Genomic DNA, 134624 nt, shown 5'->3' with positions numbered 1-134624 from the left:
TGGCATCTAGTGTCAACACATGTGGACAATTTAGAGCAGAGGGCAAAACCTTATTTCAGCTCAGGCACCACTTACACTCTAAGTTAGACGTGATCAGTAAGAATAAAACCATGCTCCCCTCGAAATGCAGACAACTCCAAAAGTTCCAATTAGGTCTGGTTACATTCTAGAAGAAACACTTTTCACAAAATCGATCACAGACAAGATGGGACTTCCCAAGAACAAAAACTGATCTTTCATCTACGAGCTTCACTACGACCTGCCGTTCAGTCCTGACTGCCACTCTTGCAAATTATTGTTATTAATGTCTTTGTTTTTACTCTTTCAAATTCACAATGTCAGCCCTCTTGTGTTTCACACCGCTGGTTGGAGTCGCTGATAGACTGAGTGAGCGTGCTGTTGAATCGTAGGAGGAAACAGAAGTTGGCACAGGGAGAACACGCACACTTGCTGTGAAATCTTCCTACCCTGAAGAAAATCAAACCCCATCATTTGGGGCTTATATTGTAACACAAGTCATGCTGAACCAAAACAAATAGATGAAAAAGTGATTGGATTTTTTAAAATAGATTCAAGTTCACGCTAACAAATGACTGACTTGCTCAATATTCTATGTGTATGATTCTACAGCTCTTAAATGGAAATTCCATTATTTTGTTAGAAATATAGTTCTTTTAAACATCACTCGATCTGAATGAACGATTATAAGTGATGATAAACAATATTTTGTTTTATGAAACAAAATATTAAGTAGAAGTGCTACATTTGAGATTTTGCCGTTTGTGACAATCTTTACCTTAAGAATCAAGAACAGACGAGATGGGACTGAAAACTGGACTCATGGACACGTTCTCTTTTTAAATATCTGGTGAATGTGACTGCCGATGAGAGCTACGGCTTGTATACAGCTGCTGGGGGCAAATTGTTCATTTTAGAGCCTGATAAACACTTTTGAAGTATTTGAAGAAGTAGTACTCAGACAAAACTTCAGAATTACCGGGGTATGAAGTGTTTGTGTCACTGGGAATTTTCTAAACGAGACATTTAAAAGCTGTTTTTGTCTTTGACCTTAATTGCTGCTGCAAGACAAGTTTTCTCACATTTTAATGCAGTTAATCTTCGCCGTGTGTCAGCACAGCTCCTGAGGCCCATCCACACAGACCTAATTGCACATTACGAATCACTGGAAACAACAGCGTCTGAGTGAAGAAGACCCCAGGCTCTTCGAGGCTCGCACAGTAAGTACAGCCAACCTCCATTCTGGCTGAAATAGCCCCATGGATCTTCATAAAGAGACAACAGCTCTTCCGCCACATATCCATTTGAGTCACTCAGGCTCAGGGACGTGTGTGCATGTATGTGGTCCAGCTATTGCTCATGTGTGGGGATATAAATCTGTTGACACAGCAACGTAGTGGGCATCTGTTCTCCTTAAGGAGACAGAACACAAGCCCCCACAATGTAAACTCTTCAATTATAAGATATGACATGATGATACCTTGGGTTAAGGTGAGGATCAATGTCAGGACAGCTCCAGTCAAGTTTAATTGTGATATATATTTCCAGATACTGTATATTTGATGATTGATTTGATGGAAATACAACTATATGTGCATGTGGGTAATGAGGAGGTGGAGTGACGGGCCTTGCATCCATCAGTGTTTGATCCTGGTGTATTCACATCACACTAACCTCGGTGTGGAGAAGAAATGGAGGATGCTGCTGAGAGTATGAACAAAAGGGAGGATACAGCAGACAGAAGGTCGCAGACAGCATCAAAAGAAGGAGGACAGCTTCAGGCCCGGAGGGAGCAAATCCATTATGTGAGTCTCGGGACCATTTCAAGCAGACATCAGGTAATTGCTGTAAAATGAGCTTGGGAAGATTGAAATTTGCAAAACTCGTAGAAAATCTAAACAACACAAAAACATGACTGTGGCAATTCCTAAATGGTGAAATATTCTACACACATCTCCTATACGCGCTCGTTTCTGAAGTCTGTCACCCAATAAGTATTTTTTTGGTTGCAGCTCCATGGATTCCTATATGTCATTATTTAAGCTATTGTAGTGCCTCCTCTATAGACCTTCACTACATTTGTAATCTTTTATATGATAGAATTCATAAATAGCATTTTTATATCAGGGCTGTCAGATGCAGGCTTCACTCTCAGATCCTTGTTGTTTCAGAGCTGATCCCATCCTGAATATGGGTGAAGCGGGGATAGACTCTGGACAGGAAACCAGATCACATTCACTTCAAATGCATGTTTCTGGATCATGGGAGGAAGCAGGTGTGCTCAATGAAAATCCGCGCAAGAAGAACATGCGAACTCCAGTGAACGTTGCTCTTCGATGGGCTCCTGATCATTGGCCGTTAACCTCGTGCTCCTGATACAAAATTTATGGGTTTGAATTGCTTTAGATGGCAGAGTCCCACTCAAAAGGAGATTTATGGTTTGACATGATAGTTAATACAGCTCTGTCAGGTAGTGTAAAAGGAATATTATCAGTCAAATAAATCTTGGCTTGAACATAAAATATAGCTTTAAAAAAATGAGATAATTGCTCAAGTATTTGGATTTTGCTTTTAGCTCTTGTTTTTTTTTTCCCCAGTTCCATTAACCATAACGTCAAAGAAAATCATGATGAAACATTTTCTGGGATTGAAAGCAGAAGACGAAAACTGCCTATCATTGCTTCTATTTGTTGGTGAGAGTTAGTTTAAACTGGAATGAACATTGATGGTGAACGCTGACATGCAAGATGCCAATGGAAGCAATTTGAGTTTTACTGTTGACACTGACAAAGTGCAAAATACAGGCTGGCACCTCCAACTATTGGAGTTTGGGAAAGTAAGACAGCAGCTGATCCACCTATTGGTCAAATTCTCTAACTTTTTAGATTACAAACAATATAGTATTTGAAGGTCTGAGGAACATTTCTTTGCTTTTACACTCTCAATTGATCTGTGACCTCTGGCCATCTTCAGAAGATTCACAGCAGCAAGAGGTTGATCTTCTTTGACAACAACTCACTCACCCTGAGTTACATAACTGAGGAAGACTAACCAACAACCGGTTGTTTGGTGAATCCCTCGAAGCTACAGACATGCCATATGACTGATTTCTATTGAAAAGGTGCCGTGTACTTGACTGGGCTAAGTGCACTGTTACTAAAGAAGAGCATTACTGTGTGACTGAATATAGTCACTTGATTAGCACTCACTGACCAAGGGGCAAGTGAGAGAGTTGCTGGGGAGCAGCGCAGGGTCATTCATGCCTTCCAGTGTCTACCCAAACCCTGGATTGCATGCCTTAAGTAACATCTTCACTTCTAACCTACTGGACTGTGAGTACACACGACCTCACTGTCTGGAAGTTAACCTTTAGGTTGACTGTTGTTGACAGCATCCAGTTTGCTCAGTCACGTGCAGATCAGGCTTCCTGTCATTGTAATCATGTCAGCTCACAATACTGTTACTAGTTTATATGTGAGCGTCTTATGTCTGGGTGAGAGGAGCTTCCATGTGAGGCAGTAACAAAGTGATGAGTTGCAGCTTCAATAGAAGTTGTATAGGCTGATGACTCCCCCTGCTGTCCAGAGCTGGTATTGCTTCTTTCTTTTGTTCTTTTTTTTTCAATTTACATTAACTCAGCGATAAAAACGTGTCACAAAAGAGGATAACATTTTAAGACCACAGTTTAGAGAATTTGTTAAATAATTTATTCGGGGATTAACAGTGACTGAGTTCATCTGCTTTCAATGTGTCTGTCTGCTATTTCTGAAAAGTGCATTAAAGTAAATAATGAAAACCTTCAATGAATTGAACATGAAGACTTTTCTAAACTGACTTACAATATATTAATAAACAAAATAAGCTATAAATCCTAAAATATGATTATATTTGTTTATATGTGCAATCCTTAAAACAGGAACAAAAACACTGAGAGGCAAAATAAAAAATCTATACTGTGTACACATACAGTATGTTCTGTATAAGAGCTGCACATTATAGTAATAGTGGTTCCTATTCTCATCCCACAGTTGAATTTAAGTCCAGGCCGGGGGGAATTTCTGTGTGCATGTTCTCTCTGCACATATGTGGGATGTCTCCAGGTACTCCAGTTACTTCGCACAATCCTAAAGCGTGCAGCCAAGGTTAACTGTTGACTATAAATTGCCCACATGTGTGAATGGGACAGTGTTCTCTTTGGGAGGATGGGATCAGCTCCCACCTGACGACCAGCAACTGCTTATTGGATCACACTGCATAGAAGATTGATCACATTTTTGTATACAGAATATTTCTACTCCACTGTGATTTGTACATTAGCGCTCAGTCGGTGAGATGATTCATATCTCACATATTTCCTGGTCCCTTTTGGTTTAATGTCTCAGGTTCCTTTAGGAACCACCAGCTGCTCAAAGTGCCATTGCTGTCTGGGGTGATGTGAGCACTGGCGCAGGAAGAGGCCTCCTGTGCTGGTGTGGATGTCGCCCTGTCGCGTGTTGCTCTGCTGGAGAACTCCTTCTTTGACAGCCTCCAGACATAACTGGGACTGCTGGTGAACCAGCTGGCCACTCAGCTGAATTTCAGAAAACACAGTGAGTTAGCCAGATGCCCTACATACAGCACACAGATGATATAGTACAAGAAGAAAGTTTGATTCTCGGCCTTGCCTTCACAAACTTCCACTGGAGTCTGCTGGCGGTTGGTCGGTGGGTGGGACATAGCGAGAGGACCAGCCTGTCTCCCTTGATATCCAAGCACAAAGCACCCATCGGACCCCATCGTACTTCCCCATCAGAGTTTAGATCACAGTGCTAGAAAAACAAGAAAGACTAGCTTCGCTTCAGTGCGCCACCTTTCTCTTTTTGACATCATTCGACAATTGATTGCTGCTCTTACCTGGCTGCCTGTCCCAGTGCACGGGGCTGTAGTCATGGCTCCACCCTCCGGTCCATGGAAGTAGTCTGCACAGCTGCTAGTACCGACACTGTACAGCTACCAAGAGACACATCAGGCTGTCAAAGAGAGGTCCTCTGTGTGAGTGAGTGAGTGAGTGAGTGAGTGAGTGAGTGAGTGAGTGAGTGAGTGAGTGAGTGAGTGAGTGAGTGAGTCCGTCCCACCTCGCCTGACAGCGTAGGCCGGTCCTGTGGGATGTAGAGCTGTGGATACACTGTTGTGAGGAACCAGTGGAAGTTTCTACATCCCAGATTCCTCTTCAGTCGCAGACGCTCAGTGATGTTTGGATTTTCAGACTGCACAAGCGAATAAAGTTTGCACTGTGTAACTGCACACTATCATTCTAATCTATTGGCATGCACACTCACATGCATGCACACAACATACACACACACCTGCCTGATGAAATGAGCAAGCGTGTCTCTCCGGTAGAAGATCTTCCTGTAAGCATCCATCCAGGTGTCAGCAATGCGAACTTTGTTCCTCTCCAGCAGGTCCTGGTCTGGGAAGCGATGTGGCAGGTGGTGGCGGTTGAGGTGGGCCACACGAGAGCAAGGGACCACCTCCATTGAGCCCCCGCAAGACCACACCTAGTAACAATATGAATTGGTAACAGTACTTTTAGTACTCAAGACTGTTTTTATTTCTTTCATTTAGTTCTCTGTTGGTTTCTCATGTTTTCTCATTATGAATTCATTAATGACGTAAGACATTCCCAGAGGCCACTGTGGTTTTTTGTTGTTGTTGTTTTAAGTAAAACAGTATTGAGCCAAAAACCAAATGGATCACTTTGGGACACCTGAATCACAGGAGTTAGAAAAGCTAAGATGGCCTGCGATCACTACGTCCCCCATCAATGTGAAAGAAGGAGGATTTAGGGTTTAAGGTCGACTCAAAATAAGTTTTACTTTACCCTGATCGATAGCTCAACTTGCTCGGCACCCCACAGCAGCATTCCTGGATCATAGGCTCCCACACTTTGGAAGAAGTGTCTGTCAATGGCTAAAACTTCCCCTCCTAAAGCTGGACTCCTGTCGCATGAAGAGATACTTTTGAGAACAAACTCAGGAATATGATAATGTGTTACAATGGCCCCCTGTGGAGTTACTGTTCACTCACTGCACAGGTTGGACATTCATCTCTGGATCCTTTTCTTGCAATTGAGAGTTTGATTCCCAGTTGAAGTCGAGCCTCCAGTCAAACGTTCCCTTGACTGGCCACTGGGTGGCATTGTACTGGAAGGTCTGCCAGTCTAGCTTATCAATGATGGGGGACACCACTCTGGTCCTGCACAGACAACACATTCATCACATACTGCTGATGTTTTTCTCAGTTTATTGGCATAAAAAATGATGAAAACCACGAAGGCCGATGCTATGGATGTAAACATTCTTCCTAAAGTTAAACAGAATGAGAAGACAAATAAATCTGAACAATCACGTGGTCGTTGATGTTGTTTTCATCAAGTTGCAATAATAGTGTTGACTTCCAAATTACTGCTCCAGCTTGTCTTTGTATTTAATGATGTTTCTAAGTCATACTGGGTGAATGAGGCATGAATAAACAAAACTTTGGTCATGACTGACTGACTGACTGACTGACTGACTGACTGACTGACTGCTCATATGGTGATAATCTACTGTGCTCAGTGTTTAGGACAAATAAAGACTTCATATCTGCATTTGGTTTCATTTGTAAGTTTAAAAGCTCCGAGGGTGTTGCATGCAAGTTCGCAAATGTGCAGCCTTGTGTCTGCTTACAAAATACAAAGTGTGATGCGATGCTCTGAGAAAACAGAACACAGAGATTAGGGAGAACGGAGAGAGCAAGAAATGGGAGAAGGGTCAAACATGTGGCTGAGAGAGTTGAGTGGTTGCAGACTCCCGGTCTGAGAGTTCAGTCTAATTAACCAGTGTGATTAGAGCCACGCTGCAGGCAGTCTGAGACAGAAGACTGCAGCCAAATCACACACAGCATATGCACCCACTGATTTACTAATGTGTAAGGACAACTGATAACCCACCCACCCACCACCACCCTCACCCCCCATATTCTCACTCCTCACAAGTGGTTCTGTCAATTAGCAGAACACAAAAGAGAAAGAAGAATTTGAGCAGAGCTCATCATTTGTATTCTCCTCAATCTTGAAGTTAATCATTCTTCATTATCGAACTATGGAAAACTCTGACAATACAGAGTAGACAGTTTAGATCGTGACAAAAACTTGCAGATAGTTTTAGCCTAATTAAAATGAATGAAAAGGTTTTTTTTTTTACAAACAATGTTTTGTTTTGTTTTAAAGATTGCCTGAATATGTGCTTTCTGAATGTGCAGTTACCTATCCTGGGCAACTCTCTCCAGCAGTGGCTCCAGCCATCCTCTCTGGCACTCGCAGTGTGAGTCCACGAAGACCAGCACCTCCCCTACTGCCCTGGCAGCACCCAGGGTGCGGCACCCTGCAACACCCAGGCGCTTCTTGCTGCGGATCAAATGCACACCGTTCAGGTGAGACACATACTCGCCCAGCACAGTCTTCAGGTGACCTGAGAAAAGCGCAAAGACCAGGGGGAAACAAGGGTCAGCATGGATGGATGGATGGATGGATGGATGGATGGATGGATGGATGGATGGATGGATGGATGGATGGATGGATGGATGGATGGATGCTTACCATGCTGGCTCAGGTCGTCCACCAGCAGGACCTCCTGCAGATGCTGACTCGGTGCCGTGTCGAGCACGCTGTGCACCGTGCGCAGCAGAGTGGACCAAGCCTCATCATGGAAACATATGACAATACTGGCAGATGGCAGAGACTCGCTGTATTGCTCTCCGAAACACCTGTTTGGTCATCATATTGTACATATAGTGAAAAGTTTTACAAAAAAAACAAAACATTCTATCTTGACATTAATGAGGATCTGGTAACTTTTGGTGTTATCTGCTTTGTTTTCTGGTTTGGGCCACTGTACACTCACTCAGGATTACGCGCGTCTGGCAGCTTGCGATGGAGAGAAATCTTCTCACTGACCATCTCGTTAAATCCGTATCTCTGCAACGCAGCCAGCTCCATCTCCCTCTCCACAGCCTCCAGTTGTAGTTGTACAGCTCTCCCCATCTCACCGTACGTCGACGGTCCTGACGCAGTGGTGTCCTTGTTTGCTCCTGGTAACAATAATTTGTAACTCCTTTTCTTCTGTGGTGGGATCCTGGTGCCCTGGATCGACTGCACAAACAAAAGCTGGTCTTCTTGCAGAGATTCTATTGGAGCTGAATCGACGCCAAGTTCCGTGGCAGGGTCCCGGGACTCCACGATGACCTCCAGGTCCGGTGGACTTTGGATCCGCTGGAGGGGTCGCCGGGGGGAGCCGGGGTTCCCCTGCCCCTGGCCAAGATCACGGTCCTGGTTTAAGAGATCCAAAAGCGTCAGTGTGACCAGGACGAAACTGATGAGCAGCAACCAAAGACAGAGCATCCTTCTCCGGACAGGTTTCGCTCTGCATCGCCTCATGCTGAACCACATCGAGGAGTAAATGTTGTCTCGACTTTTCTAGAGTTTCTCTTTAGCTTTGACTGCATTTCACTAAGGGAAGTAAAATAGACCCAGTGAGGTGACAAATCATTATAGCTACCACACAAGCTCGCCAGACGTCGGTGGTACCCATGAAGCATTGAACCTGGGACAAGAGTAACGAGACAAGACAGGTTGAGCGCAAAATCCCCGCGCCTGGTGGAGGTGCGCACTGCACACTGCCGCACACTGTGCGCCTCATACAGATGGAGCCGCGGTCCTAGTGCCTGCGTACATTGAAATCGCGTCGAAGTACTGAAAAGTGCACCTGTGTCACTCTCCTCCTCCTGCAAACAAAGCCTTGGTCCATGACAATTCAAATATGTAAAACAAATGACGCACAGTTGATGGATCATAAACTTGTTTTAGTGTTTTGAACAATGAGTCCATTTGTCTTATTCAAAAATACACAAAATGCAAAATTCATCCTTTTGGAAGAAAGTGAGAGTTCGTGTGTGTTCCTATATTTTTTTTTTCCGTCCTGCGTGGTATTTGAAGCGTCTCCCTGATGCGTCACACATCAAAGCTGGCGCACCGGCTCCGTCCAGCTGGCCGCCGGCCCCCGGCCCGGTCCCATGACCGGCTGCGGGGGAAGCGGCCGGGGCGGTCGCAGCTCCGCTCTCTACGGCTCTCCGAGGAGATCTTGGCAGACGCGGCAGCTGTTTTTCACTGAATCTTGAGAAGAAGAAAGGAAAAACAGGGGGTGTATGCCTTCGCTTGTTTATTTCGTAACTTTTTATTTCCTAATTAGCTATTTTTGATTCTTTAATCAAGATATGTTCTCACTGCATCTCACTGCAAATGAAGAACCGAGCGAGAAGTACAAACAAGCACCATGCAAAATAGGACAAATAAGCAAATAATAGGCTACATCAGTTCCTTTTCCATGTGGCACGGAGTTGATGGATTCTTTCTGATGACAGAAAGACCAAACTGTGCCCTGTTCGTAAAACCACATCATAAGAATTAAAGCTCGTATGTCAACTTCACCACTCCTGTTTTGTGTTGTTTCTGACAAGAGTTTGGAAAAAGCAATAAAGTTGGCAGAGGAGTGTGTGTGGAGGTTTTGACTCCAGTGTGGCCAACCTGCTGTCAGCAGCCAGCTCAGTGTCTCTGGCGGAAACTGTTCGGTCAGGGAAGTTCTGTGAAATTAGAAAAACTTTGGCAGATATTCGTTCTACCACCAACCACAGCAGCACTGATATAGAAACCCAGCATCACCCTTCTCATGCTTCACAAATGACACTTTGTTTTTTCTTTTTGGAATCAGGCTTGAGTAGAGTAAACACATGACTAACCTGGGTATGCAAATAATTTGATTTCAATAGAGGATGGGGTCCGTTTTCAGGAGGACAAATTCATCTTTGCCACATCTGCAAGAGTTATAACTTTGTAACACTGTCTAGATTCATCTTCCTTCCCTCGCTCTTTTAATCTCCACACCACACACCCATACCTTTCTCTTCCCACTTTCTTCCGCCTCTCTAACACATGGCAAGGTTTCCATCACCCTGAAGCACTCTGAGCTGTTTGTACGAACAGTCTCTTCTTCATCTTTATAGTCTGACCTTAAATGAACTTTCGTCATCCAATGGACGAGTGAACATGTGATGCAGATTACTGCTGCAGGTTTTTCTCCAGCAGTTGTGGATTCATTCCCCAGAACTCATACGCAGACAGATCGCCAGCCTTACTCACACAAATGTTTTTTTCAGGTTTCTGGGTGAAATTTATTTTTCTTCTTTATGGATGTGTCATTCTTTGACTCGTGGACTTTTTAGTCATCAGGACTCTCAAACTAAACATGTTGCCAATTATTGTTTTTACTTCAAACAAATAAACCTCAGGAATGCTCTTTTTCAAACAAACTGTTTTGTTTTTTTTAATTATTTGAACTCAAACCAAGTCAGAAAACTCAAAAAGCTCCTCAAATATACTCTTGAGTGTTGATAGACTGTAGTTCAGGAGGCGACTGGTGGAGCCAGGGAGACTTTTTCTTATTCCAGGTGTGGCTTTTGCATTTTTTGCCACGTCCTCTAAGTTTATTTAAGTAAACTAAAGTTAAAGACATTAATTGTGAAAGCTTTTTGAAGACATCTAGAAAGACTTTTAACATAGTTAAAGATTTCTGTTGTGAAATACATTGTCATTTATGTCAATTTTACACTTTCCAACAGATTCCTATTCCATATTACTAACATTTAATTCCATGACAATAAGTCTTGACATATAATTTAGCAGCAATTAAATTCTCAGTTTCTTAATATTTCAATGAGTATCCTAGAAAGGATAAAATGACCAAATAAGAATACCAGAGAGGGATTGTGGAGCAGTAAATCAATCATCACACAAGTGGGAACTTTTCTATTTTGCATTTCCATTCTACAAACATCTTAAAATAACTACCATCCAATACACATGCGGCTTCTGGATTTCTCTGAAACGGCTGACTGTGGTTCAGGAGGTAACTGCTGCCATGCAGAGCTTCATTTTATGGAATTTCTGTTTTACCCATGTCCCCTTGATGTAAATTAAGATTACAACAACGGCTTGTTGCTTTTCTGTTCTGCCTGTTAGGCTCTTGTGCTTTGTTACACGTCCAGTTACTCATGTGGCTTCAATGTGTCTCTGTAATGTAGCGGCTGAGGTCACTGAATGTGACACGAAATGAGTTCAATCCCCATCTAACTGTCGCTTTGTTAAACAAATAGGAGAAAACACGATATAAGGAAATTAGGAGATCTCAAAATCATGTGAGGATGTGTGAATGGTGGCAGGAGGTCAGTTAATTGAGGTATAGTCTTTGTTGTTTTGTCCCAATATAAATCAGCCATCTGGGTGATGGTGATGTGATCTTGGATCACGAAAAGTAGATTTCTGGATCAGTTTTGGGATTGGCAACCGTTCTGTGGGGAGTTTGCAGATTCTTTTGTACTTGTATCAAGGTTTTATTCCTTATTGATCCTTCAGTTTGTGCATTCTTGTTTGATGAAGTAATATCTCTGAATGGACTGTATTTGTGTGTGATTGTCTTTATTCGTGAGGGACTTGGTCTTTAGTCCAATGTCAGCTGGGATTGGCTTCAACTTAAATGTGTTAAGCAGACATAAAAGATGGATGGAAATCTATTGGCATTTACTCCAGAGCACATTTGTTTTATTATATTACAGATATCCAGAAACATTATTTACTATTGACTGTAGAGCTTGTCCTTTAGCAATCCTGAGCTACAGTAAATAAGTTGCCAAAACAAGAAGATTAAGTTGCATTAATTATGTTTTGTGTGATTATATACTGAGTTATTTACAACAAGTATCAGTGCACATGATACATATTTCCCAAATACCCTCCAAGTATATAAAGCATTAACTATAAGTTTCCATAGTCAGCGTATGGCCAGTCCAAGTCTAACAATGTGTGCTTGACAGTTTCTGACACCATGTGCCTTAATATGAAATGGTTTATGAGCTAACATTACAGAAGTGGCTGTCTGGGTCTGAATGAATGGGTGGGATTAGTCTTCCTTTTATTGACGAAGACACTGGCTTCCCCCCTGCTCAGGATGACAGAGCAGAGTGGCTCCTGGTGATTATGATTACAGTGCACAAAGGAAGCAGAGGGACACCTGGAGAGCAGTACAAAGAGTGAAGGAGGGCAAGAAAAAAGCAAAATGAAGGTGTTAAAGAGGAGGGTGGAAATGAAAGAGTGGCACTAAAGAGCAGATCAGAGAGAGAGAGAGAGAGAGAGAGAGAGAGAGAGAGAGAGAGAGAGAGAGAGAGAGAGAGAGAGAGAGCTGACCGACTCCTGACTATAATGTGCTTCAGGGAATTTGTTTTTAAGCCTGAAGATTGAAAAGGAAAGAAAGTCTTCATGTATTTCCAGGGCTGCACAGTGAACACTCCCATATGTTCCATTGTGAAGCCAAAACACACACTGAACCAAGTTTCCACTGCAAGCACATTTTCAGACTCATGCATAAACACCAAAAGCTCTCTCTCTCTCTCACACACACACACACACACACACACACACACACACACACACACACACACACACACACACAGAGAGAGAGAGAGAGAGAGAGAGAGAGAGAGAGAGAGAGAGAGAGAGAGAGAGAGAGAGCGAGTGAAGATTCACGGACCGGTCCACATTCCCGGGAAGGTTCCTGCATTCCACCACCGGACTGGAAGCCAGAGCTGCAAATGAGAAGGCAGGAGAAGGACACTCCCCTTCATACTCACACAAAAACACAGCAGAGGGAGAGAAGTGAGAACAGAAATGACTGCTGGCTGCACAGCGCATTTCTGGCATGTTGCTCATTCATATTACTTCATTTTACAAGCAGTGATGTCTGGATCCTTTCTTTTTTCTAACCGAGTTGAAAAACAAAGCTGAGAGAAGCACTGAGAGAGATTAAGAGAAATATTGTCCTGATGACCCCTTGCATCCTGTATGTCTCTTTATCCAGCTTAGGGGGTCAGGCAGGTCACTGCAGGTCATTAGTTCATCCCAGCGCAGACACTGTGAGACACTCATGTTCACACATTGGAGTCGACAATTACTCCCAAATGCATGTTTTTTATAGAAAGAAATGAACGTCACATAGAAAGGTCAGCTAACACAACCCAGACTTGAACCACAGACATTCTTGCTCAAGGCCAAAGTGCTATAACTACATCACCTTCATGCAGCCTTTCCTGGTCATTACAGCAATTACTTGGTCCATTAGTAGGATGATTACAGACTCAAGCACAAAAACATCAAAGTATTCGCTGGTTTTTTTGATGATACACTCCCAGCACTAATCTGACATGCATTACTGGACACAAACACTGACCTGATTAATTGATGTAAATACGTTTTGCTCTGATTTGCTGGTGAACTTTGCCTCATTTCCATCTATGTGTTTTTCGTCACGTGCTGTGAAGACGATGCGAATTTAAGTTGTTGTTTTTTTAATGAAGAAGTCAAATTGAGCTTTGGTTTGAATTGAAATAGTCAGAAACATGAGCGGCGATGAGGTGCTGCCCTCTACTGGGTGTCTACTGACCTTCAATCAAGTTTTCTTCAAATCAAATATGAATCAGCGGATCTTCCGACTTTTAGACCAAAGTTTTCACTCACATCTCGTGCATTATATCAGTAATTCCACATTTAGCCAATTTTAATGAAGATTTCATTAATGGACGCTCGATACAGAATTTAGTAGTTTATAAATCGGTTTTTTTTTTCCACACATGCGAATGATGTGTAAACTTACTCTGGATACAAGTTCATAAACAAACCAGAAGGCAAATTACTGCGCTTTCGACAGATATTATGACAGTTTGACTGTTGGAAATGATTCCTAGGGTTTCGTCTTGAGAACAAACTTCTTTTAGGGAGTCCACCAATATCTCATCAAAAACGTCTGGGACTCGATCCATACTCTAATGTTTCATGTCTTTTTAAATGTGTCCTTTAGTGTATCTTCACTTTCACTTACAGCTGAGTTAAAGATGAGGTAATAATACAAGGAAAGGGCCAGTTTGGGTTTTCAAGAAGCCCTCAAGAAAATTCCTAGATATAGGAATTGAAATTTTGATCCAATTTCCAGACATCGACCTGTTTGATTAGGGATTATAATCTGTAGTCACGCAGACCCAGAGCCACATGTTAATAATTGTCACCGACATTATGAGTAATGCTGTCGCTATTTCTTGAATGTCTTGATGATTTGGGATGCAGATATGTGTATTGCTTGATCATGTAAAATATTTGGACTTAATCCGCAGCCGTTTAAATCTCTATTTTTCTGCGTTAGTGGACTGAGAAATGCGCACAGATAATTGATGACTCTTTGCCACAGTTTAAGCTTTTCTTGTGACGACAGAAGACTCACTAACATAATGACATCAATCACATGTTGAACTGTGTTGAAAGCGAACACAACGCTGCTGAAAGTCATACGCTTTCCTTCTGCTTTCCAGGGCGCGTGCAGCTGTGGCGCAAAGTGCGCGCACGCAGCTCGGACCTGGAATTGAGGGCGGCGTCTCACCATGACGCAGCAAAAGTTCAACTTTTGGACTAAAGTCATGTGTTCATATGCCCTCAACTGACTTTTGAGATTTTAACGCGTTCACTTCAGACATATAAAACCTCTTAGAAGAAAGAAAGAAAAAAAAAAACATCTTCATTATCTGATTCTGTAATAACATTATGTTTAACTCAATTTAATTATTTTGGTATGCGGTCAAATTAAGGCTGCTTCTTTTTATTTATTTGGGGTTGACATATTTCTATTTTTCATGAAAAGAGTCATCGCATCCGGATATATTTTAAGGAAAGTATGGCACGGTAAAAAAAAAAACAACAACTGAATTTATACATAAAACGTTGGTGAAATCTTACTTAAAACAAGTGCTATGCAAGCACAATTTACAAATATATTATATGTAGGCCGATCATATTACCAATCAGCAATCCATAAACCCATATCGCCAATATAATAAAATGAAAACGTTAATAACAAATAATAAGGAATATATAACACAACATATTATTTAGGTTACAATCGTTTGGCCGTTCAGCAGAATAAACCACATAATTACAATAAAATCATCAACAACATTTTTTTTCTTCCAAGTGTAAGTTTTAAAAAGAGGAATTGTGACAGTAACGTGAGCATGCGCACATCACGTCGTGTCCCCGCGCGTCTCTCGTGAGTTTCCTGCGTCCTGCACGCTAATGGGCGGTGAGGTGCGTCTCATTAGGAAACATCACATGTTTTTGCGCTCGGCGGAGGAGGCAGATTAAATTCACTGGGACGAGCAGGGAGAAGCAGAGGCAGAGCCGGACGGGGACGGAGCTGGACAAATCCATCACAGCAGAGAGAGAAAGTCACTGTCGGAGCTGGGAAAGTTTGTTATTTCAGAGTCACTGATATAATAATGGGGGTCTTGCGGTATGTCTTTCTCCTGACGTGTGCCTGCCTTGTTTACCAAGCTGATGGACGCAGAAGTAAGTAGCCCTGCTTTAAATGTCATAAAGTGGGGTAATCGAAATGAAATTAAACTCGTGATTTTTTTTGTTTAAACGTTGATTCTGTTGGAGACTCAGTTCCGATTTATTCTCATCTGTTATTGGATGGAATTTTTAGGCTGAAATCACAAAACAAATTGAGTGATCATTCGTCTTCAGACCAGATAGTGTAGAGGAAGGTTGTTAATTATGAAATAGATTTTCGATGTTTGACATTTACCCCGTTTTCTGTATTAATGAACCTGGGCTGTCATCCACTCAGAGTCCCATGAGCCTAATTAAGAAATGAACCACTTCCGGTCAAACTGCTATCAGCCCAAATTACCCTCTATCTCTCCATCTTTACTGACGAAAACAAGTTTTAAATTATTAAATTTCTTCCAACAACTCAAAATACATTTTAACAACGAAAAAGTTAAATGTAAGTTAATTCCTTACAGCTCTATATCCTGCTGAAAGTGATATTTTTTTAAATGCTATGATCTGACTCGACTTCTCCTGATTGCTCTATGTTCTATTTCTTCTAATCAAATTACAGCGACGGAATTTGCTGTTTTCGCCAGCAGTCAATATTTAGTCGTTAAAGATTTGCCAGTCGGGATAAATTAAGACAGAAACAAGAGCAGGGAGAAAGGAAGAAACTGGAGAGATTTACAGATTAATGGCAGGTTTTCAAGATCAGACACTGATATTAAATGTTCTGTCAACAATCAAATATTTTATTCAAATATTCTGAAACATTTATTTCTGTTTTATATACTAAATATCGATAAATGTTTTGTGTAGATTACCATGACCCACTACTTTCAGATCTTCTTTCAGGCGAGAATCAATGAAACGGCACAAAATCATAAGTTTGCAAACTTTGTTCTTCAAAAAAGGGATGAGAAAGTGCAAGTCACTGTATATGTCTGCAAAGATTCCCAATCATTTGATCTAATTGTGTTGCTGCAAGTTTTGTGGAAGAGTAATTTCTCTTGTGAAAAGTCTTGATCAGTTGTGCTGAGCGGTGAAAGATCAGCAAGACTTAAAGCCATAAAAAAATGACACTTGTCGACTTCAAAATATGTTTAAATAACTCAAGAATAAAAAAGGTTCCAGAGTTTCCTGAAGCTGGCCACCTCTTTATTCTCTTTACTTGATCTCGTTCCAGTGTACAAGGATATTTTCCCCCACAAGCATCCATTATCAGGAAAGTCTCCATTTCCAATCCCGCCCATCCCCGGCTGGGATCCTGACACCAACCCGTGGGACGACTTCCTCTACCCGCCACCAAAACCGACGTCTAACGAACTCACGCATCACAGAGGTGAGATCTTTTTCCATAGCTTTGAAAGTTTCTCTGACAGATTCTGGAATAACGTCCACCTCTGTGCAGGTAAACCCAAAGTCCATCTGACGAGCGACAGTCCGGCTCTCAACGGCTCCTGCGTCTCCTTCACTGCCAAGCTTGAGTATCCGCCGTGCCAGAAGGAAGACGCCAATGGCGACCTGATCTGGGATGAACACTGTGAAGATGGTACGGAGCTGGAGGCCTCAGGTGCTGCCAGATAGCCAGGCCAAGCCACCGACCTGCACGCTGCATGTATATACAGGACATGACACCCCCACAAAAAACCTCTGCATCTTCAGAGACTGTCTTAGCACCCCACAAATCACAGGAGGACGAGCATCTATTACTGTGATTTTAAAAGTGTAGCAAGCAGTGTTAGTGAGTCCATTCTCACACACTTAAAAGAATGAAAAAAGACACTCCTATAACCCACACAGAAGCACAGTTGAACCCACTTTTGGCCAGTTGGGGGCAGTACAGCAAGCTGAAGAGCATCATGCAGGCAAAAAGAGACAACTTCATAGGAGGTGAATTGGAGGTGAATATTATTGTTGTGGTGTTTGTTCCATCGCCTTCTGAAGAAAAAAATCGGTCTTTTCACTAGTGGGAACCCAAAGTTATCCAATTGGGTTTGGTGCCGCCCCCCCCCAAAAAAAAAAAAAAAAAATACAACAACACTGTCTCAATAAATCTGAGGTCGGATGCCTGGTTAGAAGATGATAAAGATTTCTACTCATACGATCTTTTGCCAATAAAAATCTTTACAATTGAATCACCTCCCTTGTCATTGCTTTGCTTTGTGTTTTTCCTGAGCAGCCAATGGACAGGTGCGCTCTGGATATGTGTACAACTGGACTTCCTGGATGGACGACTACGGCTTTGGAAAGTGCACAGACGGAACGAAATGCAACGTGTTCCCTGATGGGAAGCCCTTCCCTCAGAGCAACGACTGGAGACGCAAGAGTTACGTCTATGTTTGGCACGCAATGGGTGAGATACACGCTCAAGGATGTGTACAGAGGCAAACGGAGCGGAACAAGTCTGAAGAATCTAGTGTTTGATCTCCTTGCTTGTCGCAGGTCAATACTTTGAGACTTGTGACGGCTCTTCCTCCAGCTTGACCATCAACACCACCAACATCCCCCTCGGGGCAGAGGTCATGGAGGTCATGGTGTACAGAAAGAGAGAGCGCAGGAAGTACAGCCCGCTCAGCACAGACAACACCGTCTTCTACGTCACAGGTGGAGACAAACTCAGTTATTGTTCTGCTGAATCCGTCAACATGTGTCGCCCAAGTCAGAAAAACAAGCGAAACGGGGTAGAATTAATCATTTGTCCTTTCCAAACACGTTCTCTTAGATAAGATCCCTTTAGCCGTCAACATCTCCCAGAAGGCTGCGATCAACCAGTCCGAGAACGTTTTCTTCCGCGGCGAGGATGTGGTCTTCCAGGTCCAGCTCCACGACCCCAGCGGCTACCTCAAAACCGCCGCTGCCATCGACTACATCTGGGACTTCAGAGATGGCAATCAGTTGGTAACACACCGCGACGTGACCACACACAGCTACAGCACGCTGGGGACCATGAGTGTGAAGCTGGTTGTTGAGGCGGCATTTCCTGTTGAGTGTCCGCCCGCCGCTGCAACAACAACCCCGGGTCACACTTCACCATCTCACACAGGTACTGGCCAAATCCAACGACACAGAACCTGGAGAATAGACCCCTCAGCACATGTGGTTCATATGAGAATCTTTTCTTTTTTCAAGTTAAAACTTCGAGGAATCACTTTAAGATCACCTTGTTCCTTTGAAGGTTTAAGAAATAGGACTTACTGCACTTTATTCCATTTCTATCAAAATCAGGTTCAAATTGATTCTTTATATATAAAAAGATAAACTGTAGCCTTTTGTGAGAGGTCCTTTTTGATGGTGTGCATACACAATCCAAAGTGCATACTCTATTTCCATCTACTTGTCAATAACAAAAACCTTTGTGGAAGGATTTCCTTTCCGCATCATTAAATTGTAATTTTACCTTTAGAACCGTTTCTCATTTCAAAGAGTGTTATAATGCCTGACAGCTCCATACACCGTGTCTTACATTGCACACTTACAGTTTCAGGCCCATTTATCTTAAAGACGATTACACTATTACAAAATAATTTCTAGGTTCATTTCGAATAATTGGCAAAATTATTAGTTTTACATTATAAACAATTGTGTTTCACATATAGTTAAATTGCAGTATCACTTTTCAATTCACACCAACATCTAGACGTGTTTCTGAGAGGTGGGTCCTCAATTATAATGCTAAAGATATGTTTCCTCATTCACAAAAAGCAGTCAAATATGAAATGTATGAAACCTCTAACCCTGTACTGGTTATACAAAGCAGAAAGGAAAATTTTAATATTCTTAAAAATAAATATCACAATAAACAGATGATTAAGTTAGTTTCTTTTGGGTTTTTTTCCTCCAGAGGCTCCAACACCACCTGTCACTCATGCCGGTACCACCAAGATGGAAACCACACAGGGTGAGTCTCTTCGACAAACTTGTTTGCTTGTAGTTCAAATATATAATTGGGGGGGGGGGGGGGGGAGAAGCAAATTAGCCGATTTAATTCCCTTCTTGTTCATTTCCTGTTTCAGTGCCGCCCAGCACAGTCCGGCCCGCTCCCTCTTCCTCACCCACCTCCATGATTCCCTCCACTGAGCCCCTTGACCCTACTGACGCCAGCACCACCCCAGACCTCAGCACCGCCACCCCGGCATGGCTCCGCACCACGCGCCTCAGTGGCAATGAGTGTTACCGCTTCGCTTATGGGACCTTCAGCGGCAACATCACCATCATTGGTAGGCGGAAGTTTTCACTGTGAAATCCAAAGACAAATTATTGACAATCAGATCGACTTGATATGTTGGTGATGCCAAATAATTTCTCCTTGGGTGTGTCACCGAGTCGTATTTAAAACGAGATAGGCAATCTGTGTATTTATGAATAGCTGCCTGCAGTTCGTCTTTATCAGTAAACCACTGACACACTTCCTTCCCATGGTGTTTAGAATGAATAATAAATGCTGACTGGTGCAAACGTGAATGCAAAAAAAAAAAAAAGAACACTTCCAAAGTTGATTTATCTTACATTTATGTTTCAATAAGAGAATTCCTTTAACTTTCCATAGAACCGAATGATTACGGTAATTTTGTCCCCCACAGAGCCCAAACACCCTCTGGCCAGCCAGTCAAACAGTCAAATTGTGGACGTGTCGGCTGCCAGAGTGACCAAAACCGAAATCAGCTTCCGTGTGAAATGCCTGGGCAGGTATGCATTTCATTATTTTATTGCGCATTTTACATCAATCTGGAAGAGGTTTAATTTGGAATTAGTTCTGAGAAATCTTAAGATTTATATCTAAAATGACAGTTTAAAAAAAGATTCTCCAACAGTTTGCAAAAAAAGATATGTCAATAGTTTTTTTTAACCCTTCATCCTATCCCTCCCTCCTCCTCCTCAGCATCCCCACCTCAGCTTGCACCATAGTGTCAGATCCCAGCTGCACTCGGGTGAGTGAAATCATGTGCGACGACGTGCCGCCGTCTTCAACGTGCGAAGTGCATCTGAGACGCAGGTTTCCTGAGCCCGGCACCTACTGCGTGAACATCACCTTGGAGAACTCCAAGAGCATGGCCTTCGCCAGCACGACCGTCACCATCAACAAGTCTCAGGATGCACCCGGTTAGTAGAAGGAAGCAGTAGCATGTCTGTGTATGTCACACGTTTCGCTGGATCATGCTCTCTTTGAACGCTCCTATAGCATACCATCCCTTTGGGATGCCCTCGCTTGTCCCTCTCATTCAGTCCTTTTGCACCCACCAGTGTCCAAGAAGTCTTCGGCTGCAGGAGTGGTCCTCGCCTCGAGCGGCGTGCTGGTGGCCGTCTTTGCGTTAATCGCGTATCTGGTGTACAAGTGAGTGACCCTCATTTGATCCTACAGTTCATCTTCTAAATGTATAAAGACCAAACCAGGAGGTGCAAACGGGCCGAGTAATCATATACAAGGAATTTGTCTTTTTAGTGGCTGGGAGAAAGTACAAACACATGCATGTTTTGATCCCGCTCACTTTTCATTTTCTGCCGTAACTCAACAGGTTGCTTGTTCGGGCCATTTGGAGTCACATTAATCTCACAGGCATGTTTCCCTCTTCCAGGCGCTACAGGGTGTACCGACCGATTCGGAGGTCACCGATGGAGGATCCCTGCACCGATCCCGGGGTTGGAGGTCGCATGGTTCGCCTGAGAGAGGCCTTCTTCCCCTCCAGTGAAGAGAGCCGTCACCTACTGCCTGAGGGACATCCCCGTTAGGCTTTACCGAGCTGCGTCGCAGTGTGATGTCGTTGCTTAAAAATACCGGAGCGAATACCAAACAATCATTTATGATGTAACTCTCAGCAAAAAGTGAATCATTTTAAATGACAGGAATATATTTTATTACATAACACTAATATCTTGTTTGCATCCCAGTTTAGTAATGATCAGGGTTTGCTTTGGCACACAATGCTACAGCAGTATATAATTGGTACGATTAACTGAATAAGCTGTTAAACGTCTAATTTGAGCAGTGACGCTCGATATCTTTACGTAACCATGTGGTTTCTGAGGTAAAGTTTGCTCAGCCGTGGCTGTTTTTGGATCAAACTGTTACGTACAAGTTTTTGCTTTTGACTTCTTACTAAACTTTTAACCCTTTTTTTTTTCTTACAGAACATTTAATGAGAATATATTTAGAAATGTTCCACATGCATGTTCTTTGGCCGAGTGAATCAAAATAGATTTGTAAAACCAACTCAGAGGAATATGAAATTTGGCACCAATAAACACTGTAAACTAACCATTTCTATCCAACAGACTCAATTTCTTTCAGCTTTGACAGTTCTTTCTCCAAGTTTAAGTATAATCATTAATCCGCAAAAAATTTTAAATGTTTAAGTCGAGAACATTCAATTGAGAGCTACTCAAGACTCAGACAAAACTCCCCTGTAAACTGGAATTTGATGTTTAGTGTTGCCCTTTGTAACAGTATCATCACAATATACAACTGAGAATCAAAAGTGTAAAGAGCCTCCCACAACATTTTCTGACCATATACATATTTAATTAGGCCCCTACCTCACTGTGCTACGATCAGTTTAATCATGAAGAACATTTCAAAACACCTTGAAACTTGAGGGGTTCAAAAGTCCCTTGCCTGGATTGCAAGGCTTCACACGTCACATTTGCAAAAAAATTTAAAAATAATAAAATTGAATGGTATTCCCTGTCAAAAATAATTTGGATTTGTTTTCTGCAAAATAGAAAGTCCAAGCAGTGAGTCTTTGACATTTCAGTCTGAGCATCCAAAGGGGATTATAAATTTCTTTACGGTTCTCATGAGCTCCATTTGCTTGATATTTGGAGACAAACCCACTGCTGGAGTGACCAGATGCGTCGTCAAGGATTCTCAACCATCTCGCATAAATCGTCATGCTACTCTTGCGCGACATTCATGAATCAGGGACAAGAAAAATCCCAAGCGCCAAAAGTTTGATCCGTCGGATGTTGACTAATCTCAAGCATCATTCAATATGCATGCAAAATAAATGGAATATGCGAGGGGTTGCCAAGATCCACTGCACAAGAAAACCTCAATTAACTATGACACTTGAAAAGACTGAGGTGGAAACAAAAAGGACAAACCCAATCTGGTTTCTTTCTTTTTTGTTGTTTTTTTGTTGTTTTTTTTATTCAGAGGCATTTGACAAGTGGAGCTGTGTGTGTGTGGGAGGGGGGGGAGGTGAAGGGGCACAAGCATGGTTGCAGAGAGGAGGAGGGGGGGATATCATGCTCAAGTTAGATCACTTTTCCAAAAAAACTCAGAGACCCAGTCCTTCAAATCTGTCCCATACCAAGAGGATGTTGCATGTTACACAGCCAAGAAATGCTAACAGAAGAAAGGGGAAAAAAAACTAACAAAAAAAAAACTACCAAATCAGCACAGAGTGTAGCAACTGTGAAAAGACAAAAGGGGAAAAAAAAAAAAAGACAGGACTTTTATCTATATTGAAGTCTTACAAATCAGAAAAAAGGCAGGCCCTTTAAAAGCTGTATTTTTTTATAATCTACTGAATGCAAAAATCAAGCACGTGATTTGACTTTTTTTCCACAAAAACCCAAGCAAAAGTTCAAATACATGTAAGCCACACCACCAAAAATAGTAAGCAGAAAGAAATAACTACTGTTTGAGGATTTCAATTAAGCCAAAAGAGTATATAGATATATATTTTAAAAAAAAACTGGCAAAAGAAAATCTGATCACTTTTGAATATTCTCTCGATTCTAAAGAGTACGTGACTTAGTTGAATTTCTCATTCTTATGTGGGGGAAAGCATAAAAGGGGAGGGGGTGGGGGTAATTATAACAAATAGAAGAATGCCTCTACTTCATATACGTGTCTAAAGAGGTAGATCAAAACAAACTGGAGAGGGGTGTGGGGAGGGCGGGATGGCAGGAAGGAAGCAGGGAATGGGGAAGGTGTTGGGGATAATTTAAGTATCACTTGTGCCCCTCAGTTAAGCGCGGTCTTAGCGAGGCGCGCCCATGTAGAAAGAAGTGTTCGGGGGACTGAGGTATTGGTGCGCGCTGGCGCTCAGTGGGGGCAGGGTGGGGTGCCTAGTGCCACAACAACCCCCCACCCCCTCAGCTGAGGTAGACGGCGTTCTACTGTGGAAGCATGGATACACTCAAGCACTTTTACCACAATCAACATATTTACATTCGGCATGGAAACAAATGAAATAAATTGTATATTTACGTTTTGGATTCCTTTCCTTTTTTCTTACGCCCCAAGTCAGGGTTCATTCAGTATTTTGTGTGCCTTATCTGGCCTACTTTCTCTGTAGGAACAACAAAATTAAGCGTTGCGTTACATTTGTTTGTTACAGAGAACGTCCTTTGTTTAAATCAATCATATCCTAAAGCGCAAAAAGAAAACTATGAATCTATCAGTGTGACTCCCCCTACCCTCACCATGCAGTGAATGACGTCAACATCGACTCAATGGCCTTGCTATAAAGGGCCACTTCAAACTGACAAAGCTTGCTCTATGAAAATAAACCTAGTTGGCTTGCACCTTGCTAAGACACTATTGTCAGGAAGGTGGGGGATGGCCTGGGAGCAGAACCGGGCAAACAAAAGAGAAAAAAAGCAACTGTTCTGCTGACTCTACGAGAGCTGCAGTGAAGACTATGAAAGCCCGCCCTGCAGCCCCGACCACAGCCCTCTTAAGAGGCAAAAACAAAAACTTTTGGAAAAATCAAAGTACCATTACTAATAATGTCGATTCCCAAAGTAAATGGCATTGCTGCAATTATGTACGGTTGGCATTGTTTGCATGTTTTAAGTTGTTTTTGTAAATTTTTTTTCTCCCCTCTTCCAGAAGTTGGTGGACCCTCAGGGGGAAAAACCGAGGTGATTCTCGCTCGATACTCCTGTCAGCCGCCAGCTGAAGCGGCGCCAACTCTTGCTCTGGGGCCGCTATGTACAAATAGACTTTATGTACAGGGTCATCTTAAGTCACACACACATGTACAACGCCACCTAAAGCACCAGAGTTGAAGGCGAGGTCAGTTGGCAGCTGACCAAATTTTAAATTTTCTTAAAAAAATAAAAATGTTCAAAGACTATCAGCTTTATAAAGTATACAAAATACCACAAAAGCAAAATAAAAAAGAAAGGAACATTTTTTTTCATATATAGATGTCTATATATATATATTTATATATATATATTTATTTATATAATCATTTTCTTTTCTCTTCTGAGGTACTAGATCCTGAGGTAGTTAAGTAAAATGCATATTAAATTGGTATTCCTGGGCAGCGGCAATTCAGCACCATCTCTTAAGTGTCAGTCGTGGCGCTGCCCTCACCTCTAAATATATATATATATTCATTTATGTATATAGGTCTATCTATAAAATGCATCCGAATTTATAAAATGCCACTATCATTACAAGGGCAGGATGCCCCTATATAATCCACCCTTTGAGGGGTCCTGTCCTAAAACAACAATCTTTCCCCTAAACGTGGCCCACCCAATCTGAGCCAACCCTCCCCCCAAATAAACCTCTTTTGGTCCAACGGGGACCTTGATAGCAATGCCTTTTCCTTTCCACAGAAAACTCATGAGAAAGCTTCATCAACCAATTAAACACTAAAAAGAAAAACAGGTGTCAACTAAATCTGAAATCAACTAAAACATCTTGTCAATTTTTTTTTTTTTTGAAGTACTACACCAAGGAGGTGATAGGAGGGGGGATCCTTTTTTGTTTCTAGTGTACAGAAAAAAAAAAAAAAAGTATTAAAAAACACATCCATGGGGGAGGGGAGGAGAGCGGTCAAAGGGTGCGTACATGTGAGGGCAGGTGACATAGGTGGGAGCCCTCAGAAGTACATTCTCACAGAGCGGCAGAGAGGTGAAGTGGGTGGAGGTACAGGGTCTCATATTAGCCACACTTTACTATCCACCAAGGAAGGTTAGGAGGGGTGGATGTTTGGCTGGGTTCGGAGAACCCGTCACCCCCGAGATGAGCATAAGGACCCACTGTCTTCTTCTCCCCCTGGACTCTGCTGCATCTGTCCTTCTGACGAGTCTTCTGGCAGATTCAGTCACCATTCCTCCAGGTCCGCTGCATCCTCATTTCCTGCGGGGCACTGGAGGCTGGGCTCCAGGTGTGGGCTTAGGCTGCTGCTGCCGCCTCACCTGAGCCAGGATCTCCTGTATCTTCCTCTGGGCCAGCTGGAACACATCGGGAGAAACTGTTAACCTACCCCGCTGCATCTTCTCGTGCAGCTTTTCCCAGCCCATGTCTAACCCTGTGGGTCCCCGCTGGCCTGCATTTTATCTCCCTGCTCCATTGCACATTACTCAAATGAGACGCTTCCGTAGAGAGCCAGGACGGTCATTAGTAAATATCTAGAACTCTGCTATTGACGTGAACAGTGTTGCGTTACTTGTGATTACTTGTAAAAGAAAAGTTACCATGAACCAGTCTGAAAGGAATTCCAATCAATTGCCCTGTATCGTGACACGCCAGCAGATTTGAGATGATATCGCTCCTCAAACCTCATGTACAAACAGATTTCTAACCAATGACTTCTAACCAATTGCGCAGAAGAATCCAAACATGTCGAGATCACTTGGAATGACTGAAGTAGTAATTTCTTCCTTCTATAGATGTTTAAGGCTTGTTTCCTTTACCCACCTGGCATGCAAAGAAGTGTCCACTGATCTTCACTATAACCTGGTCGTTCTCATCAGGCGTCTGGTCCCTGGGCACCACCACTTCCGCACAGGTCAAATTCTGCAGCTCGTTCACCTGCAGCAATACAGTCATTAACATCAGCAACTCGAGGCATGACAATACTGATCACTGGAACCATTTCTCACAGCATTAAATATATACCTGCCCTTTCTGTAACACCTAGCAAACATTTGTTCAGGTAACGCCACGATATGGCCATTTACCGTTTTTCCACCCTTCCCAATGACTCGTCCAGCAGCAAAGGAGGGAACCTTGATGTGAGCCTCAAGCTTCACCTCTTCCTTAGGTCCAAAGAAATTCTCTTCTTTCAGCTTGCCAAAGATACGACACTGAGCCTGCAGGCAGGATCAAGAACAATTTTGTCATGCTACATTAACAGGTAAACTTCCTTTGCAAGAAAAAAAACCCCAAAACAAAACACATCCTGTCCTTGTACTCGTCATAGTCAAAGCAAAAAGAGCACTGAAAGTGCTACGGTCAGGATTAAAAATTCACTTTACTATTACAGCCCTATTGTTTTGTGAATTTCTTTCATTGTGAAAATACCTTAAACTGAGCCTCTGGTGGTCCGACAATGATGACCATCCTCTGTTTGGCGTCCATTCCTTCTGCAGGGGCAATCTGGAGAGCAGAGAGCCAGCATTTAAAAAAAAAAAAAAAAAAAAAAAAAAGTAACCCTCACTTAAGCTTCCAATTCATATCAATCAAGTGACAGCAAGAAGACAGCCGGCATCGACATGTTATCATTGAGATTCAGAATTTCCCCACCTGCCCGTCACTCACCTTGATTGAGGCTCCGGCAAAGTGCGACAGCTGTTTGATGTGTTGACCCTGTTTCCCAATGATGGCTCCCACTGCAAGTGCAGGAATGAACAGGTGAACCGTCTCCGACTCCGGGTGTCCCTGCTGGGCACAAACACTTTACTACCACTGTGGCCAGGAGAGGAGTGCAGAGACAGTAACTGCAGATTATTCACAGTGTGCAAATGCAGAAAGGCGATCCAGCGGAGCTCCCATGTAATGTACAGTGGGATTTTATGTACAGTGCTGGCTACTTTCAGCAAAATCATTGCAGATTTCTGGGTAGTTTTGCACAACAGAGATCAAGAAAACATTCTCTATTCGGTCAACAGCCACAATTAAGTTAGACATGCATTAGTTGAGGCGTTTAGTCCAGGCAAAGCCAGTTTCATGTGTCAATTTTAATTTTGCCATGCAGATTGCAACGATTTTTCCATGTGATCCATATTTTCATCCGTTTATCATTTTCTTAATGATCTTGAATGGTGATTGTAAAAAGAGATAAAGATTAAAGGAAAAGTTATCTAGTAAAAAAAAAATAAGGTGGACTGACACTTTCCCATTTTAAAAGTCCAAATAATTTATTTTATTTTTTTACAACTGTCATGATGCAAAATGCTGCAGTGTGTTTGACATCACAGCCACCTCATTGAGTTCATGTCAAATTGTAACAAATGGCACTTGATTTTTGCTCAATATCAATTTCCCAGTCAAAGTGTCACTTGAGGGCACACCAACAACTTACTGTGGCAGCATGCAAATGTGAAAGATTACAAAGTTCCCCCGACAACCGTCCTCAGTAACGAGCTCTTTTTTTATTTAGCAAATAAAAAAGAAACCTCATTATAAACACTGTGTGCCGATGCATCAGGACTTGTGTCTCCATCCACCTGGTGAACTGCACAAACACCACTCAAAGTTTAATGTAACGTAAAAGGTTCATGCTACAGTGATTTTATATCACGAAAGGAGGACATTCAACTGGAAGCATGCAATAGTGATTTCCTCATGTCAAATGAGTTTTTGAAACAAAAGGCAACAACCATGGTGGGTACACCCCAACAAAAAAATGTCAACGTCTCAACTTGTCATGTGCCCTTGAGCACCAATGACATCTCGTGCTGTTCACCGTCTGCTGAGGCATGGCATCCCGCTCTCCTTGAAGGGCGGCCCTCAGGTCATTGAGGTTCTGGGATGCAGCGCTACGAGCCTCTACAAGTAGACTAGGCAAATCCCAGAGGTTTTCTATGGGATTCAGGTCTGGAGAAAGACCACACCACTCCATCCTCAGGGTATTCAGGTAGCATGAGCTCGTCTGTGCACCATTCGCAAAGTGTAGGACAGTTCTGCGTCGATTAGACACACTTGCCCAAACTGCAACACCTCCATCAGCAAAGGCCCGTCTGGAGACAACAGTGGCTGATCTAGAGCACCCTCCTACTTCGTCTTCAGCATTGCTGGAGCCATCAATTCTGCTCAGCATGAGTGGACGTTCAGGAAAAAAAAGCACTGAGGCCCACTGGCACCTTGTCCCTAGTCCATGCAAGACGATGATGCCTGCGCCTGGTGTTGTGGTCAATCACGTAGACCATGCTGATGTAAATAGTTTCTCATGATCAGATGTGGCACTTGGCGCCTCCCACCTCCCTTAAAAGTGCCCAGGAATTGATTGATAATCAACCAGCTCCACAGGGCTCAGTTCACAATGAAGCAGCATGCGTGTGGGACAGAAGAAGTCCACTTCTATGTCTTTCTGAGACTCTTCCACTCTATTTGTATCGCTGTTCAACCTGCCGATGACACCAACAATAAGTTCAGTGGCCACTTCCGTCTGAGAACATCCTGCGTGAAGCCTCGCATTGGCAGGGTCCTGGTGATCAATCGTTGGGCGTCATCTTGGTCTCATGTGAAAATGTCAACAGCACAATGAGGACTGTTTAAATATGAATTCTAACAAAACGAAGAAACGTCTTGGTTGAGTCATATATCAAACACCTGTTGTGAGTTTTGCCGTTAAGTTTTCCAGAGGAGAGCAAACTGTGCACAAAGTTCTGAAACCGTTGCACATGCATTCAAAAGTTTAGAGACGGTCACATCAAGTTCACCTGTGGAGGTTATAGTGGATTTCAGGTTCATCATGAAACCCGAGTAGTGTATATAAAGATCTCCCTTAAGGTCAGACCAGCGGGCAGCTGAACAAGCACCGGGATGTAGCAAACCTGAATGTCTACTTTTTAAAAATCGAGCAGCCACAAGCCGTGCAAAGCACTTTGGGATAGGTGACTTACAGCAAAGGGCTGGCTGCTCGCCGACAGCATAGAAGCCCAAAATGGCCCCTCGCCCTCATAAGGACTGCACTAAAGAAAAAAGAAACATAAAACTGAGTCGCTAAGGGTCGAATTTCTGTTTCTGCTTTAAGCGTGGTTTTGAGATGAAGCATTCCACTGGAGGGGGAAAAAAAAAGTGAGTCCTGGGTTTGTGTAATGTAGTAAACAGGGAAAGCCACCAACACTGCAGAGGAGACCGTCACTTACACCAAAGGATGGGCATCCACCGTGGGCTCCAGGCGGTGGACCGCTGGACATGGAGGGACCCATGCCTGGTGCTCCACTGAACAAACCCAAAGCATTGAGATTCAAGCCTGGAATCAAGTTGGACTGAAGCTGAAAAGAAAATGGAGCATTTACATTGTGGTTCACATCTCAAGTTAAATGGTGGCGTAATGGTTACATGAAAAAAGCTTTTCAGCTCATTCAAATGTTAACCAGTGAAGGATTCTAAATACAATTAAGAAAAAACAAAACGTATTATATATATATATATATGTGTGCAGTTTCCATATCTCCCTGATCTCAATCAAAAAGATTGATTCAATACAGTTTTAGTCAACTTTTGATATGAAAGTTCTTGGAATCTGAAACAAGCAATTAAATTAAACATTGAGGCAAACTTTTCTATTAATAGCTGTATTAAAAACAACAAACTGCATTTGTTCTTTTTTGAGGGGAGGTCGGATATCATAACTTCTATATCATCAGCAATCATGAAAAGTACAATTATTCAATTGAAGATTCCCTTAGTTTCAATTTTAAAACAAATGAATCACTGTGTAGACACGTTCACTGGTAAAAAGAAAAAAGAAAAAAATGGATGCTCACGTTCATAGCAGCCATGTCACTGTCATGTGATTCCCTGATCTTCTTCATCACCTCCTCCTGGGCTTGTGAACATGCGTCGATGGGGCCTTTGAGCGTGATCGTCCGCTCCAGGTTGTACACAGTCAGTTCCTGAAGACTGGACAGAACAACAAGGTGAGTCACAACAGGTCATGAGAACCGCCGTCGCCTGCATGCGATAAACTGACACCACGGTTGTAATCCTATAACATTTAAAACAAACAGTCATGCCAGCCAACGCCTCAATGAATCGACTGCAGAGACTAAATGTCATCATTAGACCCTGTTCATTGATTGGCCTAATACACTTACGGTGAGATGAAGATCTTGATCCCGGTGTCCTGCTCAATTTTCTTCAAGTTGCGTCCTTCTTTCCCTATTAATCTTCCCACAAAGTTGTTGTGTGCGAGAAGCTTCAGGGGGATCTCCTCAGTGCTGCAAGGACAGAGAGGATGTTCCGACTTGGTCAAACAGTAAAACAGCGATAGGACCCATCCCACTGGAATTCATTCAAATGCAATCAAATGTTCGTGTAGAGAGACGCCGTAACCGAGCTAAGACGCGTCACTTGAGCTCGTCTTGCATCCAAAAAAAAAAAAAAAAAAAAAGGAGAAACCCGCTGTAATGGCAACAATCTGAGTGTATTGGAAAGTAATCATTTAAATGCAAGTATTAATAAAGACCAAACAGGCTGTTGTGAACGCCATCCGGACCGCTTTGGGGTTTTATCCATAGATGTTTAAAGTAATGTTTTTTTTTTTATCTCAACATGCGTTAAGACCAGAAGTACCCACAATAGAACACAGCTCACATTTTCGGAGTTTATAGGCGACTAATATAATTTTATGTACTACGCTAAAGCGAGGTATACCCTCTTCCATTCTTGAACATAAACTTACAATTTTGTGTCAACCGCCTCCTTCTGCATGATCTCCATGATGGTTCTGCAAGCTTTAGAGCAACCTTCAGGGGTGGAGTGAATCGTGATGGGTTTCTCTGCAGCGCCTGCATTTTCTTTTCTATGAATGTCAATCCTGGTGAAATAAAAAGATCAATGCATCAGCCTCCGATGAAAATTAACAGAAGACGGCACTCGCACAGTTCTCTACAGCCACATACTTTGAATGAGTCTGCTTGGTGATGTTGCGGATCGTTGCGCCTTCCTTGCCGATGATTGCACCCACAAACTGCGTGGGAACCAGCATGCGCAGTGGGATGTCCGACTGCACTTTCGGCCGTGTTCCAAGACCCGGAGAGCCAGCGCGAGGGGGTCCGCGGGCATTAAAGCCTCTCCTGCCTCCTGCTGAAGGACCCTCTGGTGCAGCCGTCTCATCTGGGATATAGGACACCTTCACGGTATAGCTCTCCATAACAGATCCATTCAGCTTCTCCCACGCCCTGTGGAGAATAAAGATGTCATTAGCTGTTTAAAAAAAAAAAAAAAAAGAGAAAAGAGCGAGCATGTTTTAAAAAGGCCAGGAAGGCATTTCAGTCAGGAGTCATGGAGTGAAAAGCCCCGATTGGTTCAAGTGCCAAAACTAATTTCCAAGGCCAATCAACATTAGGCTTCAAGTTTTATTTCAGTCTTTCCTCATTATAGCTTAAAATAAATAGCACTGGATCTAATTAATCAACAGTGACAAAAACTAAAAAGTGGACTCAACCAACAGTCCACTGGGATAGTGGCCAAACATTAACCCTCCAGAGCGACAACAAATTCATTTCTGTGTAAAGCAGCGACCATTGATGGATTCAAGGACATACATTTTTTTTTTTTTGGAGGAACAATTATGCTTTGACTTGTGCAACCACCCTTCCCCAACACTGTAGTATGTAGCATGTACACCAGGGGGCAGAAGATGGTTAATTAGACCCTCACCCCCCACCCCTCAAAATACACACACATACATAAATTCCCACCATCCTTTCAGTCATCATTGCATGTCAAATTAAAGCGTACTGCTTTTTGCAAGAGGGAAAATTGGCTGAGCTGTAAGGACGCTGAAAGTGGAAGTTGTCTATATTGTTTCCAATAAAAAGATGTCAAAATCACGTGAAAAGATTTGACTAAGGTGGAAGATGCGTGTATACTCACAGCCTGGCATGCTCCTTGGCTGCATATCGGACATTGACAACTGCAGTCTCTGTGTCAGTGTTTACTGTGGGGCGAAAACAGGGAATTTGTTACAATTACAATTCATGACCTGCATGGATTTTCCTATAATTAAAAGTTTCAAATAGTCATGCATTTCACTACGAGGAGCCAGACGTGGATGCAACAAACACTTTAAGAAGACTGCCATTGAGTTACCTTGTTCACAGCTCTCTACTGGACCATACTGAGCAAGCATACCATCCAAAACCTGAGAGAGAGCAAAGGAAAGCGATGATTAGTCCGACTCCCAAAGCTTTGACCTGAACCTGTTAGTGAACAGAAGCTCATCCATGGGAACCAGCCCAGCTCACTGCCAGGACACACTCCATTACCTCTGCAGTTCAGTGTGGAGCAACACAAAGATCTGCTGCAATAAGACCATCCATCGCAAATTCATGGTCCCCCAGTAGAGAGGGATTCATTTTAAAGCAAAAAGAGCGACAGAACGCAACTGTAAACATACATCTATATCATTAAATATATATTTAATGAATAAGGCAAATTTGTGAACTTGTTGAAAATTAGCCAAAATGATTAACCCAAGGGTTGACCATTGAATTTATTTCAAATACCACTCATTAATTAAATAAAATACTTCACTGCAGAAGAACATGTGCTTTGTATCAATATATGAATTTTAGAAAAACCAAACAGTCTGGCCTCGTGCCCAAATCTGAAGACCACTGGATTTCAATTCCTGATCAGATGGTGGGGCGAGAGGGGGAGCAGGGTGGGAAGCAGAGACTTCCGATCATGCTCAGTTAAACCCGAGGCCACGCCCATGCGAGCTCAACCCCACTTTCCAGCCAACGGGACGGCTTCCCCGCGCCCCCACTCCACGAGCCCACCAACCAGGCAGCCTCCCGCCTTTCTGCCATCTCCACTTCCCAGCATTGGCTGCTCCCGCACCGATACCAGTTCCTCCAAGCCAACACGAGCTGGCTGGTGATTGGCTCGGCCGCCTGTCCATCTCCCGGGGACGGCCAATGGGAATACAGGCCATTCAGGAAAGGGTGGGGTACATTCCAGCAGGAAGCAGCAGCTGGGGGAGGGGTGCAAGTTCATGCTACACATTCTGTGAATCGGCGCACATGGAGGGGAAGGGGAAGCAGTCCAGGCCCACCCACCCACAACAGCCTGCCAACACGCCACTACTCACCACTATTCTGCAGCTTTAGGGCTACACACAAACCATGACCCGCCGCCTTATCTACCTGATAAGATACACACAAGGCCTTTTGCACCAAAAGGTCTTATTCTATTCCGTTCCTCCATTTCTTTTCACCACTCCCCCCCCCCCGAAGGGGGAGAAACCTCCATGTCACCTTTTCAGAGAGCAAATCGCTGGCTCGCTATATGCTACAAACGGGTGGATCTGGAGCTCCAGCTAAGCGACATGCGTAAGCAAAGCGAGCCCACCATTACAACACACTGAGTTCATCTGGAGCCATTTGATCACAGTGGGTAAATCAGGCTGAAATCTCACAATTTACAGCAGCATTGAACAATTGTGCAAACCCCCCCCCCCCCCCCCCCCTCTAAAAAAAAAAGAAGAATCTCATTAGGCTCCCATCTTCTGTATTGAGCAGAAAATTTAATTGACCACACATTATCAAAGCCAAACCTCTGCAGCTGTGAAGTCACGTGAATCTGCATTAATCCCACATGGATCAAACACAACTCACTTCTGCAATGTTCAGACCAACGTATCTGACAAATTCGAGTCTACTAACATTCCCAAGATCAGCGCCGATACCAAAGGGGTCACACACACACACATACAAGTTTAGGCAGTTGCATTTCTCTTACAGTGTCACATGTATAATTATCTGAATTGGCATCTGCAGATATTTGTGTCTAGTTCAAAACCAAAGACAATCCCCATTATCCAATAAAACCATATTCTTAGATTTCAATGTGAATGAATGAATAGCACTGGCAGACTGAAAACTGATATGCATTCTCAACATATGCAGTGTGTGCATACTGCTATTGAATGCATAATTTTTTTTAACTGATAATTTTGACACAAGTGCATCTAAAAAAAAAAAAAAAATCTTTTGATGAAATGCATAAAGCTCATTAAGGTCAAGAAGTTTGTTTTAGGAGGTTTCATACAGTACAATAGGACTTGCATTATCCTCGCATGAATATTTACCAGCCCCTCAGACAACTGAAATTTTAAAATTGTACTTTTTCTCCTCAGTTTGGCAAGGAGAGTCTTTTTGCATGATGCGTCTTCTTGCACAATAACGTGAAGCATGTGTTCAGTGTTAAAGAAGGCAACACAGAATAATAAGTCATTTCCATGCAAAAAGATAAGATTGTTGACAGCACAAGAATCACTGCATTTAAAAAGCAATGTCTTTCACATTTGTGGTAGCAAAAACGCACAGGACTTTTTTTTTTTTTTTTCATTAAGGATGAGTCAGAATGGTTTAAAAAAAAAAACTTTTCTAAGAAAGGCATTACAGCAGCTTTAATCTTGACTTTCCCTTGTGACTTACGTGGATCTATTGCAAATAAAAAAAAATAATTTAACCCCCTAAAAACTGTTCAGTGAGGAAAATCTCAGACCGAGCAAATACTCCCCGCTACACCTCTATTCAAATGAATCAAGTGCAAATTGAAACCCAAAAAGGTAGGCAAGGTGACTCCAAGAGCCCAGTGAACGAGAGTTGCCCATGGTGCCCCACCCTGGAAGTGGTTAGCAGCCTGTTAGCACTCACCTCCCACTGCATGTGAGGCGGGATATTCCTGATCTGCAGCTTACAGCTCCTGTAGAGAGAACAAGAGAGGAAGAGGGTGGGGGATGGATAAAGGAGGAGACAGGGAAGTAAAAAAAAAAAAAAAAAAAAAAAAAAAAAGGAAATGAAGGTAGATGGGGAAGAGATGGGAAGGAAGACGAGAGAAAGACCATTAGTAGTTGACAATACCAAGAATACAATGATGTAAATGGCTGAGAGTTCTTTAATTAAAAACAGGCCTTCATTCTTTCCACCATCGACAGAGAATACACAATAGTGAAGCTGAAGATAGGAGTTCTTAATTTCTATTCCCAACTCAAAAGGTGTACCAAAGCATCTTTAGTGAAACAAGGATGGAAGTGAGGGTGCAAATTAAATCATTATGGACTAAAGGGAAGGTGCTACAAATAAAAATAAAGCTTTAAAAAATAAAAATAATAACACTACACCCTTCTCAGGAAATAACCAAGTGTGTCACACAGACTGAGAAGAACATGATAGGAAAAGGTTTTGAAGCCAGAGATAAGATTGGTGCAACATTAAGAGGGAACGCAAAGCTAAAAAAAATAAAAATTGAGAAAAGAAAAAAAGTGACATGGATAAATGTGGGCTCTACAAGTCCCGTCCACACTTTTTGACTCAATTACTTGTCGTGTAGCAAAGCATCGTCGGGCTAGTAAAGCGCATCAAAACAGACCCTCGTCCAAGGGCATCCAGCAGTTGTTTCAAAAAAAACGGGGGCGGGGGTGTGGGTGCTGAACAGAAACCAAAAGGGAATCTCCACCAGCCGCGTCACACTAAATAGGAAGAGTCAAAATAGCGTGCTTGTCCACAGAGTGTGTGTACAGCATAAGCAAGTCAAGACTAGCAGTTACAATGGTGCTGCTGTGCTCCGTCACTCGGAAGAACAAGGACAGAAATCCCCGATTCATTCCACCTCCCAGCATTATGGCAGTATGCGCTCAGCTATAGTTTGTGTAGTATGAGCGTACTGGCTATGTTCAGAGGCCACGCAGACAATGGAACTTGTGGATCAATGAGTCACAGAGTTTCACAAGTGTCCGCCTGCATGTGGTTGTATAAAAATGTGAGAAAAGTACAGGCCACTCCAAAGTCCACTGCCTGTTGACACACACACACCTAAAGGAACAAAATGTACATCTGGCAGGGGGTTTAAACATGAACACACTCGTGATAGACAAATAATTCAAAGTTATGCTGTGTTTAAGCGCCATTTTTGAGAGAAATTTTGAAGGTATGGATTCATTCACGCCACTATTTCCTCTGCTAGATTTGCTGAGCTGTGAAATTAAATGCCGCTCATCCACACTGTATATCATTCCATTGGTTATTCTACAATTTATGTAGAAAATACATTTAAGTAATAACTTATGAGTCAAATTTGTAAACAACAAAAAAAAAAGTAAAAAACTTTAAATATTAAAAGTTCTTTTAAAACCAAAGCTTTCTGCACGTGTGTTCCAAGGGCCACAACCGGCAAAATTTCACAGTACAGTCAATATACTACTAATCAAGCTTACACCAGTTTAATACATTTATTATGGGGCATTAGGAAACTACACACTCCTCAATTTGGCAAATGGTAAAGAAAATTCCCTAAATAACTTCCAAAAGGAATTTCAGTCCTTTCCGGCCAAATGTGCCATTCCTGGCTGATCTAGCCCGTTCTCCCCACACATGCTGTACGCTCTGCATTGCGGTGGGAACGCCATGCGAAATGTGCAAAAGCACAAAGCACTTCCAGTCGGATTAACCTATAGCTCCACACACATAAGAAGTCAGCCAGGGTATGTGGTGCGGTGGGGGTTGTGGGTGGTATACATTCCCTGGTCCCAGCCTTTGATATGGGGAGGGGTTTGTGTGTGTGTGTGTGTGTGTGTTCCGCATGTGTGTTTATGTGTGAGCGAATGGGGTGTGGTATGGGTGGGGGTGCTATCCCTGTTTCAGGGAAGGGTAACAAGGGCCCTCTCTGCCCCATGGGGGTGGGGCCCTGTTGCCATGGACACGGACAAGTCCACTGACAGGAACATGTAGAGCCGGGTTAAAAGTGTGTGTGTGTGTGTGGGGGGGGGGGGGGGGGGGGGGGGGGGACTGGCTGGGTCTGGCTAGTCATGTGATGGCCAGGGGGAGGGCTGGGCTCCTTATTTACTTTCAAAATGAACCAACATTCTACACATTCGCCTTCTGCCTCGACCGCCCAGATGAGAGCCATGGGGCCTGCAGAATGCACATCACGCTCACAAGTGGGTGTATCGACACATATGCCTGAACACACATGCATCCACCAGCCGGGCAACATGACAATGCACCACGCATATGTTCATCTCTCATTTCTCAATTGTCCACCCCTGCTGAATCCGCACTGCTCCACAGTGAAGGACACACTAGATCTGTGCTCAACGCCCATCTACAGCCATTGACTATTCACAACGCAAAGGTTCTGAATGACTGAACTCCACAGTCTGGTTTCCACTGCCCTCTCGTAGGCCTTAGACGCACGCAATGCGCCCAGTGAGCTACACGTACACATGCATTTGGATACAATTAAAAGTCCCTGAAAGGATTCCCAACCAAAGAGTTTACACTTTAAAGTCCACTTCTACAAAGTTCTGTGAACACTTGTGCCCCTGCCTTTTCCTAATCTAATATATATCGAGGGAAGAAAGACAAAAACAATACTTTTCTGATTTGAGGAAACATGAGTTTGCCTATACGGTCTGGGTAAAACAAGAGAGCACATTCATAATTCTGGCACCCCACGTCTCCGTCCCAAATCCCCACTTTTGCAGGTAGGGGCCCCACGCCCTAGAATTTACAGCAACCATTTTATAAAGACAACTTAAAGCAATCTTTGAGTGCCTATTAATTTTTAACAATCTTATATTTCTAAAGATTTTTATTTATTTGTTTACACCATTTTTTAAAAGCACTGCAAAAATACTTTCCCTCTCCCACTCACTGCGGAAAAACTGCTACGCTGTACAGGCATGAACAAAAGGAAAGAAAAAAAAACTAAATGTACACCCTTCAACTTAAAATACTTAACATCCGTCTTCCTCTTGAACACACACACACGCACACACACACACACACACACACACACGTTTGTGGCCACTCCACCTACAGCCATGCCTTTTGCTTTCAGCTTGTACACACTGCATGTGTACATGTGGCGATGGGAAAGCAGCATTTTAATTTGCTGAAATTATCCAACCATTATAAACTGACCAAAGGTCACTCTGATTGTAAATAGTTAGTGATGCAACTCAGCAATTAATCAAAAGGCTTGTTTTTAAAGTTATTTTTGGCAATAGTACATGTTGTGAGTTGAGCTTCACTAACAAGCAAATCAATACAGGTTAAAATAATTTGACAATTTCAACAGAGTTGTTTGCATAATAGATACACTTGCATGATTATTATTCAGGCTCCAGTCTTTAATGACAAAATATTTATCCAAAGCAATTGAGTACATAAAAGCACAAGATACTGTAAAGTGGATGACATTGATACATGGAAAAGAAAAAATCCAAGCTCAAACTATTTCTAGAGTATTCAAAGTGAAACAACCACAAGATGACTAGAATATGACAAACTAATGCATATGTAGATGTGGTGTGCTCTTGTAATACATTGTTAAAGCACACTATACATTTTCTGGAGTCTGATTACACCACACATGGTCGAATGTGCTAAATCGGCATTTAAATTTTTTTAAATAAATTTTGGTCACAGCCATGACAAATGGAAATGAATGTTTTAAATAAATTTAAAAAAAAAAGCTACACACAAGCATTTCTACCAAATCCTAACAGATGAACCCAGAAACTTCAGACACCCCTTTATGGTCTCTGTCTGCTGCAGCACTTCCCCTTCCTGATGGGTTCAAAGGTTAAGCCACAGTGATTGGCCAAGCCCCCAGCTGATATTTGCAGGCTGCAAAGCAAAGAGGGGCCCCCAGCCTGCAAGTGTGTGTAGTTTAGACTCGTTTATAGCTTCCCTATTGAACACAACTGTGCTCCATGTTGTAAAGCAAGAGCTCTTTTTTTTTTTTTTTTTTTTGCTTTTTCTTCAAGTGTGACTGAAACACAACCAAGTTGCTGCCATTGATAAATAGGAGGCGATGTCAGTTTGGGGATTTTTTTTTTATTTAAATTTTTTTTGTGAAGAGGGACATGATGCAAAACAATCACCTGGATTTATTATCCAAGTCCCAATTTAAACCATCAACATACCAGCTGCAGGGAAAAAGAAAAAAAAAACCTCATGTAATGTTTACGTAGAAAAAACATTTTACACACAGTCCAAATTAATTTCTTATTTACTCACTTTTTAACACCTAAACACATTACTTTATCTGACGTTAAATACTTCAAAAACCTACATATTTCACCGTCTTGCGCATTCAAAACATGGCCACCCATTTTTATTTTAAATGTTAAAAAAGCCAATAATTAATCACAACGTTCCCAAAACGAAACGTGCAATTAATCTAACAAAAGCATCACACTAATTACAAAGCAAAAGCACGTTAATTTTGATTTAGTTCAACAAAAAGCCTTAATTGTGGGCAATCTGCGTCGCCACAGAGAAATACGCATTGTGCGCCACTAAATGCGAGTGTTTTTACGTTCAGGGCACACATTACGCAAACAAACATTATCTCTGGTGCACTTTGGGGGAAACAAGTCATTAAGACACAGCCGTCCAGCGTGGCTACGAGGGTCAAACTCTCAAACTGGAAGGGGGGTTGGAGGTTCGTGACCCCCCCCAAGCCTTCCCATTGCAACCGTGTTTTGGAGTCCATCTCATGCAACAGCAGCACAATGTGCTGAGGAGGGCGGAAGCGCAGGGCAGACAGGGAGAATGACGGGCAGATCCTTCTCAAATGGACGACTCCACCAGGCCTGTACGCCTCAAATCCTGCCTGCACTCACCCAGCACACGTTTTAGCTGCACTCAGGGCTCCACTAACCCTCAGGTTCCAGCTGTATTAATACCAACGCACTGTGCGTAAACACGAGAGACAACAAGCAAAATGTACGAGGGAGGGGAGGGAAGGGAGAAAGAAAAACAAAAAACAAAAACAAGCACGAGCTAGTTAAAGCCCAAATAAACGGTTTAAGGAGCACCCCACAGCCATGGCAGAAGAAGGGAGGACGCCACCATAACGCCCCTTTTATCTGACCCCAGTGTCCACGAATAAATGGAAACTTTTAACTACAAAAACATAAAATATAAAACTCATCAAGGCCACAGCAGCATTTTAAAAAGCGCCTCTTGCAACATAGCAATAAATATAAATTAAATAAATAAAAGGATCCTGGTAGAAAATGGCTACAGTGAAAAAAAAAAATGAAAAAAAAACCTGGAGCTACCACGAGTTGAACCAAGCACAATATAATAAAAAGGCAGCCTACCTTTGACGTTTAGGGACCGAGTAGTCGACTTCGAGAACTTTTCCGAGAAGTTCTTTACCTGGAAAATAGAAAAAAAACACATTTATTTCATTCAGTATATGAGCCCCATTCACACTGGCCTGCTCTCGGTGTATTTAAGCAGTGTGTACTACCCTTCCTACAGAGCCTCACTAAACCCTCAACACATAAGACATGGCTGTGCCGGGGTTTTTTTTTGTGCTTCCAACATAGTAATATTAACAAATTGTTGAATGTTTGTGAGCCACAAACGAGCCGAAAACACAAAAGAGCCAGATGGCCCACTTCGTGAATACGTACGAGTATGACCCAAACGTGTACGTGTCTTTGTGGATTCGGGTTTAACTTCATTCTAAAAAGGAACCTGGAGAAGATTTGAATAGTGTACGACATGCAAACTGTGGTGTGTTTGTTAGTTGGCCTACATTTGATCAACACAATTAAACCACCTGGTGTGTCAGCATGGGCGACATAGCTCCACAAATACACAGATGAAGGCTTCTACTATCAGTGCGGCACAAGGCTGGAAGTTCACATTGAAACTCGCTCAAACTGCAACACAAATGTCCCCCAATTGTAACAAGAGTGGCCTGTGGAGTAGAGCCCAAGATGAGCTTCACTCCACGGCGTCACACAGCCTGTGTGTATGTGTGTGTGTGTGTGTGAGCGAGCCCATAACCTGCATTCACAAGCCTTACTATACTATATCATCCTCGTAAATAGTGTTTACTCGAGCGTTTTATCAAGATATACTCAGTGGAAGTATGCAAGTGCGGATGTTCTACTTTAACCTGGGCAAGCGATCTGCTTGAACCCACAGTGTCAAAGGGCCCAGCAAAGGTTTTGTGTGTGTGTGTGTGTGTGTGTGTGTGTGTGTGTGTGTGTAAGAGAGAGAGGGGGGGAGAGAGAAAAGAAATGCATGGGTACACCCCCACCCTGCCGGACTACATGCATTTCTCGCCGGGGCCCCGAAGTATGGCAATCCCAACACAATCGCAGCATTTCCTCAAATTCCACTTTTTAAGACCAAAATATTAAAAAAAAATTTAATGTCTCACCTGAAATAATATCGATGGCCTTCTGTGCAGTCTGCTCGTCCGGGCAATCCACAAACGCATAGCCAGTTTTGATAAGAAACGTACCAGAGTGCGCAATCTTGTTCTGGTCAAACACAGTTTCGAGGTCCTCCTCGCACGCCTCTGCGCTCACGTTGCCAATGTATAGCTTATTCATGTTCTGCGCCGAAAACGGACAATCTTTTCGCTGTTGGGGAGAGATAGTTGTTTGCTCTCGCGGCTGTGCAGTGTTTGGAGTAGCCTAAATCGCCTTTACTACTCCGGAGTGGCTGTGGCGTGCTTCCCGGTCGTTCAAGCCACAGATAGATTTAAACTGGCAGCCTCGCGGTGCGTTTGCGCTCCCTCGCCCCTCTTGTCTCTGTCGCGCAATAAATAAATGCTCAATTATTAATCTCGTGCCTCCAAACGATGGCGGGCTGGGTGAAAAGGAGGAGAAACTACTTTGTATCTTCCTCCAAACCCCTTGGCAAAGAGACAGAGAATGTCACACACGGTAAGGCTGGCGCCCGCCTCTAAGTCTGGAGCCTAGAATAAGAAGAAGAAGAAGAAGGGGGGAGAAGAAAAAAAAAAAACCCTCCGCTATTCCGGCTTTTTTGAATGAGCCACGTGTTCAAACTACAAATCAGCCCACACGTGAGGACTCCCAATTGCTCAATTAAGTGTTTGGGATTGGGGAAAATTGCACGGGAATCTGGGGTGGGGACAGCAAAGGGGAGTGAAGAAAAAAAGGAGGGGAAGAGTGGATTGGTGTTGGGAAGAAAAAAAAAATCTGGCGAGCGATGTGCGTAAAGGGATTCCGTGAGAAACTAGAGTATCTTCACTAGAATCACATTCGTGTGCCTTTCTCTGCAAATGCTCGACTCTCATTGGCCAGTGGAGAAATAGTAAAACGGCACTGCGCACGCCCATAGCAGGGAAACGCTGTTATTGCGGGGGGCTTGTGCGCACGGCTGTGTTTAGTGCGCTGCTGTACTGATGACACAGGAGAAGGAGAGGGGGGGGGGGGGGTGGGGCCACTCATAAATGATGTTGCACTATATTGTTAAAGTGGACATATTTAATTTGAAGTATCCTAAACAGGGTGGGCCCGGTGCTGCTTGTTGGGCCCTTGACGCGATGTGGGAATGACACGTACTACTCTCCACATGGCGGCATCCATCTTCTCCAGTAAGAGTGGAGCCATGCCCTCCCTGATCCACAACTCAAAGTCCAACAGCAGGCCACGATCTGCCCGTGATCACGCCAAATGGCACCGACAGGGTACATTTGGGCGAGATGCATACTTTCCACGCCACTTGGACATGAATGTTTTTTTTCACCCAGCAATCTGGGGTGACGAGGAAGCGTTTGGCCATGTGGAGCAAACACGCATGGCGAATCCCCTCCGCCATATCTCCAGCAAGGATTTGAAATCTACTGAAAGAGGGAGGGGTCTCACGCACCAAAAGTGCCCCTAGCGTCCTGTGCAACGCACAGCTTCACTCAATCACGTGTGGACTGCATGGCTAAAACATTACACAACTGCCAATAAGGGGATAATTTTGTAAATCATATGCAGAGGTTGATAGTTCATGAGAAGGTCATTGTGGAGATAATGTCCTTGGCTGATCGATGATTACCTGTGGATGGCAAAGAGGTCAAACCAATCTTACATCACAATTTCAAAATGGTAATTAAAACTAGGTCTGCATCTATCTATCTATCTATCTATCTATCTATCTATCTATCTATCTATCTATCTATCTATCTATCTATCTATCTATCTATCTATCTATCTATCTATCTATCTAATCATAAAACTGATTGTAAATATTATAACTGCACACTTGCAAACAGTCATAATTGTATGCAGGCATAAAAATGCCTTTAATAAATTGAATATGTCAAATGAGCAAGTGAACAGTGCATGGTAATGTAAATGGGCCCTACAATTTTTTATTTTTTTTGCAATGTTGCTGACCATTAAGTTAGTACTTAGTTAAGTAATTTAAGTAATCAATGCTTCTTCAAAGAGTTATGATAACAGTGATTTCAGATTTGTGTGCACAGCACCTCTCAACATCACTTTGCATTTATAACATTTGTACTTAATGCTCAACACTTTTTTAATGTTGCATTGTTTAGCGTGTACTCTGATGGGGAAATTCTTGGTGTGTTTCTATTTACTTTTTTGGCTGTTGTGTGTACATTGTGGAGTTTGCTATGTAAGTTATTCCACATGTATAACCTCGAGCACATGACGTACCCGACATGGGAGTGAAGCTGAAGCCTTAACAGTACCCCACGACAACCCTATGTTGTAACTTACATATATAATATAAGACTATTTGTTATTACATTCAGTAAAGTTGTGCTTTGGCGAAGGGAAAAGTGAAAAAAAGAAGTTGGTGTATGTGGGCGTATCCTTGCAGAGAGCCACGCTGTGAGCTGAGGTGACAGCCCGGCGTCCCTGCAGTGTTTGCTGGTGAATAAACCGAGGTGTGCACGCCTGTGTTGGTTCAGTGGGCCCTTCAGCCACCGGCTCGCACCGGGTCCACTGCTGCTGCCTCGCTGGGTCCACTCCTCTGCTGCTGAACAAACTCCCTGTGAGCTCCGATTGGTGAGCGGAGTCGTCCAATCAGCGCGCCGCGGAGGCGCTCCGTGCTCTCGCAGCTGGCCGGGCCTCAGCGCGCGCTGCCATTGGCTCCCGGGTTCGAGCTTTCTATATGAATCAGCGCGCCAATTACGCGTTTCTGCCCGTGTTTCCCCTCCTTGGCTTTGTTAGGGCACATAAAGATGGAACGAAACTCGAACCCGCGACTGGATCCGGAGCGCTCCCTGTGAAGTTACCAAGCTTTTTTTTTTCTTTTGAGAAAGTCTGTAAAGACTGCATTAAATGGAAACCCCTGTAAATACGATCAACAAAATGAGTTCAAAAGATCTACAAATGCTTTCAGACCACCCCCTACTAACTTTATATTGTCATATAATTTGTTCAAAGTTTCATCTCGAGAAGGTTTCTAATAACTTTTTCACTAGTTGAATTCCATACATACGTATAAATATATAAATATACTCTGAGTGGAGTATATTGGTGTATTTATTAAACCTGTGCGCTTTCCGTTGGCCTACTTCGACTCATACAATTTTTCATAACTCACTTTATGTGCTTTTAATGATTTCCACTGCAAACGAAATAACGAATCGGGCAGTGGAGGAGGTCTGTGGAAATGTTTGGTGCCCTGCTGGATGGCGGAGTCTCACTTTATTTTTCGGAGTGAACGTATAGCGGCAGCAGCCTTGTGAGCGCCCGTCTGCACTCCGTCGGTTTAAATGAACTGATGCATGGCTGCAGCCTCTCTGTGTGTGTGTGTGTGTGTGTGTGTGTGTGTGTGTGTGTGTGTGTGTGTGTGTGTGTGTGTGTGTGTGTGTGTGTGTGTGTGTGTGTGTGTGTGTGTGTGTGTGTGTGTGTGTGTGTGTGTGTGTGTGTGTGTGTGTGTGTGTGTGTGGCTGCAGGCTCTGCAGGAGGAGTAGTGAATGTATCGCCGAGGAATGTACAGAAAGTCTCCCCGCCCCCAGTTTCAGGGCTCTTTGCTATGGACAAATTCCATAGGGGGCAAACTGACATAAAGTTTCAGACCAGACTGCATCTTCTGCGCGTAATATCACAGAGTAGGAAAAGGACCGTCTGAATCGATCTGGTGAAGCATAGTCTGGGATATTTCTAGAGGTTGGTCGGGAGAAAAAAAGAAAGGAAAAAAAAAAAAAGACAAAGGAGAGGGGAGGTGGATTGTTTAAGTAAAACGCAGCTTATAGCCCAAGTTTTGAGCTGCTGGCCTCGCTCCAAGTCTCTCCGCCGCCGCGCGCAGGGCTCTTTCTCAAACCCCTTTAGGCAACACTGAATGAAGGGATTCTGTTTTACCGGTGAGATTGTTTTATTTATTTTTATTTTTTTCCCAATTCACCGCCAGGCGATTCAAACCTTCAACTTTTCCTCGTGTCCACTTGAGTTGTAACCTTTTAAAGCAGTGTCGTGTGGCCGTGCTGGGCAGACAGAGTCAGGGAACATTGTGGTGTGAAGAACGCCATGTTGAGGAGAATCCACATCCTTTTAGCCATTTTACAGTCATGCAAACTTTTCTCCTACACAGCTTCTTTTGTTCCACACATATGCTTGCCATTGTGAATAAGTAATTTCTTGCATGCTCTATTTTTTTTTTACTTCCCTTCTCTTTTTTAAAAGGACGTTTCTCCAAACTCAAGCTTTGGGATGACACTCTTTTCATATCAATAGAAAATGGCGGTGGTTCCCTCTAGACATAGAGATAAATAACGAGTTAATGCTCACTAGTAAAACCTCACAGAGGATCATATATTTATGCATGTGTCTGTTATTACTTAAAGAAATAATACTTAGGGAGAAATCTCGAGATTTTCTGGTTTTCTCGTCAGTTTCCCCCATTTAAAAACAACAACAAAAAAAACATGATTAAATTAGTGTGGCACAGGTTTAATTTACCAATTTGGTAAGCAAATGAATAGCTTGTTTCAGTGTAAAATATTTCCAAATAAATAAGCTATTTATAGCCGAAAACCTGTCTATCGTAACTATAGTTGGGTGTAAGTTGGCAACAGCTATTCTTGTGGAATTAATCATTTATTCCTTTTAGAAATGGTAATTTGGTTGAAACGTGTGCACACTGCATTTGATACGTATTGTGAGATGAGAAAAACCTCAGAAATAAATATTTTTTTCCATTGATTCAACAATATATGATGAAGGTGTAATTATTTCTCTCTTTTTTGTGATTTTAAGATTATAGCATTTTCATTTTACTGGAGATTCGCTCATGTTAACATGGTCCGAACGTTTGACAAAAGTGGGTGTTTTCAGTCAGATTCATATTTGCAGACTTTGTTACACTACACACTTTTAGCCTGGAGGAGAGTTTTGTTTGGGTTTTTTATTCTGATTCCAGCCCCTTAATTGATTGGTTACACTGATTTGTGTTGAATTATTTCTCCCGTTAACAGCTGAAAAGCAATCAGTTTACCCAATATCTTGTTCCCTCAAATAAGACAGAAACGTGATCTGTTGTGTTTAAAGATTTCACATATGAGACTTTATATTGGATTGAGTTTGTGAAATAAAATGCAGGATTTGGTGAATCTGGAAAGCCCAAACTTGTTCTCTGAGTCATTAAATATATAACAATTTAAACCCTGTGGGTTTTGAATCCGAGGAATACAGTATTGGAGGTAATCATCTATTGACCTGCTTTCAATCTCATACAGATCATTTATGAATATTAAAATAGTTTGTAACAGTCAAGCTGATCACTTTCTAAATTACTACTTCAATTTTATGGATTTTATTCTGTTTAAATACTACAATTTGCCTCTTTGCGTCATAGTTCAACTGTAAAACTGTTTAAAAAAACAGATTTATTTAAATATATTGATGCAAAGAGGCCCTCAGCATAAGAAAAGAATAAAATCACATGTTTGGCACAGTAAATAACTGTAATTATTCTCCCAAAAAACCATAGTATATAACAGTTTACCTCCGAAAGAGGCATTTTGTTTTAGAAAGAAACGCCCGTTGAATGAACCTAAAATAAAGTTGTAGGCCTGAACAGTTCAACCAAAAAGAAAAAGTTTGGAGTATTAGTTTTACATATTTCTTGTGGGCCTCTACCTCATCAGTAAATGTGATTTATTAAGACAATTGTGAACACTTGTTCAGATTTTTCAAATAGAACTGTATGAAGTACAGGTCTTCAGCCATCACCTTCATGTGTCTCCCTGTGTTCAAAGCACGCACAAAATAAGGTCCTGCCCCCACAAGTGTCCCCTCCCAGCTTTAACCTGATCACACTGACATAGTAAAGCCACAGGTAGCACAAACAGGAGCTTATATTTTTGAATGAAAGCTGTAAAACACTGACTTCTACAGTGAAATCAACTGATGAGTAAACTTTGGAGTATGTATGTTAAATCTATATAACAACAATGATGTTCTTCATCTTTTTTTTCTTTGTAGGGAGTCCAAGCTGACCGCTTCATCACAAGGAAATGAACAAAAGTCTGTTAGCATCTTTTTGAATATTTCAGTCAGGAACATTTGTTTACATTGAACCCATTAAGAGCAAATTTGCCTACAGTTTGTCACCTTCTGGTAAGCCTATTGGTAATTTCCCCCCTGCGTGATCGTTCAAAAGGAAAATAACATATTTATCACACAATGACTCCCATGAAATCACACAATCAGGAAATTTCTGCATTTTTGACAAAATACACACCTGCTCTGTATGCTATAAAGAAGTGGCTGCTCTACACTTTGGATCAGGGTGACCAGAATAAAACTATATAGTTTACTTTTTCTTTTCTTTTTTTTTTTTAAATATGCAAACATCTACAGGGTAAAAAAGTATGCACAAATAAAAGAATAACAATCAAGGTGAAAAAGAGCACACGGCTGCATGAGTTTTAGAAGTTTGGAGTGTTGATTCTTTACTAAGAAAGACCTCAAACTTTGACCCTTCGCGCCTGTCCCTCCAGTGAGTGGTTACCTTGGAACCATAAGAATTATCTCTGAATCAGTGTGAATGAATGCATAACTATGAGGGGCCCCATGACATGTCAGCAGTGATTATTAACCCCCATTGAATGAAATGCCTTTTTTTACTGGGCACAAGGTCTACAGATTAAAAAAAAAAAAAAAAGCCCTCAGGTTTACTTTAGTAATCAGCCTCTCAGTGTCACAATATTCATCTTATATTCATCTAAATATGAACAGATATCTTTGCGATGCCATTTTTCAAACAATGAAATCTGCAGTTTTATGCAGTTTCCATACAAACGTTAGTGCGTTGTGTGTGACGTGTTACGTTTCTGTATAGAAATCACATCTTTTGTCAAATGTGAACTTTGTATCTCAGAAAAAATCATGTAATAAACATTCATCCAAAGTATGTGTGTGTACAGGTGTTCATTTGTGTAGCCGGAATGAGACCAGATCACAGAATACAGTGTAGTTTGAAGGAGCTCCGGGACTTTAAAGTGTGTGAACATTACCTCGTCATGAACATCAATCAGCTTCGCTCATTGAACAAGTTCTTTGTAACTCCTGTTTTCCCGCCTCAGTCACTCAACAGGACAAACAGCAACCATAAGTCTCTACTTGCATTTCAAGACGAGTGAGGAAAACACCGTACAAACTTCAGTTTTCATACGTTTGTATTTTCATACAAAGAAATGGCATTTCAAAAAAAAAAAACCCATGCATGATATTAAAACTCTGCAAGCTAATAAAATAAAACAAAACATAGAAAGAGACTGAATGTGATCAGAGATCCTGTAGAAATCATTTTATTTTACAACCTAATTTATCCCTTACTTACCATGAAGTCAGTGCAAAGCAACACCGGGGAAACACATCTTCGCAATACCAACTGTTAATGTAAGTGCCATTATTGACCAAGACCCAGTTTTCTTTCCCGGGCCATGGGGGCAATAATACAAACATCAGTGCAACAAATCTGACAAAGCATGTCTGAACAGAAGTGGGGCTTCCCAAGCTGCCAGAAAATGAAGAAGGAAGGAAAGCTGCAAGTCTAAGAGTGAAGCAAGCGTACGTTAAGTCAGTTCAAATGTCCTGCAGATTGACACATGACATGGGTCCAACGTCAAAGACAAACCGGCTCGCCTTTAGTCACATCATGACAATGATAAGGTTTGGTGGTCTTGGTTAAGTTGGTAAAGATGGTATCATGTCAATCCTTGACTCCTTTACCCACATTCACACTCACAGTGGTTGCATTAAAATGTCTACAAATCAAGACATCTATTGCATGTAAACAAACACTAACCCAAACTTAGGATTCTGATGACATGGACATTCTAGATAAAAAAAACCACCTCGACATTCTAGATAAAAAAAACAACAACACCCCGATAAACTACACATAATCAGTTATTGGACAGGCGGGGAAAGTCGGGGGAGGCAACCTAGTATCGTCCTGCAATGAGAAGAGAGGAAATGTGTATTAGTACAGGTGGGGAGTGGCAGAATACTCATTAAACTCAGTATATGATGGTATGATCAATTGGAATCAGTGTTCAAAGCACATATTTCCGACTCTTTCCTGCACACTTACGTGGACTGTATGAGCGGGACCGTGAGCGAGACCTGTATCGACTGTAGTATGGTGATGGAGAGCGCCTGCGACTGAGACGAGACGACAGAAACTTAGTGCAATCTCCTCTTTCGACACAGCCGCTCGACACTGACCTGCTGCTCCCAAGTGATTACTCACCTGTACCTGTAGTCGTATTCATCACATCTCTCATAGCGGTCGTAGCCACGGTCGCAGCCACGGTCGTAGCCACGGTCGTAGTTGGAGTCTCTGTCCCTCCCCCTCCTACTACTGCCGCCGCCGCCGCCGCCGCCGCCACCGCCACCATCATTACTGTGGAAGTAAACACCAGCAAGGCCGTGACTTTGGAGACACCCCTTGACGCCTCTCATGTGCTTTAGGGTTTATTACAGCCCTCGATGTGATCAGAGTTCAATGCCTCACGGGTAAATTTAATCTTACCGAGTCGGCCGGCCCATATAGATTCCTGGCGTCGGGGTGTGGGCACGTTTTGTGATGGAGTAATCCACTCTGATGCGCCTCCCTTCCAACTCCATACCATTAGCACGCTCCATTGCCTGGAGAGCATGAAGAGGAAAAGACCTCAATGTAATCAGACTACTCCACAAAACAACTTTTTGATTTAAAAACGTACCTTTTATTACACACTATTTGCTACAAGAGGCATGGCTGCAATGAAATCTGAGGCAAGGCTGACACCTAGTGGCGAGTTCATATAATCACATTTAAATAGAAGAAGCGGAGTCATAAAGATCTCATGGTTGTGGATGAATGGAGGAAAATACTTCATATTTTTTGATTGATTGACTGAAAACAACTTATCATTCTAGCTGCCCCACAATGAAACAGATGTTACAAATAATCCACAAATGTTTCCCCTCACCTCTTTGGAGTCCTCGAGCCTCTCAAAGTAAACAAAAGCAAATCCTCGGGAACGGCCGGTGCGCTGGTCGTACACCACATTGACCGCGGCCAGAGGGCCGTAGCGTGAAAACACGTCCCTCAGGTCACGCTCTGTTGTGTACAGGCTCAGGCCAAACACCCCCAAACACGTGCTTGGATCAGGGTTCGCCTGGAAAGGTCAACAATGAGGGTCAGAGTCGACGGCGTGACTCGCTGCAGGTAAACATGTCCTGTGTTCTGCGTCCAGGATGAATTTATTAGACTGAGCATGAAAAACGTATATCTGGATTACAGACAATGCATGGAAATATACTTTCTAAAATTCAACTGAGGAGAAGAATAGAGGCAAGATTTATAACTGCGTTTACAGCAGATCAGTTTTTCACCCGTATGTGAGCCGACATTACGACTTCTATGTTTTAACTGAGGCAGTGACGGCGCAGCCGCTGCAACCAGAATCTATAAAAAAGGGGATTTGCAATGAGATTCCAACGTCTGTTGCAACGGCGCCATCTTCAATTCTCAGTGGGTAAACTGTGACAGCTTCAATAAACCTTTAAACTGCTTGGGGAAAAGAAGAAAAAGAAGAAAAAAAAAAAAAGGTTTTGTGATTTCTTAAAGCAGTAACATCGTAGTAATCCAGAGCTGGTTTGTTACAGATTGCCCAGTGCAAGATAAAACTGTGGGATCAAAACGAGCTCATCAGCAACATCGTCTCTAAAACCTACTCCAGACGGCTCTACTCACAGATTGATTGAAAGGTTTATAGTTTTAACCCATTTTCCAGCATTACACTGGGAGCAGCGCCATAGACAAACACAAACAGTACATAATCTAGTCCCGAATATATCAGAAAAACCATGTACCCTAACATCAGAATCACCACCATGGCTGCATGCTTCTTTTGTGAAGTCTTGACTCTGTTGATACAACGAAAAGAAGTTAAGGTTGTTAAATGTCACGTTGAAGTGGAGTCCCAGTGTTTTCCCTACAAGGATACAATCATTTATTCACTCTTGATTTTTAGACAACATGATTTTAACAATCAGAACAAAAACATCAGTTGTGTAAATTGTATCTTCTAATTCTAATCTCATTAGTTTTGGAGATTGAGGCTAAATGGATGTTAATCGGCTTCAAATCAGTGCAAAGGCCTCAAAAAGTGAACAGCTCACATAGTATAACCACAACCGTACTTGAAAATCCATCTTCAGACATTCAGGATCTTTACGTATGTAGTGAGATATCATATGTAGGGCTGCAACAACGAATTGATGAAATCGATAAAATACGATTATTAAAAGTGTTGGCAGCGAACTTCATTATCGATTCGCTGTGTCGCAGGATTTATGCGCCTCTCGCCATGCTGCGGAGCCGTTTGCTTCACCTTCGGAGCTTTATCAATGCTGGCTGACCGAAATAAAAGTTTAAAAGAAGAACCTCAACCTGCACAGCGAGTTGAACGCAGCGATACAATAGAACCTGTGAGGAGCGGACCTGGTAAGAGCGACACCCTGTACAGGACACGTCACTGGGCACAGACACATAATTAACTGTTAACACACCTTAATGAGCGACAACCTGCCTGACGAGGACAGCCGACAGGTTTTTATGGCAAATTTCAAGCTGAGCGACACTAGAACGTTCAAAATACTTGGGCTGGACCCGATTATTGGAATAGTCAGACGTTGTGGTGTCAGGGGGGTTAGTTTTGAGGTGTGAATCCTCGCCGCTTCCCCGCAGCACAGTGCTGTGGTGAAACTCCTCTGTTACTTTGACTTTCTCTTAACAGCAGAGAACCTAAGGCCCGTGGGCCAAAACCGACCAAGAGGCTCCAATCTGGTCCCACCAAGCAAGGAGGTTATAGAGGACTTATACATGTTTGTTTTTTTTACATTTCAACTGTATTTCGCACCACAAATATGTCATTAAAGTTGACTTTATGTTAAGATTGTAAGTCATTTTCAGGAACAACTGTTTGATCTTACAAAAAAATAGAGGATTTCATCACGTACAGTGTGACCGCGACAAATAAAAACTATGAAACTGGACTGTATGTGGTCCCTGAAGTAAATTAAATCTTATATATATATATATATATATATAGTATACATATATAGTATACATCTTTGTACTGGTTCAGTTCTGTGCTTTTAAATAACCAGAACATATTTGGTGTTTGATTCGTTCAATATCATCTGGTCCTACAATTTGAGATGTTCCGATTCATCGAAAAAATTATTCACAGATTAATTGATTATCAAAATAATCGTTAGTTGCAGCCCTAATCATATGGTCTACATCCATCGTCTCACAATTTATAAGCCGTACCGTACAATTGATTAATGTCTCCGACTATACTTCGACTGTTGCCTCTTTGTTAGAAACATGACTTCGGTTTTCCCCTTATCGCCCGCCGGACTCTGCCGTATCTTTACATCTTATCACACTCACCTTGCTGCCAGTGTGGCGGTGCTGGTTTGACATTGGAGATGCGCTCTGGCTCCTCCTGCGGCGGTATTCAGGACTGTTGGAGCGAGAGCGGGACTTCCTCCGATGGGAATAGGAGCGAGAGCGCGAGCGGCTACAGCGGTGGTTTGAGTTCCGCCGAGACGGAGATCTGAGAGCGGGAAAACATTTATTCAATGAGATAATAGATAAAGTTGTGGACAGGTGGTGAGGTTTAGCCAAGTACATCCAGGCGTATCTTCAGATCCAATAAAACTGAAGTTTCTGATGTTTAGTTTGCTGTGGATCATCATAGAGGTTTTTGTTTATCTATATGATTATTATTTATGTTGAGCTTGACAGCAACATATTGATAGCACATAAATAGAGAAATACAGGATACTGTAACAATGAGCATAGATGTATCTATGTATGTATTCTTGTATTTAATAAGAAAACGCCATCATACCCTATTTACATATGTCAAAGAGCACTGAAAAAGCATAAAACTGACCAAAGTAACACACATTTCACAATTTCAAAGTTTAAAATATCTCTACAGGGGATGGATTTCTTCATAAACGATCACCTATACACTATAGAGTACTACTTGTTTGACAAAGTACTATTGTTCTAACTGAAAACACAAAGAATTTCACATTTTCACGATAGATGCATCAATGTTAATGACCCCTGAACTAGATTATAGAGCTATTCCCTGCGAGAGGTGAGTGTTCTGAGCTTATATGTCGTGTTACAAGATGTGATAAAGAAATGTAAACATACCTAGACTTTGACCGAGAGTAGGATCTGGACTCCGAGCGTTTGGAGGCCCGGGACGGGCTCGGGGAGCCGGACCTGCTCTCCGACTTGACCCGAGCTGGACTCCCACGATCCATTTTGGATCGGGGGCGAGACTCCTATTGCCACAGCAGTAAGTTACCAACTCTCTCTTGGACACATTCATTTAAACAATCAAAAGTATTGAAAATGGACATTTAGTAGAATACCTTTCACACATACACTACACCTAACATGTACAGTCTACATACTGTGGGGAAAAAACGGTTAGTAATCTTGTAAATTACTTCTTTGATTTGCCATGTGGCTTACTATATAGATCATTACAAATATACACGACAGGTCTATATCCAGGTCCACCTGGTTCATCAAGGGAAAGTAACAACATGCATTTGTTTTACTTTACAAAGAGGGAGCATGACAGAGAAAAGACATTTGTGACACAAACAGTGTATTTACTTAACCTAGGGACACATTCACTCTTCCAGATTGGTTACAGGCTACCCCCTTCTCTCAGGATTTCTATCCTTCTTCATTCTTCTTTTTTCAGTTTTCTCATTTTCAGATTCCCTCCCTTTCCACTTCTATGTTCTGCTCTGTTATTCTTTTCATTAGCCTTCTTTTATCTTGAACATTTTCTTCAACATTCCTGGATAAAACTCTTCAAATCCTTCACGTTCAATAACCTTAATGAGAAAAGAACATTCAATAAAAAATTAAGATCATAAGTTTGAGGAAAGAGAGAATATAGAATATATAATGAAAAGACATTGAATGCAATTACATTGAATTTGAAAAGGCAAAGTTACAACAGTTTCAACTGAAGCCAACAAAGAGAGGCTGCTAAACGGTATAATATAAGGATTTAAAGCTTTTTACAAATGTGCCACCTACACTGTAGTAAATTAAACTAACACACAAGTCAAATGTAAAAGCAATAACGAGGGTTAAGCTTACAGTGGCTAGCTTTAGAGGAGTCTGTGTGAATCAGGCAAAACATTAATGTTGTAAAAGACACAAACTGAGCTTAACGCGGATATAACAGGTCATAATAACGAAAGAAAGTAATAGAGAGCTTTAACGAAGCGCTTTAGCATTAACATTAGCTGCTGCTGCTGAATTCTGCGAACAATAACGTCTGAGACATGAAGGCGTCTGGTTCAATGTAAACACTTACCCGCGTTCCGTAGTTTCCCTCCTCGCTGTCGCTCATTGTGATTCAGTAATAATATCAATATACTGTGTGCTTTAAAGCCTGCAGTGAAGGCTTTGAATCAATGTTTTTGTCCAGGACCGTTTATGAGCTGGAAGATGGCGCGTGAGGTGGGCGGCGTGTGTGTGCGTGCGTGCGTGTGTGTTTACGTGCCGCAGCGCTTGACGTCACGTCCCGTCGGCTCGGCCACGCCCCCTCAAAGCGAAAGCGTTCGGGTAAAGTGACCGTCTCGTGACCGTGAACGCAACACGGCAGCATTTTTAAATGGAGCTACTCGACCAACCAATCAGATGCGCTATAAATAAGACGCCTCCCATCACTGCGAGCTGCAGATAGAGAAAGTAAAGTGATTAAAATCATATGAAGCTTCTCACAGGTTCAACTCCTGTTGAGTTTACATGTTCTTCCTGTGCACGGGTTTCCTCCCAGTCCGAAAACAGCTGAGTGTGTGCATGTGAGGCCGTGTATCATTTGTTCACAGTGTGTCTGCAGCCATTTGTCTATATCTATAGTACAAGAATAGTTGTGCAGGCTAGTTGTAAAGTCCAACCAGTCTTCCTTCCTTTTATGCGATTCTAAACACCTCCTGTCTCACGTTTGCAGCTTATTTACAAACAAATATTAATGAAGTACCACTTTTAAAGGAACAACAGATATTTAACCTGATTAAAATGGGGCCAACTTTCTATTTTCTAGAACCCTTAATCAAACGATGTTGGAGCCGATTCCAGCTGATGTGCTTGCAGACAGGATGCATGTGCATCACAGGGAAAATCACCCGCAACGCACAACAATTAACCTGAAACGCACGTTTTTGGACTGTGGATGGAACCAATGCGTCTGTGGAAAATCCAGATTTGCACAGAAAGCGCATGTGAATCACACAGACCGTGAAGTGAGAGTGTTAACCATTACACCCAGTGTGCGGCCCAGAAGTTGAGAAGTACAATATACCTCATATTTTTCAGTAAAATACACAAACACAATGTTGGTTAGATGCCTTGTGAGGCAGCTTGTCAGAAACAGGATAGTAGAGAGAAACAGGGGAACAGCTTTAGTCTTTTTTTCCACATAATTTATTAGTAAATCTACCTCGAAGCAGCTGGCTGGCTCATCATAGCATTATGGTGAACATTTTTGGCATCTCTCATTCAAAGCAGTCCAGAGGCCTAAACACCGTTGAATCTCCATCAGCAACATGAAGACCCAAAGTTCATGTTTTATTTACGTTTTTCTTTCGGACTTAGTCTGCCGCCCACACAATCTCCAAATAACTTCTATTAATCAGCTTTCCATTTCCGTGGCTGGAAAAAGTTGCAAGTTACAGGTTTTCCTACTCTGGATGGAGGAGGTGGTGGCGTATCAGACACATGCTGAAAACCAACATGAAGGCTATTCCAGAGCACGATGTCCAACCCCTCTTAAAATATCCCTAAAGTCCGAGTTGAGTGAACCCTGTATTTTTAGAAAATCTCTAGTCACAGTGCAACATGAACCCTGAACATGTGTAGGCAGTAGGTCCGCCATCATAACAGCACTACTAGGGTAAGGACCGACCGCACGATACATTCAATCTGTTCCGTCAGCATCTAAATGGAAATATTTCTAAACACGGGGTTGAGGGAGCCACTGGATGCCACGAGGGACAGAGGAACACATTCACCCATGTATCCAGGGGCGAATCGTCCAATCATATTCTCCGTAAACCTCAGAACAATAGCATGTACACATATGTATTGCCTTTAGATGGAGTGCAAACAATATTCTTTGGATTATCTCTAACAATTGACAGTTTATTCTTCCTGGAATTCTAAAGGAGACTCTCCCCCCTTGCAGGAAAAAAAAAAAAACAACTTAAAATGTGCCTATTTTTAATACGAGAGCAGAATGAAATTCAGCATTTTGATAGGTTCAAGCAGAGTTGTCCAGTTGTTTGAGATGGAGATGGGAAGCATTTTAAGGTTGCTTTGTGATAAAGCAATCAGGTTCAGTTCAAAGCATTTGCTTAAACAGTCACCAGATTCAAACATTATTAAGAAAAAAAAACAACTAAATTTAAGCGAAATAAATTTTGCAATGAAAATATAAAAAACATTTGCTGGATTGTCTCTGTACCAAAAATAAATATCAGTTTATGGACAGGCCAGAGATTGCAGAGGTCTGTTTGCTTTTCTCCGGGTGGCCTGAACATTTGTGAGACGCAGCCCATCAGAGAAGTTCCTGGATGCCACGGTGCATCGCTATTGCTCTTCCAACAGTCTGATGTTGCTACATCATTGGTTGAGGTCGTAAAACTGGGATGTGCAGGACGATAAATTCGGATCAATACATGAGGAGGCTTTCCTTCCTAATGTGGTCGATGCCTTCTGGAGACGTGTGGGCGGAGGCGTGACGTCCCTGGGTGGCTGCCAGGTGTCTCCTGCTTCGAGGCTTTCTGTAGCGCAGCGGGAGCAGAGGCCAGGATTCCCCCTGTGGTGTGGGAGGCGTTAGGCGAGGAGGCGTTGACCACCAATTCAATTTTCCCCTCCAGTTTAACCAGCCGCGTCAGAATATCATCCAGGAGCACAGCTATAGTCCTCTTCAGATCAGCTGTTGGCGTAGAACATAAACAGACACAGATTAAACTACATCTAATGTCTAAATGTCTAAAAGTTCAAGATGAAAACTCAAGTCTTCTCGTAAACGCGAGCAAGTATTTTCTGTCTCTTTGAAGACGCTTACCGTAACCGGCCATGGAGGTTCCTTGTGGCCCGCCCGGCCCATTCTGGTACTCTTCTGTCAGGACTTTGACATATCGCTGGCTAAGCTCCAGGATCTGCCCGCGCAACTCAGCGCTGCTTTGATGTCGAGGCTGTTGGACAGTGTAGCGCAGCAGCATGAGCCCCCACGCCAGGCCAAATATCACCAGCAGCACGCTCAGCTTCTGGGACATGTTCCTCCGCAGCACTGCGCCCAGCATGGTGCTGGGGAGCCAAGAGGGAAGCGAGCGAGCAAGGCCTGAAGTCAGGCTGACGATCTCCTTGGTGGTTATGGAGAAACCAATAAATGTTCTGCTGCCCTTATCCACGGAGATCTCAGCGGTCATCCGGTACTACATAGCAGAGTTGAGCAACAGCAAGGAAATGGAACCAGATGAAAAAGTGACATCCACAGACACCAGCAGCGCTTCAGTTCTGGGAAAGGCGGACGAAGTAGTTCAGGCAGGGGGGTCCGCAGACATTGACGACTGTCGTAGAAGAAAACACAAATAAGATACAATAAATGACACAAAACATGATTTACAACATTTTTTTGCTGATGTTCAAACTTTTGAGATGTTTCCCATAATTGATTTTGAGAAAACAGTAAGATTTGAAAGTCTTTGCATCGTGGTTTTGTTGTTTTCTTTTTTTTTACAGTGTCCCAATGTTTCTGAAACAGATTAATTTTGAAAAGACAAATTTAATCCCTTTTTTCTCTGCACGGGGCTTCATTTTTCAGTGAGGCCTGCTGCAATGTCATGGTCTCAAGGTCTCAGCTATGTAACAGTAAACAACCTGACTGGGAGGGTTTCTGCAATTCAAAACAAACCCAAATATCAGCCCTGGATGAAGAACTTCATTCACTTTTGTCATTACTGCCCAGGAAGAGGAGGTTTTGGAGACAATTATTATTGTTGTTATTATTGTTACTATGAACAGCTTTCATGGCTGCTTTGGGTCAGAGTTCACGATAGGCCACTCATCAACAAATGTCTTTCAGCCCTGTTAGCCCAGAAACACGATTATTAGATATCACAGGACCCACATTACAGCTCCAGATAGGAGACACGGCACCAGGCGGGGCTATTCATTCTTTAATCCCACCGCAACAATGGTTATTGGACTGACAAATGGCCCCCGAGTACACCGCACTCATGCAGAGGATTTTAGGCGATCATTTCTCAGTTTTCACAACTTTGTCACCAAGTTCATTCCCCACAGTCTCCCCTGGGTGTGGGAGTGTCAGTTGTTATTGAGGTCAAAGAGGCGATGGAACTGGGAGAATAAATTATGAAAAGAAATGTAACAGAATCTGTTAAGTGATCACACACACACACACACACACACACACACACACACACACACACACACACACACACACACACACACACACACACACACACACACACACACACACACACACACACACACACACACACACACACACACACACACACACACACACACACACACACACACACACACACACACACACACACACACACACACACACACACACACACACACACACACACACACACACGACCTGGCCAAAACTGTAACAAGCAGAGAATGACAAGAGAGGGAAGAGAAAGTAAGACGTACACACTTGATGAGAGTGGAAACGTTGAAGCAAGGCAGGAAGCAACGTGTGTTCTGAACGTCTGCAGACTAACGTCCACTTTCACAATCTCTAACTTGTACTTTGGCTATGCAGCTGCACTATGACTTGCATTCTAAACCTGAGAAGAAACTACACCCATGTTTTCTGCCTCACAAGCTAACCAGATGGAGTCAGGAAGAAACAGCAGAGACCTTTATGCAGAAAAGACTATGAAGAACTGGTATTAGTTCAGATTGCGGGTGAAGCAGCTGCTTGAATTCACAGTGTTTATCTTAATCAGGGGTGTCAAACATATGGACTGAGGGCCAAAACTGGCTCGGGGAGCAAGACTGCAGAGTGGTCAATTCACAAAGCGTCAATGAAATGGCTATTTGAAATGTGTCCATTAAAGGTGAGAAGTGACAGACTTTCACCAAGATCAAGCTAAAGATAGGGAACAAGCAATTAATTTTTTTCTTTAGGTATGTCAAATGTTAACATTTTCAGAATGCATTTGTATTTCTTTGCACTAAAACAAAGGGAAAACATTTAGAGACTTCATTATTTTGTATTACTATGCTGGTTTTAAACTGATCCAGCCAAACTGAGAACACACTGGGCTGCGTGTGGCCTCCAACGAAAATGAGTCTGACACCTCTTATCTGTAGTGATGTGCAGAATCAATGATAATAGTCGCTCTGCTATTGATCAAGTGATACTAACAGAACTGTATAAATGTCCCACATATGTCAGCACTCGTGTGATCAAATTACTTCAGATCAGGACTAAACTTACACAGCAGAGCTGAGATAAAGAATATGGTTTGCTTTTGTGCTTTAATTCAAAAAGAAAATACTTTGAGCTGCTTTCTCATAGGCTTTCTTCCAAGGTATTACAACTAAATTGTGACATTTGGAAGAGAAACCAACCGATCAAACCCACCCTCAGTCAACTGTTCGAAATCAAACATTGTCAGAAGATGTTTACTCGGACATTGTCCCACTTGTTTAGGGAGGCTGACTTAAAAAGGCACGTCTCAAAGAATAAATATCTAATCTTGAGGTTAACTAGTGACCATAACAGCTGTCACATGTGACTTTAATAGCGGTCAGGCTCGCCAGCTGACTTATAATCAGAAACTCCTCAGAGTGCGGAGGATAAACATGAACTATCAGGGTGGAGATGAATTTTATTGCGTTGTAATTCGAGATACGAGCAGATCGCGAGTTGGCCCGGAGATCTGGTTGCAAGCACACAATGACAAGTTGCATCGACATGAAAAGTAAACCGAGGCCGTGATGAACTTCAGCTGCATTCATTTTCTACACTTACTTTGGAGACTTTTAGATTGATAAAGCGGGGATTTGAAAGTGAATGTTAGCATGAGCTCGCGGTGAACTGGAGCCCTCTCGGGGTGCGCACGTTAGCTTGACAACGCTACGACAAACAACGCCAAACATCCTCGAAGGCAGGTAGCATACCCTTCAGAAGCTGGTAGGTCAGCCCAGAAGCTACCTCGACACTGGAGCGGAAATGTAGCCGCTGCGGAGAGGCGGCGAGGCGGAGAGGACACAACAGCTGCCGCTCGGTGACACTGAAAGATGCTTGTTGTTCGGGGGTCAAAGCGGGGCTGCCGCCGCCACCGAGGGGGGAAAACCCTCAACAGCCCACCGTTCGCCTTCTTAAAAAGTTAGCGTCCGCATTTGACGATCAGACGACATTCCGCGTCGGTAGACATCGCCCCCCAGGCTCTCTGGAGACGGTTCAGTCCCTGCATGCAAAAAGTCAGCAGATACAGCCGGAGGCATGCCACAGCGCTGACCGTCATGGTTTCCCGTCGACGTCTCCTGCCCTGCGTCACTCCCGGTGCATCATGGGAAATGTAGTTGCATCCACAGTTATCCTCGTTGCATTACATATTTTTTTAAGATAAAATTTTGTTTATCACAGTTTCACATAGACTCTGTTTCTAACTTGATACAAAAATATCTATGTTTTTTTTAAATATACATTTCTATGAAGTTCACTCTCCGGCCGTCAGAGGGACCTCTAAAATCGTCTCCGTGGCAACTCTACAGCCGCTGATAAACAGAAGTTGTTTGGTGAACAAGGTGAAAACCCTGCAGCTATTACTTTTAGATCTGGGACGATGGAGCCAGTGCCTGTCGATGAATCAGCTTTAAAAGCAGTGGACGATTACTGGGAGTACAGAAGGTTTGTTTTAACTCTAAAATATCTCCGGGATTCCATGAATTAATTGTTTAGTGAGGACCTGATGCAACAACTGTTGTACAATACAGACATAAACAGCATATAATTCCTTTTAAGTCAAGTTATTTAAGTTCATTGTTATCCTGCCAAGAATCTATATTTTCAAGGTGGTTTGTTTTCAAGGATTGTGGGTGATGATGACGGTGGAAAGCTGTTCACTCCAGAGCAATATGAAGAATACAAGAAAAAAGTCCTTCCTCAACGAATGAAAAACAGACTGTATGTAAGCTTTGGTGTTCCAGGGAGTATTGATTGCAAACTCATTGGCCCTGAGACACAGTGCTTCTGTGCACACAGGTAATACATATGCCATCACTCAGGACGTCATATATCATTCTCCCTTCTCACACAGGAAGTGACAGAATAATTTTATATCACTCAGGTACAAGGAGCATAAGACAGACTGGGAAATGATTCCCTTGGAGAGACCCATATCGCTACCATGCCAGGTCAGGGGATGCTGCTGCACTGCCTACCAATATGTTCCTCGTCTTGGACCAAACCCTGTCCGCTGCAGATGTAAACACTTACCTCAGGAGCACAGTGAAGCTGACGGTCACTTCTGCAAAATGTGTGAGTGTGAAATCACAAATTTTTAATCTATTTCACACTCGAGCACCTCACCCAGAGTATAAGTGGAGTTTTCACAAACCTTTATCCTCTTAAATCTTTTTTTTTCTTTTAGGTCATTTCTGTTCTGGGTTCCAGAGTCCCTACACCTGTGGCTGTGGCCAGCCCAGTTCAGCCCACCAGACTCTGGTGAGCTGGGTCAGACAGCAAAAGCAAGCATCTGGAGCAACGTGAACTGATGCCAGATACAGATTTGTGGTTTACATTTGTTTTTACAGTTATCAAGTTGCACTATCTTCTTGGCAGGTTGAGACAAAACAAGAGAGGGAGGCACGCGGTCGGCCTGTAGGCCGGGATGTTCCTTATGCTGCTATGGGAGGGCTGACTGGCTTCAGCTCCTTGCTGGATGGATACCTTGCTTTGGAAGCCAGCAGCTCAGGTAATACATGTGTGGCTATCTGTATGTATGTCTGCTGCATGGCACGATATCAACCCTTCCAGCAGAATTTTCCTGTATTCACATAAATCAGATCATCGTTCTGCAGAACAAGTACAATTCAGGATGGGTTTTCTTTCCAGCTCGGATATGCTTTGATTCATGGAGCCAATGCTTTGGGGATACGGCCTTTGATAGACTCCTGGAGCATATATGGGTGTCTCAGTTTATTTCTCAAGGGAAAGAAATTTCCTTTAAGAAGCATGTGAGGGCAGCAAAGAGCAGTGCAGCGTCTGCAAGGGCTACAGAACAGGGATTAGTGAAGGTCAAAAGTGAACAGTAAACCTTTTTATGATTTACAACCTCAATTCACCACACATTTGTAATGGAGTTGTGCTGACAAAAAAAGATAAATTTCTTCAGTCCTGTCGAGAGTGTGAGCAAGTTCTTTTAAAGCAGGTTTTTGTTTTATCGTATTGGAGCCCCCTCTCACTGAACATAAAACACCAGATTGCCACTCTGATGTCATGGCTGAGATGTGCGTTGCCAGGCAGTGTAAACAAGTATGGCTAAGTAGTAGCATCGTTATTCATTATAAGCTGCCTCTTCTCTCATTGTAGATACCAAAGTGATGAACTAGATAATCATATTTAGTTTATCTGTTTATTTCCCCTGTTGCTATGCCCCCTTAAATTTCCCACATCCTCGATTGGAGGCAAGTCTCAGAATTCAAAAACCGCTGTGCAGAATGTAATGAGGTTGCCACGTTTTGAAGGTTTCCTCAACTTGTGTGAGGGTGAGTGTGATTTAATTCCAATAATGGCACATAAACAATTTATTCCATATTCTAAACCCAGTGTTATTGCTGTGAACTGGCTTTTCTAAAATTTTGTATTTATTCTACAATCACAGAGGAGCACACTTGTAATGTTTGAATGTCACATGCAGCGTGCTTGTTATATCATCGGTTTTTAAGTTGTCGCTCAATATATGGCATTATGCTTTTATTAACAGCAGTTGATGTTTTGGTACATTCATCACAAACTTCAGTTTTACACACAATGACACATACACTGTTTTTCTTTTTATTAAATATAAACTCCTGTTTATATCTTGGTCGTCAGAGTGTTTGGTCACAATTTGGCCCGCATCTAGTAATGAACGTCACAATGATCAAAGTTCTCTACCTTATACCTGTACTCATCATTGTGTATGTATTACCTGTCACCTCTAACTTCGGCTTCATCTCTACTGTATATTCTTAGATGAGGACAGAAATGATGGCTTCCAGCAGCTTCCAGGAGGCCCAGCATCAAGGATCTACCAACCATCTAGTAAAGCATCAAATTCTGCTCTCTGTAAGAGAAAGTTCAACCAACAGTAAATGCATTTCCCATTCAGTCAATCTGTCAGATTGTTTATGATGGTAAATGTGCCACTGGACAATTGTGAAATCTCATTTCCTGATTTATGACCGTTGTTAAAGTACAATTTGTTGTTGCTGTTGTGACACAGGCCCAGTCAACTGTGAACATCAACAACCCTCAACTTATTGATGGAATTAGAGTTTTGAAAATAGGGTGCAGCATTCCGGAGTAAACAGGAATGCAAGATTTTCAAAGAATTCATGAAATTTCAAGAGATTGAAATGATTGCTTCAACGTCAACTGAAAGTACTGCTTGTTGTGGAGATTTGTCTATATCGTAAGTTTGTTGTTGCAAAAGTTACAATGATTTTTTCAGATGTCATATAAATATTCTGAATTATTTGACTCACAAGGTCATTTTCAAGCTCACTTCATCAGAGGCATTCACGGTGATGCCAGTCAATCACAAAATAAACACACTTCTGTTCATTTTTCTAGGAATGTGTCATGTGTCTTTTTTAATTAATGCCCCATAAAATGACCAGTTTTATGAATCTAAGGTGAAGTTTAATGTTTGTTTATTCCTTTCTTTCTGAGATGAAAGCCACCCACTCAACTCAAAATAACATCAGAACCATTGAGCTACGCGTGCAATGACGAGCACAGAGCTTAATTTGGCCATAGATGTACTGTCTCTGATTGATTAATCCCATTCCTCACGGAAGATCAGCAATGATGAGAGTTGATTTAATCCACGCAGTGAATTGAGATTCAAGCAGGTCATGTTTTCTTCCTCGGCGGCCCACTTTCCAACATTTTTAACTGAGGCGCACAAATTAACAAGCATCTAAATGAGGATTTACTCCTACACACACGTTCCCATAGTGAGGATGGAGAGTCAAACTGGATCAACATCCACACTGGTACTGGCCAGTGCATCTGAAGTCACCTGTGTTGTAATTTTCGCATTATCCGAGGCAGCCATGTGTGTGTGAGTGTGAGTGTCAGTGAGCTGAGCAGGTGGTCTTGAGGACAGGAGGTAGAGCTTTGCATGAAGCACGTCATGACTGCACCTGGGTCTCTGCACTCCAGTGTTGAAGAGGGGCCAAGTGGAAGGTGAACTGGAGCTGACACTTTAGCTTCACCGTGTTTCTGCGACGTCGGGGGGTATTGGGTTGCGTCAAGATTAAGTATGCACACAAACATTCACAATGGCAGACCCACTTTAAAATCTGAATCATGCTTTTCCATTTACTACCGGGGGGAGCTCTGACTGCAACAATCAAATATCCTTTTAAAAAAAAAAAAAACATTTGGCGGTTAAGACCTGACACAATTACAATTTAGGATAAACACCTCTCCTGAGCAACCCCATTAAAGAGGCCACAGGTAATTTCCTTTAGCTACTGGTTGGAGGAAATGCCTACTTTCACTCTTGTATCCCCATGGAAACCACACCCAGCTTGACTGACAGATCTGACTCCACAAATCAAGAGGCAAACACACGGAAATAAATTGTCAATTACCGTGCAAGGATACTTAACTCCATCAGTGACAGTCAGGCTTAAGTGGACACAAAGAAAATGTAACATAATTTCCCTACAGGGGGATAAGAGGGAAACATAAGCTTTAGGACACAAAAGACAGCAGACAGGTTCTGAGAAATCAAGTCGCTTTAAGACACTGAGAGTGAAAAGGAGTTTCACACTGAAAACTTCCAAAATCTAAGAACAAAGAAAAACAATCTTACCTACCGGTACATGGATAGGAAATAGTTTTGTCTTCTTTACATTTCTTTTACTTATAAAGCATTGTTTTAAACAATTTGACTTATGTCATTGCATGATTAGTCACATCAATTCTTAACGCTCACACACACACACACTATTGGCAATCCACCATCAATAACAACTGGTTCAGTGTCTACCCCAAAAACACACAAATGAACAGGTGGATATTTGTGAGAGAACTGGCTACCACTGTACCTACTGGGAAACAGCTTAATGTACTTGTGCATTGTGGAACAAGCGAACCTGTGATCCAAGGCTTCCTGGTGGTCCGAGGACTTACAGGGCAGTGGACTGGACCTCACTGGTAACACTAAAAATAGATGTCATGTACATTCTGCATATGTTCAAAGCCAGTATTTGGAACTTAATGAATAATTATTCTAACTACTTTTTGAGCTGGTGGGCCCCAAACCAGAGTGAGAATATGAGTTGATACCCTCTGGAATTCCGGATTCTCTTCTTCATATACTGAATTTGTTTTATAAATGTAATACAAGGCTAATGCCAAAGCTTGTAGTCGGTGATCTGTAGTTTTCATATAGTTACATTAAAATGATTAACTCTGAAAACTACCTGCATTAACAGAAACATGGTATTGTAGGCATCGGATTACTGTACGATTGTAGTACTACTGAAAGCAACGCACATGGAAGAACAGAATTTATTTCTTGATATGCTTTCAATGAGACTGAGGTATTTTAAAGAGGAGATGCTGTTGCATACGTATCATATTAATTCTATTCAACAACAAAGCTTTTAATCCATTATCAAGTATTTTCTTTTAATTATCAAGACAATGTACCAGTTTTCTAGACAGGGCAAATTCGACTCGAGCAAAATCCAGCTTGTTCCGTTCCTCAGAAGAACAAAAAAACCCACGACATCCCTCCAATACGAGAGCACAAAGCTTTGTGTGAATTTGACACGTTGAACGTGTGTGTGTGTGTGTGTGTGTGTGTGTGTGTGTGTGTGTGTGTGTGTGTGTGTGTGTGTGTGTGTGTGTGTGTGTGTGTGTGTGTGTGTGTGTGTGTGTGTGTGTGTGTGTGTGTGTGTGTGTGGGAAACAGTGCAGAGACTTTACAGAAGCTGTGTCAGGCCCTTCTTGAGTTGTCGGAGTCACGGCACTGAGGAGGATGAAGAGAGAATAATTAGAAATGGGCTTAGTGCTGCGATGAAAAGAGAATAAAAAGTCATTATGTTGCCAGGTTAACAAAATATTGTTTGACTGGCAAAATGGTGTTTGAACACATTCGGCTCCACCCCTACTCAAACATGTGCACACTTTATGTGGCACATACGGCCAGAAACAAACAATGTGCTGTATTTATGGTCGAGAAGGTGGTTCTAATACTGCCTTAGCTTGGACAGAGATGATACCACTTAGCAATAAGTCAACAATAAAGGGGGGAAGTGCTTAAATTGCTCAATGATCCGTCCAAGTCAAGTCAAGTCAAGTCAAAGTTTTCATAATCAATTGGAATCATGTTCCCCTGTACAATGAAATTCTTCCTTTCATTACTTCCATTACACCAAATCCATTTGCATTGTGGGCTACAATTAAATCCTCAAATCATTAAATATTAAAAGTCTAAAAATCTAGAAATGTGTTTAATATTCCTGTTTATAGTAAGGATTTATATCTCTTTCCTATTTAGCGGTATTATAAAGAAGCGGTATAACTACTAGCAACAGGAAAAGTTTGGCGATTTGGACAAAAGGTTCCGACTCTAAAACTAAACTAAACCATTTCTTACCCATATTTCTGATGGTGTTCAGTAAAGTGAGTTTAGCATTAAATTTGATCTTGTGCTACTGTTTTAGTGAAAGTATGCAACAAGTCCGCGAGTATTGCTTTAAGCCCCAGATTACAGTGGGACTTCACCTGCGTTTTCAACAGCTTCCGGCTGAACTCACAGTTGAAAAAGAAATCCTGGTTTTGTCGTTCCCTCTTCATTTGGCAGCCCCTCTCTCTATCGTCAAAAACAGATATTCATAAAGCTCGGGGACTTTGCGTGAGTTGCCCCTGGTGAAGTTGCATCTACCTCCACTGACCGGGTGTGTTAACACAACACTACTGCAAGTCAGCCTCCATTCAAAGTCAGAGACATCTTAATGAAACATCCAAGATTAGATTAGACATACTGAACCTTAGTGTCGAAACCCAGACACATTTACAATGTGTAGAAGAGACGAATCAGTCTGCTCATTCAATTTTCAAAAGTAATGAAAGAAAATATCATTGTTTTCTTCACAAGACTTAGTACTTTGCTTCATTACATTAAGGTGACAGAGAGCTGCAGACAATCCTGGCTCACCCTGGTGAGGTACCAGTTCACCACAGGACCAATTCCAATCCAAAGACAATCATCCACACACACATACTATATTTATCGGCACAATTTAACCTTATGAGCATGCCATGAGGATTGCGAGAGGACATCATGGGAGGCAATATGAACTAGAAACTCCTCTCAGCTTGAACTCAAACCGGGGTCTCGCAGCACTTCACATCCCACTAAGATTATACAACAAAACTTTAAGCCCATTATAGCTCTCTATTCACAATATTATTCTTGTTATAGAAATGTTGAGTGTTGCGTACTGCTCTCCTGGAAGTGTTGTGTGTACAGCCATTCATACATTATGCATCCTCCTACCTTCCTCCTGAATAACGGCATTAAATGAGGAAATGACTTTAATTTGCAAGATAAGCATTTGTACTCAGTAGATAGCTGATTGACAGTGACTGTGAATAACTTCTGTCATGACTGTAACACGCTCTTCAGAAATATTGGCACTTTCAGATGCTTTATGAGGCATTAGTTTGACTGCTTGAATCATATATCCACCCATTATTGGGCTTCTCGTGCTGCATCCAGCATAGAGTCTAAAAGGTTGGTAATGTCTTTAACCTGGCTATGCCTTCAGTTATTCAATTTACTCTTCAGAACTAGGGCATGCTAAACGGCTGGGGAAGGGCTTTCAAGAGGATATGTGGCCCACATAATGTTAAATAAAAAGACTGACTTGGGCTTAGTGACATCCTTGAATGTTTAGTTTTTTGTTTTTTTTTTGTTAAAAAGTTAAATAACATTCTATTGCAATGTTTGCCTCTAAATTCAAACATAAAACAGAGACCTAAAATGTGTTTCGTCTGACTTCACAACAAACGTATCAATGAGACATCAGGACCCCCGTCATCTTAAACTGCTCACAACAGTCACACCTTTCATCATGTTCCTTAATATTGAGGCTCAGGACTCTGACCTGCACACCTGAGCCGGACTAACCTGTCATGGCTCTGCGAGGCGACCTTTTGCACGTCTGTCAATCAAAAGACTTTATATGATGTTTCCCCCGATGTGACACGGGCGCTGTTTTCACCCCAGAAACAGATGAGACACGATGACAAACACAGATCAGAACAGACAGTAAGGAACACTGAGAGAAGAGGTAGATACAGGGGGAATTAAAAGGCTGAGACTGGATGGTGTGACTCCTACAGTAAATAGAGTAATGGAAGAACAAATGAGAAAGACACAAAGGACATTAACTCCTTTTTTTTTTTCCGTTGAAGAGTTGTCATTATTGTACTTAGTGTGACTGAAAGTGAAGAAAAGCTTTGAAATGTTGTGTGCTGCAGTAATTGCCGGCAGAGGCTGTCAGTTGATGTCAAAACTAAAACAAAGTCGAACAATTCAGGGAAGATGCTTCTTTGAAGTGTGGCTTTTGCTATTGTCTCAGAGAAGATGTCAAAAAAAGATGCTTCTTGCTTTAAAACATTTTTTTTTTTCATTTGAATTCTGTTTTGCTTGCTTTAAATCAATTGAAACACAATATTAGCACAAACAGAAATAACGTTTGATTTCCTCAAATGTGATAATTTTACGGTTCAGGTGAATGTTGGATAAAATCCTCTTTGGAGGTCTTAACCCTTCATGTTGAGGTTGCAGCACACGGAGCCCAAACGGGGGCTGCCGTTGCTCCATCCGAGTAATAGTAGTGCTTACTTACCGCCAGCATGAGATTGTCACCTAAACACAATAGTGTAGTCAAAAGCAGCAATTTACACGTCAGGGTTGTGTGTAAAAATGGTGTAATGGCAATAGAAAGCACAAAGCTGCGAGAGACTCTGCGTCTTCTTCTCCACATTCGTCTTCCCATGCAGTCCCTCAGCTTCACTGCCTGATGGAGAAGACACACACACACACACACACACACACACACACACACACACACACACACACACACACACACACACACACACACACACACACACACACACACACACACACACACACACACACACACACACACAGCCTCCTGCTTGTCAGTATTTCCTCTTGCACTTGTGCTCACTGTAGATGTGAAGAGTGTGATTCACAGCAGGAGAAAATTACAGGCCTTTTCATCATTACAAAATCTTGCGACCGCACTTATTGTGGAAACCAGGAGGCTGATGAGAGGAGGAGAAAACAAATTTGCATTTAAACAGATCCTCCGCTGAAAGACCCGACCTCCGCAGAGCTGACTTCTCATCATACAAATCTGTGTGGCATTCACCTAAAAAGTACTGTATATTTTTTAGTGTTTTATTTATTTATTTATTTTATGTAATTTGATTTGTCTAACCAGTGTAACAACTACTGAGAAGAATACTGAATCGCTGCACCATATTTCCATTATTCACCCTTTGCCATGTCGGCGAGCAAGTCATGAATCCCAACCCTCCTTCTCTCCTCTCTGATACACAGATCTGAAAGATTTCCACCAAAATGTGACTTGCTTGTCAGACAAGTTTTAATTATGGAATGTCCTTTAAATATTTTATGAATAGGATAAATCCCGAGACTGATACTGTCACAAGCACCGACTACTTTACTGTGTGTGTGTCGCAGTATCTTACCTGAGATTAAACTTTGAAGCAAATCAGGGTTTTATGGAAAGTATGTCTTAACTGAGCGTTATTGTTGCTGTTTTTATATTTTATCATCCAGTAAACACACACTAAATTGACAAGGATAGTTGTGTAGAATTAACAAATCCCGTGTGTTTGATATGCTCAATTGTCAATAATTCATGGCTTCAATGAAACTGAAATTGGGCTCATATGTCTCATTAATTATTGTTTTTTCCCACTTTGTCTTAGCAGTAGTGTAGCGGTTAGCACTCTCGCCTCATAGCATCGACATCCCCAGCTCGTGGGCCTTTCTATACAGAGTTTGCATGTTTTTCCTGCGCATGCATAGATTTACTCCAATCCCTGATGTTCAGGAAACATGTCCAGGGGTGTACAGTGCCTTTACCATCTGTCACATGGGATTGGCCCCACAACCATCAATTGAATAAAGCAGTATAGACGATAAATGTATGGACGCATCTTGTTTTAGAAAAATCAGCTGTCGCATGTTCTCATAATTCTAGTTCCAGGAAATGAGTCTGTGATTGACTTACTAGCCTTTTTGTCAATATTTTAGTCAGCTGGTAGGAAATGTGCATCAGTGCTCACGCTTTACTTTTTGCCCCGCTTTCTGAATGCCTGAGCTGCTTGACTGTAGCTCCAGGTCTACGACAGCATTTTGATGACTCACCGCTGCTAAAGAAGAGCTGGGGGGATAAAAAAACCAAACATTTTGAAGTCGTCTCACATGCAGATGCACATAAACACATTAACAGAGTATCAATATTTATTTGAGGCTCTGCCAACTCTCTGTGTCACTGTCGAGGTGAGGTTAAAGATCGTGGTTAGTAATTGTTCCTTATCTTTAGCGATACTGTAGTGGAGCAGCTTCTATCAGTCAACGGCAGGTCTTCTAGTGTTTAATCTCCTGACTTCTTCTTCATTAACCAGGTTTTTAGTAGTTGCATATTGGTTTGTAGTCTATCTAATGTGTTCCTCTTCTCGTCCTATCTGTTGTGTGTCATTCTAATATTCCTGTATCCATCCATCTTCTATACATGCTCTACTAGGGGGTGATGGGGAAAGTCCTGACCATGGAGAGTAGACCCTTGGAAATTGAAGTTCTGAAACCGTCTGAAATATTCTATCAAAATCTGTGAAGTTAGAAGTCCTGTTTAAATACCTGCCCTGTGTCTCAGTGAAGTCCAGTTCCTTTCAGTCTGTCAAAATCAGGGGTGTCAAACATACAAGTGCAAAAAAATGCAAAGAAAATTTGACCTCAAATTTTTCTACGTTTCAAAAAGGGAAAAGTTGAGTAATTTCTCACAATTGTATGTGCAAAATTAGCTGCAATCAAATTGAACAGACATTGTATTTTTACATTCCAATCGCAATTTGGAAGCAACATTAAAAATAAGCATTATGCTGATGATTTGTTTTTTCTTGGTGATTTGCAACTTTTTGAACGTTTTATCAAAGATTACAAACAGAATTTTCATTTACGTGTATTTTTAGCTCTAAAACAAAAGGAAAGCGATCAGATTTATAGTTGTTCATAGATGGTTATGGCGTCACTTTACTGGCCCAGACCATTAGTGATCAGTGACCTGTATGTGGCCCCTGAACTTGTCCTGTCTGTGTGATTGCAGGTCCCTGTGCAGTTTAAACTCTTGGTGGGGTTTAGTTGTGCATCGTTTACTTGTACCCTTGTTATAGGTGTCGCACCTCCTGTCGTTTGCTCTCCGTGCTGATCAGCTGCCTTCCCCTGATGTGCACACCTGAGTCTTGTCTCGCTCCCCACCTTGAAGCTCACTTATTTTCATGATGCACAATCTTTGTCCATTTGTGGTTTTGAGTGAAACATTGGACAACTATTGCGTGCATTGCTAGGAAGTTTGGTGTTTGACACTTTAATTGTACTGTGTCTATTTAGCCAGTCCCTTTTAATCGCCTAACTACAGCAAGTCGACGTCGCTTTCCGATCCTTTGACGTCGGCTCTTCCTATCATTGTCAAGCAGAATTCACCAAGCGTCGGATTGTTCCCCCACTCTAATAGAGCTGAGATTAGACTGTCGTGAGACATGTTAGTGTCCCCCTACCGATGATGTGTTGTTGCAATAGTAAACCTCACACGTTATACTCCATCAGTTTTTACACCGGATGCCCTGGAATTCAAACATGGTTGCTCTCACTCAAAAGGAATCTCACTAAATAACTTTAAAGACAATAGAGTGTCTCTCCAGCCTGAAGTTGACCTGAATCTATCAATAATTAGTGTCAGAAACAGAGAAGATGAACATGTAATGCCTGCTAGTTAGCAGAGTGAGATTTGAGCATCTCTTAAAGTGACAAAACAAAGTTTCTTGTTTTGCCTGAACACCTGTTGTTTTGTATGTATATCATTTCTATATTAACTTTTCTGTTTTGAGGATTGTTGAGTGGTTCATTCAGAAGATTAGCATTTGATCAACTCTTTTGACGCCACCTGTTTTCTAAAAGGCAAAAACTGAAGTTTGTTCCTAAAATGGCGCCGATTCAACTGATTTCCACACTGAACCAAACCCTCACTGACCTCTCAGCTGCAGCATGTGCTTCACACATCTGCTCCAGTCACTTGTCTGACACATAGGTGCAAGCTTTTTGCTTAAAAATGACATAACGCCGACTGAAGTGAGTCTTTAAGTGAGCGTGTAAGAAGACGAAAAGTTCTGATTCCTGCTTGAGTTCCTGATGATTCCCCCCTCCTTGCAATCCACGTCTTCGCTCCTGCATTTCATTCCTCATCTCCATCTTAACATCCTGTGTCATTCAAAAAAAGCTCTTAACGCATCCTCTGCACAACTTAAAAAAGCAACACGGCTGAAGAATCCTGATTTTGACAGATTATATGGCTGCGAGATCACACACAAAAGGATTGTGAATGGGAGGTAAATGAAGCACTTGGTGGTACAGATTCATCTGAAGTGCTATTTGGGTTTTCTTATTAAGAGGGTTTCTTGGCTGACGTATCCTGATCTTCACATTAAGGCCTTTTGTTCAAGTTAAGAGCCACAGTCTCTCTCTCCATCAGATGGAATAAACTGCAAAAATGAAATTATGGGACTGATTCAGTCAGACAGCTTTCATTTACATGTGATCTTGTTTTATTCTGGATCACCCGAGGCGCCATCACAGGAGTTTCTTTTGGTCTATAGCAGTTTCATTTGAAGTTCTCCCACAGTGTTGCATTAATACCATTCTTTTGTGACTTCAGATGGGATTATTGATGTCGCTATGCGGAAGAATCACTACTTGATTTCGGAAGAATTTATTACCGTCACAGAGGAGATGCCATAAACACCAAAACATGCTCAGAGCTCGTGTGTGTCAATCTGTGTGTGCACGCGTGTGTGTGTGAACTTTTGTGTGTTATGTACACACTACATTTGGTATACAATGGAGTATGATTTACTACTCTAATTTCATTCAGTCATATTTCCACAATGATATTACGGATCAGATGAGTCTTCATTGAGAATTTCTCTCTTCTCTTCCCTTAACCAACAAAGCTCTCAGCAACCAGACATCATCATAAATTGAAGGGCCTTTAGTACCTTATTGTCTTTGAATCCTTATTGGAGATTTCTGAAATTTCTAGAAGTAGGACGGGAGGCATCTGTCTTGGATGAACCAGCTCACGGTTTCAAATAACGAGTCTAATGCAGCCTCTAATTTCAACATCCGGTTTAAAACTTTACTATTTGATAAGACCTATGATTCAGTCTGGCTCCGGTCAGCGTATACTCTTTTATCCAGCTCTTGGTGTTGACTTCTGGTGAACCAACTTCAATACACAGAGCTTCTTTCCTCTTCTCTCCCCATATCTTCATATGTCAAAGACATTACGAATTTCTAGTCTTTGTTTACTCCTTTCTCACCACTGTCTCTATACAAACTTTCCTTCCCCGATCTCTGTCTGTGGAGCTGAAAGTGGATTTCATCTGCAGGTCTGACAGCCATCAGTCGACAGCACTTTGATCAGATCAGGTGTCCACTTGTTTGTTTACTTCTGGTTCTCTTCCTGTCTATTAACCTGTCAGAGCAGATGGTTGTCACCTGTGTCTGATTTTGTCCTTCCTGTTAAAATTGAGTTTTTCCTTCCCCAGCCACATAATCTTAACATAAGAAAATGTTTGGACTATTATCGATTGTTCCTAATAAAGTCAAATAAAATGGAAAGTGCCAAGACATAATAGTCATTTTACTATACAAATACGACTCAATCTGAAAGCTGTTATGCAGTTTTCTTTTTGTGTTTCTGTGTGAATAAGACTTTTATTATCAGATATGACCTAAAATCCAAGTCTAACAACAGGATTTTGAGGAACGACCTCAAATATCTCTTTCTCTCATTGGACACAAAGCTTATTTACTCAATTTTACTTTAAAATGTCATAAATTAATTGAAACAGTTGGAATAAATAACAAGAACAGGGCCACCAACATCCTAATGACAGCATCAGCAGTGACGTTCGTAAATGAAAAAAAGGCGAAAAACCTGAGCTCAACTGAGGCGCGTCTCTGACGCGTTTTTGTGCAGCGCGTCTCGTGCGCACGGATATAAACCCAAGCGCGCGCCCCCGGAGGAGCAGAAGACACGGAACAAGACAGCGCGCAAAACTCAATCCAACCCTCCGCAAAATGTACGTACTTTTATATTTGCTTTACCAAAACCTGAATGTAAAGTTGTTGTTGTTTTTTTTAAAGTCTTTAAAAAATATTTTGACGCTTATGCATCTTTATTTGCAGATTTAAAATATATATGTATTATTACTGGGTGTTTTTTTTTTTTTTTTTTTTTAAATAATAAAGTATGTCAACAAATGAATTCCGAGCGCAACAGTAGGTTATCTGGAACAGCTGTGCAGTAAAGAGCCGGTGGTTCATACTTTCCTGCTTTTCCCTGCCAGATGCATCCTAACTATGTCAGCTGGCTGGGGACTGTGGGCTTCCTGCTGTGGGCGCTGCTCTGCCTGGGCGCCTGGACGGAGGCTTACCCGGTGAAACCCGAGAACCCCGGAGAGGACGCCCCGGCGGAGGACCTGGCCAAGTACTACTCAGCTCTGAGACACTACATCAACCTCATCACAAGACAGAGGTAGGAGACTCATCAAAGAACATAGAATATGGTGAAGGTTTGTGTTTTGGGAAACAATAGAACACAGCTACAAATTATTTCAATCAGTTCCCAATCAGGTGAGGTAGAATTTCACCACGTTTTGGGGTTTTTTCAAGATCCCAGCTTCAACAGATAAATGACTAAATTAAATGTGTGACAATATTTATATAGGCCAATACATGTGAGTAACATAAATCTTCTCTTTCTCCTTCAACCTTAAACTAGACAGCCGTATAAAAATGTTCCTTCAACTGCAACAGGCTTTGATTTGGAAGCAATAAAATATACTGCTTGGTATCTATTGGGATTTTGCTGGTTGGAGCTGTCATACTGAGTTGCAGAATATTTGCTCTCACTTGTTACAGAGCAGACTGACTGTTCACCATCCGTAAAAAGGAAAAACAAACATCTCGAAGAGAAATGACTGACACGGCCAGCATGCCATGTCAAGGCAGCCACAGTCTTCAGCTTTTCTGTGAATGTCAGAGGTTTTGATGGCTCTGCAGGCGCTCAGCCGCCCAAAGAGAAAAGCACGCCGGCATTGCTTATCATATGATGCACAGAGAGGGGAGTATATGATCACCTGTGATGTGACTCCTGCCTGAGCGTGCTGGGTTTGGATCAGACTTTACATTATGTCAGGAAAAAGTTGTTCGCTTCAATGTGTTGATTTCACCTGAGGTCTCTTCTTGTTTTTTTCATGAAGTTTTAAGTCTTTTCATGTGAAGAGAAACAGCAATCATTCATGATATTCCTCATCATCGCTGTCACGTCTTTGTGTGTCTCAGGTATGGGAAGAGGTCCAGTCCTGAGATTCTGGACACGCTGGTCTCAGAGCTGCTGTTAAGGGAAAGCACAGACACCCTTCCACAGTCAAGGTATGTGTGTGTGTGTGTGTGTGTGTGTATGTGTGTGTCTGATGATGAGTTTAAGGACTATCGCAGGGCGCTGACCTTGACCTTTGCCTCTCTTTACTCCAGATACGATCCGTCTTTGTGGTGATGCTGTCCCCAGTGTCGGCCCTCGTCCACTGCTGATACTTCGGCTTCCACTTCTGTCACATCATACCGTCTCACGACAATGACCACCTTGCCTCTGCCCCCTTTCACCTCAATGAGCTGCCACCCATCTATCACCCAAAGCCCTTCGCCATCAGCTACAGTCAGCACTCCTCATAGCAGGCTATGTGCCATGAAATTGTAAATAGTTTACTCAGAGTCACCACCTGTGAAACATAACAGTTAAGTGGAAGAGGGGCATGTTTGTTTGTATTTTGTCCTATTAAAGATTGACGGTTTGAACGAATGCATTTCATGGCATCTGTTTGACAATCTAAACACTCTTTTTTCCTTTTTCTTTAAATGAGTTGTTCCCAAAATCAAAATGAGCATTTTTCGGTCAATTTTGAAGAATTAAAAAAAAAAGTTGCATTGATCCTGAATGATTTGGGGATTAATGATTTTTTATTTCATCGGGTTTGAGCTCGCTGAGCTACTCTTATCAGCCAAAAAACTTTGAACTGAGCAGCTGTTGCAGCGGGTTATACTACAAGCGAGCAGAAAGCTCCTTTCAGAAGACACTAAAACACGAATGGCTCCATAAAAGCCCCATAAAGCCAAAAGACGTCGATCAATCTTGAATCTGCCAATTGTGCAGCTAATGGCGCTCTCTTGTGGCCACATGGATAAGTACCTGCTCTGGAATAAATGAAGGGAGAAATTATATTTCCAGGAGCATTAGTGCAATTATACAAATGGTTAGGTACTGCAACCAGTCAAGCGGTAAGAGGCAGCAGTCTCAGAGTCTGCAGGAAACTGGATACTCTCATCTAACAAGAGAAGCTGGTGAGTAATGCAGCGCTCCAACATGGCAATACAAATGGAAAGCAAGTTTAGAAAGTGTTAGTCACACGTTGTACATGTGGTCGACTCTGAACCACACCTCAAATTCATTTTGTAAGTCTTGTTCTCAGTGTGAATGGAGCGAAACATTAACAAAGAGTCGTCGCAGACTTTGCTGGCTGCTATTAAATGGTTGATATATATATATATATATATATATATATATATATATATATATATATATATATATATATATATATATATATATATATATATATATATATAAGGGTGGCACTGCTGAGAGAATTCGGGAAATGTATGTTCTATTTCAAAGGATCTCTCAGAAAAAACATGAAGCTATGAAAGCTGATCTTTCGTCGGTGGATGATTGACCACTAGTATCAAAGTAGCCTATTGATGGTTATTCAATAAAGATACCTCATGTTAGAAATATGTCATTTTGGTCCGTAACCCTACATGAAGCTAAACTATTCCTTTACACCACTGCAAGGCTTTCAAGAATATATATCACGTTGTGAACATATTAAAGTTTTTGATATTTATTTGGATCCCCACTATAGTACAATGTCTGTGTTATTCTCACTGGGGTCATTATGTCACTATTTTACATATCTTATCACATAAGACATTATATCATATAAAGCCACAAAAAACACAAAGCGAAATGAACATATGTGAACGCAGTATGAGCTCAGAATGCAGACAGGGCAGCTCATCAAAAATGAATTTGACCACACAAAACACTCAGATCTATAGAGATATACAGCAACAATCCATCGCCATCCATAGCAAATCACATTGTATTTAACCTTCTTCCGAGAGGTATTTCAAACATTCATTTAGTAAAATCTATGAGAAAAATACAACTCGCTCTCACCCATGTTACAAATTGTACCACACTCTGACATGCACACACACTAACAGACTCATAATGTTTAAAACTTAAAGTGGCCTCCTTCAGATAAACACATCAAAAGAACCACAATTTCTTACAAACTGTGAAAAGTGGAAGGACAGTAAATAGACTGGTGCTTTGTGTGTGGTCAACATGGCATCGCTGATGGAATGTTGTACTATACTGCTTTATACAAACAAGACACGCAAAATAATGCACAGTGTATCTGTGCACTGTAATCAGAGTGGTTTGCAGGTTTGCTTGGATGGATGGATGTTGTAGCCACCCTTAACTAGTGTCCCACCTTGACGATCTCTTGCTTCAGCCCTGCCATTGGTTGCATTTAATCAACCCTGTACTTCTCCTGAGTTGATTAAGTTAGTGATCTGAATTTTTTGTGGCTGATATGAATAGCCTGCATGCATCCAACGAGGTGCTAAGTTGTATTTATATGAATGGACAGGTCTATCACTACGAAGCAAACTGAGATTACTATAGTGCACAATGTAAGCGCTCGGGGAGGGCTGTACCGCGGCCGCTATTGGTCCATTACGCATGACGTCAATCGGGAGGCGGGGCCTGCTGCGTTGATTGACGTCCTGTTCTGTGGTAGTCTGCAGCGGGACCAGGACAGACAGCTGAGGGGGGTCTGAATGTCCAACCGGGACGATCGGGGGACTCGCGCTAACTCACAGCCACACTTCACAGGTAAGTCACGGCTCGCGGTCACGAGTGACCTGCGGAGATTATGAATGCATTCATCAACTGACATCCAAACAGGAGACAAAGACACTTAACCGTGTTTGAGGTGCAGCGGCAGAGTTTGACAGGAGAGGCTCGTCCCCCCTCAGTGATCCGAACGAGCATTGTTCGGGCTCGGATCGGATCGGTGCGCTTTGGGCGCATATTGTAGACTGGGACGCGTCCTCCCCTCTTTTCCCCCCGCAGATCTAGAGGAAGGACACAGCCGATGGGGCTGTAGTAGTCGTAAGTGTGAGCACGCCACAAAGGCTCGGATGGGTAACAAAAAAATGGCCGCACGTGTGGCTCCGTCGGCGTGGATACGGTTATCTGGTCAGAGCAGCGCAAGACGCGTTTGGCACGGATGTGGCACACGGTGCAAGCGCGCGGATGTGGCGCACTGAAGCAGCCGTGCGTCAGAACCTTGGCGCGTGGGGGACGAGCTGAAAGCGCATCCAGCACGAGCGAAAAAATACTGAAGAATGTCCGGTTTGATTCCCAACAGGCTGCATGTGTGCTGCGTGACATTCATTGCACTTATTCAACACACTTCCAAACTGTGTTCATCTCACCTTTACAAACCTTTTATATAGATAAAAAAGGAAAACAAAACATGAAGAGCTGCAGGTTTTGGTGCTGACAGGAGAAGGAGGAGGAGGTTATAGGCGCCACTGTCCAGAAATGACAGTGGCGCCTATAACCGCATATAACTCGATGGGCTTTAACGAATAATCTGCGCTATTTTGTTATGATAAAATGTGATGCAAAGTCTGATCTGTAGTAGATACAATATTTTATTTTGTTGAAAACTCTCCTAAGCCCCTCTCACACTGATCGCAGAGGGTCCCGGTGGCTTGGCACAGGCTGAGCCAGACGGCTGTATTGATTTTTATTTTTTGTGCTCCTCTGAAATGTAGCAACGAGTGCACCATCTAATAATGATGCACTGACACGATGTCAGAACTACTCTGTGTGAGCACTTAATCGAAACATAAAACCATCTTACATATCACAGCGGGCGAGCAGCTCTCAATGAATCCCGGGACCTGCTTTGCTCTGAGGCGCACGGGGTCACTTGGCGAGGTTTATAAGCAGTTTATTTGCCTTGCGCGCACGTGATGGGGGAAGCCCATGATGCATGTAAGCAGCATCCTTGGGGATCCTTACTGGGAGGGGCGGCATCACTTTGCCAGACCACTAAGAAGATCTATTATAGATCTAATTTAGAGTTTATTTGTCCTCCACTCTTCCTTTCAGTTGTGTAATAATCAGATTTGTTGAATCTATTTCAACGAACAAAAGGGAGCAGGATATTGAGACACTGCAGTGCATTAGTATAAATCTGGAGTCTACGGGAAAAGACAGCTGTTCAGGACCTCTGAATCACTGACCAATGTGACCTTTCTTTTCTTCTGCTGATGTAGATGGAATAAAGCACACAGCTCGCCTTCTGCACCCTCATATGCATACTCCTCAGTGTCAGCAGGGAGGAGGGAAACAAGAATTTCAAGTTGAACGCGTGTCCCCAATGTTGGAACATAAGGGAGCTGTCAGTGAGCCATTTGAAGAGCAACACTCTGAAGCTCCTACTTTTCCATTATTAATAAACAGCTATGAGAGACATGGTTCAGTGAAAAGGGAGGGAGAGAAGAAGATATGAGTGAGCGGGATGAGCTGGAGAAACTGGAGTGACTCAAACCTCCCAGCTATGAACAACACATGTTTGAGAAATCTGTTATCAACACAACTACAGTTAAACCCCCACTGCCCTGCACCAGGCTGCTCCTCCTCACACCTCTGTGGTGGTTATAATGAGACAACGGCATCTCTCTGGGAGGAAAACGCACAACTCAAAACCAGCTTGATACAGCTGGAAAGCAGTTTGTGGTCAGAGTCATTGTCAAAACTTGAAGTCATGTTGGTGTAGTGAGTTATCTTCCAACCTCAAGGTTGGTGGTTCAATCCCGCTGAGTCCCAGGTTGCTCCCAGAGAGATAACATATTAATCATTGACAGTCAGAGCTCTAAACATTTGGATGTTGGCACAATTTTCCGCATAATGGATTTGGAACGAAACAATCAAGATGTGCTTGAGGTGCAGACTTTCCGTTGCACTTAGTAATTAAATCCCAATCAGATGAATTGTATTAATTACAACACATTTTATATGCGTTTCCCACCTTTACAGAGACTGAAGTTAATTGGACAATTGGCTGTTCAGTGTCCAGGAGTGTATAATTTCTATGTAATGTAGATACTACAAGCTGTAGCTTCAGTCTGGCAAAGAAGCTGAGTTTCATCAGAGATATTCTTTAAAAAAAAAAAAAAAGACCAGACAATCTAATTTAATCCTTATCTCTTTGCCTTATTCCCCCAATCACATCACACTTTTATAGCCGAACCATCCAACATCACACAACATCACTTTTCCCAGACTTAAACTTTGCAGTCACGGTAAGTGCTGTTGCATCACTTCTCCCTTCCTCATCCTCTCTCTCCCTTTCCCTTAATGCTAATGATGAGTAACAGGAGGCTGGGAAGATAGAGACAGACTCAGAAGAAGCAGGGTTAGATGTGCCGGGTTAGATTATGTCACAGAGTGCTCGTTATTAAGATCGCTGTGCGTTCACTGCTGAAGGGTTTTTGATGAGCTGTGTAATTATATCATCCCGAGTTATGTGGCGAAGTGCCGACATCCCACCAGCTGGAACATCACCAACAAGGAAACTGAGGTCGTTTGTGGCGATGCGTGCAAGGCGTACTGATGCAGCAAGTGATTTCAGGTAGATACCAAGTGAAGAGTATATAGATAAGAATGAACCTGCGAAAAATAGGCTGCATCGTCATAATATTCTTATGGCAACACAGTGGAAAGTGAGATTGTTCCACCAAGTTTGTCGTCACTGAAGCATCAACAACGGGAGTTACAGAGCTTTGCATGGTGGGAAAACACGATTACAGTAAATATTACGCAGATATTGATTTGCTAAGATGGCCATCTTTGGGGTAGCAGTGTAATCCTCTTACTGAGCGGCTGTGTGAACACATGGAGTGACCTACATAGGGTTTGTCTGGAGGCAGAGGGTGATGGGTGAGAGGCATGACAGGATGGGGTTGGTTATGGGAGGAGATCACTCACACACACACACACACACACACACACACACACACACACACACACACACACACACACACACACACACACACACACACACACACACACACACACACACACACACACACACACACACACACACACACACACACTGGATCACATACTCCTTCCTTGAATATCTTGTGGCCCTCGAGCATTCATTATAATACGGAACGTGTACAGTGGAAAGCCTGCAGCTCTTGACTCTAGAAAGTTTACAAATTCCTGTTTTCCCCACACTTGGCGGTTCGCTACAAGGTGAAATCTGGACTTTCAGGCAGGCCAAAGAGCTTAGTGGTGTCTTTTGTGATTCACAAGTCAGTGAGAGGAACTGGGAGTGATAGCTGTTCTCAAAGTGGGTTGCACCACAGAGCCTGCAGCCACAGGGGGCAGAGAATGGGGTTGTATGAAATATCTGGACATGAATGGAGTATAAATAGACTGTAAATTTAAAATAAATGCTACGTGTGATATCAAGTCATAGGAAGAGCCAATTTTCTAGAAGCAGTGTATATAAAGGCAGAGAGCCGGCTGATGTTTGTCCACTTTTGATAGCGTGCATATGCCCACCCACAGGTTTACAGGAGTGAGACAGCAGTGATGTTTTCTACAAAAACAAACCCTCAGACCCTACCCCCCCCCCACCCACCCCCATAATCCCTCGTCCATGAGCCGCCCATCATCTGAGTGCTTGGCAACCAGAAGCACTCAGAGGGCTTTTGTTGGCTCGTCCTTTCACACAGACCAGCCAATGGCAGCCAGGATAGCGAGTGTCCGTTCGCAGTGATTTTCCCACTGTCCCGTGAGCAGGGACGAGTGATGGACAGTAGAGGCAGTGGGACATCCGAGGAGCTCTGAGTATTTGGGATATTACCCAGTTCTTGAGACGACCTGAGTGTTTGTACATGCAAATGAGCTAATGCACAAAACTCTGAGTGTTTATTCTGTTTAAAAAAAAAAAAAAAACCTTCAGTCTGGTGTAATGGCATTGAGATACAAGTGGGATTTTAGCTGCTGTCATTATTAGAAGTGCTGCAATTATTTGGTGTTATAGTAAGAGTGGAGCAGATTGCAGAGATCTTCAGCTTCCACTTTCTCCTGTCTCTTGTCCTCATAGGCTCTCATCTCTTTTCAGTGGAGAGGCTTTTCACACAACTCAGTCTAATCTTCAAGGATTCTTCTCTTTTTCTCTACTTTTTCTTCTTCAAAACCCGCAATTTAACTTTTATCCATGTCTTGTCTTACGCTTCAAATCTTTTCCTCAGCTCCTGTGAAATTCTCCTTCTGCTAAGTTAAAGCAGCTTTCTGCCTTTTCCAGTTTCATGTTATTTGTCACGTCTGTCATCATCGGGAGCCTTGACTCGTGCTCTGTGATGCAGATAATTTGGCAAGGAACTGGGCAGAGACTTTGTCTCCATTAACATTCTTCGAAGCGATATCTTTCACTTCCAATGAGCAGGCTAACCCTGATCGTAATCTGTGTTGTGTAATGAACTGACCTCTTGCTCTCTCCTCCTCTTCCCTCCATTTTCATTTAGTTAAGGACCATTAGTGCCCGCGGGATGAATGACATTACCTCACTCAAAACAGAGCCGTGCAACCTCTCTGATGAACACGTTTCACGTGTTGCAGTCGCCTTTGTATTTCTATGGTGCTTGACAGCTTGTTATAAAGTTCAGAGGTCAGATAGACGTGGCCACGTGTGTCCAGAAGACTATAGCAGAGAAGACAGATTTCTTAATTTTTGGGCATTTCTTAGATGCTTTCACTCCCCAAGTGAGCAGACAGAATTCATGACTTTTATTGGACAGTATTTCAAAGGCCACAGTGTTTCTTCACGGCTCCAGGCAAGAGAGCCAAAGTAAAAGAGGCTGAGTGAAATGAAGCATGTAAGAGTGCTGATCTGTTACTTTGTGGGTGATTGTAGGCATCAGTTATTTGTCATAAAGACATTATTTATTTATTCTATTTGCTGGCTGGTGTTTTCTGATTGCCTACTGTATTTGTATTGTGATGGACTGGAGACCCGTCCATGGTGTTCCCTGCCCTCGCCCACAGTCAGCCTGGATCAGCTCCAGCGCCCCGCGACCCTGCGCAGGAATAAGCGGTATAGAAGATCGATGGGCGTTTTCCAATGGTTCATTTCACAGTGGGTATTGAGGGCAGGACGACTGGGTTTAGCGCTGTCAAACTTCTCCAGTTTTATTAAACTAATGTTTTAAACATTGCTCTGTGAGGCATGGGGGTGTCACGGGGGAGACTTCATCGTCACTTGAGGATGGGAGCCAGAGAAAAGGGGAATTAAAGGCCTTTGAAACTGATTTTGTTTTTATGGCTTTTGCAAAAGTTCTTTTCCCTTGGTAAAGCTTAATTGGATCACTTGAATCTCACTATTCATTCTGGTCCTTGGAAGAATTCTTTGACAAAAATCATAACTCAACGTGCTTTTATTTGCCTGTTTTGAAGCTGTCTTTCATATTTTATGGTCCTCATTAATAGGCGTGTCATGCTGTGAAGCAATACAAGCACATTTTGCAATCAGTCTGGGTTTGAGCACCTCCAGTGTGCACACACTTCATTCAAGGCAGGGTTGGTGAGGAGCTGGAGCCAAACACTGATTACGACGAATGAAAGGCAGGATACACGGTGGACAGGTCTCCAGGGTTAACGCAGTGAGACAGCCAATCACACGCCAGCTAAACACTCTGCCACTGTGAGGTGTGATCAGACAGTCCCTTCATCCATCATCTATACCTGCTCTACCCAACTTTGGATCACCAAGGGATGGAATCAATCCCCGCTGACATTGAGCGTAGCACAGAGAACATCTTGGGCAGGCACAAATAGAGAGACAAAATCTCACAAATTTACACCTAGGATCAGTTTAGAAATGCCAATTTACATAAAACATCCTCTGGATGTTCCCTTAAGTCCAAAAAACTGAGCTGACGATTGCCTCGATGTGGTCCGGGAGCATAAACACACCTGCGCAAAAAACAACATTAACCTTCATAAACGGTGAAACCTCGATATGATGCACTCAGAAGGGATCTGCAGCACGATTGTGAGCTTGCAAGTGAATATGAGAGGAAGGCTCTCCCGGCAGTGAATGCATACTGCTTTGTCATTACTTCCAGAGAATAGTGGCCATTTACTACTCGGTTGGCACCGCGCCAGCCAATGATGCAGGCACCGCTGAATAGCTTGGGACAATCAATCGTGCGGGACGACTCCGCGCATCGCTGTGAAAGAGCAACTGCCTCACTCTGCATGACGAGACTCCTATCTCACAAAAGGCAGGAACGACATAGATGGATGAGCCAGATAATCCCCGGGGGGGAAAGGGAGTCGTTATTGAGTGTGTGTGTGTGTGTGTGTGTGTGTGTGTGTGTGTGTGTGAGGGATAAGCTGGAGAATGTATCTGAATGCTCAAGTTAGGGGTATGTGAGGAATGATGAAAACTGGTGTGTTGGAATGCAAGAAGAGCTGAATATTCATGGAGTATGATGATAAGCCAGACAAAATTTCACCCGTCTCTCTCTTGTCTCTCGCTCTTCCAGGTCTTCGGAGTTGATTGATGAACATCCAGTAGGACTGTGGTTGGGCTACACCGACTGGGCTAGGTAAACGTCCTCAGTACTCACACATCAGTGACTTTGAACTCAGTTGAGCTTCAGGAGCGTTTTCAAATCTTCATTAGAATTTCAGTTTTGAGAGTTCTGATGGAAGTATAAAGTGAAAAAGTTTCAGTGTTGATGAACTGACATCTGTTTTTATTAGCTTACGGTCTATGAATCTTAGTTGGCTGTGACTGGTGGATAGTACAGCTGGTATTTTTGCCAGTAACAGATGCTCTTCGTGTGCAGATAAATATGCAGGTCACTCCTACAAAGAGATCTCTCAACATACTGCTGTGTCATTACTTGTGATGATTGTGCACATTTTAATAAAACATAGCACGCTCTTGATTTGATCGCTGTAAACTTGAGGCAAAGCAGTTTAAATCGAATCTTGTCTGACTTCCCATGATGCTCTCCTCTGGCCTGGTGTTTTGTTTTCTTCTTGTGCAGCTGCTTTGCCTCTTTTCCAACTCTGTGATATCGGTTCTCATCCTCCTCTCTTCTAAATGGGAACAATTATGTTGATGTTTTGGAGGGAAGGCTGTGTGTGTGTGCGTGTGCATGTGTGTGTGTGTGTGTGTGTGTGTGTGTGTGTGTGTGTGTGTGTGTGTGTGTGTGTGTGTGTGTGTGTGTGTGTGATTGTGAAGAACTTGTAGTTTGGTGCAAGGAATACGCCGCAGCGATTGCCAGAGGGAAAATCCTTTGCCTTCCTCCACACTTCTGTCAGAGTCAGTAGTCGAGATTTGGTGTGTTGCTGAAGGCTGTTTCAACCATCACCCGTCATCAGAGATGTCTGAACGAACTCCAGGGAGGGTGAGGGAGGGAGGGAGGGAGGGAGGGAGGGAGGGAGGGAGAGAGATAGAGATAGAGAGCGAGAGAGAGAGAGAGAGAGAGAGAGAGAGAGAGAGAGAGAGAGAGAGAGAGAGAGATCTGTAATCCCGTGCTTTCGTGGCCGGATTAAAATGGGGGAGGGGTTGACTGGTGGTGTTGAGGATGGGCTGGAGAAGAGAGGCGAGGTGGATTAAAGCTTGCAGATCCCCTCTTTGCACAGCTGTGCTGCTGTGGGAGGAGCTTAATGGACGCCCAGGGGGAGGAGCCTGTTCAAGATCTTTCTGGCTTTTGCTCCTCACAGCAAACAACAGTAACTCTCAAAACTCTAAATATCTCGTTTACACAGTGAATGAAAGTAGTTTATGTAGTTCTACTATTAGTGTAAGGAAATATCTGTCCCCGGGTCAGCTACTCAAGCACGATTGTTGACGATAAAATAGCTCAACAGCCACTGGATGCAAAGATCCATCATTGCCCTGGGGAGAAATATGCTCTTATTGTGTTGGCTCGTTGAGTTTTCACACTGCTATTAATACTACTACTAGTTTGACACTTAAATATGTGCACCATCAAATGATCAGACTTTTAATTAAACATTTGTTACATGATAAGCTTGAACCCTAGAACTAATGGACATTTTTATGAACTATAAATCAGACTATGTTGATATGATAATAGTTTAACCCGTACCAACATTATTATCTGGATTTCGCTGAATGTAACTTTAGGCACTTGCATTTCTTGCTGCTTTTCATTTCCTTGCTGTGACGTGTTGCCACATGTTTCCTAGTTGGAATCCATATAAAATGAGGCACTGAGGGGAAGAATATATATTAGGAGAAGGTTTCTGGTCATGCAGTCACTCACTGTGTCGCTTTCCCCGAAATATTCGATCTTAGGGGTGGAGGAGTTTGAACTGCAGCTCCAAAAGTGTGCATAATTCTGCCAGAACCTCGAGACTACTGACTTAGCTAGAAATTAAGTAAGGGTACGTTAATTTAAAAGGAAAGAGGGGTTGGGGGGGAGGGGGGGGGGGGTGACTCCCATTAGACCGGGGAAGGTTTTGAGGAGGTGAATGACTGCTGAGGGAATATGTACAAGGACAATCTGCTCACGCTGAGAGTTTCGGCACATTGCAGCAGCGGGTTGCTCGAACCCTGAGAGGAATTAGTGTGAATGAGAGAAAGATGGGGGAAAGAGGGAAAGAATGGGAATGTAGGGTCAGGCCCCCTTTAGTAACACTTATGTAAGATTACTTACATAATGAAACATTCAACTGGTGTGAGTGTGTGTGTGTGTGTGTGTGTGTGTGTGTGTGTGTGTGTGTGTGTGTGGGTGTAGACAAGAGGGTTAACTTGACTTTGGGTGGGGTATGGGTTTCAGCAGGAGTAGTGCTCAAGCAAGCCCAGCAGGAGAGGATTGTGGGATTATATGTGTGTGCGTGTATCTGTGTGTGTGTGTTATCAACCTATGAGGAGGAGGCAAGGGGGGGGTATGGGAAGGTATTAAAGTCAGAGCGCAGGGAGGGGACTGACAAGCATTGAATGCCTGTCCACATCTGTGTACGGCATTCAGCTTTTTACCTCTCTCTGTCTCATTTCATGCTTGTCTCTCCAAACTTCTCCACACAGCAGCTTCGGTTCTTTTTCCAGCATTTCTCGCCGCGTCTTCCCTCCTCCTCTCAGCCCCTCATTCCCCCCTCATCTCTTAATATCCGCTGATCTTAATCCCACTCTATTGTTGCTGTCTTTGTGCCTCTTCTCTTATTCATTGTCCTCAATCCCCTCTTTCTCCCCCGTTCTCTCTCTCTCTTTGTTTTTTGGGAGTTTAGAGGGTCAGCAGTACCAGGAAAACAGACGAGATTGCAGGAGAGAAGACGTAGTAGCAGAACCGCTGGTGCTTTGCTCGTGGTTAGCCTTTAGCGTATTTGTGGGAGGAAGAAGGATTGCTTGGCGATGGTCACAGCTATGGACGATTCCTGTCCCAATGGGGTGCAGGAGGCGGAGGAGGAGGTGACGCCCCCGGGACAGCCTAGCATGGAGGGAGGACCCCCGGCTGTGAGGGCCGCCCAGGAAGCAGATACGTCTGGAGGTGAGGAAAGGAGGAGGGAGGTGTGGGCTGTCACAGAATTACTAAACACAGAGACGCTGTAGCCTCTGTTTCACCTTTATATCAATGGAGGGCTTCGTAGAAGGGTTGTGTCATAGAGCAATGTGCTTGCTTCCCAATATTTGATTTTCTGATTTATCAAGCTGAGATGGGATCTGGCAGTAAGTCACAACCTCTCCCTTCTCCTATGAAAGACCATGTCAGATGATTTTAATTTGCCCATCAAGAATAACAAGGCGTACTACGATTGCAGTTATCTGCATTGATCTGAAGTGACTATTAATCATATTTTCATTGATTGTGGCCATACAGTGTGTCTGTGTCTCTGTGATGGCCTGGTGACCTCTCTATTATGCACCCTGTCCAGAGTGAGCTGAGATGATGAGGGTGAAGCAGTGTAGAAGATAATGGATGGGTCAGGGTCATTATGAAATAAAATTTGATTTGATTTGGTCTTGTTAGTAAATGCTAATGCGATTTCCCAGCAAAAACTCTCCCTTTCTCTTGAATATTTTTCTTATTCACCCACTCACTCACTTTAGTTAACATCATTGTCACATTTACTTTCAGCAAATGGTTTCTCCTGTTTTTTTCATTACTCTATCATTATTCTGTCATTGTTGCCCTTTGTGTGAGGGTCGAACTCTTTATTTCTGACTCAGTCCCAGCTGGTGATGTTACAAGTGATTACATTTTTAACATTTAACCCAATCAAAATAAATTTTTTCAGCTAACATTCATATAGTTTACCCCTTAGAATGACCAATGCAACCGTGCAACAATCGAGTTACAGTTACAAAGATGTAGGCCGACTTTGCGTCGAGCACTCGATGCAGACGTGTGCTTGACAAGTAAGAGAAGAAGCCCCTCGGACAGGATTGTGCACTGGGCCTCCAAATAGCTTAACGTGTCCCTTCTCCAAGTGCCTGTGGTTTGGGAACGCTCTGCGTTGGAGGCACTGGAGTTGTGAGACTTGCCTGTTTTCCCAGGAGGTGGTTCACTTCCTTACCCACACTTCTGAAAAACTACACAGAGCCGGGCGGCGTTATGGATGATGTGTCAGTCAAGGCGCTCCTCTGATCCTCTACTCACAAGCTAAAAAAAAAATAATAATGCCACATACAACACGGGTTGCCAGGTCTCCTCCCCAGGGATTTGTCTTGCACGCCTTGAGAAACACAGGCAGGAATGTTCAAACAGGTAGTCTCTGCTTTAGGATTCAGTGCACAGCAGGCTGGTGGGTGTAGACACAGGTAGTGGTTAGATGAGGAGAGAGACTGCAGACAAGGCTCAGAGGGAGGAATTAAAAGCAGGTGACGAGAGCGATTCATAATGTAGATGAATGGATCTGCCAGAGAAAAACTGGGTAGCACAACTGTAACCGTTAATCTTTGAGCTGTCTCTGCTTTTTCAGGCTGCAATAACTTCTAAACAGTAAAATCTCCATTTCATACTTCCCTGAGACCTTCATGTCCAGTCTCTCACTGGATCGAAGGCTTGTGTGCTTTGGGATGAGCAATGTTCAAACAAGTACACGCAGCGGGGGCCCGATTTAGGTGAGCAAACATTCCTGTGGTTGGAATGACACAGTAATGTCAGCGAGAGGGCAAAAGTCAACCCGGAGAGCACAACGATCTGGATCCAGCTGTGTCTTATTGCCTGTACGCTTCAGCCTGTGCCGACGGATTTATTCAAGTATCTCTGTAATTTTTTTTAATAATAGATCTTCTTTTGTAGCTTCTGTCTGGTGTTATTCCCTGCAACTCCTTCAGGTTATTAAGAATAAACATGAAGAATTAAAGATGGCGAAAACACAATTTTCAGTGGGTTGGACCTTGGCTTAATTGTAAATGTGCCTGTGTGAAGTCGAAGAGGCGGTGAAGCGTTTGTTTGGTTGTGTATGAGTGTGTGGGCGGGTATATGCGTGTGTGTGTGTGTGTGTGTGTGTGCGTGCGCCTTAACTACAATTACAAATCTCATCTGAAAGCTTGTGTGTGGTCCCTGCAGGAGCTCCACATAGCTTGTAAACATTATTGCAGATGTTTTCAAACTGTGGAAGGAAGTATATTGCTCCTACCAAACTGTAATGCAGCACATACTTTGTTTTTTTTACATTATATAATATTTTAAAAAAATGGTGGGATTTTCAGGCAATAGAAATATAAAAAAAAAAAAAAACAACCTTTATTAAGTGTTTGACTATACTGGGAAAAGGTGTCCCTCAGGGTAGACTCGCCTCACAGTTTAAAAACCACTTTTTTTTTTTTTTCTTCTGTATCCAAATTGGGTGTTGCATGGTTTTCTTTGTGTTGTCAGACAGCATATTAAAGAAGCTTTATAGATATACCGGCGTGATAGTCTGCCCTGCATATTTTAACCTTCCTCCCCTATTTTGTCCTTCTTTGAGAGGATCATAAATATTTAAGGTTTGTTTTTTGTTTTTTTTGCATGAGCTCTGCTGTTTATGCAGTCTGTCTGCACTCCGCGGTTATCAAGCCACAGTCAGGTCTTTGCTTCCCTCTCAGACAATTTGTTGTTTTTTTTGTTTACCAGCCTCGCTCTCTTCTGAGAGCCTGCATGCATGAAGAGTGATTGATGAGTGAGTGGAAAACAACAACACATTGTTGTGCTTTAATTGAACTGATGTGACACTTGCTTAGCAGCAAACAAGAAAAAGGAGATCAGAACTTTACCTGAAGGACAGAAATACATTAAGGTGAATTGAAAAATCACAATGAAAAAAAGTGTCAAATATCCAGATGAATGGCATGACTACAACATGCTGTAAAATAGTCAAATTAAAATTGCCATTGTCGGGCAACTTCCTCTTCTATGAGGATGGATGTTGTTCCGCGTAATAAACTCACATGTGCGTTTCCATGAGGGAAAGGTAAATGTCAGACAGCATGAGCAGCTTTTTTCCAGGTCTGCAATTACTCATGTGCCACTTTTTGAAAGAGGGGGTTGAAGTAATAAAGTATGATTTGACTTGACGACACAGGACATGGTCAGGGTTCAACTGTAATGAATGGGTTGGCCGAGAAAAATACAGAGAAGTCGACTGTATACAAGTGCTGACTGGACATGTTTATTAGTCATGCAAGTGTATAATGGCACAGGAACACATTCTCACCACCACCACTTACACACACACACACACACACATGCATAGGTTCTCAGGGCTTTAAGTGTCTTAAACGGGCTTATATGGGCTTTGAGACCCTGGCATTAGGGCGTTAGTGAGCTGACTCCAACAGTACACACCGTGCCCTCTCTCCGTTTGTGTGAACAAAATGCCAGACTCAACTGTTGGTTTGTAAAGATTTTCTTAAATCCTAAACAGGATTAAATTATGGGAGTTTTCATATTGCGCAAGATATTTAGATTAACTTCAGGTTCAGGTGAGAATATGGGGAAGGAGCAGTTGTGCAAACTCTCAGCAGCCAAGAATTGAAACTCTTGTCACTGAAGCTGTGATCATCTCGACTGCCAAAGTCATTCCGGCATGACCAGTTCACGCGTTAAAAGTTTGCTTTGCATTTTGTTTTAACCCATTTCTGATTTTCAAGCACGCTAGCCTGCCGTTGGGTCTTCTTCTCTCTCTCGGCTGCTGCAGTACTTTTTTTTTTGTTTTAACTCTGTTGCATATGTTTATGGTTTGAATGACTTTCACGCCTGGCTCACACTCCTTATCTCTCCCTCCCGTTTCCTCTGTGTGTGCGTTGCCCCGCCTGTGCAGCCATGCAGCAGGTGTTGGATAACCTGGGTGAGATTCCCACCTCCACTGGTGCCAAAGACATCGACCTGCTCTTCCTGCGCGGCATCATGGAAAGTCCCATTGTACGTTCTCTAGTCCAGGTAGCACGCACGCACACACACACACACACACACAGCTGGGGGTGAGAACACTAAGAGGTAGCCAGCTCCGAGACTCCCTGGCTGAAGTACAGTAAGGCTTTGGCCAACACCCGAGTGCCTCGCAAGCATCACAAGTCTTAATACATGCAGACTGCCAGTGAGGAAGCTTAACTCTGTCATGTTTTTTTTCCCCCACTGACAGCACTCGCATTGCAGCATGTTCACTGACTCCTTGTGTGTGATGAGTTCAGACAGAGGACGAATGTAGTGCGTCCCATTCTGTCTCTTCAGTTGCTCCCTGCAGGGCTGCGATGTGTAGAAATGACAGAGAACTAAACAAATAACAGTTTTCCCTTTAACATGAAGCAGGTAGCGACGGGCTCCCCGAGCAGCACGACGTCGCAGCACTATATTTAGAACCTAATAACATGAAAGCTCTCGCTTCCGCTCGGCAAAACTCACTTTCACTTAGTCAGTCTTCACACAGAACCCAGATAAACAGCGAGACGCCACCCTTATTTTCCTACCTGTGCGAGGAGCCCAGCCTCCCTGTCCCTGAGCATCTTTGTCTTCCCCTCAGGCTCACGAGCAGCTGGAGGAGGTGAAGCTGGAAGCCGTGCAGGACAATAACGTGGAGCTGGTGACGGAGATCCTCGGGGACATCAGCAGCCTCAAGGTGAAGGACGACAGCGCGGCTGAACTTTCCAGGATCCTCCAGGAGCCACACTTCCAGGTGAGACAGACAGGCCAAAAAAAAAAAATCATCATGTGTCCGTCACCTTTCTCTGAACAAAACTCCACCATGTCACTGGTAGAAAAAAAAATAATCTTTTTGTCAGCACTGCCTTGTCCACTGAGAGCCATAAGCTGTACTCTTCGCTCTCAACACAAAATCACCATTAACCGTGCAGATGAATCATTTATCAGGAGGAAAGATGGATTTGTAACCAGGGAACAGTGTTTGCCCTGTAGGCTCGGTGAGGAATTAAAGCCGTCCCAAGTTTCAGTGAAACCTCCTCAGACAGTGTTTGCAGTGCTTGATATTAAACTTTCTATTTCTGGATCACTGAATCAGCTCTGTACGTTGTTATTCTGCCAATTCAAAATTCTCGCACAAAACCTTACAGGCTATAGTTATTGTGATATCAGTGTACAAAACCTAAATTTCTTTAAATATTTACTGTAGAACTCAGCTCAGATCTGCAGTTTTGTGTCTTTATTGTCAGTGCATGAGTCTCACACTAACCTCCATGGCTGGACCTATCAGGAGCTTCAGGCAGACTTCACCAATATGAGTTCAGTTCCTGAGCGAAGAGCCAATCAGAGCTTTCGTGGTTTAAGCTGAAAGTTAAAACCCTGCTGACCTACTGAGGGAGATTGACAGAAAAGGCAGGAGAGATAGGAAAGGGAAACGGCTATTACGTCACATATTGAGTGTGTGAATTTGCACTCTTGTTTCCCCCACCATTACGCTGTTGGCGGTGATTGTTCACTAGATATTATAAGAAGTACAATCAGTAATTTGCGAGGAAAGACGGGTTTGGATGAGAGGTGTTGGAGGGACACTCAGCGAACTGATAATTATGTGATTAGATGAAAGCGGTAATCCATATTTGGGATTTAAGCTATTTGATGATTGGGTCTTTTTTTTTAATTTAATTTTTTTACCCTTCTTAGGGTAGCAACTAAAATACTTCTAGGTGCACTGAATGAGAGAAATGGAGGCAAAACTCCACAGTGTCTGTGTTCTAATGATAAAAGCAAAGACATTGTCCCAATTTTTTAGTCATTCTGCAAATTGTTCACACATAGCACATGTGTCAGTGTTCAATCGTAGTATTTTTTCTTATTTTATGTGGCTGTCAACATTACTAGCTTTTGGGGGGGGGGGGGGGGGGGGGTAAGAAGACACAGATTTATCCCAGAATCCAGGTTTCTGTGTTTTATGAGTTTATAGGAGATTTAATGTTTCTACACTCTGGAAACTCTTGAGGCAAGAATGCTGTGATTCCCAAAGTGGAGGTCGCGGCCCCCTGGTGGCCCACCGAGGTGTTGCTGGTTGGCCAAAAGACACTGTTTGCGTATCCCCCCCCCCATCTACTGTCTGTCTCAAACCAGTAGTTACACATCCATCTGCCAAAACATTATGAGCCTTTGGTAGCCTGATGGGGCATGACCTCTCAAGGTTTGCTGTCTACAAAATCTTAGCAGCAAATCCTTTAATTATACATTTTATTTAAGAGTTCCTTCCAGCACATTCAAGGTCAGGTGACAGCTTCACCTACCAGCGGTCATAATGCTGTGGGTGGTTGTTGTATATCAGAATGTACCAGAAGCTTTGTTTGACAGTCTGTCCTCACAGAAAGTCTCACGAGTCCATCCAAGACTTGAAAGCTCTTAATTCTGATTGTTGCATAAGTATGTTAAAATGCATGAATACAGCTGCAGAAGCCCAAAAAAATAACGTTGAGGAGGGGTTGTCGTTAGTTTGATAGTTCTAACCCATTTAATCATTGCAGCATTTTGCTTCTTTCAGTGTCTTTTGGAAGCCCACGACATTGTGGCCTCAAAGTGCTATGAGGTCCCGCCTCCAGCTGAGACGTGCAACGACGCGGCCGTGAACAGTGCTCTGATGCAGGCCGACGCCGTGCGCATGATCGGCATCCGGAAGAAGGCCGGGGAGCCGCTGGTGAGCAGACACGGGCTGGGCGGGGTTGCGTGAGCGAGTGGATGTTGCTGGACAGCAGCAGGTTAAGTACATTTGTGGCCTGGTGAATAATTAAGGGTGTGAGTGGATACAGTGGGGCTGAAGGAGTCTGTGTGTAATTGGAGGACAAATATCACTCTGCTCCTCCTCCTCAGGGTGTGACTTTTCGAGTGGAGAAAGACGACCTGGTCATCGCCAGGATCCTCCACGGCGGCATGATCGACAGGCAGGGTCTGCTCCACGTGGGCGACATCATCAAGGAAGTGAACGGCAAGGACGTGGGCAACAACCCGACGGAGCTGCAGGAGATGCTCAAAGACTGCAGCGGCGGGATCACGCTGAAGATACTGCCGAGCTACAGAGACGCCCCGGCGCCTCCGCAGGTAAACGACACGGCCGCACGGACATGATGAGCGGCAGATGTTGGGCAGCGGTGCTAGACTGGTGATCAGTCCCGTGGCCTTCCCACAATCCTCGGCGCAGGAATGTGAACCCAGGGAGCCCTATTAATAACACTCCACGTGCTATCTAGGTCACACTAGCAGTTTCTCCCTCTTACTCCAGCTTCCTGTGATGTTATGCTCCCTCACATGGAAAGTACAGTAATTTATGATATTCTTAGACACTTACCCTCCTGCAGACCGGCTTTTGGCTCCGAGGTGAAAGCACTCCCCGTCCAAAAAAAACCCCCATTTTGCATCTCGAACAAACACACATAAACCTAGAAATGCTTATAAAGGCTGAATTGAATGAAGAGCAGTAAAAGTGAATGGGGCATCGTGTTAAATCGCACCCTGCTGTGTGGCTCAGGGCGCTCTGCACACTATAGTTTACTGGCTGTGTTTTATTGCTTCCTCTGGCTGCCTGTTTAATCTAATACGTCGGCCGGAGCGCTCGCCCTCTCTGGCAAAAAGCCCGCGCGGCGGGCACAGCGTTTATTGATATCAGAGTGTGAAGGAGCCACAGTTGTCACGCAGTCGGTGTGCGAGACTTCATGCCGAGGTCAAAGCCTTTTTTTTTTTTTTTAACACCCGCACATGATTCCACATCACGCGCGCTTCAAATCCAGGGGATGCCTTTCGACATGTGTTCAAGCTGGATTGTTGCGGCGGCTCATGCATGTGTTCACGACAGGTGTACGTGCGGCCATACTTCGACTACAACCCGGCCAATGACAGCCTGATCCCGTGTCGAGAGGCCGGAATGGCCTTCGACAAAGGCGACATCCTTCAGATCGTCAACCGAGAGGACCCCAACTGGTGGCAGGTGGGCTTCTCCTTTTTTTTTTTACATTATCAGCTGCTTCGGTTTTATGATCCCACCAGATCAAACATTTCTCCTACTTAGCTCCGTGAAACGATCTCTGGTTCACTCTCACTCAGACGTCACATCCGTCAGTTCTACTGTCTGTTTCCTCCGGCTGCATCTTTGACTTCGCTTTTCACCTGTTTCCATCGGTTGTGGATGAACTGCATCGACGCACAAAGGGATCATCATTTCTGTGTTTTACTGAGCCACTCCTCACTGCTGGGGAATGAACAGAGTCGAATTAAACTCCCCTCTTAAAGCAAATGCCAAAATTAGAGTATAGATAGTAAGTCGTGATGTGTGATTTGTCCCCAGGCGTGCCACATGGTGGGCGGAGCCACGGGTCTGATACCAAGTCAGTTCTTGGAGGAGAAGAGAAAAGCTTTTGTTCCTCGAGACTTTGATGGATCAGGTTGGTGTCTGTGGTGTTAGATCGCACTGTGATACCACACCGCTGATAAACGCTGTGGATGACGCTTTCTGGGTAGAACTGAAAATCTCTCTGGTTTCTTGTTTTTCACACTGATGTTGAGAAGATAAATTGACCTTAAGTCTGTGAACGATTTGCTGCTGAACCCCCATTGCTTCTCCATTTCTTTTTACTTCTGAAAACTGATTTATGACGCTAAAGTCCTGGTGAACGCTCATGGTATTTTCCAGACAATGGTCCACGTCTGCCCTCATGTGGCCAAAGACTGTAACAGCAAAGCGGGACAATTGTTTAAATATCCTATTGTTTTATCTTGCAGGGATACTTTGTGGTACTTTAGCTGGAAAGAAGAAGAAGAAAATGATGTATTTAACAGCCAAGAATGCAGGTAAAAGATAATCCCCACTCAGCTATTGTCTTCATCATATTTTTTCTGATTCATTTCTAATAATTAAAATGTGTCTGAACAGAGTTTGACAGACATGAGCTGCAGATCTACGAGGAAGTGGCTAAAGTCCCTGCCTTCCAGAGAAAGACGCTGGTCCTCATCGGAGCTCAGGGGGTGGGCCGACGCAGCCTGAAGAACCGCCTGATGGTCCTCCATCCCACACGCTTTGGCACCACCATACCATGTAGGTCCCTGCGCTCACTGGCTCGTTCAAATCCAGCCCGCGCACAAAGAGAGTCAACATTTCACCCCGCTCTCTGCCAGACACTTCGCGGAGGGCCCGAGACGACGAGCTGGATGGGAACTCCTACCACTTCACCTCCAGGACGGAGATGGAGGTGGACGTGAAGGCCGGCCGCTTCCTGGAGCACGGAGAGTACGACGGCAACCTGTACGGCACCAAGATCGAGTCCATCCACGAGGTGGTGGCGACGGGACGCACCTGCATCCTGGATGTCAATCCTCAGGTATCAACGTGGATCATTGTTTATTGTTGTCGAGGTTTGTTGTTGTTGAAAAGACATCTCGGCAAAATCTCGTCTTCCTTCCCTCTGCAGGCCCTGAAGGTGTTGAAGACGGCGGAGTTCATGCCTTACGTGGTGTTCATCGCAGCGCCAGACTTCGATACTCTTAAGGCCATGCACAAGGCTGTGGTGGACGCCGGCATCACAACCAAGCAGCTCACGGTAATCACACTAAAATACACAGCCGCAAGCAGACCTGTGCGTGGAACTGGAATGCAGCAATAGATTACAATCACTAGTTACGGCTTTAGAAAGTTCCTGCATGTAAAAAAAACTAACTTGGTGATTTGGAAAAATAACGACTTCAGAATCTTAAAATCAGTTTTTTGTTTGTTTTCTGTGCAAACTGAGCGTCTTCACATCTCCACTGTCTGACGTGTTTTCCTGCAGGACGTGGATCTGAGGAAGACGGTTGACGAGAGCGCTCGGATCCAGAGGGCGTACAGCCACTACTTTGACCTGACCATCGTGAACGACAACCTGGACAAAGCCTTCGAGACGTTGCAGGCCGCCGTGGACAAACTGTGCAGTGAACCCCAGTGGGTCCCCGTGAACTGGGTGTACTGAGGCTCCCGCCGTCCACTCTGCGTGGGTCACACTGACTCACCAGCATGTGTGTGTGTGTGTGTTTCTGACCACAAGGGCCAAAGAAGAGGAGCAAAGGGCAGAGATACGACTGCGAAGCAACACAATGAATGAAATCCGATCGCTCTTCCTCCTCTTGGGCCTTTTTTTTTCTACTCAAACTCAAAGGGAAAGAGTGCTTATTTATTTTATAACTTTTTATGAAAGATCTTTCTATTCAATGTGGGATTCCAGTGCGAATGAAAGAAGGGGGGGGGGGGGGACAAAACATCTTGTATTGTACGTGGGCCATATTTTTGCATTAACTTATTGTCGTAGTTGAACGTCTTCTTTTGTAGCAGTTTAGGTGTTTGTGTCCGTCTTCTTCCACTGACCCAGATCTGATCACTGTAATGAGGATGAGGAGGGTGAAAAATCACACAATATGAGCAGTCATTATAAAAAAAACAAATCACACACCATCGCCATGTCTGAACAACCTGTGTAGCCGTGTTTGATTTCCAGTTAAATCCCTTAGTGTTCCTACTGCCGTGGATCAGGAAGGCGAAGCTTTGAAAAGGCCCGTTTGTGCACCAATATGTGAAAGACAACTTTATAAAGTCCTTTTTTTTTTCTTTTTTTTTTTCTTCCAACGATCAAACACTGTATGTTAATTCCGTCTAATTCTATTTTGTTTTCCACTAGTTTGTTTTTATTTTTTTTTAAATCAGTGTGGTGACTCGTAGCTTGTAGCACAACTTGATCCTCGCCGTTGTTTTTTCGGTCATCTTGTTCGTCCCGCAGTGTCACCTTCACCGTCCACACAAGCCAGCTTCTGCTGTTTGTTTGGTTTTTTTTTTGTCAATGTGGCACAAACCTGCAAAATGCCAAAGCCGTGCTCGCGCTCCAAATCATTTTCACCGTTTCTTAAATCCGACTGAAAAGAGGAAAATGGGACTTTGAATGGTTAAAACATCGAGCAAAAAACAAAACAAAAAAAAACAACAACTGTATAACTACTGTATGTCTTGTTTTTTTTTTTACTCAGAAAGCTACTGAAGTGAGAAGATTTGTTTCCATTTTAAGTTAAAAACCTTGTCTAACTTCGCGGGAAAACGATATTCTTTGCAAAACGTGCGACACGTCGCAAACCCCGAGGCGCGCCCGCCCCGACTGCCTGTTGAAGTGCGTCCGCATCAACCTCATGTCGACCGAGTTGTTTTTACATTTCTATCAGTAAAGTTATGACAAATAAAGTTTTAACAAATCTCAAGACGAGTTCATGGTTGAAGTGTGTTCATTCCCCCCCCCCCCCCACCCCACGTTTGCCACAGTTACGAGACCTGAGCCAAAAATCTACGGAAAAGCGATGGATACTGTGTAAAGCAGTACAAATAGCAGTGGACTATTCTCAGTGACAAACTGACCCTTTAAAGCAGTTGAACCGCTCGTCGGTTCATTTATTGTGGATCCAACGAAAACAACAAAGTTGTGGGAACCGATCCTTGAACCGTGTGCGTTGCATAATTGCATTAAAAAGTGCAACAAAGTGGCTCAAATCACTTCTGATGTGAGAAACGCCGCGTCAGCAAGTCGAGCGCTCGCCAACCAGTGTTTTTAATTACAGCGCTCATCACGGATCATCAACTCCCTGCAAATTGGATGGTAAGTGGACGGAGTCCTTCTGAAGGGCCGATCATGATCTTCATTTGCTTTGGACTCAAAATAAAAGGTTTCGTGTCGGTGAACACTGAATCCAGAGAATGGACGATCAGAAAAACCCTTCAGAATTCACTTTATGTCGCATTGTGACACAGGAAGTGGACTCATGTTTAGAGAAATCACATGTTAATGGATTGTGTTAAAATAATAAAGGATACAACATAAAAAGGCTTGAAATATTTCAGATTATGTGACATATTCAAAGTTAATGGAATTTCAGTTTGAATTTGCGTGGAAAAAAAACTAACTTAATGATGTTCTAACTTTTAGTTAAAAGGTCTCACATTAAAATGTTTTCCCAACATCATTGTGTTTAAAGTGTATTTCCCCAAGTCCAGCCTTTGTCCTGGATGTCAGCCAAAAGTCTAAAAGTCCCTCTCCTGAATTCCACTGAGAACAGTGAAGAGCTTTCCGGTGTTTCAGATTAAGTGGTTTCCCCGTTAACTGGTGACTCTTTAGAGTTGCTTGTTGCTGCTAATAGCAGAAGTTACAAACCCAGAGGGAAACCTGTAGCTGTCCTGACAAACGCATTAACAGGGAAGTTGTCACTGTTTAAAAGGGAAACCAGTTAATCCGAAACACCGGTACCATGCGCTAACTTTTATGGTGGATTTGCCGCTCGTATAAACTCTTGTCGTTGAACCAGTTCTAACCGGAATCTGACCCGGAAGGAGAGGCTCCTGAAGATGCATAATATGGAACCTTTAAGGTTGGGAGACGCAGAACCTCTAATGGCTCTTGATCACATCTAGGCAAACACAAAAAAAGCCACAGTCCAACAGGGAAACTTTTCAAACATTTTTATTAACGCAACTTACAGTCAAGCCAAAGAAGTGAACTATATTAAGTGATACGTATTCACATTATGTCCTAACAGGGTTTACAGCATATCTTGTTTTCTGTAAGCATAATTGATACCCCCCCCAAAAAAAACAACAAAAAAAAAAAGTAAATGTAAAACAGAAATGAAAGCTTACAACTTTACAACAAGAACGAGGAGCTTAGCAGTGGATGTGAAATTCAAATGAGCAACGTAAAGACCCTCACCAGAGCAGGAATGACAGCAAATTCAGTTTTGGCATGTTGTGGTTTAAATAAAGGGAGAAAAGAGGAAAAAGAGAGAATATATATATATTTATATAGATCTATATAAAACTCAAAACTGAGCAGTAAAATGACACAGATGAAGGGAGGTTTGAATTCACGTGGCTTTGCGGCCTTTGCCAAGAGACTTTGGTCACTTTGCTTCTCTTTCATGGCTTTTAATGAGGAAAACAATGAAAATGAGGGAAAACGGAGCGTCCTGGAATCACACCTATCGATGAAGAATGGGCATACATATATATATACACACACATATATATATATATATATATATATGTATTTCATATTTCTGGATGAGTATACAGATGATTGTCTGCTGTCATTGAATCCAAAGTGTTGCAGGCGACTCCAGGACCGACTCTACATTCAGAGGAGGTAGATAACACGACCACCACACAACACGCAGTCTGAACGGGAAAGTTTGGGACGTTGTAGTGCATAATTTGTTCCACTTTTAAGGCCAAATGAGAAGCTGTCATGCAGATCTAAGGCTATTTTAAGACAAAGGGGTGTGTGTGTGTGTGTGTTAGTGTGTGTGTGTGTGGGCAGGAGGAATCTGGGGTCAGGAAGCAGATAAAGCCCTTTCACGGCGATACCCGAGTCAACAGATCTCAACTATTCCACTAAACCTTTTTCCTTTTTGGTTAGGCAGACACTGGGGGCGGGGCATGCAGAAACAAAAATGCAGACTTGCATAAATGACACGTCATCGTTTTGGCCGCGAGGTGCAGAAAGGGGTGAAACTGGTGGAGGCGCGCTCCGCCTCACGTGACATCCAAACCTCCCCGGGGGGTGTTACAAATTAAAATGTTACCGGACAATATGAAGTACACTAAAGAAAAAACAAAAAAAGTCAATGCAGCATATATCAGGCTTATGAGGTACTTCATGAATATATATAGATATAATCAACCTTTTTCAGAAAAGTTCTTCAAAGTCTTATTATTCCTTATAATTCCTATTGATAGCATAAAATACCTCGTCAGTTCTTTTTTTTTTTCTTTCTTTCTTTCTCGAGAGACTGCTTTGAAAGTGCAAAAAACACAAATACTGATCATTCTATGCAGCATCTACACGCAAGGTTGCATGATCGTTGGAAACAGGTGTGTTTCTGTTAATAATGCGCCACAGCAGATTTATGTCAAACTTGAAAGGACTCACAAATCCAATGAGAGGAGGGCCGGGGGGGTGGAGTGGGGTGGGGTGGGGTGGGGGTGAGGGGAGCAGGTGGTGAGAAGAGAGCTGACAAAAGGCACACATTAAAAAGATGGTGGACAGGCGGGATGTTTTCCACAACCATGTCACATGTACCTTTCATCCAAGTATATTCCCTTTGTTATTGTCACATGCAACACGACGTCTCGGAAAAAAACAAAGAAACGGAGAAGCGAGCGCGGCTACTCGGACTGGGGAAGCTAGGAGACGCTGGAGGAGCTCACTTTAGTTTTTTTTTTATTTCATTTTATTGCGGTTAAGAGTCAAATGTGGGCGTGGCTCGACCCCAAGAGTTCGGCGACGAAGTGAAAGCATAAAGCCGACTGTGAGTTGTGTGGATCTGCCTGAACATTATTGCTGTACATACGTGTCCTTTTTGTTTAGTTTAAACAAACCTTGCTCGTCACCAAGGTTTCTGCTGGAAAATGAACTCACCGCAGTGAAGATCAGATTCAATGGCACATTTAAAAGCTCCCAGTCATGTTTTGCACTCTAACTGCTAATTGTGCTGCTTCATCCTTTTTTTTTTTTTCTTTTTTCTTTTTTTAAAACAAAACTCACGTCAAACTATGAAACTCCCAATCATAAAAAAAGAATTTGGTCCCCGTACGTCGTAACCAGGCAGTCTGGCAGGTTTAACTCCTTTCATCAAGGTTGAAGGACAGTGCTGTCATGTGACTCTGGCTTTTATTAGTTTGGTCACTGGAATCGTTTTGTTTAGTTCGAGATTCGGGATCGTTGTACTCGCTAGCACCTGACACTGCTCTGAGGTAGTTTTTCTTCTTTCATTTCTTTTGTTGGTAAATAAAAAGCCAAGTCGTTCTCGGGACTACAAACGCTTTGTAAAGAGTACAAAAAGACCCATATGGATCAGCTGGATGGCGCGGGTTTGGTTTGGTGAGGAGGCCGAGCCCGGACGCTCACAGGATGCAGCCGTGTCACGAGCCGCTCGAGGAGGCTACCAGGAGTTTGTTACAAAACAGGAAACCACCATCCGACACAAATATCATAGTATACAGATAAAAAGAAGGGAATTAATGGATCCATATGGGACCAAATATTTCTATTAATATAAATTAAATAAAAATAAAAAAACCCTGGTTATGTGCAGTTGCATTTCCAAAACTGAGAATATCAATAAAAAAACTTAGCAATTATTTTTACACTCATAACATAAAAACTAATAAGCATTTCAAATATTTCAGTCATAGTTGGATTTTCTTAACTTGTTGGCTAATAAGAAAAGAAAGAAAATGGTTGAAATATTTCAGTTTTCGTCGACTAAATCTAATATAGACGCGACACAACTGCACCCGGTGCACGTGAGGGTTGAACCGTCCTTTCCTCACGTGTGTCACGGTTCGACACCTGACGATTGACACTAACAGCTGAAACGTTGGCATGGCGACTGCGTGAGATGCTTCAGAAATGTTTTACGTGAGGAAACGGGAAGATGTGAAGACAGACGAGCGTCGTATTTGAACAACTCTGCGAGGACGAAGCAGGAATATCAGGCTGAAGAAGGCTTTAGCATAAACCAAATTTAAAAAAACAAAAATCTAACAGCAACACACACACACACACACACACACACACACACACACACACACACACACACACACACACACACACACACACACACACACACACACACACACACACACACACACACACACACACACACACACACACACACACACACACACACACACACACACACACACACACACACACACACACACACACACACACACACACACACACACACACACACACACACACACACACACACACACACACACACACACACACACACACGGCTGTGTTTCACCGCTCTCTCCCAGTAAGTGTGAAACATTTGAAACTACAGAGAAGCGTCGCAACTGCGGCCTTGGTTCTCCACCATCAGCGATAAATAGCGCTGCGGGCCAGGATCTGAAGAAATGAAATATTCAAGAGGAAAAATAATACTTTCTGCAAACATTAACGCCTATAAATAAAGGGGGGGGGGGGGGGGACACCAACAAAATCCAAAGAAAACGCTGAACACAAGAAACAGAGATGAGTATAAGTGTACTGGAGGGAAAATCTACATTACAAACCACACAGGCTCTAATTACATTCATTGTTATTTGGAACTAGGAAAATAGGCTCTAATCGACAAGAGATTTTTTCTTTTCTTTCTTTAATCAGCGATAGGTTCTCTACAAGAGACGGATGAGCAGTAGAGAGGAGAGACGTTACTACACAACGGGTCATGGCTTGGATAAACAAAAAAACCTGCGCAGGTTGTTTCTTCTATTGAAGTCGGGCTTTGGGTCTTATTAGTCCGAGACCAAAGGAAAGAAAACGGCTGATTACACATTTACACAAAGACAACCTGCTTTCATAACATTAGATTACTTTAGCTTGCAATATGCCAGGTAGTTGTTTTTTTCTTTTTAAAAACTGCTATTTTTCCAAACTGATTTGGCCACAAAAAAAAAAAAAAAAAAAAAAAAACTGAGGTGAAATGTGTGCATCTATTTACACGTCAGAGAGAAAATAACTAATGACATCAAGCCTGCCACTACAGGGGTTTTAAATGCCTCATTAAGCACCCTGTGCACTGTTTTTCCTTGTAAACTAGTGCAACATTCATGCAGGCAGGGCTTTTGTTTCATATAAACATTCCCGCTAAACAACCCCGCCCAAAAAAAGGGGGAAAAAAAAGCATCTTCCGAGTCTTGATATGTATCGTTCTTGTCGCACTACGAGGCCTTGCTTTACTCACACTGCAGTCAGACGTGCCGCCGCACTCCGTCCTCACTCCGACAAGCAGCGATCACACAGACCTTCGGCTCTCTTCGACACCTGTCGCTTTGTTTTTGCATAAAGCACCGTTTCTTTTGTGTTTTCCCTCCTCATGAACACGGTTACAAAGGCAACACACCCTCACTCTCTCATTTACATTTAAAGGCATCAGGATAGATGTGAAACATGACAAGCTGAACGCTGGTGGGCTCCCAACGACGGCCGCCCAGCTTTTTTTCCATGAAGTGCCACCGATGCCAAAGGACCAAAAAAGAAAAAGAGGCTGCCAGTCCGAACTCCGATAAATACTCTTAATGCATGAATAGCTACCAAGTCCATTCTCCTTTAGTGCAAAAATAACGTTGAATATTTCAGTTTCGTGTCCAAGAAATGCAATGCCGCTCTGATCTGGTATTATTTTTCATAAGGTGCTGGTTTAGTTGATGTAAAGGAGCCGTAACACAAACAAATCCATCTCTTGGAGAAAAAAAGAAAAAGAAAAAGAAGACACCTTGAAGTTTTCAAGCCATTTCATGATTTTTATATTACCCAGAATCTTTCTCTAAACTAATTTCTTTTCACTTGTTCCTCTAATGAGAAGTCCACCCAACACTTCGCCCTTTGTCCAGGGTGAAGACCCGCGGTTTGTTATTAAGGTTTCTCATGATGTGTGAGCAGCTTACATTGGCAGTTTGGCTAAACGCGTCACACGAGTACATTTACACTGTCCGGGTCGAGGAGCTGCAGCGATCGCAGAAACTTTGCTTTTCGGGGTCGGGGGTGGGGACTAAACAAAAACAAGGTGTCGCATAAAAAGTCACTGTCAGGTTTCAGTGGTGCATAGAATGGAAGGAAAGAAAGCTGGGAAAGCCGTTTGTCAGTACAAACACGGGTCAAGGATTTGGTCGTACAGCTCAACACCCAAAACACACACACACACATAGATATACATATATCCACTCTCAAAGGTCTAAACTATGGGGAAAAGGTCACACAACTACAAAAAAAAAAATACACAGAAAGCTTGCTCACCACCGAGCACAATCAAGCAGTTCCAACCTCTAACCCGCCAATTGGAGAGACAGCAGGGGTAATTATATAGAAATGGCCACCGGTGTGATGTTACCATTACACTAAAACAGGTAACAAGAGGTAGAACACACGGCCATTTCCATACAATTACACCAGTGTCAACACAACATGGCCGAGCCCGCCGCTTCCACTAAAAAACAACAACACACACACGCACGCACACACACGCATACGCACACACGCACACAGAGGTCGTCTCCGAGTTCTGCTATCAAAAGTGCATCCAAATTTACATGTTGTGAGACCAGCACCGATAGGAACAATATTGACATCATAACAGTAAATATCAAGTACATCATTTTATCAGAATGCCCCACAAACACAGTCAGTCGGATTTCGAGTTGCTTTACAGGAAATGAGTCAAGAAAGGGAAACGGGAGAAGAGATTTATCTTACTTGTGGACCAGCCCAGTGAGGATTTAAGGTGGTTTACAGTGAAACATTTCTTAGCACCTGGATTCAAGATGTCCTTTTTGTGCTTTCCGTGTCTTTTTGAAATCATGAAAAAGTTTGTAATCTTGTTTGGCTACAGGAAAAAGATTGTTTGTTACAAATGATACGCCCGACTTTCAGGCTATAAAAATCGACCACGTTACATATGACCACATAAATACTTCACGCCTTTAGAAAAGGCATGAGGATGCTGATAAGGAACGCTACTAAATGCAAAAGGAAAAAAAAAAAAAAAAAAAAAAAAAAAAAGCTGAACTAAAACAACGTAAAAAGCCCTGATTTTCTACCTCTACAAATGACACAGAATCACGTGAGATACCCCACCGCTAAATCTCTTAGTTAAAAAGGATGCATAGTTAGAAAAACAGACTAGTCTCCAATCAGGACTATGTGAACATTCGCCGGCTTAACTTAGTAAAACTCAGGTGGGATGTTAAATATGTAATATTGTTAGTAGTAAGACTGTAACAGTCTTAGAAGGCAAGAGGATATTTACATTTAAAATCTGTATACAAATAGAAAGTGGTAATTTAGACAACATGTGGGCCCGTCTTTAAAAAAAAAAAAAAAAAAAAAAAAAATCTAATTTTTCAGCAGCTCAACTGAAAGCTTATTCAAAATATACCTTATTACCAACATTACTATATAGTATAAAGACTCAAAAAGTCATTTTGCATAAACCCCAAGCTTTTGTGCGACAGGTGCTCCTTTAGGAGTAAACATGGTACTGAGAGGTTCTTTAAAGGAATTTTCATCAGTCGGGATGTAAAATGTTACTGTTTTTCACTCCACTGTACCGAACGCCTGAATATCAAGAAGCCACACTAATAGCCCACTCTGACGCTGCAGAAAACTCTCTTCTGCTGCTATATACAATTAAAACAAATGAAATAGGGCTTATGTGTACAAAGGAAGAAAGAGACAATTGCCACCAATGCCTGAATGTCTAACACATGAGTCGGCTACATGCATATTCGTTGCAGAATGACTGAAATGAAAAATAAAAACTATTTAAAAAAAATGCGATTTCCACATCATTTGTCTTTCATCAACACGGCTCAGAATACATTATAAAACGTTACTGGGAGCCAGTCCCGACACACGAGTTCTCGCTCTGAGAATCAGGTTACTGGTGCAGCGGTTTGGAGCGGGCGGAGGAGGGCATGAATTGCTGTTCTTTGAATTGCTATCGATATACCAGAAGAAACCAAGTGCTGGTTCAAGGGCTGAATTATATCTGATGCAGAGTCCTTTTGCTGCCACCAGGTTTGGCATTAAATGGTCGTTGGTGTTGATCAAGGACAAATACTGACGCCCCATCAGACGTGGGCCAAAATAAATCATAGCTTTTACATATAAGTGACAACAGAAAGATGGTCTCAAATGGCACTTTTCATCACATAGTGCCCTATGTGGAAAAATAAAATTACACAAAACCCTCAATATGTTAAGTACTTTTGTCCTGATTTAAGTACCCTTTCTGGTCAGTGCACTTCGCTTCAATTGGCTGATAAATAATGTTTGTAGAGAAGTAAATCATTAGGCATATAAACAGTGAATGGACCCAATCATTTTCTGATTTCTTGTTCCTTCTCCTCTCAAGCACCGAGTCTCTAACAAACGACAATGGGAGGAGGAGGATGAACGGCTTCTTCTACGTCAACACACCGAGCTGGATGTTCCTGCCCACCCGGGTTGTAAGAGTTGACAGATTCCCTCCATTAAAGTACAAACTTTCCCCCTTTCTTTTCATACTTTTAACATAATTTCCAAGAACAGATACACAAATATGCACGACATGTAAATAAAACCTCCTAAAGCTCTCTCCTCTCGACAACGAGTGACTCTTTTACATCTTACAGTCAAATAGCCGGCTTGGATTTGGTGGGTTCGGGGGCAGAAGTACAATTGTGGACATAAAGGTAACTGACAGATTATTGGGTGGGGAGCTCAAGATGCGACACCACTGTGATGTTATCTACGGCTGACTGTGAGACAGCGATCAGTAGTGTGTTCCCTCAGGGTGGAGGTGGGGCTCACCGACACCAACCTCTCAAGCAAAGTACATGGTGCGCAGTGTATCCTGATGGATCTGAACGGCCTTGGCCAGGGCTTGGTGGTCACGCCCGTTGCTCTGGCCAGATGTGTGACTGCCTTCAGCACTGAAAGAGAAAAATCACGAGATCAATTTGTTTTAGTTGACCATATAGGCAGAATTTAGATTGACAAAAATGTGCCTTTACTGCAATTCCCGGCAACGCTTTTCAAAGTCAGTAATATCACGAGTCCCTTTGGGAAAACTGTGCAGGGTCTCACCTGTCATGCTCTTTATCCACCAAGTGGTAGCGAGCCCGGAACGCCACCAAATGGGCGTAGTAGGCTGGTGCAGGGATGGAGACGGAACGGGTACATCGCACGTAGGTGTGACAGAGTTGGTAGGTGAGGACCTGCAGTTCATCTGATGAGAAGTGGTTGTCGTCCCAGAGCACGTGGTAGTGAGACGGCCTGCTGGTTCCCTGCGAGGAGTCAGAGGACAACAGGTTCACGAAAAGGAGAAACTTTCTGATTGTATTTTAACCGCAGCTGAAAGTGACAAAGAGCTTACCTGAATGCCAGCATGACTACAAAGGTAGAAATCAAACTCTGATGGGTGGGTGATTTTGGTGTCCACTGTGGTGCCTGCAGGAATGTTGCCACTCTTCCCGACCTGTTAAAATTAAAAAAGAAAAGAAAAAGATTACATTATAGAGAAGCTCATCTCTTGAGATGATGACAACCAAGTGATTGTCTATAATGTGGACCAACTGGGCGAGCAGGAATAACAACCTGAACGTTGGTTAACAGTTTGCTTCTTAATATCAGTGACAAATATTAAATGCGACTTTCTACTGCAGAAAATAATAACCACACATTTATTAATATGATACATTTGTTAAGAATGCAAGGGCATTTTAATTATTTTAAAAAACTAAACTCATTTGTATCATTATTGATAAAACAATGCTCACCCTCTCATTTCTGTCCATACAGAACAATCTTGTGTGATGTCTCTTCTGTACGACCACAAAGGTTATTCCAGGCTGGTAGTCCTTCTCCAGTTTGATGCAGGCTTCGCGGATTGCCAGAAGCTCGTGTTGGAGAACCTGTAGGCAAAGTAGAATATTAATACATTAAATAACTCCCACAAACAAAATGCATGATGTTTACATCGTCGATGAGAGCGCTACCTGGTTGAACTGTCCCTCAGATATGCCGTCTCGATAGTAGATGATCCTTGTGGGCTTGAAGCGGGTGGATTTGTAGAACTGAATAAGCAGCTCCCTCACCATGGTGGCCAGGTCCTGGATGATGTCCTGACGGTGTTGCTGCACCCGCACTGTGGCGCAGTACCGGCTGGGATGAGCGTCCATGCTACCAACCACCTGAAACAAACAGCCGATATCCACAAACTGAAGGATTCGATCCAGACAGAGTAAAGAAAATAAACTAAAATGGCAATTATTTGGCACTTTGATTGAAATGTTAAACCTCGGTGAAGTTTTTGTGATAAATGTAGCTCTAGTTGTGTTGCTACTCACAGCAGCGATGGACGGTTTCTTTCCATCTCCTGCGGGTGGATGAGTCACATCAGCACCAAGAAAAATCACGGGCTGCTGGAAAACCAGCGGCCTGAAACAAGATTGGAAAAAAGACAAAGCCCAAGGTAAACCTAAGAAACACACTGCCATTGTTTAAAACTATTCACATTTTAAACTTGCTTCACGAGAATTGAATATCTTGTATGCCAGCAGCTCTAGTTCCACTGACCTGCCCTGTGGGAGGAGGATGTTGTTCACACCGCCCAACTTGACGTTGATCTTCAGACAGAGGTTGGAGAGAGTCTGAGGCGTCGTCTTCTGGACATTCTTCACCTGCACGCACTGTGTGGCCATGCCGAGTACTGTGTCTCCAACTCGTTTTACTTCAGCTGCAAAACAAACGGAGAGCATGAAGATCTCTGTTCACTAAACTCATCACACATGTTAAGTATGAATGACGCACACCCACTCCTGTCAATGCAAAGCAATCCTGCCTTCTAGCATGTTTGAAAATACAAATCAGTATTTTTTTTAATCAATGTGTTTTGATGGTACGAGTGGATTCCTTACCATAGACTGGCGTCTTCCCAGGCAGGATGACCACCACCAGCTGGAGGCCTTGGTAGGTGTATTTGAGGTGCCTGAACATGGGCTCCACGCTATCCGCTCCCTGGGCGTACTTACAGAAGCATGGCTGGCCCTGGATGGGCATCCCTGCATCACGAGAGATCTTCCTCAGCTGATCCGTGAAAGCTCTGAGGACAAAGAGTTAGATTAAACTTTATTCCTTTAGCAATTTTTTTGAAGGAAGTTTAAACGAGATTAAAAGTGACATTAAAGCCAGATCAGAAACATACACAGCAAAAGATTTACTGTCTGATCTGCACAACCTTGTTTTTAGTTGAAAAAAGCATGTGGACGGTAGAATTGGAACTCAACATGTCAGGCACTACACTCACAACTGCTCACCACCACAGGTGCTTTAATTATAGGCTTGCTGCCATAAGAGTGAATAATGGCATGCGTACATGACAACTGGAAATGCAGTTGACGTGCTGGAGCAGATTCAGTTTGTACTGTCTCACTCACTTGAGCAGAAGTTCAGTACACTGCCTCTGCGGTGCGAAGCAGGCGATGGCCCAAACTTTGATCTCAATGCCAGTGTGGAACTGCTTGTTCCTCATGTCCCAGACTCCCTGGATCGGTGTGGCTATTGCTTTGTTCTGTAAAATGCAACAACAGCACTTTTACTCGTGCACAAGACAAAATTCACCCAGAACAGACTTAATCGACCTCAACATAAACACATCAGGAGCAGCGGTTGACCTACCCTGCCACCGTATAGTATTGAAGGGGCTTGTAGGACACGTCCGTTCACTTCTGTCATCTCGTCTCTTACCACCACTCCGAACTCACGAACATAAGGGTCAGTGTTGAAGTTGGCGCTTCTCATCTGGAAGAAAACAAGCCTGTGGTTAGTGTTCCAATTAAAACGGTGGACTAAACACCCTGAAACTCATTCTTATCTCAACCCAGCAGTCAAGAAAAGCCTATTTATGGCGAGATGTAGCAGCAGGTCGAGCCTGGACGTCCCTCACCGGTCAAGTGAGTCACAAAGTTTCAACAGAGAGTGCTACAACTTACTTCAATTTAAAGCTTCCCCATGTTTCATTACACTTTACAGCCATTTATTACATTTTGATAGTCTTATTCAACCACTAAATAAGATAAAACAGCCAAGTCTGGAAAGGAAAAGAAAAGAAAGGAGAGAATAAAATAGAAAAAGAATAAATAGAAAAAAAAAAGGAGGAGGAAAATGAGAAAAGGGAAACGAGAGAAAACGAAAAACGAAAAAAGGAGCAGAAATTGAGAAGGAAGCGAGAAAACAGGAAATGTTTTCTCTTAAGTACATTAATGTTCAGGAAATAGAGCGTGAGGAGAACTATGGTTTTAAACACTGGTCGAGGACATTTGCACAGAATTCAGTACAAATAAAAAAGAAATGATTTTTACCAATTTGCTGATTTCGTCCTGGCGGTCTGGTGCGGATCGGGCGGTGGCACGGATCATCGTGGAGGTCTGATTGTCTGTCAGCTTTTTGATGCAGCGCTGCCCTGCCACGATGTTACACACCTGGAAATAAAGCAGATTGTTTTAAAATCCAGTGGAAATCCTTAATGTAAATATTGCCAGGAGATGCTTACCTCCAGAGGTAGGTAGGTGTGCTTCTGCTCCTGCCCCACCTGTAAACAGGGGAGGTGGGGGTACCGCAGGATCAGCTTGTATTTGTCTTTGAAGTACTGTGCTACTGTGCATTCAATCGTTTGGCCGTTCTCCTGCTGCAGAGGGAACCTGAGAGAGTAAAGAAATGAAACACTATGAGTGGGGAACATTTTATATCGACGGCAGCTGAAGAAATTCACTCGTTTGATACAGTTTTACTTTAAAACAAGTTCCCTGCACAAAGTTGTCACTATACGCTGACAACAAGACTGTTTACAATGTGTTTATTACATCTAATTTAAAAACTTTTCAGGAGGGTAGTCACCAGTCTTTCTGTACAACATGTGGACAAAAACCAGTGTTTAAAAATAGTTATTCAATAGAAGAATAAAGAGAGTTGTTACGTTTGGTGGCTGGCTGGTCTTCTGGTCACGTTGCACACTCTGTATTTCCTCTTCATCTGCCCACAGTGAGTGATCTCAACCTTTAATCCTAAATGGAAATTATTGGAAGAGAATAAAAAGCATGTAATATGGGCATTGCATTTATTTAGCTTTTACCAATGTTAGAATCATAATCAAAGTAAATTTAGCAGACTCAATAGTTTGCAAGTTTATTCCACCCAAGAGGAGGATGAGAAGTGGCCAAAACATTAGCAGCCACTCTAAAACAAATGTTCCTCACCTTTGATTTCTTTTGTGAATTTCACTCGCTGCGAGTCTGTTAAAGGCTTCTGTTGTTCTTCAATGCTTTTGAAATCTAAGACTTCACACATGAACTCGATCACAGGCTGGGCTTTGTAGAACGCAGTGGCTGAAACTGCAAAACAAAAAGGGGGACGAGGAGATTAGATTTGGTGAAAGAACTCAATTTAAGGTGAAAACGTACTGACGCAAAGACTCACCGTCGATGTTGAGCATCATCTTCCAGAGCGACGGCCTGACGGACTGGTGGAAACCAAACCACACCTCTCTACCGCCGCCCAGAGGGTTCGAGCATCCCTCTGAAGGGGTGAAAAAAGAGCGGCCCACTGGGGTGTACCTGAAACAGAAGAAAAAAACAGTACAGTCTCTATGAAGTCTTGTACTTCACGAGGCAGAAACTCCTTGCATCATCGACTTATATGTCCTGCACATCCCACAGATGCCCTTGTCAGGTCAGCCTCTCATTATATCACCTCTCTAACTGGCCACAGCAGCAAAAGCCAAAAGAAAAGTGCAAAATCTCACCTCATCGAAGGCAAATGTCTCATGACCACATCCAGAGCTTGAATGGTCTCGAAGGGCACGCTGGGCAGTCGTCCGGACAGCGCCTCATGCAGAGCTTGCAGACTCACGCAGGAAACCCACTTGATGGACACCTTGAAGCTGCGGTCTTTGCCCTCACCAGGAATTGTCACCTCGAGTTCAACCTGTGTGTGAAGCAGGAAGAGGAAAGAATAGCAGCCATCACTCCATTTTTCCAAAAGGATTTTAATGCTGCGTGTTGTCCAGTAGAATACGCACTTTATCTCTGCCGATGGGCAAGGGCATGGCAGTGTAGAGGTTTTTTCTTCCATCATACACTGGCTTCCGATCACCAAAGATCTGTGTTTTAAAGTGCTGGACCATGTGCTCCACAATTTCACTGATAACAAAACGAAAAAAAAGAAATTACCACAAAGTCAGGCTGATCTTTTGCCCCGATATGCTAAAAAATATCCACGTGGACGTACCGATTGACTCTCCTGGGACATTTCTCAGGCTTGATGTCGATGTCATAATGGTAGACCTCCAATTTGGGGATTTCCATCTCGAAGAAGTTGGCCTGGAGCTTGATTGTCCTGCCCATGGTGCCAAAGTCAGGCCGTGATGGCGGCTTGAACACATATTCTGGCACCGGAGATGATGGGGGGTCTGAAACACACATGCCAAGTTTTAATAAAACGTTTTACAGAATCATCAACAAGATCATATTGGAAATGTCAATGACAGATTCTGTCATGAGATGTTGGTGCATTTTCATGAATAATTTGGGCCTATTGTAAAAAGCAGGTTCAATAAATATTGAGTTGTTATCTTCAAAAAAAGAAACAAACATTTTGTTTTCTGGGGTGGTTACCATGGTAACAGACTCTGCAAACTTCAAATGATTTTGGCAAGTCTTGTAATTCCCCAAATACATGATGGACAAATACAGGGTGCACAGAGCTGGAGCATCATAAATACAAAATTCAAAAGTTGGCTAAACTTTCAGATAACGACCCTGTTTGACTTGCAGACAAAACAAAGACCGTGACTTTCCAAGATCCCTGAGAATGCGGCTGTTATTGAAGCAACCATGTTTAGAAACACTACACGAGTACTTGGTGCGAGTCTTTGTGTTTCTGTGGCAGTGAGTCAAAACTATGTGATATAAAGTATGTCACATTTCTCGATTCATATTTTTTGAATTCACTTCATTGTAAAATTACATAAATAAAACAAGTATGAATCAAAATGAACAACAATAAAGACTGTTGATAAACTCAATGATTATTTTGATGAAAAAAACACTATAAAACTTTTGAACAAATTTGTTTATAAATGAGCAAAAAGAGCGAAATTTATTTTTTAAAGGGCTACAGAAAAAGATAGGTTTGGAAGGTCTAACCATCAGTTCTACTCATTATATTTTCACTTTTTAGTAAAAACAGTCGTATTTTAATACTTTGCGTTTTGTTAGGTACAGTACGCGCACACAATCGAACGAGGTTCCGTTAGAGTAAAAAGCTGCCATCTTATAAATATAAAAGCAGAGTACTTGTAGTGCATGCACTGTGAACAGTTTGTCTGTGACTTGGACCACGGCATAACAAGAATGCTGGTGAGTTGTTTACCATCAAATATGTTCAAAGGGTCAAATACCAATATGCAATATGGTATGCAGTAGTGAAATTAATGTTAATTTCATGCCAAAAGACATTTTGATCCATTTACAACATCATGGTGATGAAAGTGCTCATCTGTCATCAGTAGGAAACATTCATGAGTATTTGTATCTGCAGCTTCACACACACCAATCCTCTCAGCACCTTATCTCTGCTCCCCAGCTCCACGCAGACAAAAGAACACCCATGAAGCAGGCCGACATCAGACCGCTTATAATGAATGAGCGAGTCAAAATTAACAGCACCGAATGAAGTGTTTAGTGGAATTGGACTGTGTTTGTCCGGGCCCGGCCCGTGGGAGCTCAATGATGGATGATGATGACAGTCTATTCAGGTCATCTCTTTTCACACAGTAGTTCATCAAAACTGGGTAGATTTTTACACCAGACTGCATGTGAGGTAATGAGCCGAGTGAAAGTGAATGTACATCATGAATGCAATATGACTGCTTTTCCCATTTTTGAAAGTACGTCCCTTTTCCCACTCAGTTTATACAGTAAACTGAACAAAGAACTCATCAACCAATAATGTTTTTATGCAGGATGTTGAGTTGACATGTAGCCACAGAGGTTGTGTTTAAGATATGGAAAACAAATCTGTGTTTAAGCATTAAAGTTTGTTTAAGTCATGTATGGGAGACAAAGCACACTCCAAAATTGAACACTGATGGAGAACAGGAGTGACGACTAATCAAAACTATGTAAATAACTACTTTCTATTGAGCATTATTTCTATATAAAGCAGAATTTAAGGAGATTTATTGGATGGTAAATAAATTATCCACCAAATATCTCTCACATAAAACACCAGTGCTCAATTTTACCAGACAGTATTAGTGAAATACAGCAATGAAAACAGGATTCAAACATACAAAACAAAAGCTGGCCCACTGCAGGGACCAGCTTTTCACTTTAAAACTAAAATAAAAGGACTTACCAGAGCTTACTGACCCAGAGGAACCGGCTCCCTCCTGCATCTCAGTAGCTACAAAGCACACAAAGGTTGAGAAAGTTTACTTTTCACCCAGAGTGATCCCTAATGTTCTAAATATATTACTTTTCACAGATAAACATCGAGCATTTTCTGAATGGAAAGAAGGATTACAATTCGTACAAATGTAAACTGGAAAAATCCTCATTTCGGTGGGTCTTGCTCTCACTTATCACACCCACAAAGTCAGCCACAGTCAAGAGGCTCTTATCAATATGCACACAGAAGGTATTTGAGCAAGCTGGCAATCTCACCCTGCAGAAACCTCCCATTCACATGTAAATGCCCTGCTACTCCTTCCACCATGCCCCCCCACAAGAAAACTACTCCTGAAGCAAAAAGAAAGAGTTGCACTGTTTGGAAAGAAGAAATAATTCAAGCTAAAACTCATTTTAACGTGATATACACTCCTGACTGCCACATTACAGGCAACTGAAACAGCACTTAACACCAAGCTTCACCAAATCCCATTTAGTTTGGAAGTATTAGTATAAGACTTGTGTATTAAGGATTAAACAGCCCAGACGTCTGTAAGTGTGTAAAACAATGCAAAAATAGAGTATCATCTTTAAATTGGTGAGACTTAAACTTGGATACCGTGAAGCTAATCTACGATGTGTGATCAGATTAGATTGCATGGTCGGCCGCCGAGTGCTATTTCGGTTAAACGCTAATTGAAAAGCCTCGAAACTGCAATCATCCGTGTGCTGACAATAACACTCTTAAACAGAATGTAGATGAAGTGGACAAATACTCCGGAATCAGGGAGGGAAGTTTAATTCAACGCGGTGCCGCTGAAGCTAACGTGGCTAACGGCAGCTTGTTGTTGTTGCACGCTAGCTAAACCCGCTACTAAAGCCTCCGCCGGGACGACGTGTTCTCCCACAAATGCCTCATTCAGTTTTACTACAACCGAGTAAACAGACCAGGAGCTAACCGCGTGTCCAAGCGACGACTCGCCGAGTAGTAGCGGGGAATTGTTGGAACTAAGTTGGCGTGTAAATTTTCGTTAGCCGCATCTCTTAGCCGATGCTAATGCTAGCAGCGGTACTTACCTCCAGCAGAATACATTTTGTCGACTTTTCCGAGCGCGTGTCGTGGACGTACGGACACTCCACTTCAGTTTGGGCAAATTCCACCGAAGCTCATACGTGCGCGAATGTCGGTATGTGTCCAAGAGTATAGTTTCCAAAAAAAAAAAAAAAAAAAAAAAAAAAAAACTGTTCCGAAACAAGGATATTTAGTTTAGCCAAGTGGTAAATATGTGGAGTCTCTCATCCTCGGCTCGGCCCCATCCCCCCAACACACAAAACTGGAGCCGAGAAGCATGCGCACCAAGATCGTTCCCTCCCACACACCGCTTCTTTCGTCACACTTCCGCCGCTCTGCAGCGTCACTGTTGAATCGAGCAAAGATTCTTCGATCATAAAATATTCTCATTATTTAGCAGTATTAAGTATTACTATTTATTATGGGAAGAGAGTGATCGCAACACGGCAAATTGGGAAATGCCAACTTAAACACCAAAAACTGAAACGTAGTTTGTTGTAGTCAATAAGTTAACACGGTAACAAATTAGAACTAATATTTATATATTTGTGAAATCAGAAAGGATGTAACATCCTGATCATCCTGATTCTATTATCATTCTTTTTAGGATGAGCAGACCAAGAGCCCTGTTGTTATCGCATACACATGATGACCTCAAACTTAAACCTTGATGCATCTGTTTTGGAAAATAGCGCGACTTCTCTACATAATTTTCACTTTGAGTCAACGACCTCATTGGCAAAAGTCGATATAACTCAAGTTATAAGTTTGAGTTCCCTCCAAACAGCGTACAGCGCTGGTATGAAGGGGGTGAGGGAAGTATCTTGTTGTTGAAACTCTCTGAATGACGTCAGACGCACGCTTGCGCGCGCTGAGCGTAAATCCAAATTCCAATAAAAGATCGTCCACTTTTCCAAAAATAAAACATACTTATTAAACTTTTAACAACGTGGTAACCTTCTGTAGTTGAATAAGTGCACTTAATAATTAATTTAATGTCTTACCGGAAACGACGGAAAGGACCCATCAGTGAGAGAGGGGGAGGGGAGTATTTCCGGGGTCTTAAGACGAGGCACTTAATAACAATTAACATAACACATTATCAATTTATTTATCATTTATAAAATAAGGATTTGGATTTGAACATAATGTGAAATAAGGGGAGTGACTTAGTGACATCTACTGTCTACATTAAAGCGAGCAAACAAAAAAAAAGGAAATTTAGGCTCAAATTAACAAAAAAAAAAGATCAATGCAAAAAATAAATGAATTAAATTGTTAATTGAATCATCCAAATGAAGATAACATTATGTCAGAGCGCGATATAAATCCACAAGTGTTTTAAGTGGATTCTACATAATTTATATAGTTTCTTAAATTGTTATCATTATAATATAATTTGCTAAATATGAAAACACTTTCCAGTTGTCTGTCAAGCTGTGGCTGTTGTGGCTGGAGAATGAAGCATCTGGCAACTAAAATAAAGCCAGATCTGGATAGGTAGAACTTATCCAGTGAATGACAATGCACGTTTAAACACTATGCAATCAAATAATGTCATTGCCCATTGTTTTCTCTATTTTATTTTATTTGATCATTGTCTGAACCGGAATACAAACGTATTGTGAGCAATATCTGTCATTGCCCGCTGGTCGGCGCTGTTCACCACTAAATGTGTGAACTCGGACACAGAGGATTTTACGTGCTTTGAATGCTGCTTCATAAAAGAATGACCTGAGATCAACGTTTATTGATATACTTCTACCTAAACAATACGACCACATTAGAGCAGCTGATGACATGTTGGATACAAACATCCTGTTAGATGTGACTGGGCGTTTTACTGGAATTTCCGCGAGCTTGGTCGTGTTTGATTGTTATTGTGTAAAATAAACAATAAATGAGCACAGTGGTCAACAGGAATCCTTCCGTTTCATGCGTTAATGTGAAATAAGTGAAATAAATGGATGCCAGGCTTACCTTTCCTTAAATAACTGATTAAAATAATGTTATGTCTGTTTTAATAAAAGGCACAAATACAGATTAATACAGACAGCCGTAATAATCGGTCATGTCTTACAGCAGCGGCCTGTTTCGTAACGAGTTTCTTTTTTTTTCTTTCTTCTTCATCTAATTTGTCCTTCTGATGAATTGGCGACACTGTAATTGCTTCCATTGATTGAATGTATAAAAACACAACAATGCAGCCTCATAGCCGGGGTGGTTTCCCCCCTTATAAAAAAAAAAAAAGAAACTGGCGGAGTGAATTGGGTGTAGCTGTGTCTGTGTGCGCCTTGGCCAATGGAACCAGATCCTCCCTGCAGTGCGTAAGAGCGCGATTTAGGATTTAACCAAGTCTTTGCTGCGGGGCTGGCTCCAGTCTTCATCAGAGACCGACGGCCTGAGAGCCTTTCAACAATGCCACTGTAGTTTTCTCCCCACGTTGGAGTCAGACCCTCTCGATTATTATTGTTTTTTTTCCCTTAAAGTTAATTGATTAAAAACATTCCTAAGCGTTTTTTTCTACTGAAGTATGACTGGAGTTTTCGACCGGAGGATCCCGAGTGTGAAACCTGCAGACTTCCAGAGCTCCTTTCAACTCTCCACCATGCACCATCCGTCTCAGGAATCTCCTACTTTACCGGAGTCCTCCGCCACGGATTCTGGCTACTACAGTCCAGCCGGAGGAGTCTCTCACGGCTACTGCTCCCCCAGCTCCACGTCGTACGGAAAGCCCCTGAATGCCTACCAGTACCAGTACGCGGGTGTAAATGGATCCGCTGGAAATTACTCGACAAAATCCTACACTGATTACAGCTCATACGCGACCCCCGCCTACCACCAGTACACCGGGGCTTACAGCAGAGTGCAAGCCCAGCCGAGTCCACAAGGTACGGCACGATGCTTTTTCTTTGACTGCCAATATGTTGTTTTTGGAGGGTCAACTCTCTATGATTTTTTTTTTTTTGCGCATTTTTTAACTATACTGCCGTATAAAAGAAAATAATAAATATTTGATCCAAAACAAAAACTGAGCAATTGTAGACTGTGCGTATTTTATTTAGATTATATTTAACTGTTTATATATGCATTTAGCTCAATTAAATAAAAATACATCTTTTGAATTGATGTACATTTTGTGCCATCGAAAAAAAAATTTAATAATTTTTTGCACACTGTATTCAGAATAAACGGCAGAGGAGCTTATTGTGATTGTGATTGTTTCAACAGAAAAAGAGATAAACGAACCCGAGGTGAGAATGGTGAATGGCAAGCCGAAGAAAGTGAGAAAACCGCGGACTATCTACTCGAGCTTCCAGCTGGCCGCCCTGCAGAGGCGCTTTCAGAACACACAGTACCTGGCGCTGCCGGAGAGAGCCGAGCTGGCTGCCTCGCTGGGACTCACGCAAACACAGGTGAGATTTCACATTTTCAAATGATCCATATTCAATTTAAAGGGAGAATGACATTAATAACAATACTATTTTAAATGTCTCTAAAGGACTGCGTTCTGCGTTTTATTGTGCGTCATTACGCACAGTGCGTTTCTCTTTGTGAGGTTTTCAATTGTTCAAGTGTTAATGCTTGCGGTTTTGGCTCTTTTTAGGTCAAAATTTGGTTCCAGAACAGAAGATCCAAAATGAAGAAGATCATGAAAAACGGCGAGCTTCCCCCGGAGCACAGTCCCAGCTCCAGCGACCCCATGGCCTGCAACTCTCCACAGTCCCCGGCTGTTTGGGACACACAGGGCCCCTCCAGGCCGCACAGCCTACAGCCACAAAACATCAACACAACGTCCTCTAACTTTTTGGAAAACACGGGGTCGTGGTACACCTCAGCCGCCACCTCCATGAACCCCCACCTTCAGACCAGCTCGATACAGCACTCGTTGGCACTTGGAGCGGGGACGTTATATTGAAAACCCTTGTTGTTCATTTCATTTTTTTTCCTCCTTCTATGGGACTCGTGTTCACATTTCAGAGGAATATGCAATGTATTTGATGCCAGTCATAGAAGAAACGTGTAAAATGTGTAAATGTGTGCATGTAATTTATTGCATTTTGGAAGACTATTAAACGTTTAAATGGACAATAGACCTTTGAAAGCTCCCGCTTCCCTGTAGTCTCTTGTTATTTTAACCCTCAGTAATTCAAAATAGATCCACAGACATGAATAATGTGTGTGAGCCTCAGGTGATCATTTCACACGCGCACGTAAATCACTGCTGCGAAATGTATTGAGATGAATTATCTGCATGTAATTGTTTTTAATGTACCATGACAGCCACAATCGATTTCCCTGTTTATTTATACGCCCTACATTATTTTATTTATATTGAAAGATTGTCTCGCTTGTCTGCAAATTCCTGCAAACAACTGTAAAATTTGTTTTGGAAATACATGCATTTACGTAAAAAACAACAATTGACTTCTTGCGTTTTGGATGAGGCCAGTTAAGCATTTACTTGGCGTTGGATGAAAACCTTTTGGGGTATTATAAAACGAATTCGGAGGAATTTAAGAAAGTTTGGCTCCATGTAAACCTCAACATGCCAAAATAATTATACCTATTTGCCGAATCCAGGTGTTTTGCTCTGTTATTGTTGGGATTTTTACAGCATACCATTGTTTCACTTTTCTATATTTGTTAATAGAAACTAATATTGCATTTTTGGATCATAATTTATATATATATATATATATATATATATATATATATATATATAAAACATTTTATTATTATTATTATTATTTATAACAATAGTAGAAGTATTATTTTTGTATCAATATAATCATATATTTAAAATCATTCGTGTTGTATTCTAGTGGAAAGGTGCTTTGAGCCTTTCAGATGCTTTCAGGTCGGCTCTTAAAGTAAATGCCTGCTTCTCGCTGCAGACAGTCTGCAGTCTCTCTCGCTTTGTGTCCCCTACAATTAGCCGCTTTGAATGGCAGAGAGGAGGCGAGGGGGGCGGCACGGAGATCTGAGACAATCCGCATTCCTGTGGGGGTAGACCGGCTCCAGAGCTCTGCCACTCCCGGCCGCAGCCCACCTTCCGGGGTAAAATGCAAAAAAAAAACAAAAAGAAAAGAAAGGTGGGAAAAAAAGAAGGAAGTAAGGGGGATAATGCAACAGAAATTCTCTGTTATTAGCAGATAGTAATACCAACGCAGCCACTGCAAAAAACAAAACAAAAAAAAAACAAAAACAAAAACGCTAAACAAACTGAGGTACAAGGAGGAATCTATCTAATTGAATTTGCTGGGCCATACGGGTAAATATGGTATAAAGTGAGATTTTTACTAAGTGGCGTGTTGCACCAAACCCTCCCAGCCTCTCTCCACCTCTTTCCCAAACACACACACACACTAAACAATACTCAATCTGACCCACACACTGACCCATGCGTGTTACCATTTCCACCTGACACAGGGTCCTCTTATTGATTGCAGCCTACTGAATGCACTTTACGCACTTTACGCACAGGGAAGCAGGACGCAGCAGAAAAAACCTCCTTAGTATAAAATACAGCACCGACTCTCCTTGTTTGCTGTGCTCAGTCTGATTTCTCCTGCAGACACTTTATGGTCACTCTATATATGTAGATTTTAACATTGCGCGTGCATGTGACGAGCCCACAGTGACGCGCGCAAATATTGTGCACGGATGGACACAGGTTATCTCTCTCTCTCCCTCTCTCTCCCTCTCTCTCTCTCTTTCTCTCTCTCGCTCTCTCTCTCTCCCTCTCTCTCTCTCTCACACACACACACACACACACACACACACACACACACACACACACACACACACACACACACACACACACACACACACACACACACACACTAGTGGTGCCATTATATCGAGAGCCCCCGTTTATTTCCAACCGAACATTTTCCACTCAGCTAGTTTTCCCCCCGTTTTGCAAATCGAGTCTAAATAATGACAGTTAGCTTTACTGGACAGCTTCAACTGTAACACTCCACAATAATTATTCTCCAGGATTAGGGCCTCCATTATCATAATCTGGACATTGACAATTACCTATAATTTGCAAAGATGCGCTTGGTTCTTGATTGCAGAGGGCTTTTTTTTTTCAAGCTCGCCATCACTAAACAGTGACAGTAATAACAGCTAATTTTGCAGGCAATATATAAGAGCTTACCGGGGTGTGCAAACACTTTCCCACCTGGATTTGCTTATTCAACCACCAGCAGTAAAACCGTGCAGCGCTTTTTGGTTAGTCTGTGTTAGAGAAGCGGAGAAAGGTAAGCACTGGGTCCATCTTCTGTTACCGGGTCGGTCCTTGGAGGAGGCATACGACAAGCCTCCGCCGCTTTTTGTCGTTTCGATATTTGGATGTGCTTCTGTGGAATCGGATTTATTTCTATTTGCTGCAGGGAACCTATGAGTTATGGTTGTTGGTTCATTGTCGGGGCGCTGCTGTCTTCACGACTAATGTGGTGAACTTGTGAGAAATCATGTGTTAAGAGCTTTCGTGTGACAAGTGTGCTGTAGTGCACCGACTGCTGATGGCTTACAGAGCAAGATATGACACATCCCTCTTTGCATCCCCACCCCCATCGACTTCACCTCACCCCCCATCCATCTAGCCATCTATCCATCTAAAATTCATTTCATCAGCTCATCAAAGCTTTTTTTTCCCCTTTCCATTTGCAAAACATGATGAAACGTGTCACTTCTTGCAGCTTGAATATGCACCACTGTGTATTTATGAGCGGTGTTGATGTTTACCCGGCTGCTGCTTGGGGCTCCCTGCAGCCCGGGCCCGGCCCAGGAGCAGATAGGCCCCAGCCTGCATGGGGGCCCAGGTAGGCTGAATGTGCGCCAGTGGGACATCCGCGACTTGACAGCTGCATGAAGCTTTTCAGCGTCGTAATTTCAGATAATATCCCGAGCGCTCACTCTTCTCTGCAATTTGTATATGAATAACCGAATAATTTTCCCTTTTGTTCCATCTGTGCTACCTCAAATCCAAATAAAGATGCCTTTTAGTATTAAAAGTGGTAGAAAATTACAGGTAATTATCTTTGACGGTAAAAACGCTGTAATCAGCGGGCTACATCAAAAATTACCCTAATTATGCCTGCATTTATGAGAATGGAAAAAAAGCCTCACTTGGATAAAAACCCACAAATTGTCCCAAATATCTCCTTCATATTGAACGCCACTGCAGCTGGCTGCTTTGTTCAACATCGATCCCGTGGAGCTTGGCATTTAACGGCCTGCATTAGGACGGAGAGAAGGGAGAAAACATTTTGTCAATACTTCTAATAATTGAGGGTGAAATGACAAGATAAGCTGGACCTGGAGCAAATGTCTTTCGGGGTGAATGTAGACAGCGGCGGTGGAGGGTAAGTTAATTTCCTCTGGTGTTGAGTGCATTTGATAAATCTATATACTGTAGAGTTCTTCATCAACCACCGAGCGCTTGGATTTATTTAAGATGTTTGCTCTGCTGAAATGGGCTTTTCACTGTCACCAGCGTAGGATCAGATTGTCTTGTTAGAGGCTTTTTATGCAGCAGTGAGACGGGAAATATGCTTGTTATTATGTGATGTTGGCCCAATACGGAGCATGAAAAGGCCCATCTGAAAATGAGAATCTTTTTTTTTTTTTTTTTTCAGAAATCATGCAACAGCAGGAGTCTGTTTTGAGTCACGGTTTACTCAATCTGACAAAACATAAAAAGTTTATGTACAACTAAAATCGCAGATTATATTTACAGACAGACAATTTGCTTGGTTTTGCATGTTGGAGAAACAACTCAAAAAAAAGAAAAAGAAAAGAAAAGAAAAGCAGTCAGGAGTCCACCATTGCAAACGACTCAATGCGCCAGTGCGCATGGAGGGTGTAAGCAGTCTTTGTCCAAAGTGGCGCAAAATGTCTGATAATATTTGGTATACTGACGTTCAGATGTTGACATGAATGAAAGCATAACAAATGCGAGCCCACTGAACGGCCGAGTACGTTTTTTTTTTTTTGTTGTTGTTTTTTTGTTAAAAAAAAAAAAAAAAGGTTAGTTCCCTTGCTTGTGTGCTCACATCGAGACTTGGCTGTGTTTCATCCTCCAGCAGAAGAGCAGCAGAGGAGGCTTTAGTCCTCCTCTCCAGCATCAATGTCTCTGTTGCTGACACAAATAGTAGGCTACCGTGGAAACTGCATGGCGGAGATCCGATCCGGAGGCCTCCAGACAGCTCACTGACCTTCTCTTCTCTTCTCTTCAGTCTATCTCTGCATTGAGTCCTGATGTGGGGACGAATACCAGTGAGAGTAGCCGGGCATGTAGCTGTTGGCCGGCATGTTTACTCCTTTAGAAGAGGCCGAGACATCCCAGATTGGAGGGATGGTCGGGGAGCGTGGGGAGAGGGACATGGAGCCTGGCATGGGGTCACTCTCGTGAGGGTTACCACCTTGCTTCAGCAGCTTCTTGAACTTTGACCTCTTATTCTGAAACCAGATCTTTACCTGTGAGACAGGAGGAGAGGTGGAAATTAGTGATGTAAAATAAAAATAATATTTTATTAAAACTTAAAAGATAACATGTGGTATGATTTAAAAAAAAAAGAAAAAAAAGAAGCAATTTTAAGAAAAAGCAGTGCGTGTGTGTCATCCATACCTGTGTTTGTGTCAGTCCTAGAGACGCAGCCAGCTCCGCGCGCTCCGGTAACGCGAGGTACTGTGTTTGCTGAAAACGGTGGTTCAGTGCTTGAAGCTGCAAACTGGAATAAATTGTCCGAGGTTTGCGGATCTTCTTGCCTTTCCCGTTAAATCGAATCTCCCCGTTTTCGATCACTGTCGTTTTCTGCTGCTCTGCAACAAAAACAAGCAATGTTAGTATTCAAAAAGGCGCCGGACCGTGTTGATTTCCTTGCAGGGGAGAAAACACCGGTGCAGAGATATTTGTAAGAGTAGAGGTGAATTCAGGAGCGACAGAGGAGGGTGTAAAAAAAAAGAAAGAAAGAAAGAAAATTCAAGCTTATAAACGTTGCTATCTCTCGTTTCCTCCATGCGCCATGGCAGCCACAATCCGCTGTCATATTTAGGATATTGCTGGTAATGACATGTCAATTAAATGCTAATTACAACATTCAAGACGTGCGGGCTGCCTAATTTCCACGAGTAGTTGGTGAGGATTGCACGGTCGTGATGATCACACCCCGGGCATTAAAACAGATTTTGTGGGAACTGAGGGGAGTGCTACACAGGACGGCAAAACGGGCTAAGAGAGGTAATAGGCTGGATGTCGAATTATCCGGTGCCATTTACGCACGATTTTCTTCGATGTAATCGCCCACTTAAAAGATCATTCCCGGATCTGGAGTGGCAACACGGGGACTTGGGATGGCAGCAACACTGACTTGGAGGAAGGTTGCTTTTCTTTTTTAATCCCCGCTGTGGGCCACTCTCGCTAAAAGAAGCTATGCGCGCTAATGGCACTGTCAGACGCCGGGGATGGACGTGACGCCGCGAGTTTTCCACTTGGCCGCTGAAAAAAGGGGGTCTCTTACCTGCGCCGTCTAACCTTGTCTGTCCTCCCGTGTTGTTGTGATACGATGGCAGGTACGGGCTGTGGTGCGGATGGCTCACGTAGGGGTAGGGTAACGACCTGTTGTAAGTGTTGGTCCCGGGGTAAGGGGTGTTGTCGTGCTGGTGGTGAGCGTGTGAGCCGGAGTGGAGGCAGTGCAGCGGGTAGTGGCCGCTGGCCATCGATGGGGAGCTCTGCTGTGAGTGCGACTGCTGTCCAAACTCCATGAAAGCAGACTTGGACGAGTCCTGAGCCTCCAGACCGTCAGCCATCGTAGTCATGGTCATCATCGAATTTTCTGCCTTGAGAGCACTCACCCCCCTCTCTCTCAAGACCAAATCGGTTTTCTCTCTCGCGCTGCGCTGTTGTCTCTCTCCCCTCTCCACCGCGAACAGATATTGTCCTATTAACACCCGAATTTTCCAGAGGCGTCTTTATTTCCCCCCTTGTCCTGTGATATTCTCGCTCAAAGTGGCGGAAGGTAGGCATAAGTTAAGGGAGAGATTTTAAGGTGGATTCTGTTAAAATTGAGCCCTTGCTTCCAGACTTGATGCAGACACTACAAGTAAAATGGTTTGTCTCCAAAGGGCAGCGCCTCCCGATTGGTCATCCAACCCAACGTCATCACTGCTCTGCGCTTCACGGAGACTTGAGCTGGAGTTAACCCACCTTACCAGCTCCCACCACAACTATGGGGGAAATAATATGTGGTGGGAAAGACGCCTAATTCCTGCAGACAAGCTTCACGCGTAAAACCAGCTCTTTCGGAATTGCCAAGTCGATTTTTTTTAGATTTTTTATCCCAAACCTCCAAATTACACTAGACGAGGAACAGTGTGCGCTTTGATGTACTGCGATAAGCAGCGTATATGTGCTTCTTTTCCTTTGCAGACTTTAAGCTTGTATTCCAAAGGAACTAATTACACATAGCAAAATACCAGAGAAAACGTGTATTTGGTAAATAATGGATTTCAAGCAAAATCACGCAAAACATCCAGAAGTCAATCCTGCAAAGAAATGTACGCGTCAAAAGTGAATAAATGATCATATGATTAGAAAATAATCGTTAATAAATCGTTGTCTTTAAAGTTTATTTTTACATTATTTTCAAACTACACCTATTTGATACTGATAAAGTAAAGTGTTTAATGTCAATAAAACTCCAGAAACAGGTGGAGTTGGAAAAACACAGTGAAAACACGCCTGCACCTTCTCGTTTTTTATTCACAAGTTGGATTTTTTTTATTTAGTTATTGTTATTATCACATAATTTCCCGGAGAATATCTTTTTAAACAACTTATTTCAGAAGTGCAGAATTTTACTTTGATGTCGCCTAATGAGCGGTCCCCTGTTGAACCCCCCCTTTTCCTCTCCAAGTAACGTATATTATAACTGTTCGTTTCTCCTGGAGCTATTGACCATATGATTAAGGATCCACAGACAATTCAAAATACAGTACATGTGACACATCAAACAACAATATGCCTGAGGTACAATAGGTTATTTTGCAGATAGAAGGGTGGATACCCAGATAAACTGACAGTGTCTTTTATCCCTGTTGTAATATGAGGCCTGATAGGGTCCTCAATATATGTAAATTATACAGTTTGTCTCTGAGGGCTGTGATAAGAATAAAATTATATTTCTGCTTATTCTAATGCAGTAGGTATTCAAAGCATGTTTTGCACCACTTTCAACATATTTTTGCCGGAATGTAGCATTTAGCAAATTCACAAAAAAGGGCGACGAAAAAAATAATTATGGTTGCAATCAAGTTACTGCGAAAACCTATTTGATTAGCGGCCACACTTTACTCAAATTGCAGCTATAAAATTAAGAACAATTCGCCTGTAATGATTATGGACTGGATTTATTTTGGGAGGGTGGAATAAAAGTGGATATAGCATAAATTATCCCCTAATTATACGCCAGTGTGGCCTCAATTATCCTCTTATCAAAAATGGTTGTCTAAATGCAGCGTTTAGTTTCAATTTTCTCCTTTTCTGTAACAAGAACTTGGTACCTTGCTATTATCGTCAGCTACGGTTATTTACTTTGTGGGATTTAAAAGTGCACAACCCAGCCGGATAATCATTTTACAGCAGCGGACCAAGAGAGGAGCACAGAGGCAGGGATGTGAGTCTGAGGCATCCCGACGGATTGATTTTTTATATCCATGCATTCTCTTTTAGCTTTATTAATTTCTTTAAAAAGAACGCCAGTTTACATCTTTCCCATCAAGAGGGCTGCAGGTAAGCGCTCCTTTACATGATTTCATTAGATGCTTCTGTATTTACGACACAGTGTGGCCCTCCAGACCTTGCAGGAGTCAGCACACCTTGGTCACCCCTCAGTGATCCAACATAGTGGCCAATTCCCCTGCCCGTGTTCCACTTGGACACGCAGAAGAGAAACCAGATCCGAGACCTTTTCTAATCGCCTCTGAGTCCTACAAAGACATACATGCTCTGCAGTGATGTTTAGTCGACTCCCCGCGGGGTTTAAAGCCCCGGGCTCGATTATATGAGACGTCTTCATCCTTCAGCTTTTGCAGCATCATGCGTGCGCCACCGCGGGATTATTCAATTGCGGGATAACATGCGCGGGTAATGTCAAAGTCTTGGTGTCCCGCAGGCGCGTGTTGGGAGGATTTTCTGTGCACACTGCGATTAAGTGAAGTGTTGAAAGGGACGGATATGTTGGAACAAAGAGAACATGACATGCACAACATTGCTGCTTGGCAAATGTTTAAGATGCTGCCTGGGTGCGCGCTGACAACCTTTACAAGGTACATGCAATGTACACAGGAGCCAGTGCGCCTTGTTATCGTTTCACAAAATCCCCCAAAACTATTTTCTGTTGTAAAATTACTAAATGAGCTCAGCTTCACCTGCCGTATCCCACCTCCTGTTTTACCTATTAATCTTGGATTACAGGGGTCCATATCCTTATTCAGGAAGGAAATTATTTCATATTTCAGCTCGACTAAATGTCAATCACAGAATGAACAGCGTTCAGCTGTAAATCTAAAAATCACTTTGTCCCTAAGTAGATGATTGACCTTCAGCACAATCAATGGCCTTGGTGGTTTAACAGAAGTGGTCTTTATTTCCAGCTGTCTTATAAACGCTGATGAATGACTCTTTAAAATCACTCCAATATCCAGCCGCTGTGGCTGTATATCAGGCCTGGGATTTCCCTGACATCCATTGTCCGGGATGGGATGCATGAAAGCTGAGAATATTTTACACTGCATTTACCAGTGTAACCTGACGTTGTGTTGTGGTTAACACCCTCGACGAGAAAGAAATCTCAACCGAAACTGGAAATACCACTACGCCTACATAAAGGTAGATTTTTACGCACGCAATATGGAGGATTTATACCAATACAGTTCATAAAAAAATAAATGCACAAGAGTCGCCCCCTCTGTCCCTTCTCTTCTCTCTTCTGGGTCACTGGCTGTTTAAACACTGTATGTCTTTTTTTTTCTATCTGGCCACACGTGTTAATCATATCTAAGCTTTAGCACTCAGTTCCACCAAGACACGGGTCATAATTGCAACGAGAGGCTGGGTGTTTGCGGTCGGCCACACTGACAGCTATTTACTGGCTCGCATGGAAAGCCACCTCCTTGGCTTCTCGGGGACCAGGCGGTTGGGGGACGATGAAGCATGTCACTGCAGAAAGAGACCGGGGAGGCACTTAAACAACATGTCTCCCTTCTCTGCAGCGCGAAGCCCCCAGCGCTCCACAGACAGCCAGGCGTCGACTGCTCTTCATCTCTGCAGTGTGAAGGGTGGAAAGTGGCGAAGGGAAGCGCAGATGCATACCACACACAGCTGTCAGTATAACGTGGTTCATTGTGACTAGATTCGGTGGAGCAAGTCCCTCACATACACACTCACATATACACATCAACATGACCACTGATCAGACTTTAATGCTCCAGTAGAATTCATCCGTGCCCGAATGGCGGTGCGACGCTTTTACGCACATAAATTGCGCACGGCCTACTAATGCAAACCCACTTATGCAAAGCTTTGATGTGTTTGGTAAAAGCGTGCAACTATAACAAGACAAAAATGTGTGTGTTTTTGTCATAAAGAACACTTCGGTGCTCGCGGGCAGACAACTGTATACAATAAGTTTTGCATCATAAATTAGAATTGTATTATCTTTCGAGTAAAAAGCGAAATTGGCATATGCATGGCCCCAGGTGCAGACGGGGTCCCGCGTATATGGTCCCAGTGTAGCGTGCTGCCATAGTGCAGCTAAATGACCACAAATAAGCAAGGGGCCTGCACCACTGAGCCCTCACAGCCTCTTGTAGAGTAATGGGTTTAATTTGGCACGGCTGATGCGGCAATGGTCCCACTCAGGACCCGGGTCCTAATTAGAACTGCTTGTTTCTCTTATCGCCTTATTATTTGCATGTTTATGTCCACCTGAGTGATTGTAAGGCTGGTTATATTGCAGTTGACTTATATATATATATATATATATATATATATATATATATATATATATATATATATATATATATATTACAAACGTCACTGTGAACATGTTGCACCAATCCGAAAACAAAGAAGCTATGTTCCAAAAGTTGATCTGAATTTTCATGTTGGTGACAAATAAGACCAGTAAGTGCAGTAGTACCCCCCCCCCCCCCCCCCCCCCCCCCACCCCGGTTTTTTTTCCTCTCTTGACTTAATACGCAACATTATTAGGTCTGACAGCACAGTGGTCGGTCTTGAAGGAGAGGATTTGGTCGGTAGATGACAGACAGGAAGGCCAGCAATCATGGGTTCTTTTTTTTTTTTTTTTTTTTTATCAGAATGTACTGTTCGATGCCGTTTATCCCTGATGATAGAAAATTGCTCTGTTGCCAGGACGCTGCCGCCGAAATAGAGGGCAGGAGCAACATTTCCATTTTCCAGTTTGAAAGCCATTGAAATGAATTAGTAAAAAATGAAAAAAAAAAAAAAAAAAGGGGGGGGTAATGAGAAAGAATCCCCTGGTAAACAAAGGGGAGCAAACAAAGATACCATTTTCTTTTGCCGAGAATCCACCCTCCTCATTTTTCCCGTTTTTCCCTTCTGCACCAGAGTGAAGGTTTTACTTCAACAGTTGCAAATCACATGCTTGGCTTCTAATGTAGTCCAAGGCCTATAGGCCCACTTCAAAGACAATCATTTATTTCCTAACCTCCTGGAATAATTAGAGCACCTTTTCATCTGTCGTGACAGAGAGAAAGAAAGCGAGAGAAAGAGAGAGAGAGGGCGGGGCAATTTATAGAAAATACTCGAGTATTAAGCAAACTCCTGAAATGTTTCATCATTGGAGATAAATGCACAGTGACCTCTCACTGGAATACAGGACGAATGTCAAAGAGCAAAATCAAGTTTTATCAGTATTTACAACGACTTGAATTGTGACCATTTAATGTTAAAAAGTTTTACTTTTCCACATGATAACAATAATTTGGTTAACTTAGGCCTAAATATGGACGCTTATGCTCGATATTTGCAAGAAACCTTGTCATTATTATTATTATTATTAAAGAATAGTCATTATGACGACCAACGAATATGCATAATAATACGTCAATCTATGTATTTTCACCCAAATGAAGAGCCTTAATCCTAAATACAGGAAAACATTTGGAAAAATTAAACTATACATATATTTAGAAAAATACTTAAAATCACATCTTCGATTGCTGACCAGACCATCGTCAACTAATTTATTTGTCAATAATTATGTCATGTATTTTGAGGTCTGCTGGCGCTTCACGGATCAGGTGCTATGTGTGGTTTGGGGATTATTTGCTGTGTCTCTTGCATGCGGAGTCTGTGGTGAGGCCCAATAGTGCAGCAGGGTGAGTTTACCGTCTGCGTCCGAGCGGGCAGGTGCTTTTAAAACCTCCACCGACTCTGTGCGCGCCACCGGTGCGCGCCACGTGTGGCACGGAGAGCTGATGGATGGAGAAATGTCACCCAAAACCTGAGAGGAGAATTGGATTTATTTCTTTTTAAAGGAAAGGATATCACACTACGCAGGAGAACATTTAATGTCCAACCACAGATGTGTAATTTCTTGCAGATCATCATATAACATAATAACAGGGTGTAACAATTCCACAATAATAACAGATAAATAGTACAGTTTTGTAATAATACTATCAATAAATGGCTAGATCTTTAAAGAAGTGTGATTGTCTTACAAAAAAAAAAAAACAACACACAATAGTAACATAATTAATGTTTAACTGAGAAATCAAAATAAGTGTGCACAATTTTTCTGCATCATAATAGCCTATTTGTATCTTCTAATGCTAAATACACATAGCTTACTGTTATGATACATATGAAATGCTTGATTGAAAGAACGAAGGCCTGACACGTTTAATCTTTAAATAATAACGTCCATGCGTCGGGATAAAGCCACAATTTATCATTTAACCTTGATATAAGACTATGGTTCACCTGCAGAAACAATTGCTTTATAATACCGTCACTGCTTTAACTCTTAAACTTTTGCCACCTATTAAACGTTGCAGTTAAATGCAAATTGCTAATGCATATACTTCTGTTGGGGGCCTTAAATTCTAAACGCATATTCTCACATTAACAAAACAGGGAAGTCTTGGCCTTAAGAAAGGAATGAATGCCTCAGTGTTGGAAATGCTGCACACAATAGCAAACACCGACTACAAAATAAAACAGGCTGAAATTTAAGAGCACAACTGAAGTGGAAGAAAAGTGAAGAGAAAAGGGGAGTCACACCTGGTGGAATACAGAGTGCTGGAAAACCTGTCTCTGGTTCTCATGAGCTGTGGGGTTGCAGGAGTTTGTCAGGTGATAGCTGTGCACCTTTGTCTGGCTGCA

The 134624-nt window shown here is 42.7% G+C and overlaps 11 protein-coding genes across 23 annotated transcripts; 5 read left to right on the top strand and 6 right to left on the bottom strand.

Moving 5' to 3' along the window:
• Positions 1-3705: 3705 nt before the first annotated feature.
• Positions 3706-8731, bottom strand: LOC308123332 (polypeptide N-acetylgalactosaminyltransferase 15-like). Its single transcript, XM_080485761.1, has 10 exons — positions 7944-8731; positions 7640-7806; positions 7307-7511; positions 6088-6255; positions 5882-5999; positions 5364-5558; positions 5133-5264; positions 4912-5007; positions 4683-4826; positions 3706-4588 (listed from the first exon to the last, which is right to left on the bottom strand). The coding sequence occupies exons 1-10, from the start codon at positions 8486-8488 to the stop codon at positions 4397-4399; spliced, it is 1962 nt and encodes a 653-aa protein (XP_080341887.1). The 5' UTR covers positions 8489-8731; the 3' UTR covers positions 3706-4396.
• A 6533-nt stretch (positions 8732-15264) lies between these two features.
• On the top strand, positions 15265-22210 carry gpnmb (glycoprotein (transmembrane) nmb). 2 transcript variants are annotated; one of them, XM_080485387.1, is made up of 12 exons: positions 15265-15535; positions 16710-16865; positions 16935-17075; positions 17706-17879; positions 17969-18130; positions 18249-18569; positions 19368-19424; positions 19540-19743; positions 20107-20212; positions 20406-20626; positions 20768-20858; positions 21100-22210. In XM_080485387.1, the coding sequence occupies exons 1-12, from the start codon at positions 15466-15468 to the stop codon at positions 21251-21253; spliced, it is 1857 nt and encodes a 618-aa protein (XP_080341513.1). In that variant the 5' UTR covers positions 15265-15465; the 3' UTR covers positions 21254-22210. The 2 variants fall into 2 exon arrangements, with proteins under 2 accessions (XP_080341513.1, XP_080341512.1); XM_080485386.1 differs by having other exon boundaries at positions 15302-15535; positions 16935-17096; positions 21100-21995.
• Positions 22211-25208: 2998 nt separating this feature from the next.
• igf2bp3 (insulin-like growth factor 2 mRNA binding protein 3) lies at positions 25209-42463 on the bottom strand. 3 transcript variants are annotated; one of them, XM_080485626.1, is made up of 16 exons: positions 41646-42356; positions 40570-40627; positions 35111-35159; positions 32538-32589; positions 32322-32385; positions 31346-31624; positions 31126-31260; positions 30539-30661; positions 30209-30344; positions 29585-29713; positions 29339-29407; positions 27033-27152; positions 26796-26870; positions 26453-26584; positions 26190-26303; positions 25209-25723 (listed from the first exon to the last, which is right to left on the bottom strand). In XM_080485626.1, exons 1-16 carry the CDS (start codon positions 41818-41820, stop codon positions 25622-25624), a joined length of 1812 nt encoding a protein of 603 aa, XP_080341752.1. In that variant the 5' UTR covers positions 41821-42356; the 3' UTR covers positions 25209-25621. The 3 variants fall into 3 exon arrangements, with proteins under 3 accessions (XP_080341752.1, XP_080341751.1, XP_080341753.1); XM_080485625.1 differs by having other exon boundaries at positions 27033-27155; positions 41646-42183; XM_080485627.1 differs by lacking the exon at positions 29339-29407 and having other exon boundaries at positions 41646-42463.
• A 6402-nt stretch (positions 42464-48865) lies between these two features.
• On the bottom strand, positions 48866-55309 carry tra2a (transformer 2 alpha homolog). Of its 8 annotated transcripts, none has more exons than XM_080484784.1 (10): positions 55131-55309; positions 54418-54639; positions 53939-54072; positions 53159-53324; positions 51571-51624; positions 50685-50873; positions 50243-50358; positions 49961-50113; positions 49802-49872; positions 48866-49663 (listed from the first exon to the last, which is right to left on the bottom strand). In XM_080484784.1, the coding sequence occupies exons 3-10, from the start codon at positions 54049-54051 to the stop codon at positions 49653-49655; spliced, it is 873 nt and encodes a 290-aa protein (XP_080340910.1). In that variant the 5' UTR covers positions 54052-54072; positions 54418-54639; positions 55131-55309; the 3' UTR covers positions 48866-49652. The 8 variants fall into 8 exon arrangements, with proteins under 8 accessions (XP_080340910.1, XP_080340911.1, XP_080340912.1 ...); XM_080484785.1 differs by having other exon boundaries at positions 54413-54639; positions 55131-55297; XM_080484786.1 differs by having other exon boundaries at positions 51577-51624; positions 55131-55271.
• Positions 55310-56196: 887 nt separating this feature from the next.
• On the bottom strand, positions 56197-61363 carry ccdc126 (coiled-coil domain containing 126). The gene is made up of 3 exons (XM_080484140.1): positions 60992-61363; positions 57888-58392; positions 56197-57755 (listed from the first exon to the last, which is right to left on the bottom strand). The coding sequence occupies exons 2-3, from the start codon at positions 58249-58251 to the stop codon at positions 57514-57516; spliced, it is 606 nt and encodes a 201-aa protein (XP_080340266.1). The 5' UTR covers positions 58252-58392; positions 60992-61363; the 3' UTR covers positions 56197-57513.
• Positions 61364-61659: 296 nt separating this feature from the next.
• On the top strand, positions 61660-72509 carry fam221a (family with sequence similarity 221 member A; the record flags this gene model as incomplete). The annotated part of the gene is made up of 6 exons (XM_080485139.1): positions 61660-61724; positions 61905-62078; positions 62164-62354; positions 62467-62540; positions 62658-62790; positions 72493-72509. The coding sequence occupies 6 exons, from the start codon at positions 61660-61662 to the stop codon at positions 72507-72509; spliced, it is 654 nt and encodes a 217-aa protein (XP_080341265.1).
• Positions 72510-75477: 2968 nt separating this feature from the next.
• Positions 75478-77440, top strand: npy (neuropeptide Y). Its single transcript, XM_080485478.1, has 4 exons — positions 75478-75526; positions 75794-75981; positions 76791-76880; positions 76983-77440. The coding sequence occupies exons 2-4, from the start codon at positions 75794-75796 to the stop codon at positions 77002-77004; spliced, it is 300 nt and encodes a 99-aa protein (XP_080341604.1). The 5' UTR covers positions 75478-75526; the 3' UTR covers positions 77005-77440.
• A 1915-nt stretch (positions 77441-79355) lies between these two features.
• pals2b (protein associated with LIN7 2, MAGUK p55 family member b) lies at positions 79356-100329 on the top strand. Of its 3 annotated transcripts, XM_080484789.1 has the most exons (14): positions 79356-79467; positions 86214-86276; positions 88936-89195; positions 92953-93053; positions 93652-93804; positions 95608-95760; positions 95934-96161; positions 96913-97044; positions 97402-97498; positions 97836-97904; positions 97987-98148; positions 98229-98431; positions 98522-98650; positions 98879-100329. In XM_080484789.1, exons 3-14 carry the CDS (start codon positions 89060-89062, stop codon positions 99053-99055), a joined length of 1740 nt encoding a protein of 579 aa, XP_080340915.1. In that variant the 5' UTR covers positions 79356-79467; positions 86214-86276; positions 88936-89059; the 3' UTR covers positions 99056-100329. The 3 variants fall into 3 exon arrangements, with proteins under 3 accessions (XP_080340915.1, XP_080340917.1, XP_080340916.1); XM_080484791.1 differs by lacking the exon at positions 88936-89195; XM_080484790.1 differs by lacking the exons at positions 86214-86276; positions 88936-89195 and having other exon boundaries at positions 79366-79467.
• An 8861-nt stretch (positions 100330-109190) lies between these two features.
• Positions 109191-118320, bottom strand: ago2 (argonaute RISC catalytic component 2). The gene is made up of 20 exons (XM_080484116.1): positions 118186-118320; positions 117077-117124; positions 114947-115127; positions 114738-114858; positions 114462-114643; positions 114137-114273; positions 113917-114051; positions 113637-113724; positions 113214-113361; positions 113023-113142; positions 112340-112462; positions 112099-112232; positions 111580-111764; positions 111239-111398; positions 111010-111100; positions 110659-110853; positions 110440-110574; positions 110037-110138; positions 109748-109947; positions 109191-109593 (listed from the first exon to the last, which is right to left on the bottom strand). Exons 1-20 carry the CDS (start codon positions 118199-118201, stop codon positions 109485-109487), a joined length of 2610 nt encoding a protein of 869 aa, XP_080340242.1. The 5' UTR covers positions 118202-118320; the 3' UTR covers positions 109191-109484.
• A 2160-nt stretch (positions 118321-120480) lies between these two features.
• Positions 120481-122756, top strand: dlx5a (distal-less homeobox 5a). Its single transcript, XM_080484268.1, has 3 exons — positions 120481-121071; positions 121412-121596; positions 121788-122756. Exons 1-3 carry the CDS (start codon positions 120714-120716, stop codon positions 122097-122099), a joined length of 855 nt encoding a protein of 284 aa, XP_080340394.1. The 5' UTR covers positions 120481-120713; the 3' UTR covers positions 122100-122756.
• A 3101-nt stretch (positions 122757-125857) lies between these two features.
• dlx6a (distal-less homeobox 6a) lies at positions 125858-128313 on the bottom strand. The gene is made up of 3 exons (XM_080485713.1): positions 127714-128313; positions 126822-127015; positions 125858-126670 (listed from the first exon to the last, which is right to left on the bottom strand). Exons 1-3 carry the CDS (start codon positions 128018-128020, stop codon positions 126431-126433), a joined length of 741 nt encoding a protein of 246 aa, XP_080341839.1. The 5' UTR covers positions 128021-128313; the 3' UTR covers positions 125858-126430.
• Between the last annotated feature and the right edge of the window lie 6311 nt (positions 128314-134624).

The sequence above is a fragment of the Lipophrys pholis genome (assembly GCF_963383615.2).
Source record: "Lipophrys pholis genome assembly, chromosome: 17".
NCBI lineage: Eukaryota > Metazoa > Chordata > Actinopteri > Blenniiformes > Blenniidae > Lipophrys > Lipophrys pholis.
The sequence above is the reverse complement of the archived record's forward strand: the minus strand, read 5'-3'. Positions and strand labels throughout refer to the sequence as shown.

Coding starts and splice junctions, on each gene's coding strand:
- LOC308123332 (XM_080485761.1), bottom strand. CDS start 8,488: ATGTGGTTCAGCATGAGGCGATGCAGAGCGAAACCTGTCCGGAGAAGG. Junction 6,000..6,087: donor ATGAATGTCCAACCTGTGCA/GTGAGTGAACAG, acceptor TTCATGCGACAG/GAGTCCAGCTTTAGGAGGGG. Junction 5,265..5,363: donor TTGCTCATTTCATCAGGCAG/GTGTGTGTGTAT, acceptor TCGCTTGTGCAG/TCTGAAAATCCAAACATCAC.
- gpnmb (XM_080485386.1), top strand. CDS start 15,466: ATGGGGGTCTTGCGGTATGTCTTTCTCCTGACGTGTGCCTGCCTTGTT. Junction 17,097..17,705: donor TACGGAGCTGGAGGCCTCAG/GTGCTGCCAGAT, acceptor TTTCCTGAGCAG/CCAATGGACAGGTGCGCTCT. Junction 19,425..19,539: donor CAAGATGGAAACCACACAGG/GTGAGTCTCTTC, acceptor TTCCTGTTTCAG/TGCCGCCCAGCACAGTCCGG.
- igf2bp3 (XM_080485625.1), bottom strand. CDS start 41,820: ATGAATAAGCTATACATTGGCAACGTGAGCGCAGAGGCGTGCGAGGAG. Junction 26,871..27,032: donor TTGCCGGAGCCTCAATCAAG/GTGAGTGACGGG, acceptor TCTGCTCTCCAG/ATTGCCCCTGCAGAAGGAAT. Junction 25,724..26,189: donor GACACTTCTTTGCATGCCAG/GTGGGTAAAGGA, acceptor GATGTGTTCCAG/CTGGCCCAGAGGAAGATACA.
- tra2a (XM_080484780.1), bottom strand. CDS start 55,166: ATGAGCGACAGCGAGGAGGGAAACTACGGAACGCGG. Junction 53,325..53,938: donor TACTCTCGGTCAAAGTCTAG/GTATGTTTACAT, acceptor TCCCGCTCTCAG/ATCTCCGTCTCGGCGGAACT. Junction 50,114..50,242: donor TATATGGGCCGGCCGACTCG/GTAAGATTAAAT, acceptor TTACTTCCACAG/TAATGATGGTGGCGGTGGCG.
- ccdc126 (XM_080484140.1), bottom strand. CDS start 58,251: ATGACCGCTGAGATCTCCGTGGATAAGGGCAGCAGAACATTTATTGGT. Junction 57,756..57,887: donor AACCTCCATGGCCGGTTACG/GTAAGCGTCTTC, acceptor CTACGCCAACAG/CTGATCTGAAGAGGACTATA.
- npy (XM_080485478.1), top strand. CDS start 75,794: ATGCATCCTAACTATGTCAGCTGGCTGGGGACTGTGGGCTTCCTGCTG. Junction 75,982..76,790: donor AACCTCATCACAAGACAGAG/GTAGGAGACTCA, acceptor TGTGTGTCTCAG/GTATGGGAAGAGGTCCAGTC. Junction 76,881..76,982: donor GACACCCTTCCACAGTCAAG/GTATGTGTGTGT, acceptor TCTTTACTCCAG/ATACGATCCGTCTTTGTGGT.
- pals2b (XM_080484789.1), top strand. CDS start 89,060: ATGGTCACAGCTATGGACGATTCCTGTCCCAATGGGGTGCAGGAGGCG. Junction 95,761..95,933: donor AGAAGGCCGGGGAGCCGCTG/GTGAGCAGACAC, acceptor CCTCCTCCTCAG/GGTGTGACTTTTCGAGTGGA. Junction 97,905..97,986: donor TTTAACAGCCAAGAATGCAG/GTAAAAGATAAT, acceptor GTGTCTGAACAG/AGTTTGACAGACATGAGCTG.
- ago2 (XM_080484116.1), bottom strand. Junction 114,274..114,461: donor AGACATTTGCCTTCGATGAG/GTGAGATTTTGC, acceptor CTTCTGTTTCAG/GTACACCCCAGTGGGCCGCT. Junction 109,948..110,036: donor GTAGTCATGCTGGCATTCAG/GTAAGCTCTTTG, acceptor GACTCCTCGCAG/GGAACCAGCAGGCCGTCTCA.
- dlx5a (XM_080484268.1), top strand. CDS start 120,714: ATGACTGGAGTTTTCGACCGGAGGATCCCGAGTGTGAAACCTGCAGAC. Junction 121,072..121,411: donor AGCCCAGCCGAGTCCACAAG/GTACGGCACGAT, acceptor TTGTTTCAACAG/AAAAAGAGATAAACGAACCC. Junction 121,597..121,787: donor TGGGACTCACGCAAACACAG/GTGAGATTTCAC, acceptor GGCTCTTTTTAG/GTCAAAATTTGGTTCCAGAA.
- dlx6a (XM_080485713.1), bottom strand. CDS start 128,020: ATGATGACCATGACTACGATGGCTGACGGTCTGGAGGCTCAGGACTCG. Junction 127,016..127,713: donor GACAAGGTTAGACGGCGCAG/GTAAGAGACCCC, acceptor TTTTTGTTGCAG/AGCAGCAGAAAACGACAGTG. Junction 126,671..126,821: donor TAGGACTGACACAAACACAG/GTATGGATGACA, acceptor CCTGTCTCACAG/GTAAAGATCTGGTTTCAGAA.